At 43.7% G+C, this 138,630-nt stretch overlaps 19 protein-coding genes and 1 pseudogene across 20 annotated transcripts; 13 read left to right on the top strand and 7 right to left on the bottom strand.

The window, feature by feature from the left end:
- The first annotated feature begins 15,154 nt into the window (after window positions 1–15,154).
- LOC127768731 (uncharacterized) lies at window positions 15,155–18,741 on the top strand. Its single transcript, XM_052294359.1, has 8 exons — window positions 15,155–15,433; window positions 16,639–16,719; window positions 16,799–16,887; window positions 16,985–17,059; window positions 17,177–17,283; window positions 17,354–17,605; window positions 17,695–17,760; window positions 18,288–18,741. The coding sequence occupies exons 1-8, from the start codon at window positions 15,311–15,313 to the stop codon at window positions 18,383–18,385; spliced, it is 891 nt and encodes a 296-aa protein (XP_052150319.1). The 5' UTR covers window positions 15,155–15,310; the 3' UTR covers window positions 18,386–18,741.
- Window positions 18,742–20,945: 2,204 nt separating this feature from the next.
- Window positions 20,946–23,410, top strand: LOC127767125 (pentatricopeptide repeat-containing protein At3g28660-like; annotated as a pseudogene).
- A 181-nt stretch (window positions 23,411–23,591) lies between these two features.
- Window positions 23,592–28,460, bottom strand: LOC127767124 (WD repeat-containing protein PCN-like). The gene is made up of 11 exons (XM_052292353.1): window positions 28,135–28,460; window positions 27,900–28,031; window positions 27,163–27,478; window positions 27,017–27,080; window positions 26,800–26,913; window positions 26,559–26,721; window positions 26,211–26,361; window positions 25,541–26,124; window positions 24,985–25,157; window positions 24,482–24,736; window positions 23,592–24,234 (listed from the first exon to the last, which is right to left on the bottom strand). The coding sequence occupies exons 1-11, from the start codon at window positions 28,306–28,308 to the stop codon at window positions 23,937–23,939; spliced, it is 2,424 nt and encodes an 807-aa protein (XP_052148313.1). The 5' UTR covers window positions 28,309–28,460; the 3' UTR covers window positions 23,592–23,936.
- A 2,917-nt stretch (window positions 28,461–31,377) lies between these two features.
- LOC127767087 (glucose-1-phosphate adenylyltransferase large subunit 1, chloroplastic/amyloplastic) lies at window positions 31,378–36,006 on the top strand. The gene is made up of 15 exons (XM_052292310.1): window positions 31,378–31,776; window positions 31,866–31,979; window positions 32,088–32,261; window positions 32,370–32,462; window positions 32,758–32,841; window positions 32,925–32,980; window positions 33,138–33,231; window positions 33,380–33,492; window positions 33,706–33,778; window positions 33,979–34,059; window positions 34,342–34,428; window positions 34,669–34,773; window positions 34,868–34,974; window positions 35,378–35,438; window positions 35,681–36,006. The coding sequence occupies exons 1-15, from the start codon at window positions 31,585–31,587 to the stop codon at window positions 35,780–35,782; spliced, it is 1,536 nt and encodes a 511-aa protein (XP_052148270.1). The 5' UTR covers window positions 31,378–31,584; the 3' UTR covers window positions 35,783–36,006.
- Window positions 36,007–36,333: 327 nt separating this feature from the next.
- Window positions 36,334–41,216, top strand: LOC127767088 (GATA transcription factor 19). The gene is made up of 8 exons (XM_052292311.1): window positions 36,334–36,614; window positions 38,933–39,019; window positions 39,104–39,219; window positions 39,967–40,083; window positions 40,193–40,298; window positions 40,452–40,520; window positions 40,598–40,671; window positions 40,910–41,216. The coding sequence occupies exons 1-8, from the start codon at window positions 36,441–36,443 to the stop codon at window positions 40,980–40,982; spliced, it is 816 nt and encodes a 271-aa protein (XP_052148271.1). The 5' UTR covers window positions 36,334–36,440; the 3' UTR covers window positions 40,983–41,216.
- Window positions 41,217–45,342: 4,126 nt separating this feature from the next.
- LOC127765117 (folate transporter 1, chloroplastic) lies at window positions 45,343–50,064 on the top strand. 2 transcript variants are annotated; one of them, XM_052289954.1, is made up of 11 exons: window positions 45,343–45,589; window positions 45,680–45,759; window positions 46,464–46,540; window positions 46,779–46,872; window positions 47,134–47,227; window positions 47,542–47,615; window positions 48,242–48,352; window positions 48,798–48,869; window positions 48,964–48,980; window positions 49,063–49,130; window positions 49,518–50,064. In XM_052289954.1, the coding sequence occupies exons 1-10, from the start codon at window positions 45,457–45,459 to the stop codon at window positions 49,112–49,114; spliced, it is 804 nt and encodes a 267-aa protein (XP_052145914.1). In that variant the 5' UTR covers window positions 45,343–45,456; the 3' UTR covers window positions 49,115–49,130; window positions 49,518–50,064. The 2 variants fall into 2 exon arrangements, with proteins under 2 accessions (XP_052145914.1, XP_052145913.1); XM_052289953.1 differs by having other exon boundaries at window positions 45,345–45,589; window positions 48,964–48,984.
- A 2,353-nt stretch (window positions 50,065–52,417) lies between these two features.
- LOC127768390 (uncharacterized) lies at window positions 52,418–53,210 on the top strand. The gene has a single exon (XM_052293966.1). It carries the CDS (start codon window positions 52,710–52,712, stop codon window positions 53,022–53,024), a length of 315 nt encoding a protein of 104 aa, XP_052149926.1. The 5' UTR covers window positions 52,418–52,709; the 3' UTR covers window positions 53,025–53,210.
- A 903-nt stretch (window positions 53,211–54,113) lies between these two features.
- On the top strand, window positions 54,114–54,798 carry LOC127765424 (uncharacterized). The gene has a single exon (XM_052290329.1). It carries the CDS (start codon window positions 54,165–54,167, stop codon window positions 54,687–54,689), a length of 525 nt encoding a protein of 174 aa, XP_052146289.1. The 5' UTR covers window positions 54,114–54,164; the 3' UTR covers window positions 54,690–54,798.
- Window positions 54,799–56,667: 1,869 nt separating this feature from the next.
- LOC127765425 (proteinase inhibitor PSI-1.2) lies at window positions 56,668–57,376 on the bottom strand. The gene is made up of 2 exons (XM_052290330.1): window positions 57,151–57,376; window positions 56,668–57,044 (listed from the first exon to the last, which is right to left on the bottom strand). The coding sequence occupies exons 1-2, from the start codon at window positions 57,194–57,196 to the stop codon at window positions 56,842–56,844; spliced, it is 249 nt and encodes an 82-aa protein (XP_052146290.1). The 5' UTR covers window positions 57,197–57,376; the 3' UTR covers window positions 56,668–56,841.
- Window positions 57,377–58,514: 1,138 nt separating this feature from the next.
- Window positions 58,515–59,204, bottom strand: LOC127768355 (uncharacterized). The gene is made up of 2 exons (XM_052293910.1): window positions 59,014–59,204; window positions 58,515–58,920 (listed from the first exon to the last, which is right to left on the bottom strand). Exons 1-2 carry the CDS (start codon window positions 59,075–59,077, stop codon window positions 58,706–58,708), a joined length of 279 nt encoding a protein of 92 aa, XP_052149870.1. The 5' UTR covers window positions 59,078–59,204; the 3' UTR covers window positions 58,515–58,705.
- A 637-nt stretch (window positions 59,205–59,841) lies between these two features.
- LOC127768268 (uncharacterized) lies at window positions 59,842–60,628 on the bottom strand. The gene is made up of 2 exons (XM_052293818.1): window positions 60,506–60,628; window positions 59,842–60,232 (listed from the first exon to the last, which is right to left on the bottom strand). The coding sequence occupies exons 1-2, from the start codon at window positions 60,549–60,551 to the stop codon at window positions 60,030–60,032; spliced, it is 249 nt and encodes an 82-aa protein (XP_052149778.1). The 5' UTR covers window positions 60,552–60,628; the 3' UTR covers window positions 59,842–60,029.
- Window positions 60,629–63,263: 2,635 nt separating this feature from the next.
- On the bottom strand, window positions 63,264–64,018 carry LOC127768722 (uncharacterized). The gene is made up of 2 exons (XM_052294349.1): window positions 63,930–64,018; window positions 63,264–63,819 (listed from the first exon to the last, which is right to left on the bottom strand). Exons 1-2 carry the CDS (start codon window positions 63,973–63,975, stop codon window positions 63,632–63,634), a joined length of 234 nt encoding a protein of 77 aa, XP_052150309.1. The 5' UTR covers window positions 63,976–64,018; the 3' UTR covers window positions 63,264–63,631.
- A 5,334-nt stretch (window positions 64,019–69,352) lies between these two features.
- On the top strand, window positions 69,353–73,233 carry LOC127765358 (endoplasmic reticulum oxidoreductin-1-like). The gene is made up of 10 exons (XM_052290236.1): window positions 69,353–69,674; window positions 69,795–69,926; window positions 70,727–70,982; window positions 71,078–71,188; window positions 71,479–71,597; window positions 71,685–71,789; window positions 71,919–72,121; window positions 72,208–72,331; window positions 72,667–72,830; window positions 72,921–73,233. The coding sequence occupies exons 1-9, from the start codon at window positions 69,453–69,455 to the stop codon at window positions 72,817–72,819; spliced, it is 1,425 nt and encodes a 474-aa protein (XP_052146196.1). The 5' UTR covers window positions 69,353–69,452; the 3' UTR covers window positions 72,820–72,830; window positions 72,921–73,233.
- A 13,782-nt stretch (window positions 73,234–87,015) lies between these two features.
- Window positions 87,016–90,751, top strand: LOC127768874 (GRF-interacting factor 1). Its single transcript, XM_052294539.1, has 4 exons — window positions 87,016–87,353; window positions 88,870–88,946; window positions 89,690–89,774; window positions 89,876–90,751. Exons 1-4 carry the CDS (start codon window positions 87,264–87,266, stop codon window positions 90,311–90,313), a joined length of 690 nt encoding a protein of 229 aa, XP_052150499.1. The 5' UTR covers window positions 87,016–87,263; the 3' UTR covers window positions 90,314–90,751.
- Window positions 90,752–92,781: 2,030 nt separating this feature from the next.
- LOC127767242 (zinc finger BED domain-containing protein RICESLEEPER 2) lies at window positions 92,782–96,756 on the top strand. The gene is made up of 2 exons (XM_052292511.1): window positions 92,782–92,951; window positions 94,200–96,756. Exon 2 carries the CDS (start codon window positions 94,232–94,234, stop codon window positions 96,398–96,400), a length of 2,169 nt encoding a protein of 722 aa, XP_052148471.1. The 5' UTR covers window positions 92,782–92,951; window positions 94,200–94,231; the 3' UTR covers window positions 96,401–96,756.
- A 1,861-nt stretch (window positions 96,757–98,617) lies between these two features.
- On the top strand, window positions 98,618–99,996 carry LOC127765980 (STS14 protein-like). The gene has a single exon (XM_052290965.1). It carries the CDS (start codon window positions 98,925–98,927, stop codon window positions 99,513–99,515), a length of 591 nt encoding a protein of 196 aa, XP_052146925.1. The 5' UTR covers window positions 98,618–98,924; the 3' UTR covers window positions 99,516–99,996.
- A 187-nt stretch (window positions 99,997–100,183) lies between these two features.
- Window positions 100,184–101,979, bottom strand: LOC127768156 (uncharacterized). Its single transcript, XM_052293690.1, has 2 exons — window positions 101,204–101,979; window positions 100,184–100,972 (listed from the first exon to the last, which is right to left on the bottom strand). Coding segments are annotated over exons 1-2 (453 nt in total). The 5' UTR covers window positions 101,206–101,979; the 3' UTR covers window positions 100,184–100,521.
- Window positions 101,980–102,578: 599 nt separating this feature from the next.
- LOC127769024 (protein MIZU-KUSSEI 1-like) lies at window positions 102,579–103,288 on the top strand. Its single transcript, XM_052294716.1, has one exon. The coding sequence runs from the start codon at window positions 102,579–102,581 to the stop codon at window positions 103,272–103,274; it is 696 nt and encodes a 231-aa protein (XP_052150676.1). The 3' UTR covers window positions 103,275–103,288.
- A 7,641-nt stretch (window positions 103,289–110,929) lies between these two features.
- LOC127765776 (uncharacterized) lies at window positions 110,930–112,918 on the top strand. Its single transcript, XM_052290731.1, has 2 exons — window positions 110,930–111,203; window positions 112,341–112,918. Exons 1-2 carry the CDS (start codon window positions 111,049–111,051, stop codon window positions 112,414–112,416), a joined length of 231 nt encoding a protein of 76 aa, XP_052146691.1. The 5' UTR covers window positions 110,930–111,048; the 3' UTR covers window positions 112,417–112,918.
- Window positions 112,919–122,344: 9,426 nt separating this feature from the next.
- Window positions 122,345–133,782, bottom strand: LOC127766091 (BEL1-like homeodomain protein 4). The gene is made up of 5 exons (XM_052291121.1): window positions 132,945–133,782; window positions 131,298–132,764; window positions 129,578–129,963; window positions 127,718–127,778; window positions 122,345–123,459 (listed from the first exon to the last, which is right to left on the bottom strand). Exons 2-5 carry the CDS (start codon window positions 132,675–132,677, stop codon window positions 122,908–122,910), a joined length of 2,379 nt encoding a protein of 792 aa, XP_052147081.1. The 5' UTR covers window positions 132,678–132,764; window positions 132,945–133,782; the 3' UTR covers window positions 122,345–122,907.
- Between the last annotated feature and the right edge of the window lie 4,848 nt (window positions 133,783–138,630).

Genomic DNA, 138,630 nt, shown 5'->3' with positions numbered 1-138,630 from the left:
GTCCTCTATTTAATTTAAGGATTGCAATGATTCATATTTGTCACCGTGGGTACCAGCGCTATGTCCTGGGACTGGTACTGTGATCGTGGTTTCGTAGGAAGCGGTTCGCGCCGTTTTTCCTACGACACGCTCCTATCAGGTGCTGTTGTACGGCGGTGCCAGATTGGGGTGTGACAGATATCCGATCGTGGTCGAACCCACTATTCGGAATATCAAGGTCACGCGAGTTCTGATCGACGGCGGCAGCTCAATCAACCTTCTCTTCGCCAGCACCTTGGACGCGATGGGGATCCCACGAAGCGAGTTGACACTCACCGATCAACCCTTCCATGGAATCACTCCTCAGTCATCGTCCAAACCATTGGGCAAAATTACGTTGCCTATGACTTTCGGCCAAGCAAATAACTTCCGAACGGAGCAGATCACCTTTGATGTCGCTTTATTCGATACAGCATACAATGCCATCATTGGGAGAACTGCACTCGCGAAGTTCATGGCCGCATCTCACTACGCGTATCAAGTGCTCAAGATGCCGGGACTGAAGGGAACAATCACTATTCAAGGGAATGCTAAGCTGGCAGTGCAATGCGACAAGCGGAGCCTCGACATGGTCGAGCACACGCCCAGCCCACCTGCCACAACTGAGCCACCCAAGAAAGTGAGCAAAACAAACAAGACGCCGAAACCGGACGGCGCAATCAAGATCGTTCCACTCTCCAGTGCCAACCCCGACAAGACCGTCAAGATCGGAGCATCACTAGGCGAGAAATAGGAACTCGCGCTCATCACCTTCCTCCGCGACAATGCTGACGTGTTCGCTTCGCAGCCGTCCGACATGCCGGGGGTACCCAGGGAGGTGATTGAGCACAAACTCATGGTGCGACCCGACGCCAAGCCAGTAAAGCAAAAACTGCGGAGATTTGCACCAGATTGAAAATAAGCCATACGAGAAGAGCTCGACAAGCTTCTCAAAGCTGGTTTCATCAGAGAGGTACTCCATCTAGAGTGGCTAGCCAACCCAGTCATGGTGCGGAAGGCCAACGGGAAATGGAGAATGTGTGTCGATTTCATCGACCTCAACAAGGCGTGTCCCAAGGATCACTTCCCTCTTCCTCGAATAGACCAACTGGTGGACTCAACAGCCGGTTGTGAGTTGTTGAGCTTTCCCGACGCTTACTCCGGCTACCACCAAATCAGCATGGCGAAAGAGGACGAGGAGAAGACAGCATTCATCACGTCATTCGGGGTATTCTGCTACGTCAAGATGCCATTCGGACTAATAACCGCGGGAAACACTTTCCAGCGCACGGTCCAGGGCGCACTTAGCGACCAACTCGGAAACAATGTCGAGGCCTACGTTGATGACATTGTTGTCAAGACCAAGACAAGCGACTCATTGATTGACGATCTGCGGGAAACGTTCGACAACCTCCGACGATACCGCCTCATGCTCAATCCAGAGAAGTGCACGTTCGGAGTACCATCGGGCAAGCTGCTCGGTTTCCTCGTCTCTGGCAGAGGAATAGAAGCAAATCCCGAGAAGATCAAGGCAATCGAGAACATGAAGTCGCCTACAAGACTCAAGGAAGTACAGAAGCTAACCGGATGCATGGCGGCACTAAGCAGGTTCATCGCTAGGATGGGAGAGCGAGGACAACCTTTCTTCGCTCTGCTGAAGAAGCAAGACAAATTTGTATGGACACATGAAGCCAAAGAGACATTCATTGCACTCAAGCGCTACCTATCAAATCCCCCTGTACTTGTTGCCCCCCAACCTAATGAAGAATTATTTCTCTATATTGCCGCCACGCCATATTCCGTTAGCACTGTCATTGTTGTCGAGAGAGAGAAGGTGCAGCGACCAGTCTATTACATCAGCGAAGCTCTCCACAACACAAAGACAAGATATCCACAGATCCAAAAACTACTCTACACTGTAATCATGACATCAAGAAAGCTACGCCACTACTTTCAAGCCCACAGGGTCATAGTTGTATCCTCCTTCCCTCTCGGTGAAGTCGTGAGAAACAAAGACGTTGTCGGCCGCATTGCGAAATGGGTAGTCGAGCTAAGCCAATTTGATGTCCACTTTGTGCCACGAACAGCCATCAAGTCTCAGGTACTCGCCGACTTCGTAGCCGATTGGACTATGCCTGATAACAGGTCAAACAACCAAATCGACAACGAAACGTGGATAATGGCGTTCGACGGCGCACTCAACAGCCAAGGAGCAGGGGCATGATTCATCTTGACATCACCTTCGGGAGATCAATTCAAGCATGCAATTCACCTCAACTTCAGGGCGACCAATAACACAACCGAGTACGAAGGACTACTCGCCGAGATAAGAGCTACAGCTGCACTCGGAGTCAAGCGACTGGTTGTGAAAGGGGATTCCGAACTAGTCGCGAACCAGGTGCATAAAGATTACAAGTGCTCTAGCCCCGAGTTATCCAAGTATCTCGCAGAAGTCAGGAAGCTGGAAAAAAGGTTCGATGGGATCGAGGTCCGACATGTATACCGCAAGGACAACATCGAGCTGGATGATCTAGCATGGCATGCGTCCAGACGAGAGCCACTCGAACCTGGCACCTTTCTGGACGTCCTGACAAGGCCATCAGTGAAAGAGGCAAGCGGCGAAGATAGCCCGGTTGCCCTCAACAACAGCTCGGGGGCTATAGAGGCAGAGCGCGCTGTTGCCGATATCGAGACCACAGACGACTGGCGCACTCCACTCATTAAATTCATAGGCAGCGAAGAGTTGCCCGAGAACGACGCAGAAGCCGAGAAAATAACCCGTAAAGCAAAAATCTACTGTATGATCGGCAACGATCTATACAAGAAGGCGCCAAACGGGGTACTCTTAAAATGCGTCTCGTCTGACGACGGCAGACATCTCCTCCTCGACATACATGAAGGGATCTGTGGGTCACATGCCGCCGGTCGGACATTAGTCGGAAAAGCTTTTCGACAAGGGTTTTTCTAACCAACCGCCCTCACAGACGCTTGCGACATGGTTCAGCGGTGTGAGGCCTATCAATTCCACAATAAACACACAAAGCTACCAGCGCAAGCACTCCAGACTATCCCTCTTACTTGGCCGTTCTCGTGCTGGGGGCTAGACATACTCGGGCCATTCCCACGAGGATAGGGCGGCTACAGGTTCCTATTCGTGGTGATCGACAAATTCACTAAGTGGATTGAAGTGACACCCACGGGGGAAATCAAGGCCAACAACGCCATCAAATTCATCAAGGGGATATTTTGCAGATTCGGATTGCCTCACCGTATCATAACGGACAACGGCTCCCAGTTCATCAGTGCCGATTTCCAGGATTACTGCATCAGGCTGGGAGTCAAGATCTGCTTCACCTCGGTTTCTCACCCTCAGAGCAATGGACAGGTCGAGAGGGCAAACGGCATAGTACTACAAGGAATCAAGACCCTCGTCTATGACAGGCTCATGTCACATGACAAGAAGTGGGTCGAAGAACTCCCATCAGTACTATGGGCCGTGCGTACCACACCGACAACGTCTAAAAAGGAGAAACCCTTCTTCCTCGTGTACGGCTCAGAAACCATGCTCCCCATCGAGCTACGACATCAAAGTACACGAGTACAGAAGTATTCCGATGAGGATCAGGAGGAGCAGCGAAACGACGATGTGAATCTACTCGAGGAACATCGCGAACGAGTTGCCGTTCGAGCAGCCAGCTACCAACAGGCCCTTCGCCGTTACCACGAGAAGCGCATCTGAGCACGCACACTTTCGATCGGCGACTACGTCCTCCGACGGGTTCAAAGCCAAGCAGGGCGAAACAAGCTCTCACCCAAATGGGACGGACCATACACGATCACACAAGTCTTGCGGCCAGGTGCATTCAGGATTGCAGACGGCGATGGTCGCGAGTTGGCAAATTCCTGGAACATTGATCAATTACGTAAATTCTATGTATAAGTCAATAGTATCCATACTTGTAAGACATCTTACAGCTTCAATAAAGCCTATTTTCAAGTACAGAGTACAATCAAAGTGTTCCTTCCCGATGATACCTTACCCAGATGACACCTAGCGTTGAAACCTATCCTCATGTCCCTTTACGCCGTCTTGACGAGGCCTCCGAGGAACCTAAGGGAACTTCGGCTGGGGATGCCCAGAGCCGATAAGGCCTTGTCGGATCCTGTAGAGACGAAAGACCATGTAAGATCTGGTCGTGTAAGAGTTCTCGCCGTGCGTATTAACCAAGCCGCGTAATCGGAAATTAATTTTCCAACTTCACGGCTGGGGGCTAGGATCAGTGCTTGTTCAACCGAGGCAGGTTAAAGGTCCAAGAGCCTTATCTTCCGAGAAGAATTCTCCGATGACAAGGCTGGGGGCTAGGGAGAGTGTATAACTCAAACGACTGATCGAAGTCGCGAAGTGAGAAGACACTCTTACACACTACGTCCAGAGTAAGAAAGCTTAGTTAGATAGATTTCTTTTCCATTTCACAAGTACTTACAATTCCGTAAAAATCCAAAATTACATTACACTTTTCCCTAAGACATTTGTCACAGGATACGGAGACTACCAGGAAGGCCAACGCCAGTCCATGGACTGGAAGACCTTCTCCGCCAGTGGCGCCATCGACTTCGCCAAGTGATCTATCTCCGTAGGATTTCTCCGAGAACGAGAAAACCCTTCATGGAGAAACTCGAGGTGCAGCTGTGGACGATGATCTCGTATGCAAGCCAATACATGCCCCCCGGCATATCGGTTCGATCGACGGCACTCCTGCTTCAGGGCCTCGTCGATACGCTTGCTGATGTCTTCGAGCTGGGCGCAGGCCCCATTTAGCCACGAGATGTATCTGGCCGCCGATTCCTCGGGATCCCCACAGGGTACTCGGAGCTCTCTACAGACTCTTGTCATGGACGTGCAGCAACTCTTCAGGTACGAGCTGAACCACACCTCGCAACCTCAGAGTGTTTCCACGGCCTGGTCCTTCTTCACTTCCAGCATAGTCCTCTCGAGTTCCGCTACCTCAAATTTCGTGCTCCAATATTGGATGTGACGATCTTGGTCAGCAAGCGCACTCTCGAGGTCTGCTCAGCGTGGAAACGACTAAGTCAAACTGCTCTTCTCTCCCGAGAACACAGCAAAGCAAGTAGATCCAGACGGGAGAGTAAAGGAGATGAAAACAAAAATAACCAACCTAAGGAAGTCGTCGCCATGCCCGTTTCCACAGGCGAATTTTGATCTACATCGCCCTGCGGCACATGTGGCTCGAACGCAAGTGCCGGAACGATCACTGGCAACTCAGACTGCCCGCGTTGCTGGACATCCTCGACATCAACATCTCTACAAACGACAACAAAGTACTCGAGATCAAAATGCTAAAGAAAACTAAGGTGATAACTGCACACACAAAGGCGGTTGGAACCAATGTGAGTTTTACAAAGCATGACTAAAGAGTACAAGGGAGCCGAAATCCTACTCTTCAAAAAGCGGGAGGATGGACTTCCCCAGATCGCCGACTTCTTCCATCACATCCTTGCGCGCGTCACTAGCCGCCCCCTGATCCAAGATCTTCTGGAGATCGAGTTCAGGGTGCGCCAACCTCACACACGCAAGGACATGGCACGCACCGGTATAGATCCCGTTAGACGTCTCCTCTCCGATCCTAGCCGTGTGCTTGAAGGGGATCGCCTCCATCGCCGTAGCCAGTTCCGCAAGCGAATTCATCAGCGAGAACTCATCGGGATTCGCCGGGATGGTGGTCTTGACACCACACTCCCCAGCGAGCTGGTGCAGACCAGTGTAGGTGACCCGCAGGGAGCCACGGATTTCCGACAAGTTGTTCTTGAGTTCCGACATACGGTGCTCGAGCCCCTGCCGTTGTCGCTCGTTGCCGGCCACCAGTTCCCTCATCTTCTGGAGGTCCTCGCGAACCTCTGCTAGATCACGCGTTAGCCGGTCGGCGCGCTCATTCGCCGACGACGCCGCCGCCGCCCTCGCCTCCGCGATCTCGCGGCTAACGCCACGAGCACCAGCCTCGAGGAGGCGCCCCATCTCGACCTGGAGCTCCTCCCATGTGAGGATGGCAGCCGACGGACCCCGACCAGCTGCGATATCACTGGCTGGGCCACTCGGCGTCACCTCGCGGCTCCTGGGCATGACCACGACATCTGTTGAGGCCACGACAGGAGACGCACTGGAAGTCCCTCCAGATCCGTCTTGCGCCGCTTTCGCCCGCGCCACCCTGTGAAAGGCCACAATTGAGACACGCTGCAAGAGTTCGACGAAGTGACAAAACCTCAAATTCATCCACTTACTTCTCGCCAAGCGTCACAAGCCGTTGCCGTCGTGGAGGCGGGGGAGACGCATCCGAGGCCTGGAGTATAACGGGCATGACATGAGGTGGAAGTTTCCCGACTACACGATGAAGGACCAGGAGAGCTTACCGAGGGGGTGGGCCTATGCAACAGGGTATGTTGTATAGCGTTGGATTAATATTGTTTAATTATTACTTAACTGTTTTATTAAATTCTGAAATGTTTATTAAATGCTGTTTATGCAAATGAAACCGTATTATGCCATCCTTTGTTATCCTGTGCATTTGCATATTTGCTGCGTGGCTTGCTGAGTATGTCGTATACTCACCTTGCAATCATTCATCAGAGGAGGAGTTCTACAGTGATGCTGATGGTGTGGAGGATTAGGTGTAGCCCTGGTCAAGCTGCCTGTGGAGTGGAGTCGTCTGCGCCGTTTATCTTTTTTTTTTCCGCTGCTTAGATCTTTATTGATTGAGAGGAACTATCTACCTCTGTAATGACGTTTTATTCGCTTATTAATTAGAGTAATAATTGTACTCTATTATCAATTTGTTATTGTGTGCCTCGGCTGATTCCTGGACGAGGGTTCACACACATGTAAGCATTTGGAATTTTGGATAGAAATTCCGGGCGTGACAAGTTTTCCATCATATAATCACATATCAACTGGATTAGGGCTATTACCTATCAAGGGGCCTGAACCAGTATAATCTTTGTTTTTTGTCTGCTTGATGTCGTATTACGTAGATCCTCATACCAGCGTACCCCAATACCCTCTATATCCGGTCTACGGGTATCCCCCGTTGACACAACGATCCCCATACTATGTAAATACCGGAATCGCGACATCAAACGTCGACAATATGAAACAACAGTTTCTAAAAAAACGGACATTGTTTCACCCTATATATAAACAATGTTTCAGCAAATAGTGAAAGAATGTTTCAATTCACTGCAACATTTGATCCATACATAGTGAAACATTATGAGTACACTAGGTGAAACATTTTTGTTGGAACAAAAAATAAAAGATTCCCTTAATAAATGGTTTCCATAATATGTGGGTGAATATTTCAATTCACTTAATACATAGTGAAACATTATGAGTATGCTAGGTGAAACATTTTTTGTGAAAAAAAAATGAAACGGGTTTCCTTAATATGTTGGTGATTTGTTGCAACAACATATGTGGTGGGGACACGTGGCGGGAGCGGCACAGGACACGTGCGCGGGGGAGGGGGTGGTGGGAGGCGCCCGATTTTATCCTCCACCGTCGGGCACCCGATTTGAGGCGTTTTTAACTAACCGAGATCTAGAAAAGCTGCAACGTGATATTTGATTTCACGTTTTTTCAAGACTTTCTACAATATATTTACTCGATATTCATGCGTCACTTTTTTTCAAAAACAATTATTTTTTACACGATAAACTATATACATTTGCACGTTAATTATACTATAACTTTAAAACGAGGATAAAAGAAAATGATTACCTACTTAAAAGAGCAGTCGAAACATACTTAAAAAATGTTTTGAAATCAAGTAAATAAATGACACCATATTTTTAGAAAAAACGTATCCAAACTAATGTTAGATTATTTGGTTGGTACTGTCAGTTGGTTTTTAGCTATTAGTCAAGTCGAGGTATGTCTTGTTTATGCGTGCTCTAATAATTAGAGTCTAATTTGCTGTTAGAAAATTTGTTTGCTGATTTTCTGACACGAAACACCTTATTCTCTTGTTTAGATAACCGGTAAATCTAATTGGAGAGGCCTCTCTAATTAGTCTTAACCAGAGACATCCACGTGCTAATACTTTATGAGTTTTGGTTGTTATTAATCCATTAAGCAAGTAGGGGAAATATTCCTATCATCTATGCTTCAAATAAAATTTTCTCTTAAATTACTCATCCGATTTACAATCCGATTACATCATTGTGTTCGTAATAATTAAATCTTTACAACAAGATCTCACATGATTATATTTTGATGAAAAATCACAAATTACTTTTATGATATGTCTAACTTACTTTTAGATTTCACTAAGTTACTTCTTAGACATATAAAAGTAAATTTAGTAAAGCCTAAAAGTAATTTACATAAATTATAGAAGTAACTTATAACAGAAAGAAAGTAACTTTAATTAATGCCTTTTTTTCATTGAACAAATTATCATACATATATATATATAAGTTATTTTTAGATTTGATTAAAATACTTCCTATGCATTCATAATGCTCTGAGGTGATTACTTTTATTATTTTTTTAGTTAATTCCATAACTTGTGCTGATTAATTTAATTTCTAGATAGAGTCATGTTCTTATCTCTACAACGGATTTACTTCAAATGACATGCTAAAGTTACCTTCATTTTGTTATAAGTTACTTTTATAATATATGTAAATTAATTTTTAGGTTTTACTGAATTTACTTTTATATATCTAAGAAGTAACTTAGTGAAATCTAAAAGTAATTTAGACATATCATAAAAGTAATTTGTGATTTTTCATCAAAATATAATCATGTGAGATCTTGTTGTAAAGATTTAATTGTTACGAACACAACGGTGTAATCGGATCGTAGATCGGATGAGTAGTTTAAGAGAAAATTGTATTTAAAGTATAGGTGGATGGTGACTCTTATAGATGGAGTGGTAGCTGGTTTAGACAAATCAGCTACCACTAGCTGTGTAGGTACGTCCTTAGATAACTGATAATTACAGCAGTTGTTTATTGTTGAATGGGTAGCTGAGATGAAGCACCGGCAAAGTCAGCCTTTGAGGCCAAAGGCAGACGGCGTGGGGGATGGCTAATTCGCATGCGCGCATTTATTTCGTGATTTTTTTGTTTTTTATTTTTTTTAATCTTCAGCACACGTGTTTTCAAATCTAAGTTGAAAGTTTTTAAATTTTAAGTTTTCAAATCTTAACTTAAAAATTTTTAAATTCGGACTTCAAAGTTTTCAAATCTCGAGCAAAAGTTTTCAAAAATTGACTTTAAAGTTTAAATTTTAAGTTGAAAGTTTTTAAATCTATCTTGAAAGTTTTCAATATGTTAGTAAAAAAATCTTACCTTAATTATCATCATTATCTAAAACTGATTTAGCTAGTTAGACTGTGTTCTTTACCGTGGGTTCCCAACCCATCTCCATCGTTTTATGTGTGCACGCTTTTCAAACTGCTAAACGGTACACGTTTTGCAAAAAGTTTATATAGGAAAGTTGCTTTAAAAAATCATATTAATCCAATTTTTAAATTTTTTATACCTAATACTTAATTAATCACGTGCTAATTTACCGTTCTGTTTTCCGTGCGGAAGCCCAACCCCTCCAAAAGAACCCAGCCTAAAACTACTCTAGGAAAATGTCCGTTGCCGGCGCGCGCGAGATAACTTTTCCGGACGATGTAAGCGCAGTCGAGACGGACGAGTGGGAGATGCGCCGCCGACGCCGAGAAAGAGGAGGGGTTTGTTGCGGGCTTCGTGCGTGGCCTAATTATGAATGGGCCTGTATCAGCCAGGCCCATATACGATTACTTCCATTGATTTGTGATCCAGATATGGGTGGAAAAGGTCCACATGTCGTCCCTCAACAACAAAAACAGATGTAGAGTGTCCTCCAACTTATCAATACCAGTGTAAATTGGAGAGTGAATTTATCCTATGTGGCACCCACATGGAATGTTGACTACATGATGAAAACACTGTATATATACTAATCTCTACTATTATAAAAATTGAAGATGTTTTTGTCGATATTTTGGTACGTTATTCGTGTTTGAGTCGGTTTTTAAATTCGTTCGCTTTTGGAAATACAGATCCATGTTTGAGTTGGATTTTAAGCTCGTTTGCTTTTGAAAATACAAAAAAGAGTCGTATAAGAAATCTCTTTTAAAAAAACTTGCATGCTAACTTGAGATGAAAGTCGGACTCCTAATTGCAGCTCGTGATTTTCTTAAAAAAAATCCATATGAATTCCCACAATGAATTTTACCCTATCTAAACTGTATAATAATAATAAGATTAAAATAGCATTCATCTGTTGCAACGCACATGTTCTATTTCTAGTAAAAAATAATATATAAATAATACGGTGGACCGCATGCGTCGACACCGCAAACGCTTGATGTGGGTGAGCCTCCACCTGATGGTTTATAGGGCAAGGCCGACAGAAAGGAGATAAAGGTCTCGTTTCCTCTCCTCAACCACCCTCTAGGAAGGGTCGTAGCAGCATAAATGTGAGTACCCATGCCAGTTGTAGTCTTGTAGGACTTGAAGACTAACCGGTTGAGCTACACTCCTTTTATTATAAAGATTGACACGTCATTTATTATCAACCTAATAGTGGATACATACACGTGCTTAGCTATACATATATATACACTACACCATGGGTATTTGGCCCACTTCTTTCACACGTAGATTGTTAGAGCCCGTGTTGTAGCTAGGCATAAATTAGTAGCTTGTTTTACTTCTCTCTTCTCTCTATACGACAACTCATATAGCCTACGCTTATGTTATCTTATTATACTCACTCTTAGGGATGTGTTTGGTCATGTGTCTATCGTGAGCTTGCAGGTTTTCATGTTAAAGTTTAAACTAGAAATATTTGCGCGCTACGCTGCGCCTGGCTGATGATGCCACTGATTTTGAAGGAACACCCATTATAAGTAATGGGTCTGACAAATGTCTGAATTTCATTCACCCGAATCACATCACATAAGAACGTAAACATGTTTTGCTTCGGCATGCAATGGTTGAAGTAGGATAAAAGAACTTCTACAAAATATCTTTACACAAAGCGGTGTCTGAAATCAATGTCAACTTGCAATTACATTGGTATTAGAATTAGGCAGAATCAACTAATGTATGGTGAGCTCCCGTGTTTGACTATGGCCAGGACACCGTAAAAACAAAAGGTAAATCTTTGCTCTATTATCCTTCCAATTGTACCAATATCATTCAGAAAGGCATCACCTATCATACAATTCAACAGAATATATACTGGTGTTACCACACTAATAGATTGAGGATAGTATCAATGGAGAAAAGGGAAAAAGATGCAAGTGCAGTGAATGTGATTCCGTAAAGATGGGTAAGGTATATATAAACAAAGGAGATGTTGACCTAGTGAAGAAAGCACCAGTTATTACTGCAGTCAACAGAAGAGAGAAATAACTCAACGAAGTAATGAATTAGCCAGTGACTAAATATAGCAGTTTCTTTGTGTAAGTCAAAACTAAAAACATATGGATATGCTAATTAACTTATCTTACAAAGATTAAATAAGATGTAATCATGCAAGGACTTCACTTGTCAATGCTTAGCTAATTCACATAAGAGGATACATTCATTAAGTCATAATGTGGCATAAAGATCTAACCACCATCTGAGAGCATGAATACAACACAATAGAACTTGATTACACGTGCTATTTGGGAGCTTTGCTCAACAACTGATTACTACCAAATGGTTCAATTATTTATTTGGACTGTAGCTTGGAATATACTAATATTAATATGAATATATAATATGGACATGTAACTTTATAAAGGGTCAAATAAATTTGTTTTAGGGTATAACTGAATCCTGAAATGCAATAAAGGTAAATTGTCTTTCAGACAAGCAAATATTTAGAGTGAATTTATTTTATTTGAACACTACCATAAGGAATGTGTGTGGTAAGAAATATATACAGCTTTCAATTGGTTGTGACCAAAGCACTGTTGAAGATGAATTCAGACTTTATGAATTATTGCACGTAAAGGAATTAAGACCCCAATTTATATGGGCAACCAACGTATCTGAAGAATATGGTACATGCAAGTTGCAGGTCTAAGCAAGTATGTTCTCTGAAGTGATGTGCCAGTTGTAAGCCTTAGTTCTGCCAGATAACTGTTAACTGATCTGGTCAAGTAACAACTTTATAGCTAAGTTAATGACCATATAGCTAAGCCTTATTACCCACAAGCCATGTCTAACTGTACTAATGCCTATCTTTTTGCTACTTAGGTCATATGAAACACGCCAAATTTGGACATTTGTTATGATTCCACATCTGTCCTACCAGCAGGAAAGAATCTTGAAATGACTATTGCTGCTTCATATAGATGCTGTAAAAACAGAGTAAGAAACTATAACCAGAAAAGGCACCTAGAAATGTGATAAATTGGCATTGAAGAATGCTAGGTATAACCAGAAGAACATAAGAACCTAACACTGTTAGATTTGTGCTGCAGCAGAACTTGCTTCAGTGACTGATACTTGTTGAATACATCAATGAGGCTTGACAAAAAGCAATTGCAGTGAGCAACTGCAGAGAAAAGGCATTGCAGTCAACCTAAAACTTAGTGCCACTGATTGGGATCCAATGCATAATTTATGTCATAGAAAGTAGCAGTTAATCGCAATGAGAGAAATAGTACCGTGTATTACTTGAATAGATGGCAATCCTGATGTTGGAATCGTCTTGGACAAAAGACTGCAACATGCAAGTAGTCAGGTATGACATCTGAACTTTACAGTACAAAGAAGATTTGAAGATAAATCTGCACCCACACACGTTGAGTACCTCAGAATGACAGTTAAAAGAATAGCACAATGATATGTTATGATTACCTCAAGCATTATGGGGCAATTGTCTGTCCTCGCCGTTAGTGACAGAGCATGAAGCTTGTTTGCTAGAAATCAGCAGCATAATCAAAATATAAGAGGGGCATCAAATAAGTAGAAAATGATCATCATAATCATAAATAGATAAGGCACCGAAGTCCTTGTTGATTTGCATTGCTTGGCAAGGACAAAAAGAACCATAGAATTTATAAGTCTATTCAGACAGAGGCATGAACCATTTGGCTACTTAAACACTGACCAACTTAATTAACTCACCCATGCCAACAATATCATCTAAATTCTAGATATAGATATAGATATATATATATATATATATATAAGAACTAACCTCACCCATTATAAATCATATGGCAAGGAGCTACCTCATTCAAAGAAACGTATCCATGGCAGGGAAAGAGCAGGGCCACACAGGCAAACACCTCTAGCTGCAACTGGGAGGGCAGTTTGGCGGCGACGGCACCAGAGCAGAGGACAACAACGAAGGTGGAATAGAGGGCGGCGGCATCACCGGCGAAATAGAGAGAGGTGGCAACGGCATGACCGGCGGAATAGAGGATGGCAGCGGCGGTGTCGCTGGCGGAATAGAGGGAGGCGAGCGGCGACGGCGACGAAGAGGAAGGCACGCGATGACGGCGACGGCGACGGAGAGGAGGGCGTGCGGCGGCGGCGACGGAGAGGAGGGCGGGCGGCGACAGCGACGGAGAGGAGGGCACGAGAGGGCGGCGGCGGCATCGTGGACTGGAGGAAAGGGATGAAGCTAGGGTTTTCGTTAGGAGGCTTGGCTCAAGGAATCTGAGCCGTTCGTTTCTTTTTCTCTGATTCAACGGTGGTGGAAGGGTCGGCACACAGGGCCACGTGGATGGTTGGATCAAGCCTTGTATCAGATCGTACGGTCTACGTGTATTCGAACGTGTATGCTATTTCACCAGATGATGAGGGGTTTTCTGTAAAAATTGCTAACGTGGCGCTCCAACGATCCCACAGCTTTTAAGTAAACAAATTTTCGAACGCGCTTTAACCTTTGGGGGAATCTTCCTTGCCAATGGATGGTTGGACGAAGGATACCCATTAGAACTTAAATCCTAAAATTATTACTCGTGATTTACCGTGTTTTGAATTGCACACATTCATACGTTTTAGTGGCTATATAGCACATGCCACGAAAGGCGATTCATGGTCTTATAACATTTTCAAGCATGTCTAAAAGGTACAAACCAGAGTTATATGATTGGTAATAAACATTATGTATGTCAAGGAGGGTGTAGTCTATTAAAAAACTTAGGACAATGTTAACTTTTGTTTATCGTTGAGCAAAAGCCGGAACATTATTCCATTATAAAAAATATGTTAACTTTTTAATTGGACTTTTGCATGGCAGGAAATTTGTGACAAGGCTTCCTTGAAAAATGTTTTTTCAAAAATTGTACGGAGTATGAAGGCTATGAGCTTATTTAACTCAGGAATGAAAGAACCTTGTTATAGGGCTTGTTTACTTTGTTATTATTTTCGGTTCTACCATTTTTGTTAAGAGGACAAACAAAGTATAGTACTTTTCTCTATTAAAAAAATTAACTTCTAACTATATAGATTGACATGGTCATAAGTTGTTTTTGTTTTTTTTAACGAACGATGTACTTGCAACTTGCCAATGCTACATTATCAAACTTTGACAATTCTAAAAGTTTTCACTCTTAAAAATTCTGCCAAAATTTGACAACTCTTTAAAATAAACGCATCTAATACTACCAAAATTTAATTAAACTACTAAAATAGGGTTAAAAATAGCTAAAGTGAACAAGTCTATAGGGCATGTTTGGTACAGCTCCAACTCCTAAATATAACTTCAGGAGTTGAGTCTGGAGTGGAGTTGTGGAGCTGCCTAAACCCAACTCTACTACTCTAGTACATTTTGTGAGAGAGCTCCACCGGAACTGAAACTGTTTGGCTGAGCTCCAGCTCAGAAGGGGTGGAGCTGGAATTGGAGCTGTGCCAAACAGGCCTATTGTAGAGTCTATGGCCACCCCTCGAAAAAAACGGCCTTAAACAAGGAAAGAGCCATACATCCGACGGCCCAGGAGATTTCCCAAACGATCTTTTCTCTATCCTTTTTTTCGCCGTCCTTAACTAGATAGAAAATACTAATAAAAAGGCCTATTTCGTGTAAGCCGAGCCTCCCCACGAGGCGTGCCGTCCGTATCGTTGGCTCCGCCTCTCCTAGGGTTTTAGCTCCCCTCTCCCCTCCCCTCCCCTCCCCTCCCCTCCCGCCGCCTCCTCCTCCTCACGCTTCGCAATCCCTTCCACCACCTCGCCGCGGCGGCGACGAGCGGGCGGCGCCGGCGGCGCAGTCGCAGGCGCGGGGGCGGCGGAGATGGACCGGTACCAGAGGGTGGAGCGGCCGCGGCCGGAGTCGGCCATCGAGGAGAACGAGATCCGCATCACCGCGCAGGGGCTCATCCGCAACTACGTCTCCTACGCCACGTCCCTCCTCCAGGTGCGCGCCCCTTCGCCCCTCCTCTAATCCTCTCGTCCCCCCGCTCTATGGTGTTCGTCTTGCGTGTGCGTGGTGGAGGATTCGATTCGGCTTTGTCGGTGTTTGGGGTTTGGGAGGTCGTGGTGCACCCGCGCTAGTTTTGTGTGGAGAGATCAGTATATTCGAACGGCTAGTTTGATGTGGTCTGATTCTGATGGCGATGTTGCGTTTGGGCGATGTGGTTTAAGATGTGAGATGGTGTCGGGTTGAGTTTGGCCTACTGAAGCGACAGATAGGTTACCTATGTACTGCCTTTTTTTGGTGTTTTGATGCGTATTGAAGAAAAAAAACATGTTGAACATGTGTGGTTTAGCTGTTAATTCACTGGAAACCCAATTTGATGTATCCGATGTTGAGATTCTGCGATTCTGTGTCATCCAGCGGGTAAATCTGGAGGAGTGAAGGTTAAAGTGCGAACCTGTATTTTGTTTTGAAATGTTGATAATGTATATGCTGATAGTAGGGCTAGCTTGTATAATGGTAATATAATTTGGCATTCCTGATATTCATTGAGGTTGTATGGTCTGAGTTCCATGAGAAATTGGAAGATTAACGCACCAACCTGATCATCTTGGCGTAGCATCAGGGATATCAATGCAACTATACATGGATATTTAAAGAGTTATGTGTTTATAATTTCTAATTCCATGTCTCTGTTGTGATCTTGCCCTATGGGTCCATGTTGTTGATTTTTGTGTCTGACTTCACCACCATCGGACACAGCCCGTTTGTGTTATATACTCCGCTGTAGGACTTGAGATGTCTGTGGTCTAATTATCAGTGCTTAATGTGGTTCTAAAATGTAGTTCCTGATTCCTATGCTGATTGTTATGCTAACATCAGTTCTAACTTTCAACCATACAGATCTGTTGTGTTTTGGGGCAAATTTTTCCCTTTTTTATTTTGTAGTTTGACTCCAACTGCTGGCCATTTGATAAAATACATGTCGTTTAATTGTTAGGTTTTCTTTATACATTATTTACCTGTGTTATCGAATATCTTTACTTACATTGAAGGGCTGAACGTTTTTGTTTGTTGTGTCCCGATTGTATTAGTCAGCACTCGACTAATTTGTCAAAAAGTCTTAGTTTGTTTATGGTTTCATTGTGGTCATGTTTTTTTGGATCCATCTGGTGTTGCTTCATAAGATTATTGTTTTGAATTAGGATCGGAGGATTAAAGAGATTGTTCTGAAGGCCATGGGGCAGGCAATCAGCAAATCTGTTGCTGTTGCAGAAATTATCAAGGTGATAATTCATATGTATATATTTTTCTCATGGGTCATATCTTATATGCGACATTAACTGATGGCTTTCATGAAAACAGAAAAGAGTCCCTGGGCTTTATCAAGATACCAACATCAGTTCTGTCAGCATCACTGATGTCTGGGAACCTATTGAAGAAGGCCTTGTTCCGTAAGATTCTTCCTTCCACTGTACCCCATCCGCATGCTCTACATTATTCTGTTGTGTTGAGTATTCTTACCTAATTCGCGGTGTACCCACTTTGCAGACTAGAGATGACTCGTCATGTTTCGATGATTTCAATTACCTTATCTCCCAGAGATCTGGACAAGAACTCTCCTGGGTAAGTCAGATGCTTTAATGCTTATATCCATTAATTCATTAAATTTCTAGGTTATGAACTTGAATTGCAGTTCTATACAAAGGAAATTACTTTGGAATGCTAATATGTTCTTTACAGGTACCAAACCCCAGTTTATGTTGAACAACCCCGGCAACAGCCGCGCCTCCAGCAGGCGCCACCACCACCACAGCGCCAAGTTCGTCAACCACCACCTGATTATGAAGGTACTATAGAAATAATTAGCACAAAAGTTGGTACTTCTGTTCAAACTTCTGATAGTTTCTGCTTTGTTAGACTCCTATGTCCGGGGTCGTGGCAGAGGAAGGGGGCGTGGACGTGGAAGGGGTTGGGGTAGAGGAGGTTATGGTGGTTATGGTGGATATGGAAACAATCAAGGTGGGTACAACCAAGGTGGTGGGTACTATGATAACCAAGGTGGGTATGGTGGCTATGATAATCAGGGAGGATATGGTGGCTATGATAATCAAGGGGGATATGGCGGTGGTGGATATGGCTACAACCAAGGCAGATATGGAAACTACCAAGGTATTGGAGGGCATGTTCTGTAGTTGAATTTTTAATCCTCATTGTTTAAGAAACCTTGGATAGTTACTTATCTTGTTTTGTTGAAACAGAAAATGGTGGATATAACCGAGGACGGGGTGGCATGCGCGGGAGGGGCAATTGGAATTACCGTGGCGGTATGTCTTGTTATTGCATTCTTGTATTTTCTGAGTGCTTCAAATGTTATGCTTTATTACTTAATAACGATCATGATGTTTCCTGACCTGTGTATATGCACTGATGCTACCTTAACCTAATCTGGTTAAATTCACCGTAGATTTATATCATATAAACAAATCCTGTCTCCAAAAACTTACATCACGAACACTCAGGCAATGATTGGTTTCTATTTAATTGTACCCTAAAGCATATCAATGGTGGTAATTCTGATGGCATACGCCTGTCATGCTGTCACACGCGGGCTTATGAATTTTTATACAAACACTAGTTTTAGATAATCTTAGGGTAGCGTAATGAAAGAACTGCCTTTTCTGTGTTTCCGTCAGACACGTAATTTGTCGTTTTCTTTTTGCTGATGCTTTATCATTCCTGGCTTTCCATGCTGATCATCGGCTGTTTCATCAGACTATGCTTAGGTAATCATGAACAATAACGGTGACCATTTATTAGCGTAGTACCCACATTTGTTGTCTGCAAAACACAGGGTACGAACGAGGCAGAGGTGGCGGTTTTCCTGGTGGAAGGGGATATGGCGGCCGCGGGCGGGGAAGAATGGGTGGCCGTGGTGGACGAGGAAACTGAAGATCCAAGCAGTGAGCAGATGGGTGAGGAGAATCCATGGGCTACTGGTGATATTTAAGTGCATGCTTTATTTAAATATCAGGGAAAAAAGTTATCTATTTATGTGTTGGGAGCCCTCATGTTTGGTTTGTTGTTTTCCCTGAGCGCGAGGTTTGGTTGTGAGCATAATGCCTTTTTCCCAAAGGTATCCTGTAGTCTTTCGATGATGTTCGGGTATCATCCTGTAGTCAATCTTTCAGTGTTGGTTATCAGCTGCTGGCGAGTTTTGCTTGTTTCTCAATGGTCGATGAATGCTGAGCATGCCTCTATGTTCATGCCCGTCGTATTTACCTGATGTTATTAAATTCATGCCTCTATGCTGAGCAATCCCCTATGTTATTAAATTGTTCATTCAATTTGTGCAGTTTTCTTCAATAATGCTTCATTTTTACAAATGATCAAACTCCATCAAAGACAACTTTGCGTCTGTGTTCCAAATGTTCAACTGAAAATAATGCAAGACAACTTTGTGTTAGCCTGTTACGTAGGTCCATTTAAATTTAAATTATGAATGTTAAATTTCCAAAACCAAATTTTTGGAGCAGGTGATCTGATATACTCAAATGCGATGAATCTCTAATTTATCTCCTTAATCCTTACACGTGGAAACCGATACAAGTACAACTTGATTTCAGCTTATTTAGGTTTATCACATTCCAAAAAGTTTCCATAAAACTATGGTTTGTTTAAAAACTTTGTACATTATTTAGTTAACTTTTTTTATGAGCTTTATAATCCTTCCACATGGAAACCGATACGGTACAATTTTTTCAGCTTATGGAGCTATATTGATATGGATTTTTCTTATCACGTTTATGGTTTGTTTAAAAACTTCTGTACGTCAACATTATTCAGAATTTCAGGAAACTTTTTCTATACCCTTCATAATACTACCTACCTCCTTTTTTTAATACCTTTGAATTTTTATTATGCGTTTGATCATTTGTTTTATTTAAAAAATTTATATAATCAAAGTATTTTATGCATGATTTACATCGTATACATTTGAATAAAATTTTTGAATAAGACGAAGGATAAAACATGTATCCAAAAGTTAACGGCGTCATCTGTAAAAAAAAAAATGAAGGGAGTCACATGTATTTTTTCTCTGTTTATAATCACTATCCGATCATCTGTTAGAATGCTGTTGGTTATAAGGATGAACCTACGGCTCGGCAAGTTCGGGCAGCGCTCGATTTACGTGCAAAACTACTTTAAACTGATTTTTCTCCTAAATTACTTATCCAAATCATGATCCGATTGCATTATTAAATTTGTTGCAATTAAATCTTCAAAATAAGACCACACATGGATATATTCCAATGAAAAAAATTTAGCTTATTGTTGAATTATTTTTAAATATTGCACGATGTTCCAGCAGGTATATCGGAATTGTTTCACTAAGCAGATCGAAAATGATTCACTCGTTTAAATCGGGTGTTGTTTCACCTTATATTAAAACAATGTTTCAGCAAATAACGAAAAAATGTTTCAGTTCACAATGAAACATTGTTAGTACACTAGGTGAAACATTTTTCGGTGGAACAGAAAATAAACCAAATTCCCTTAATAGGGGGTTTCCAAAATATGTGGGTTTTTTTATTGCAATGGAATATTTCGTTCACTACAACATTAGATCTATACATAGTGAAACATTATGAGTACACTAGGTGAAACATTTTTTGTGGAAAAAAAATAAACCAAATTCCCTTAATAGAGGGTTTACAAAATATGTGTGTTTTCTGTTGCAATGGAATATTTCAGTTCACTGCAACATAGATCTATACATAGTGAAACATTGTAGGTACACTAGATGAAATATTTTTTTGGAATAAAAAAATAAACCAAATTCAGGGTTTCCAAAATATATAGGTGATTTGTTGCAACGTCGTGCATGGTGAGGACAAATGGCAGTGTGGCAGGGAAGATGTGGTGGGGCCCTATGGGCCTTCGCACGCCTCCTTTGTACTACTAGCTGAATGCACATGTGTTGCATCAGGATTTTAAGAAATAACCCATCAAACATTGTAAAACCAAAAAAAAAATATTTTCACTGTAATTATCAGATTATATTTAGCATAATTTTAGACATGTATGTCAAACTACATAATTGTTCGTAGGGATGAACAATATATTGGACATGAATTATCTATATTTCTAAACTATTGTATATGATATGCTAGTCCTTGGGAAGAAAAAGTATTTTTAATATTTGGTTGAGAATTTCCCTTTACTTATTTCAGTCCATAAGAAAGTTTTCTACGACACCCATATTTTCACATGGAGTGATGGAGGCCATCATCCATTTGTCTCCAGAAGCAGATCGACAGAATAAACACCAGAAAAACCAACCTACTATTGCACAAGGCATAGAAGCCCATGAACAGCCCAGCAGCCCATCGACATGCCTAACCCTGACTGCTAACTGCCTAACTCCAAGTCTCCAACCCCGGTCCACTCACTGTCCCACGCGGCCACGCCCGCACTCGTTCACATCGCACACACGCCACGCCGCTTTGGATCCGGCTCCGTGGCCAGCACCCGCATCGCCGCGGCGCGCGCCAACGGTGGCGCCGACCTGGCCGTCTTCGAGCAGTTCGAGCGGCTGGTGCGCCCGCCCTTCTCTATCCCCCCTCTCGTCGACGGATCCCGCCGCCTCTCCGCGACGGGTTCGAGCAGCGGGCGAAGCAAGAGCAGCGGCGGCGGTGGCTCGTCGACGAGGGCGGCAGTGAGCTCGCGCGACGTCAGCGGCATGCAACCGTGAAGGTCCGCCGGCGTCGGCGACGGGAAGGGCGGAACCGGCACCCCCTCCTCCTTCCCTGCAGGCTGCGCGTATTTCGCCACCTCTCCGCCCCACACGCACGCGGCCGGATCCTTTCCCCCTCTCACCGACAATGTGGGCCCACAAGTCAGCCTGGCAGTTGTGGGAACGGACACCACGGTTGCTGTCTTTTTAAGATGGTATAGACTACTGTGAAAATGCGCAGGAGGGCTCCAAGCTAAACAAACGGCCATTCCAACCGCGCGCGCCGGGCGAGCATGCGTCCGTACATCCCCAAGCAAACCTTCGCCTTCCTTCTGCCACTCCCTCCTCTCCTCGCGCCTCCTCCCGTCCGCCGCCGCCGCCTCCTCCCCCACGGCGCCGACCCTGCCCGTGCAGGCGCTCCTCACCACCGCCGGCCTCCTGCCCCCGCGCCACCCCGACCTCTCCCTCGTCGCGCTCAACTCGTTCCTCCGCGTCCTCTCCCGGCGCGCCTCCTCCCCGGCCCACCCGCTCCTCGCGTTCCGCCTCCTCCTGCTCATGCTCTCCCCCGCCTCGCCCCTCCCGCCGCCCGACCACCTCTCCTTCCCCTTCGCGCTCTCCGCCGCCGCCGCCGTCTCCCCGTCCCCCGGGACCCAGCTCCACGCGCTCCTCGTGAAGAACGGCCTCTTCCCCTCCGACCACTACGTCGCCACCGCGCTGCTGCAGCTGCACGCGGCCCGGCCGGACGACGCGCGAAGGGTGTTTGACGAATTGCCCAGGCGGGAGGCTATACATTACGACCTGGTGATCGGCGCGTACGCGCGCGCGGGGATGGCGGCGGAGGGGCTGGGGGTGTTCAGGGCGATGTTCATGGACGGGGTGGCGCCAGACGCCGTCGTGCTCACGACGGCCATCACGGCGTGCGCGCAGGCCGGCGCGCTGGAGTGCGGGGAGTGGGTGCACCGGTACGTGGAGAGGAGCGCGCCGGGGCTGCTCGGGGACGCGTTCGTCGGGTCGGCGCTGGTGAGCATGTACGCCAAGTGCGGCTGCCTGGAGCAGGCGGTGCGGGTGTTCGACGGAATGCCGGAGCGGAACGACTACGTCTGGGGAACCATGGTCGGCGCGTTCGCGGTGCATGGCAGGGCGGAGGAGGACGTGTCGTGCCTGGACAGGATGGCGAGGGAGGACGGCGTGCGGCCGGACGGCGTGGCGGTGCTCGGAGCGCTCTCCGCGTGCGCGCACGCTGGCAAGGTCGACGACGGGCTCAGGCTGCTCAGAGAGATGAGCCGCCGGTACGGCGTCGCGCCGGGGCACGAGCACTACGCCTGCACGGTGGACATGCTCTGCCGTGTCGACCGGCTGGAGGACGCCGTGGCGCTGATCGAGACAATGCCAATGGCCCCGCTCGCCTCCGTCTGGGGCTCCGTCCTGACCGGCTGCCGGACGTACGCCAACGTGGAGCTGGCGGAGGTGGCCACCGCCGAGCTCGGCAAGCTCGGCGCCGGCCCCGACGAGGGCGTGTACGTGCAGCTCTCCAACATCTACCTCGACGCCAACCGGAAGGACGACGCGCGGAGGGTCAGGAAGCTGATCGGTAGCCGCGGCATCAGGAAGGTCCCCGCGTACAGCGAGGTGGAGGTCGACAGCGTGGTGAGCTCGTTCGTCGCCGACGACCAGGCGCACCCGCAGCGCGTGGAGATTTGGGAGGTGCTCCGGCTGCTCGCTGACCAGATGGGAGGGGAGCTCGACGAGGGGGAGACCATGGCCGAGCTCTCGTGACAGAAGGAAGCCGAACTGATTTTTCCCTCGAGGTTCTATCAAACACAAACTGCACAAGCGCTGAGAGCCTGAGATTGAAGCTGGTATTCATTGGGGAAAGGAATCTATTAGGAGATGAGGTTTATCAACACATTGATCTCAAGCCATTAGAGAAGAATGAAGACAATAATTGGCCTCGATGATGTAATGTATGAATTGTTCCCTAACATCAGAATTTAGAGAGGGAACGAGAATTTTTTTGCAAGAACGAACTCTTTTTTGTTTGCATGCCTTAGCTTCAGTTTTGCACTAAATGCCATATGTTTAACATATGTAGGATTATATTCAGAGAGCATTTAGTGTTTTTTCCTTTCTATTGGTATATATAGGATGGTAGTAAGCTATAATAAGAACTTCAATGCACTATTTTTCATTACAGCTTGACTGTTCACCTGCAATTTTCAGGCTGCAATAATAAACGGTACAGGAACTAGTCTCTTTTCAAAGAACTCCCCTACTCTTGTTTGTTAAAAGCATATAAGGGTGAGCTGCCCAGCAACAGCAATCGGACCTTCACAGTGCACACAGCTAAGAATCATTTGGCCGGACTACCAGGTAAAAATCCAATCGCCTGCAAACCCTGATATACACGAGAACATTTTGCACAATGCAAACAACAAATAACACATAACATAACTGATACATAGTTTACAGATGCCAAAATTTGCGCAGCAACAAGTATGACAAAACTCGCGCAGCGATTAGTCCACTAAATTTCGTACGCTAAAAGAAAAAAGAATACAGCAAGGCTACCCAAGGAACAATAGCCATTTGACAGCATTAACCCATATTAGTTGCTATAACTCCATATCAGCAGACATTTTTATGCTGCTAGCTGTTTGGATCTCTTAACAAACTTCGATGTATGGCATTTCACATCTTGGGTGAAGACAAAAGAATGGGATGCCTGTCGCAAGTGCCAAAAGTTGAGATGTGCCAGGACGGCATGGATCATGTACCGTATATATGTCTATGAACTGGTGCGCCAAAACCTTCAACTACATCCATCCATCTCTTCTCTACCATTAGAACAGAGTTGTCTGATAGGTGGCCAACAAACAGCACTGGATCTTTAAAAGCAAAGAAATCAAAGTTATTCCTTATCTCTTGCCTCAACTCTTCTTCTCGAGCCTTCCGCTTAAGCTTTTTGTTTGAACCCTTTTGAGAGTCTATCTTTTCTGCAACCACACCATTTGGCAATTGACCATCCTGAACAACAGGTAGTCCAAAATCAATGAAGCACATCGCCCTGCAAGGAAAAGAGGAAAAATGTACTTTTAGCGTCATTTCAATCATATGGCAATAAAACAAATAAGTTAATAAAAAAATGCCTTCCTGCGCATGCCAAATTCTACCTATCAGAATAACACTCACAAAGAACAACTGAGTACTAGGAACAGGCTATCAGGTAAAAAGATATGCGGGCTAGTTAATCCAGAACATCAAAACAATGGAGGTATGAGAAGTCAACTGAAACACAGACAATTGAAGGTTACCTTGCACTGTAAACCACAACTGAAGATGAACTTAGGGGAGGAAATGACAGGCCAATGACCTCTCCAGGAAATTCCTGGAATCTTCTGGGCAAGTGATGTGTGTTGCGTTTGGACCAGTCACCCAACTGTTTTGCTTCTACATCAAATACATACACCTCATTCTTGGATGTTGTAATGACGAGGGCATTGTTCTTGGGACAAAAGCCACCAGATGTAACAGACCCATCATTCATTCTATGTATGAACCAGTGTTGCCTGCAATAACAGGAAACATTTAGTTCGGGCAAAAGTATGGCTTTGATGCCTAATCAAGCAGATTAACAGAAAGGACTGGAAATCAAACAAAAAGAGAATTGCAATATTAAAAACAATATGCAACACTGCATTACTATCTTATCAGACATAATGCAGATCAGGATTGTTCACAGATAATCAAATTGATACAAGACATACCTCAAGGTATATTTAAGACAGACAAGGAATCAAATTGTTGAGAAGCATACCTTTGCACCTCGAGGTTAAATATGTAAATATCCCCAGAACAGTTAACTGCAGCCAACCACTGTCCATCCGCACTGAGGAACATTTTTGTAACAGGTGGTTCTTTGGAAGCTCCATCCATTTTTCTCATAGGTTGAAAGACATTTGAAATTTCCCGTGTGGCAATGTCTACAACCTGCTTGGCGAAATGAAGAACATTAGCCTTCAAAAAGAGCAGAGAATACACAAAAGCCTTTAAAAAGAGCAGAGAATACACAAAAGCATTGTACACAGTATCTTATCCCTAAGGCTTATTTGATGATCTATATCATTTAAATCATAATAGATCATTGAAAATCCATTCAATCTTGTGTTGTACCATCATGTGCACTAGCAGAACGATGAGTAATGTTCAGAAAGATCAATTAGCGCATGCCACTTTAATTAGTTTACGAGATGTGCAACAGGTATATTTTAATTCATTATGCTAACTCGAAAGTTTGATCGTCTAAAGAGTGCACCATTTCCCACTGAATACTAGGAGTGTTTTACAGAATGAGAATATTTATCGGCACTTACATAAATCTTTCCATCACGGCCAGCTAGAATCAAACTGGATGAGTCAATAGAAAACAGCATACACTGAGAATTCGGCAATCCCTTTGGCAGCTCTAGTTTGTCTAGAGTAAACTTTTTTCCACCCTTATGTCTTAGTGCAAAAAGGCAGGGTTTCACACAATCTGAATAGGCCAACATAGTTCCATTAGTTGAGGTAGCACTGGAAATGATTTTCCGGGAACCCTTGCTTTTCAGACGAGCAAGGTGTCGTACTGTCGCATCTCCTCTGGAAGAGGTGCTTGGAGTCAACTTGTTCTGAACTACCACAAGTAATACATCCAGCCAGTTAGCAGACTGAACAAGCATAACAGAATCTCCATTAACTATACTCTCTCTTGCCAGATTAATCAAAGGACGTTGAGGTGCAGGGCAAAAATTATGAGGTGCAAACTGAGTAAACTCCCTTGCAGAATAAGCAAATAGCTTAGTGTCATCCCCACCAGAAATAAGCATCGGAACACCCAGATGTGCCCATTTGTGGTAACTGAACTCAAGTGGCTTTTCACGCCGGCGAATCTTCTTTGTCTTTTCCTCTGGCAACGCATCTAGGAACAAGAAAACACAAATTACTCTATATTAGGTCAAGTGGATGTAAGTTTAATAAATGGCAAATCGCTGAGTAAACACAAACCTTCTCTACAAATTGGTACTGCCATAGTCAATGCCCTTACATCATGAGTGTGAGATCTTACATATCCCACATAGACCCACTTGCGCACTTGCTCTTTGGCCACCTCTTTATCAGCAACGAGCTCATCTTTTGATATTTTGTACAAAATTACCTACAACCCATGAAGAATTAGTAGGCTTAAGATGCACCACATGGTAATACTTGTACAGTTAACTACAAATTCAACAAGTCCCTTCACTGCTGTTTTTTACAGCTTTCAAGCTTTCTAAAAAAATCAATATAATCATGGGAACACAGAGTCCATAAGAAGTTAATCCACCTAATGGTTGTTTCAGTAATACTACCAACCTGCCCATCAGACCCAGCAGAAAATACCCTGTTCTGACCAGGCACAGTTGCTAGTGCATTCACATCGCCTTTGTGGTAAGTATGGGCTTGCAAAAGAGTTCCATGGCGGCTATCCCAAAACTGGACGCTCCCGGAGCTATCACCACTAACAAGTGTTCCACACCTATACAATGGCAACAATAATCAAAAGCAGCATAAAAGGCAAGACAAAATGTTTGAGAAAAGGGCAATTTTATCTCACCTAAGAAACAATAACGACCATATGCAAAGCTCATTTCCACTACCAGCACCTCCTAATCCAGCAGTAATACGGTATTTTTCATAGAAAGAAGTGGAATCCCAGCATCTAATTAAACTGTAAGAAGCAATAAAAGAGTATAAAAAAAAATTGAAGCCATTAAGACCCCTAATAACACAACCACAGTTCAATAAAAATTCATTAGGAATGATCAAAGTACCCATCGCTGCTTCCAGAGAATATGAATTTGGCATCATTACTCCATGCCACACTCAACATCCGCCCTGCAAGGAAGGGCTAGAAGAATTACCACAGTTGAATTTCTTTGTTATCTCTTTGGGTTCTGAAAGAACAGGTAAGACATACCGCTTACTCTCGGGAGAGATCTATAGTAAGTCAACGCGCCAGATTCGGGCACATTATAGAAGCGCACAGAGCCATCATCACATGCCAGGGCCAGACGCTGAAGTTCATTTGCACGATATGGCAAACTAGTATTGGCAGAATCATCTTCATCGTCAGTGTTTTCACCATCATCGACAGAACTTGAGTCAGAGTCAGTGCGGCCATTTGCATGGCCATTAGCAGTAACTTTTGAGCCTTTATTTTCAGAATCCGTAAGATCAACTGAAGGTTCAATGGCCATTTGCCATACTGGTACCCCGACAGAATCTAGGACGGTCTACAAAAATAAAATGATATAAACCCATATGAGCATCATTATTATTTGCTGAATATGACCATCAGCTAGCAAAGGAACAAAAGTTGCAAGTAGACTCAACTTAAAAATATATATATAACAAAATCAGCTATTGGAATTTAAGCGAGATACAACGCTGCCCTATTAAATTCCCTATATCCAGTATGCTAAGGTCCAGAACTTCACTAAACAATCACATGTACAACCTGCTATCGACAAAAAAGAAAAACACAACTTCAGGCATCAGCTCATTGCTACACATTCTCCCACAATGGACACCAATATGCATTTATCTAGAATTTATCTAGAAATGATACTTGCATGGAAAGTTTATGGCCCCCAAATCCAATTTACATATGAATCAAAACGGAAATGTGGTAATATTCACACAAAGCGAGTCTACCTTCTGCCGTAGGTGGAAGAGATCCCACTCGGCCACGGACCCGTCGACGCTGGAAGAGAGCAGCCGCCCATTCGCACCGCTCCGCGCCCACACCAGCGAGGTGACCCTCGACTCGGCATCCCCCTGAATGGTCTGCACCCAACAAAACCTCCAAATCAGGTCACCGCATAATCCCAGGTTTGCTCGCAGAAACCGCGGAGCCGCGGGGGGTGTGAAGGGGGGGTGGGAGCCGTACGAGCTGGTGGTGCCACCCGACGGAGCCGGGGGAGACGAGCCAGAGCTCGAGGGAGCCGTCGGCGCGCGCGGCGGCGACCTGGGACTTGCAGGGGGAGGCGACGAGCGCGACGATGGGTGACGGGGACCAGGCGACCGCGCCCCCGCCGCAGCGGTGGACGCGGAGCTTCTCCATGGATAACCAACGGCGGCGGCGGCAGGGCCCGATGCGTCGGTGGGAGGCGATAGGGCGATCCGGGCGTTCTAGAAGGTTCTGGAAGGCTAGGGGGGTCGTCCTCCTCGGGGCGGCGCCGCGATGGCGCGCGCGGAGGTTGGGGGAAGGGGGGGGGGCGGCGAGGGGAGGGGAGGAGGAAGAGGGAGGCAAGCGCTCGAGAGAGGCGGCTCGCCGCTCGTTAGGGTTTTGAGGGGGAGGAGGTGAAGAAGGGTAGGGCTGGTAGGCGTGCGGGCCACGTGATGTGAGGCTCTGCTACTGCTCGGCCTGCTCGAGGCAGCGGTTTAGGGCCGAATGGGCTTGAAATTTGTGGGCTACGTCAGATTGGGCCTCTCGGGCTCCCGAGAAATGGAATGCTTTTTGAGAAGGCATAAGTTCACTTTAGGTCACTCAATCTGTTGTCGAGTCTGAAATTCGTCCCTGAAGCGCAATACCAGATATAACACATCTCCCATCTCCCAAAACCACATAATGTCCCAATGCGGATTAAATGGCGGTTTCGCCTGACATTGCGCCTACGTGGCTGGTTTGACTTGGTCCCCGTCCTACGTCGCAGTGACAGGGACTATAAGTAAAATTTATTTTTTCAAAAAAAATATAGGGCTCAGTCAGATAAAACATAAAAATGGTGGGGTCCACAAGTTAGTGGGTCCCATCCTCCTCTCTATCTCCACGGACAGCGGCGCCTCCTTCTTTCCTTTCCTTCTCATCAATCCATCCTCCCTCCTCAAGCTCCATCGTCGGCAGGTTACCGCTGCCGCCTGGAGCTCCTCGGCAGCGGCGCTCATGCGATCTGGAGTAGGTGGTTGGTGGCGCAATCACTGTTGCGTCCATAGGAGGCGGTGGCGGTGGTGGTGGGAAGTCCACTGCAATGGGGCTCAAGGAGCCATAGGTGACGACGCAGATGCAGGGAATGAGCTTAAGGAGGCGAAGGTGGCGGCTGCTCGGGATGTTGGTAGAGGCTTCTTCCTCTGTAGTAGGAAGAGAAGAGGTGGGTGGGGGAGGGGGAGATGAGATCTATGTGAAGAAGAAGCCGCCAGCGGTGACAATGTTGGACGAGACGTCGGTGGCGATGTTGATGTCGTTCATGACGGGCTCGGTGATAGGGAAGCGGTTGTACCACAAGCCCACCATGCGGCGTGCCGATGACAGGAACGGGTGGATGGTTATGCTCGACTACCGCACCCTCAAGCCACTAGCGAGTAGCGAAGCATCCGTACAAGCTGCAGTCGCAGACGCTCACCATGGCCATCCGCCTCGAGTGGGAGTACAAGGTCATGATCCCCATGCCTCCCTCCACTCTTGCTCCCCTGTGCGGTGACGCCCAATCCGAGCTCTGCCAATTTTGACGTGGTCTCCGTCTTATCTCTTTGGACCAACGACGACGGGAGGAGCCAGCTCATCAACTTCAGTGGCGATTCGATAACCAATCCCACCAAGAGGAAGGAAAAATAGGAGGTGGCCAAGGAAGCAATCGTTGAGAGGAACGCCAAAAAGCCCAAGGAGAAGGATTCATCGGGAGGTGGAAGGCCATGACAAGCGACGGGCGCAAATCTCGTTGAGATGTCAAATCGACCGCAATTGGTATGTGTGCGCTACATAAGTTAAAATCGTTGTTGAGGACACTTTGCAAACGCATAATCGCAATGGTGGAGCCACATACAAGCTGTGGGATTGGTTGACCCCACAGCCTTTTTTCACTGCCATCCTTGTAGTTACTATTTTTTCCATGTAAAACAATTGAATTTCGTGTAAATAACCTTACTAAAATATCAAGTAATGATAATTGATCTCGGTGGATAAAATTGTTGGTTCTGAAAGTATTGTTTGCACATGGCCGACAATGTCTCCAAGCGCCAAGTCGCTTCAGTGAGAGCATTGTTCGCACAATGATGCTTCCCCGACAGTAGCTCCGTATAACTATCTACTTTCCAAGCTACTTAATCAGAGCGCATGTGTCCTCGTAGGAAAGCTTGGATTTAGGGAGACCACTTGCCAAGTCACCACATTGTAAATGTCTAGTATAATGATTTGTTTTTGCCTTAATGGTAAGGTTACTCCCTTCCCTTTCTTGCGTGAGCATGTTTCCCAAGATGCTAAACAATGAGGTTTTTAGAATTTTCTTTCGAAAGTTACTTTTAAATGATAAAGCAAATTCATTTTTTTAAGTTTGCGATAATCAATACTTTTACTTAATTAATCAGGATGGGCCTCTTCCGTAGGATCGAACAACCCTGAAACGAGCAAAACGAGCATGGTTTTTTCGTCCATGTGTGCTTCTCCCTGAATCGTCGGTTCGACGATAGTGCAAAACCTCTCCCTCTCACGAGCCATTGCTTAGCCAGGTGGCCACCACACTCGCATACAAGTCAGCAACACAAACGAACGAAGCTAGAGAGGCTCCAATGCAGCAAAGATCTGGAATATGCCACTCCGAGAGAAGTTCAATAGTATAGCCAACTACTAGCTCCAATTCATTTACAGTCAATCTAATAGTTCATTCATACAATAGTTATATACTATAATATTAATACTTAGTCCCACCTATCATACACACACTATGTATTGAAACCCGTGCTACAGCTGACTGTAAATATGTAACCGTTACTCTTCTCTCTTCTTATTTATTTTCTTAAAATATATTTTCACTGGCTTATAGCCATGCTATTGTACCTCTTCTCACAGACGCTCAGGCAGAAAGAAGCCATTCCTTGGCTGCCTGCCACTCCCCCGACGAGTGGCCCCCACGGATATACCTCCAAAACCCCGGAAAGGAACAGCCAGAGAGCAAGCAAAAGCAAAGCAACGGCGGCGGGCGACGTGTGGACGTCCGGCCTCGCGCCGGATAGCGTGCGCGAGCAACCAGAAAAGGGAAATCGGAAATCCCTCGTCACTCTCCCCACCCACACCCACTGACGGCTCGACCCCACGTTGCGTGGGTCCCACGCGGCAGTGGAGTGGGCTGTCGTTATGCTGTGTCACGTGGAATACCGCGCCTTAAAGCGTCGGCTCGCCGCTCGCTCGCTCGCTCTTCCTCTCCACGCTGCGGCCGCCGCGGTTGTGTCCCTAGTGGAAAGTTGCACGAGCTCACGGGGGTCAGGCGACTAGGCGAGGAGAGAAGAGGAGAGGAGAGGAGAGGTTTGGATTGGGAAGGATCACAAGCTCACCACCCGTTTCTCTCTCCGGCATTGCGAGGGGAAGGCGGCGACGGGAGGCGCGCGCGGGTGTAGACGCGTAGTGATGGCGGCGATGGACCTGCGGGTGGCCGCCCCGGCCTCCGTGGCCGCGGCGGCGCGGTGCGGCACGAGCCTGGCGAGGCCGTGGCCTGCCCGGGCGGTGGGAGGAGGAGGAGGAGGAGGAGGACGGGGCCGGCGTCTCTCCGTGCGGACGTCCGTCGCGACCACCGAGGCCGCCGCCGCCGCCGTGGGCGCCGTCAGTGCACATGCTCTCTCTCTCTCTCTCTATATATATATATATGTCGCGCGCGCGCGGTGCTTGATTTGTTTTTCGTGGTGTTGCAGTCGGAGGACGCGGCGCTGGAGGCGCGGGACTCGAAGACGGTGGTGGCGGTCATCCTCGGCGGCGGCGCGGGGACGAGGCTGTTCCCGCTCACCAAGCGCAGGGCCAAGCCCGCGGTGAGTACAGCGTACAAACACCTTAGTCCCGTCGCGGTTTCTTCCGCCGCAAAAGATTCAGCAAATGCGAGTAAATTGTCTCATGGTTGTTAATTTTTGCCATTGCAGGTGCCCATTGGCGGAGCGTACAGGCTGATCGACGTGCCGATGAGCAACTGCATAAACAGCGGCATCAACAAGGTGTACATTCTCACCCAGTTCAACTCCGCGTCGCTCAACCGGCACCTTTCCCGGGCGTATAACTTCAGCAACGGCGTCGCGTTTGGAGATGGATTCGTCGAGGTGCTAAATCCAGACAGTATAATGTTCTTCTTTACGGGATTGTGCTACTGTTAATTTGGTGATCTGATGAAAAGGGATAACAAAAATGGAACTTGCTCTCTAACTCAGGTCCTAGCAGCAACTCAGACGCCTGGATCGGAGGGAAAGAGGTGGTTTCAGGGTACAGCTGATGCTGTTCGGCAATTTGACTGGCTTTTTGATGTACGTTTTTTTATCAGATATTTGAGATGTGCGATGCTTACTTTTATCATCGATATGGAGCACTATAGCCAATGCAGTGACTAGAAGTCATCTATGTTTAACTCTTTACTGCACCTTCTGACTTCTGTTGCATATTTGTGTGTTTAGAATCATTCGTATCTGTTTACAGTGGTTCAATTTGAGGAAAATCAAATGAACTTTTCAATTATCCCTTGTTATTTGATCGTACTATTCTACTGAAAAACCTCATCATGCTCCTTACATAATTTTAATGCATCGTGCTATCGTTTTGTAGGATGCCAAAGCTAAAGACATCGATGATGTGCTGATTCTTTCTGGTGATCATCTCTACCGCATGGACTACATGGACTTTGTTCAGGTTATTGTCTGTACATACATCATTTCTTGTAGTTGGCTGTTAAAGTAGTATATTTGAATTGATTTTGGGTATCCAATTTACAGAGTCATCGGCAAAGAGGTGCAGACATCAGCATCTGTTGCTTGCCTATTGATGATAGGTGATTCCTGTACCATTTCAGTAGCTTCATCCATGAACAATGAAGTGACCTCTCATACCAAGTTTTAGATAAATTGAATTGTTTTATTTGGTAAGAGAAATATTTGGATTTTGAAAATACACTACTCTCTTTCATTTGTTTATTTCGTCCTTGTCAGCCGGGCATCTGATTTTGGTCTAATGAAGATAGACGACACAGGAAGAGTTATCGCATTTAGTGAAAAACCAAAAGGAGATGATTTAAAGGCAATGGTAGGTCATATATGTTTATTCATACCACCCATCTGTCCTATGTACATATTGGAATCATATTCTAGATGGCCCAATGCACCAGTTAGTGCTGCACACAAAGAAAATAACTGATAATTTCATCAGACATTCTTTATTTTTCTTTGTGCAGCAAGTTGACACCACTGTTCTAGGCTTACCACAGGATGAAGCAAAAGAGAAGCCATACATAGCGTCAATGGGGGTTTATATATTTAAGAAAGAGATACTTCTAAATCTTTTGAGGTATGCCAATTCAACTCAATGGAGCTCACATAAAAATTCAGTAAAATGCTCCATTTAATCATCTGACTATAAAGTGTACTTTCATTCTAATGCCAAACCTCAATTTCAGTGATGTCAATAGTATAATAAACAAACCAGCTTTTTTGTTCTTCTGTTTATGTGGTATTGATTGCTATCAGGTCTTAATCTTTACCGCAATTGTTGTTAGGTCAGATGGCGTTTTCCCACAGCAAATGACTTTGGATCTGAAATCATTCCTGCTTCAGCAAAAGAAATCAATGTAAAGGTAAGGATTTAACATAATAAGTTCCATTTGGTAGTGTTCTCTAATATTGCACTATTGGCATCAGATTTACACAAATTTATTCAATAATAATACTGCATATGTATGATGTATTATTTATTTTCTTACAATCAACTTCAGTATCATGTCAGAAACTAGCCTTGAACATCTCAGGCACAGTTGTAACCTAGAACTCATTGCAGGCATATCTTTTCAATGATTACTGGGAAGACATAGGAACTATAAAATCATTCTTTGAAGCCAATCTTTCTCTTGCTGAACAGGTATGCTTTACTAATACAAAATTGCCATTTTATCCGTATTCCTGCAGTTTATATCCCTCTAATAAATATGTAACTGTACACACTGCAAATTGATACTTTATGTTCACCATCCTTCTAGCAACTCCTGACTTCCTTTTCCCCACCGTATTCATTTATGTTATTAACTTCTACGTATAGTATCATGATGATGATAGTACTACATAGGTACGAAATTTTCTTTTTAAAACAGATCAAATGAAAACTCTCTGTAGCTTTTGATCATTTTTGAATTCACTTATGCAGCCACCGAGATTCAGCTTTTATGATGCTAATAAACCAATGTACACATCACGGAGAAACTTACCGCCATCTATGATCAATAATAGTAAGGTATGTGATACCCTATCTGAACTAGCATGTATCCCTTTCTGTGATATTTTAGTTCCCAAATATTCCTTATGTCACTTTCGACGCATGTATCCAATTAGCAATTCATTTAATCCTGGTTATGTGCCTTTGCTCACTTAGGGAAGTTGCTTATTAATATTAAATTTAGAGGGTTCCTTTACCGTTCTTTTAAAATCAATTCGGTTGGCTTGCCATCTTCTAACACTGTTTAAACCATTGCAGATCACTGATTCAATCATTTCCCATGGATGTTTCTTGGATAGCTGCAGGATAGAGCACAGTGTTGTTGGAATCCGTTCTAGGATAGGTTCCAATGTGCACCTCAAGGTCAGATATTTTCATTTTCACTGCTAGAAGCATAAAACACCAACGGAATGGCCTTCCAAATTACATAAAATATTTCTGTTCCATTGTCCTGCAGGATACAGTAATGCTTGGTGCTGATTTCTATGAGACTGATCTGGAAAGAGGAGAACTGCTGGCTGAAGGAAAGGTTCCTATTGGAATCGGGGAGAATACAAAGATTCAGTATGCATGCAAATTTACTTCCTAGCTTGTTGGCCCAATAATATAATAATATAATACTCCCTCCATCCATAAAAGTTACACCTATTTTACTTTTGAGTTTTTCTAAATAAGTTGTTCCTATTTGTAGTATTTGTGCATTTAATACTTAAACGAATAGATAAATTAAATATTTTATTAGAACCCAAGGAGTCATCTAAATACTCATTGGTTACATGCTTGCATTTACTCCTTGATTTTGTAATATCCAAGGTGATTTAATTTCTCCTTGGTCTTGGTGTCAAAAGTAATATATGTAACTTTTGTGGATGGAGGGAGTACATCACTTTTACATGTTTGTCTTGGTTATCAATAGTTCAAAAAAATTTATTTTACTCATAGTGTGTCTCATTATTGTCCTCTGAAGGAACTGCATAATAGACAAGAATGCGAGGATAGGGAAGAATGTAACAATTTCCAACTCTGAGGTATGCATTATCTCTATTACCCCTTCTAACATGCTTCTATGTTTTTTTCCCTGAAACCCGTTTCTATTGTCGAAAATAGTTCTATAACTTGATCAACACTAATAAAAATCACAAAGTACCGAGAAACGCCCAGGGGTATTCCGGCTAGCTCCACAAGGTGGTGGGCTAGACGACCTAGGTTCGAAGCCTCACCCCTTCTAATTATTTGATATTGTGGTTGTCTGTTGGGTCTTAAATTTCAGGGTGTACAGGAAGCAGATAGGACCTCTGAAGGCTTCTACATCCGATCAGGCATCACCATCGTATTAAAGAACTCGATAATTGCAGATGGATTAGTCATCTGAGGTGGAATAAAGCCCTCCCTAATCCAACCAGAAAAAGCCAGCCATGACCATTTGCGGCAGGAATAGAATAAAATCATCAGAGCTCTTTGTTCTTAGTTGTGTACTTAGCATTCAAGAGCTTCTGCATGTCTGTACAAAATCATTGTCTCGTGAATCTACCGTGTGTGTTTTCACACTAAACACATGGTCATGAAGCTCGAAAAAAAAAACAAAATTTTATGATCTGGGGTATTGGTTGTTCCATGTAATCTGCAGGCGAAGAAAACCTTACCTATCTACAGATGTACTCTCTCCGTCAAAAAAAAAACTTAATCTAGATGGGAATTTGACACAACCTTGAACAACAAATTTGGATGTCTGATTTGTTCTCAGGTTTGATTTTTAGTTTTTTACGGAGGGAGACTTGAAGAAAAGGGTTGACATGAAATACGTTTTTCAGGTTTAGAGGCGTAAAAGCAAAATTCGTGACCGTCCACCCTCGTACACTGTCCGGACAGACGCGACGTACAACGGTGCGTATATATGCGTCACACGTGTGCGCCTCCCACCCATCCACCACACGTGCGCGCGAACGGAGCTCGTTTCTTCTCCCCCCCTACCTCTCTGCCCCCCGTTGGCTCGCGTCCGCGGCCCATCTCCACCGTCCGATCCCGAGCCGATGGCGGCGGAGCCCCCGGCGGACGGCCGCGATCCCCCGGCGGACGATGGCGCCGCCGGCGACGGCGCGGTGGAGTCCGCGGCGGCGGAGGCGCTCCTGAGCGCGGCGTCGGAGCAGCTGACGCTCGTGTACCAGGGGGAGGTCTACGTCTTCGACCCCGTCCCGCCCCAAAAGGTCGCGCCCTTTTGCACCCCTTCCAAAATTTTTTTCCATCGCGTCCGTTTGGTTCTTCCCTTTCGCCCTTTCGGTAGCTCCGGTGAGTGGGGTTGACTTTGCGCGCGGTGGCGCGGGAGATTGGCGAGGGTGGGCTGCGGGGGCCGAATTGGACTAGGGGATTCGCGTTTCGTTGGCGATGCTGCTTGGTTTTCGGAGAAGGCGGCGTCCTCGTGATGAATTTGGTGTGCCTTTTCTTCGATTTTGAATGTGTCGTTGCGGTAGAATGGAGCGATGGAAATTAGCATGCATGTTTCCTCCGATTGCACCAAGCGAGCAATCTTTTTGGGTGTAATTGGTTGGTTTGATGAATAGATTGGCCATTTTTGTTTGCTCTAGGTTGAGCAGAGGTCTGTTTGCGTCCTCGTTGAATTTCGCCAGAGAATGCGTACTCTGTGACTTTGTGCTACTGTGTTAACAGTAATTTGTCGATTGATCGTCTAGGAAATTGGGTATTGTTCTAATTAGGATTGACTTTTTTTAAATGTATACCAGTTGATTATATGCTGTTTCTTGCGGAATTTAGTTTCGTGTGCTTGTCTGCTTGATTTGCTATATCTCATCGATTTCTATTTGACTTTCTACAGAAAATGGAGGCTTTCTTAGATAGATTTGACCTTTTGCTGCCTTCTTTCATGTCTTTTTAGTGCCTATCTTTGGTGAATTTGAGAATAGGGTGCAAGTTTAAATGCTGCAACATCTGTTTTATTTAGTTGAATGCATTCCCAGCATGTTGAATGGAGATAAGAGTTTGACTGTCTAATGAAACAAATAGTACCATCACTAATCACTTGTTTTGTTTGTGTTTGTACCTTTTCCTTCTTATGCTAAATTGCTAAGGCATTGATTTATTTGCAAATGTGTAGTGCCACAGCCCACACCTAAGTAGTCAACATATTTTCTCAGCTTTGATAGGGGAAAAAGTGTACTTTAGGGCATGTTTTGGGATATAATTGTTACTATTTTGTTAAGAAAAAGTAGCCCCATTGGCATTGCTAGCAGTAGCAGGCATCTGTCTCAACACTAATGCTCGTACTCATATGTTGGTTTCATCCAGTTGTTCAAAGAAGGGGGTCCATCTTCTCTGTTTAACTTTATCTGCACTCATGTGTTTTCTATTTCTTCTATCACAAGTTTAGAGAAATGTACCTTTAATGAATCAAATGGCACTGGAAGAATATATTCTGTGCACATTGAAAATGTTTTTTTTTTCCCTTTAGTTAACAGTGTTTGGAACCAACGTAATGAATGCATATTCAACAGGCAACTGAAATAAATTGACACTAAAAGAGCTGAATAGTGTGCAAAGCATGTTAATTGTGGCCCTGGGTTAAGGTGGATTATCTTGTACAGTATATACTTCTTGTGATTAATTCAGGTGGTTCTGGAGATTTGAGGGAGAATGCTTGAGCTCTGACTTTTCTTCATTGGAAAGTTGGAGCCATCTAATTCTTAAGGAAATGCCATCTGGAGTAATCTGTGGTTCTGTCAACCTCATAGTTGTTATGTATTTTTTTTTTAGAAAATCATCTTTCATTTGATCCAATGCTTACAAGGTGGTTTTGCATACCTTATAATACAAATGGCTTCAGGAAAAGTGACACACGCTAGCATTTGCTTTGGTCTAGTTCATTTTCTCAAACATAGTTTTCCCTTTTTTTATTCAAGAGAGTATCTTTGACCTTGCAATCATGAGAAGCCTTCTGAAGTCATTTATAGTGAAAATCTTCATTGGCACATATGTATCCATGAAACAAAAAGGGAATATAACATATCTAGAAACACATCCCTGTTGGTATGAATTCCATCTATTATACTGAGATAATATACTGACTATGTTGGATGAAATATAAGCTGGTAAAATTGGCTTGAAAGAAACGTAAACCAAACGACACACACATATAAATTGCTGGCTGATTCTGGTAAATGATAATGAGAATAATGACATATTATGCTGTGCATATAGTTAACCTGAGATGGACACATTCCCCTGATGGCAAATAAGTGTGACTCGGTTAAAATGGAAAATTTTTCCAGCTGATGTATTCACCATGTGACCTTGGTCAAGGTGACACACCTTTTCTAATCTGTATTCCTTCTCTTTTTTCAGCTTTTCCTGTCCCATGAATCAATTGTGATGCAACCATAGTAAAGTTTCAAGGGTGATCATGTGCTTATGTTACTAGTGATGAGCTGCTGTTTATTGCTTTGGCTATTATATTGCTCATGGCCATTTGTAGTTGATATACATGACTGACTGTTATGTTAGTGTTATACAGGTTCAGGCTGTTCTATTGGTACTTGGAGGGTCTGACATGCCTCCTGGTTTAGTAAGCATGGCTGTACCTACCACATTCGATGAAAAGGTATCCATGTTCTGTAGAATCTCTACACAAAGGTTGTTTGACTATTTCTAGTTTCTCCTAAAGCTTTTACTGTGTCGTGTGTAGAGTACAACTGTGGCTGCCAGAAGAGTTGCTTCCTTAATGAGGTTTCGTGAGAAGAGGAAGGAAAGATGTTTTGATAAGAAAATAAGATACAGTGTTCGTAAGGAGGTTGCTCAAAAGTATGGACTTGACTCATGCCCATTCCCTTCTGCACTGTCTAAAATATACACGTTCTGAACATATTTCTACCATCATAATTGCAGGGTGAATGCATATGCACTTTTAAATGGCATTCCTGACTTGCTAATTTAGTGTGAAAATGCTTGTTATATCAAATTAACAATGTTGCGATCTTTCATTATTAATAAACCAGCATTTTACCTGATTCTTGTCACATCAACCTTTTCTTATAAGACAATAAACTAAGACAGATGGGGATATAGCTCTGTTGACTAGTATTTTTTTTAAATTTCCATGTAGCTTATCCGTTATGACGTCACTTGTTCTTGAATAGTTATAGAGGGAGTAATGATGGCTCAGAAATATTTTCAGTAGCAATGAATAACAGTATAAAACTATGGGTCATGGAACAATCATGTCTTACTGGTGCAATAAAAGTTTCTTACATTGTAATTTGCCTTTGCAATGTCACATTGCTAACTTTCATGGTTCTAATATGCAAAATGAATGTTTACAGCACTTTATTCCAATTGGTTATAAAAAACCTGCTCTTGATTTTTTGCCCCATTTAGTAAGATTGGGCTGCTCTGAATAAATAAATTGCTTTATCAGTACCATGTCATTCAGTCATTCTCTGTTTACCATTCTTGGTACAGGCAGTCAACATAAGATTGCTGTTGAGCTATTCTTCTGTAACCATTTATTTTGTTTCAGATGTTATAATATGCACGCATTATAATTGTCAGGATGAAACGACGTAAAGGCCAGTTTGCTGGAAGGGCAGACTTTGGTGATGGTTCATGTTCTTCTGCACCATGCGGCTCCACAGCCAATGGCGAGGATGATCATATCCGAGAATCGCAGTGAGTTAGTTGTCAACTGTGTGTATGTGCAAGTCGTGTTACATCAATTCCAGATACTTGAAGCGGCTGCCTGTATATATTGTGCACTGATGTTGGTTTGCCCTTCTAGTTGCCAAAATTGTGGCATCAGCTCAAGGCTTACTCCAGCAATGCGTCGTGGGCCAGCTGGTCCAAGGTCCCTCTGTAATGCCTGTGGCCTAATGTGGGCAAACAAGGTAATTTCCTCACTTTATGAACACTGCTGCCTGTTTTGTTCACTCCTTTTCTCTTGAATATGTTTCTTTGTTTACGAGTAGGCTAAATAACTATTGATGTTATGGTCCATACTAACACAATTGCTGTAACTAAATCACCCAAAAAAAACTCAGGGCACCCTAAGAAGTCCTTTGAATGCCCCCAAAATGACTGTGCAGCATCCTGCTGATCTGAGTAAAACGGTGCGTTATGCCTGTAATATAAACTTGGTTTACCTGAACATTACACTTTTGATTTATTTGTGCTTCTCATTGTACAGGGTGATACAGATGACAGCAAAGCAAATCTGTGTGCTGAGCATAATCAAACCACTATGAAAACTGACACTGAGATGTAAGCAGTCCATGTTTACTGCATCTTGATCAAATGCAATCATGCAAACTAACAAGTGCACTCTAAACACAAGCCTAAGCTTGGAACATACAGAATACTCATGGTCAGGTTTTAAGTGAAAATTTTCGGCAGGCTTTACAGCTTTACTGCTGAAAATGCTGCCTAAATAACTTCTTTGACTATAGATAAGTTTCTCAAAACACAACTACTTGACCATCTAATCTAGTTTCTTCGTCAGGGTGCCAGAGCAGGAGCAGAAGGCAGACGTGTTGCCACCAACCAAAGAAGAAGATAGCATGGCTACCTCGTGACAAAATGTTCAGACGCTTGTGTATAATTGATACGTAGGTTATTTTTCAGGAACTCCTGACTTTAGGATGGTACATAAGGCAACAGAACTAACAAAGATCAGCTCCGTTGCGAACGATGCAGACGCATCGGCGCGCCATATTTATCCCATCCATGTGTTGTTGTACACCCTACCCACTCATTCTGTACGATTTGAACACAGATCTGAGTAATACAATCCGTTTTGATCGGTTGTCAACTATAGTAATTTCTGACTTACAAACAAGTTTCATTCTGGCTACTTCGAAACTGTTGCCAAATTTCATTCTGCTCAATATTTATAGTGTGATCTAAGCAACGACAAATAACTGTTATCAAGGTATGATTTTTGTACTTGGTCAATTCTATTCCTAGCGGTCAAAAATATGAGAAATAAAAAGCGATGAAACCCCCCTAAAGATTTCAAGAATTAAAGTTCGAAAATTCTAAATGGACCAAGAAAACATGAATTCTACCGTGTGGCATTTCCAAGTTCCTTAGTGTGCGTGTGAGCCTTTAGCTCGAGTTTGTAATGCTCTTGTAACACCCTGAAAATTCACTGACAAAATCGAAACCCTAAAAATACGGACCTTCAAAAACTTTTTAAATAAATTGCATCATACCGGTTTTATTTGCCTATTTTATTTGGATTTGATTTCGGAGTTCATTGATCGTGAGTAAAGAATAATCAATTAGGAATAAACCCGAAAAATAAATTTGCAAAATAAATAATTGAAATATAATTTAAAATAAAGATTAGGCGAGGATAGGAATAAATAAAATACTATCGCGACCATATTGGTAATAATTAAATTTAAGTGCGATGGAATAAGAATTAGCCCTAATTAAAATTCAAATAAATTATATAAAAATAAAATATGGGTAATATTAATCTTGGATGAATCCATTGGTTGAAATAACACAAATATTGAGTAAACTTCATTTGTCCAAAAATTAGGATTTATAGAATAAAATTTATATAGGGAATAGGCTAAATTAGGGTTAAATAGGAGCTAGCACTGTTCATTGCGCAGTAGGTGCTCGACGAGGTCCCCTAGCCCTGCCCCCTCCTCTGCCGTACGCGCCTAGCCGCCCCGAGCTCCGCGCCACTGTAGCCATCGCGTCCCCTCGCGCATCGCGCGCCTGCCGCCTCGTGCCCCAAGCCGCCGCGCGCCGTCGCCATCGCCGCTGCCGTGCCGCGCTGCCGTCCCGTCGCTGCGTCGCGCGCATGCACCCCGCGCGCCACGTGCCGTCGCATCGCCGCCCGTCGCCCTCGCGCCTGCGCCCCGCCGCGCGGCCGTCCAGTCGCCGTCGCCCTGCGCCGCTGCCGTGCCACCCGTCCCATCGCGCCGAGCCCCGTGCCGCCGCGCGTGTTGCGTCGCCCCGCCTGTCACGCTGCGCGCCGCCCGCCCGTTGCGTCGCCGCCCCGAGCCCCGCACCGCCGCGCCGTCGCGTCGCCGTCACCCCGAGCCCCGTGTGCCACCGTCACGTCGCCATTAAGCCGGCCACCCCCTCTCCTTCTTTCCTCTCTCCCTTATAAATACCCCCACCCCTCCCCATTTCTTCCCACCCCATTCCCCTCTTCCTCTCCACCATGCCGCCGCCTTCGTGTCGCCGCGCCGTCGCTGCTGTGCCGCCGCGCCGTGGTGTGTGCCGCGCCGGAGCGCCGCCTCCTCGCGCCGTTGCCGCGTCGCCGTCGGTAAGCCGCCACCCCTCCCCTCGTTTCGGTCTCCGTCGTCGCCTGGGAAGGAAGAGAGCCGAGAGAGAAAAAAGAGAGAGAAAAAGAAAGAGGAAGAGAGCGGAGAGAACAAGAAAGAAAAGAAAAATAGAAAAGAAGAAAAGGAAAACTAAAAAGAAATTAGGGGAGAAGTTAAGGAGGTTTAGAAATTTAAAATAATTAGAATTTAATTGTAGATTATTTGTAGTCGTAGAATTGCAAAATTTTATAGAAAATTATAGAATATTTTGGTAATCTCTATAAGTAATCAATTTGTGGTAGAAATTTAGATTTATCTAAGAGCTAGATAATTGTGTTGAATTCTTAGGAATGTACTTATAAAACACAAAATATCTTAGGTTGAGTAGATTAAAATAGGGATAGTCCTATTTCGCGAGCAATGTAGTTGATATAGAATTCGCCTCTCGCGCTCGCTTTTCGATTTGGTCTTTATTGGATTTTATTTGAATTCTAATGGAATTCAAATCAATTCTTCGCACGTACTTTTAGACCCCGAGGGAATTGCGGATCCGAGCGAGGATCAGGACCCGCAAGACTATGAGCAAGGCAAGTCATCACTATTCTTTGAACATGTTGATCTCAATTGCGAAATTATTTTGTTTACAAATAAAATTGCATGCAATGATGAAAATCCTACTTGTGATTATGCCATGCCTTGATTATTGTTTACCCCTTATTCCTTCGTAACCATGTTTACGTATAAAGTCCCTAGTCAATTATGACAAATGCTTAGAAATGCTATTATAGAATCATGCATACTCATATTTATCAAATGCTTTATGCTTGGGCAATTACCTTTGGGAAGGTAATTGAGATGCGGGATGTGGAGACATGAGCGCCACATTGCCATGATATTGATGACATGATTTGTGAAAGGAAAATAAAATTTAACAACTGTTTTCGACTGGGGCGGACAGAGGATTTGGGTGGTATCTGGAAAAGGCTAGTACCGTCCCCGGTCAATTGAGGACCGAGCCATGAAGTTAAGCATGAAACGACCCCCGTACAACCGTACTTCTCGAATGGGTATAGACCTAGCGGATTAGATAGCCGAGCGGAGGCAGTATCCTTGCATAGATGGTTCACCCCTGAGTGAGGCAGGTGCGCTACCGTGGGGCAGCCGTTGAGGTAGGGCCGCGTGGCGTGCTCCTACATCGGTGTCGCCATTGGTAGGACTGCCATGAGTGTGTGTGAGAGAGAACTTAACTTGAACCATAATTTAATATGTGTGTGAGACTTCTCTTTCTCGGGAGCGCCAGAACCCCTCTCACTGCTAGAAACATGGACGCCTAGAGTGCATGAGGATTTAAGTTCGTGGAGCGGGTACTGCCAATGCGAGTTTATCGAAAAGCTTTGCCGTGACGCGTCTCATGTGTTGGGACGAGGCTCATGTGTTGGGCAGTCGCGGAGTACGGGTAAAGTGTACATCCACTGCAGTGTGAGTAAACCAAATCTATTCGAATAGCCATGCTCGCGGTTATTGAGCACCGGGACATGTATTACACTTGGCTAGACTCTAATTCTTAACTTGTGTGGAATGGAATATTGCATGATGATTTTTATGCTGATGGAGCCACTTCCTGAGAGGAGGGAAGGTGGACGTCCTTAGAAAACCATGACGACTCAATGGCGGGAAGCTATCCTTGGGATCACAATGGATGGTGGACAGAACCGTCGTTGTTTAATGTGAACACTGGTACTAAAATTTGATCAGTCTATGCTAGGTCTTAGGCTTGTGAAAAGAATTACAAAGCTTGCTTTGCGCAAAAGAACCATAGCCATCCCTTGAATACCCCTATCATGTGCATTGTTGCTGTGATGGCTTGCTGAGTTTGGTATTCACCCTTGCAATATACAAACTTAATCAGAGGTCGGAGATGAAGCTTCGGAGGATCCCTACGCTTACTACCAAGAGGGTGATGAAGATGATGGCGCTCAGTAGGTCTTAGTTACGGTCGTTGCCTGTGGCAATGGCGTGCCTCTGCCTTAACTCCGCTGCCTTATCTACTTCTGCTTTTGGAATGTATTCCAGACCATTCGGTCCTATGTTCTAAGACTATGCATGCAGGCCTATGATGTAATAATGTGCACTAGACTCTCGTGTATGTGCACTTGGTATTTCAGCTATGAACTCATGTGTACCAGACTACTTGATCCAGAGAAATGGTACTATTCACACGATTGATTCCTGTTATAAAAACGGGGGTCCACAGCTCTTGAAGTTTAGAGCCTGTTCAGATTGTAGCCAAAATAAACCTTACCAAAATTTGACATTGCCAAAATTTTTACAAGATGGCAATATTGCCAAAATTTTAGCAAGATTTCTTATGTATTTACTAAATTTGGCAACAAACTAAACGTAGATATTTTTTTGGTAACTTTGCCAAAAAATGGTATGGTTGAAAATGTTATCAAAGTGAACAGACCCTTAATATATCTCAGTCTTTCCTCGCAAAAAAACAAAAGGAAAATTCTAAATGGACCAAGAAAACATGAGTTCTAGAAGATTCGAGAAGAACTGAAGAAGCAACAAGAGAGATACTGCCAAGAGCTGGGCCGGCTAATATGGCGGCCCATGACGTAGAGGCATTCGGCCCATCCCTAATTCAGCGCAGCCACGCAGGCGGAGGTCGCGGAGGCGTCGAGTCGACCGAAGCTGTGGCCGCCGCTCCCGAGCAAGAGAAGCGGAAGAAGGAAGTCCACCGCGCGAAACGCCGGAGATGCCGCCGGGGGCCTCGCCGGCGGCGTCGGCGGAGGCCTGGACGTGGGAGAACGCCGCCGCAGGAGCGGCCGCCGGCTTCGCCACCGTCGCGACCCTCCACCCGCTCGACGTCGTCCGCACCCGTTTCCAAGGTAAACCCAACCCCCCCACGGGCGTTCGAACCCTAGGAGGAGACGCGGGAGGCCTGGTCGGTAACCCTGCGTCTGCGTGTGGATGTGCAGTGAGCGGCGGGAGGGGATGCTACGACTTGCCGCCGTACAGGAACACTGCGCACGCTGTGTACACCATCGCGCGATCTGAGGTGTGGATTCCTGTTGCATATCGTTCTGTTCGGTTGGTGGGATGCATTAGAGTCGCGGTCCATCTTTAGGTTTCTCGATGTTAACAATTTTTTTCCAGGTTTATTTGTTCGCTTAGTGAAAAGAAAATTGCTGGTTCCCACAAAACCGGAAACAACTTGCCCATATATGAGTCAGATTACTTAATGTTCTTTAGAAATATTCTAACCAGGTTGAAAAATGTAGTTTCACTTTAAAAATAAACTCTACGTTGTTGAGCTTGTGCTTGAATACGTTTGTAGAGAGCAGATATTACATATGTACATATATACAATAATGTGAATTGTGAAACTTTGAGTATGAGCAAATCAAATGGTGGTCTTCTTTGGTTGAGATGTATAGATGTTTGTGTTTAAAGAACTCTTGCTTGTTAATAACTAGCAGTTCTACATGGATATGTTCACTTTCAAAATGTTCTCTGATAGCGCCTGCGGGTATAGGTTCCTAGTATGAGGTTAAAATGCGGTGGAAGGTTGCTAGGTTGAGACATCGTCTACTTAAAAGGTTGAGATGTTACAGTCTCCTTAAAATACTAAATGATGGAAATCCCTATTGCTATCACTTGGTATCTGTGAACTGTTGTAAGAATTGAAAGAATGTGGTTCTTTCGCTTCTAAGTTTTTGGTATGCGAAGTTGAGCTTCACTGATTGAGTTGGCTATTTGTAGGGTCTGAGAGGACTTTATGCGGGATTTTATCCAGCAGTTCTTGGATCAACTGTTTCCTGGGGGCTATATTTCTTTTTGTAAGTTATATAAATTCGTTTTATTTGAATAATTATAGTGTAGTAAGATAATGATCTGTCTGTATCTTAAATGCTGAAGTAAATTGCATATTTCAGGATTTAAGTTCACTTGGTTCTCCTATCTAATTATTTCATCTTGCTGGGTGCTGACTCAATTTGGACGATCCTTGTTTACCCATTTGAATTCTCTTTACTATATTACCTGCATTTTGGCTGACTTGAAGATCTATTATGACAGTTATAACAGAGCTAAACAAAGATACTTACAAGGGAAAGATGATCAGCTCCGTCCAGTTCACCATCTTGTCTCAGCTGCAGAAGCAGGTGCTTTGGTTCGTACAGTAACTTTTGTCCTTTCAAGAAAAATGTTAATATCATTGGATTATATCTAAGATAAGTTTACTGAATGTTGAGCAAGATCTTAGCGTCACTATTATTAAGTTATTTAAAGTTTAAATTCAATTGGTGGTGCTCTTATGGCATGCATAACCTTAGCATTTTTTTCAAATTACTAACATTTGTTAATGTTATTACTTATCACTTAATACTTATGTCGTATTTTGTTATTTAAACATTATTTGTTCATTATACAGGTTTGTCTATTCACAAACCCTATATGGCTGGTTAAAACAAGACTGCAATTACAAACGCCTAGTCATCATACTTCACGATATTCTGGATTTTCTGGTAATGTTTGCTTTCTTCAATGCTTCTCTGGTAAAGAAGTACTCGTAGTTATGCTCAAGGTTTATAACAGTGTGGTTGGCAAGTGTAAATTCCAATAATATTACATCAAATAATGAATTATGCCCCGTGCTCATCCTCAGCTCTCGCAGAAGCTGCTGTTTTGAAGCAATTATTCAAACCCAATGAAATTCTTTCCACTAATGACTGATGCGTCTTGTTGTTGTTTTTGGTCTCAATTGTTGTTCATATTTCCTTTGCTAAATATTTTATCTTAATTTTGTATGACTTTGCTTATTTGATCGCTGTAAGGCCAGATGCTTTGAGAACTATTCTGAAAGAGGAGGGATGGCTTGCGCTTTACAGAGGGATTGGACCTGGGCTTTTGCTGGTATGTGTTTTTTTCCTGTTGTTTATTCATCTTTACGTTATAGTCCTACAAACATACTCATGATTATAACCACACAAGGCTTAGTGTAATTTTAAATATGGAAGGGCAGTTGAGTGTAGTGTTTCTTTGGTGTGTGGTACATAGCTATGAAATTATGTTTCTAAACAAAGTGCTGAATTTATTATTAACAGTCATTGTGGTATGAATTCGATAATTTTGGTGCAAAACTGCACCTAAATATCATCCTCAGTTTTTTTGTCTGATGATTGATTGATCTAATTTGTCTGTAAATACTCTAGGTAATATCATCTTGTGATGCTGTTAACTGGATGATATGTTTTTGTAACTGTAGTGTTGTACCATGTTTAGTTATGTGTTTTTCTCACTGCTACCATGATGTGAACATCGTGATGCTTGGTATGCCAGTCAATATCACAATTCCTCGGTTTTGCTGGAAATTCTCTTCGCTTGTATTCCTTAATGAATTCCCAGGGCTTTTACCATTACATATTTTTAAACTGCCAAACTAGGGTTGATGCCTATGGTCATTTTAATTAACCAGGATCTGACATGGTTGGCAAATCTAATACATTACTTGATGCTATCTATTGTTTCATGCATGAAAGGTTACTCATGGAGCGATACAGTTCACGGCCTATGAGGAACTTCGCAAAGCTTTGATATTTGCCAAAAGTAGACAGACAAGAACAGACAACAGAAGCTGCGATGATTCCTTGGTAAATACTGATCAAATGTTTGCTTGTTCTTTACACATCTACCCTCGTTGGTGCAATAACGGAGCACTACTGTCAACCTTAATTTAGTTCTGAACTTTAATTTCTTTTAATAAAAAACTGGGATTCAGATACTAATTCTGATTACCCATTCGTGGCACTGTATACATTTTGCATATCCTTACTCTTATACTGATTGTCACTTGCCTTTTAACAGTTGGGTCACCATATAGAAATGGAATTTAAAATTAATCAAAATGTTAGTGTTTTACAGTGTTATTTTTAGAAATTGCACTTTCAGACAGGTGCAATGCACTCGTTCACTCAGAAAGACAAATTTTTAGAACATTTTGTCCCACTTATCTCTATGTCAAAAATTGAAAATACATCCTCATCTGGTAGATAGATTCATACTGCACCTGATATGCACTGATTTCGTTCTTGACAGAATTCCATTGATTATGCGGCACTTGGGGCTGGTTCGAAAGTAACTGCCATTCTGCTTACTTATCCTTACCAGGCATATTCTTTCACTCTTCTTATTCTCATAAACTCACCCGTATATCCTGATTTTTTTACTGAACCTAACAGCTGAAAGTCATCGTATTTTGCAGGTCATCCGAGCACGCTTGCAGGTTGCATATTTGAATCTTCTTACTCCCATTCCATCTCTCTAGAGTCCTCATCAATAATAATTATGTGTAATTTTGCAGCAACGACCTGGTAGTGATGGCACTCCAAAGTACAAAGATAGCTGGCATGTAGTGAAAGAAACTGCAAGGTGATAATTTTACTATTAACGTTAACACAGATGGAACCTTTTCTTTTCTATTGTGCTGTATGCAACAGTTAGAATTGCAGAGTTGAAGTTGTATACAGTAGATGGGATTTCTGTGGGTTTTTTACCTCCCCCCCCCCCCCCCCCCCCCCAACACACACACACACAGACAGATATGCCTAATCTCTATGCTATTTCCAATCTGTGCACACCAAATATTAGAATTTGTAACTCAGATGTCTGCTACATAGTTTTAAATTAAAGTAGACTATATGCGATTTTTTTTCTGAATTCCTTTTCTGGTCTTCTCCTGCACATAACCAGTGCTTTGACTGTAACATGTTCCAAACCAAGTATCCCTGCTCTTTGGATTGACAAATTCGTTTTCAGGCATGAAGGTGTCCGTGGATTTTACAGGGGCATCACATCGAATCTGCTCAAAAACCTTCCGGCAGCTTCCCTTACATTTGTGGTGTATGAAAATGTGATCAAATTATTCAAAGCAGCAAAGGAGAAGACATAATATTTCCAATTGTTCCCAGGAGAAACAAGAAAAGAATGTGCGTCATGAAATACTGAGCCAATCCCACCTTCTGGTGTTCGAAGCAACATTCATCTTCATTGCTGCGTTATTGTCTCATCCACTTAGCATGCACAGGCTAGAGAAATGTTACATGAGAGAAGTTGCGATTGACATAATCGCCGTAGATTTTGTTTTGAGGAACATAGATCAGTTTTTGTTTCTTCCTGAAGTAGTTCTTCCTGTAGTCCAGTTGAATACAGTTTTTGGATCCTTATGTAATCGGGAGCCTTTACAGGTCTACCCATGTGCATGTGTACATCCACCATGTCTACGGCTGCTCAACTGAGTTACAACAGTTGTATAAAACTGAAGTAATGCCAGACAAAATTACACCATATGTTATTATGTTCCAAATGTTATGCTACATGTTCCCAGTCGGAAGGAAACTGTACTCGGAGTTTGACACGTCTGATGGCATAATGGTATGTACTCTCTGTTTTCTAAATCGATAATGTCATTGACTTAGGGCTGGTTTTGTTTGGAGCTAATTTTTGCCCTACTAAAATAATCTTGGTAGTGCTAAAACCTTGACAAGTTTTGCCACTACCAAATTGGGTAGTATTGAATGTGAACTATTGTGGGGTAGTAAATCAAACATGCATTTGCTACTATTGAAGTTACCACAAATTTGGTAGGGCAATAAATTGGTATCAAACTAAACAAATTTTTACATATGTTTGATCATTTGTCTTATTTAATTATGATCATTTATCTTATTCAAAAAATTGGTGCAAACATAAAGTTATAACAAAAAAAAGATAACAATTACATAAATTCAAAAAAAATCAAGTATATTATTTATTTTTTAAAAAAATTGACGTAGTATGAACCCGTTTGATAAAGCTTCAAATCCTATATTTAACTCCAGAAATTAAGTTCGGAAGTAAAATTGCTTTTTTTTTTGCCGGAATGACCGAAGGAGGTCATTCAATGTAATTAAGATAGGAAGAAAAAGTTACAAGAAAAGTTTTATGCACCAGAGCACACGCCTCGAACCATGTGCCAACCGCCCAAACACACGCTACAGAGAGGGAAGCCAAGCATCGAACCGACCATCGCTATGCGAGACCGATCGCCACCGGGCCAACAATACCACCACGACACGAAGACTCTAAAACAACGCCCTCATGAGGGTCGTGACGCCAAAAGACGCCGTCATCATCCGTCCAAAATCCTGGACAAGGTTTTCACCTAGAACTTCTTGCCGAGGGGGGAGGGGTACCTCAACAATGCCCTCAGGAGGGTTACCACGCTTGAAGGCGTAGCCATTGCTGGCCCAAAGAATTGGGCTAAGCTTTCGCTCGGAACCCTTTACCGCCGTGGTCCGTCTCTCCATCCGAATCCACCATCTAAACATCGGTGGCACATGGCTTCCACCACACCCGACCGACGCCCCTCTGCCGGTCAACTTCCAGTCCTGCCAACGACAAGACTACCACCACACCACACCGACGCCCCTCCGTTAGCCGACTTCGTCGAACCGCCATCCCTAAGAGCTGGCCCAGGACCCCTCCGTTCCACCACCCGCCGGCCGCCTCGCCAGATCTAGCTGAAGGAGAACCCGGGATTGGGTGGCACTGCTTCGGTACCTTAAGCTTCCCCCGCTAACGAGCAGCCACCTCAATCCAACCTAGAAACTCCCCGCAAAGAAGGGGAGGAGCTCTAGGAAGGGTGAGGGTGCCGACCGGCAACGAGGAAGACGACTCACCGCTGCCAGCTCCCTTTGCACTGCCATCTGACCACCAACGCCCCCGTAGCCCGGCCGCCGCGCCTCACCTTGCCACCGCGGCGGCATTAGCAAAATGGAGCAGGAGGCCGCACGCCGGCAGTAGCACCCATGGTGTGCACATGGTGGGCGTGCCCTGCTGCGGCCGGGAAGGACAAGCAGCAGAGGGCTAGGGCGCCACCCCTAGCCGCCGAAGACACGGCCGCCGCGCCCCAGGCTGCTCGCCGAGCCGCCGCTGCCGCCCCCAGCTGCCTTCCGCCGAGCCGCCGCCTCTGCTTCCGGATCAGCCAACCTTTTGTGAAGCAGTCTAAATCCAGCTCAACCTTTTGTGAAGCAGTCTAAATCCAGCTCAAAATTTTGTTCATTCTTATTTTAGATGCAGCTCTTGTATAGCTGAGCCGTGGCAAGCAGACCCAACACCTGAGTGCCCTCTTCCAATCCCGCCACTGAAACAGGCCCGCGGCAAGCGTTCTCATCTGCCGGCCGCGCAATCGTCGGCGAACGTCATACCGGCCGAGAAGTAGTAGTACTCCGTATTAGATATGCAGGGGACGAATTGCCCCTCGGAGGATTGAGCAAGCGGCGCCGGCGATCGCGTTCCAACAGATCGAGAAGGTCACTGACCAGTCCACTAATCCAGCCAGACGACCCGTCAATTAATCCAGAGAACACGGACTGCGTCAGTCAGACACACCGCCACAGACGCGGCTCACGCCACCCTTCCCTCTATGGCCCCGTCACGTTCTCCGCCTTTTCCTTTCACACCCTCCTCGATCGGTCGCCCGGCCACGGCCACCGAGCGGTGAAAAGGGGCAGCAAACGCACGCTTCCCACCCCGCCGTTTTTACGTGGTCGCCGCGCAACACCACCGACGACGACGTCAACCCGCACCCACCGGGGGCTCGTTCCACACGCGCGCGCAAGCGCAACCACCGCTACCAACTGCCTCCTTCCGCTGAGGCGCTGACCGAGAGAGAGACAAAAGGGGCACGTTTAAACTCAAGTCTCGCCTTCTTCTTCCCACCCACGCCAACGAAAAGCCCAGCAACCACCACGAAACCCACGCGAAACACACGCCCTCCCCGCCAAGTCAGCTCTCCTCTCCCAACCGTATATAACCCCCGCTTCCCCTTCCCCAGGAGAAATCCACCCATTCCGCCGCCTCCTCGCAGCTCGGAGAAATTTTTTTTTTCGAGAATTCGATCGAGAGCGAGCCACGCTTGCGTGCTTTGGAAGAAAATCATATATCAAGCAGCAGCAGCAGCTGTCGGAGATGTCGCGGTACGTGGAGTTGCTGGACATGGGGGTGCGAGTCGCGGCGAGGTTCCACTCCCACTGCCCGCAGACGGCGCGCATGTACTACAAGCCGCCGCAGACGACGACGACGGCCGACGGCCGCCGCCGCCGCGGGGACGGCGCTGCGGGCAAGCAGGCGGCGGCCGGCTTCGACGCGGTCTCGTCCGCCACGGCGGCGCGCCCGTTCGCGGCGGCGGGAGAGGAACTCGGCGGCTTCCGCGCCACCGCGCCGTCGGGGTTTGACTTCGAGTTCGACACCGCGCAGGCCGTCGTCTACGACGTCGTCGCGTGAGCTAGGAGGAATCGATCGATCGACCTTAGCTTCTGCTCGGAGAGGATTGTTTTTTTTCTCCGGGAACAATTTTTGACACAAGAGGGGAATTTGATTCCGTGAAGTGTATATATGTACACTCCATTCTTTTATTGATTGAGATTTGATAGCTGAAATTAATGAAAGAAACATTATTTGGTTCATGCTTCTCCAATTTTTTTACGTATACAACTACTGTTTCGTACCATCAAGCAGGGTTTACGATTTCAAGATGGCTTTCCGTTTCGAGTTCCGGCAGAATGATGTTTTCATGAAATCTTATGGAAAGCCGGTAGATTCCGAACAAATTTTATAAACCAAAATTTGAATACAAATTCTTTGAGTTCACCGATAAGCTCGCGAAAACCAGTCGGCTTTGGTGAAATTCCGAGTGAAATCATCGAAATTTCAATCAGTAACTAGAAAAGGAGGTGAACTGATTTTTTTTTCGTTTTTTTCAATTCGTTATTCTTTTCTTTCCTACTATAAATTTCAGTGAATGCACGAAATACATCAATTTTTTCGAAAATTTATATCCCAATAGGTTCTATAAATAGCGTACTATTTATAAGATTTTATTTGATTTTTCCTTTTTTGCCAATTCAAATTTGAATTTGGATGAGCCTCGTCGAAACCTTAAAATTTTGCGGAATTCAACTGGTTTTCGTCGGAATTGTTAACCCTGCCAGCAACAGCAAGCCCCCTCGATATTGTTTTTGACGTATATGACATTTTTCTCGGAAAACGGAAGTGGCGAAGAAGGTTCTAAAATTAACCTCGGATCAATTTCTAAAATTTAAATCCACTTCAGCTCCAAAGCCGAGCATTCAAATGAATAAAAAATTAACAATATTCATATGTATAATAGATCTTATTTGACTTGGGCCATATTGAAACGAAGCTTTCTTCACACGAATCTAGAAGAAAACAGCTCAGTCCCAACCGGAATGACAGAGTTTTCCTCATCATAATGGGGATAAATATCCAAAATCCGCCTTCTGGTGTTGTTTGCGGAAAAAACAAAAATACGCCTTCAACATTGAAACGTGCAAACTCCCTCCTCTTCTTCTCCAGTAGGCACACCACTGCATCACCCCTCTCTCTCCTCCCAAAACCCTAACAATGGCTTCCCGCCTCCTCCACCTCCGCCGCCTCCTCCCCTCCGCCCGCCCGTCCGCCGGCGGTGGCGGCGGCGGCGGTGCGGTCGCCGCCTTCTCAACCGTAACCCCGACCCCGCGCGTCTCCGCGCTCGTAGACGAGATCTGCGGCCTCACCCTCATCGAGGCCTCCTCCCTCACCGACGCCCTCCGCGGCCGCCTCGGCGTCGACCAGCTCCCTCCGCTGGCCATCCTCACCGGCGGCGCGGCCCCGCTCGCTGGCGGCGGGGCGGCCACCGGGGCGGCCGGCGAGGAGGCGAAGGCGAAGGAGGAGAAGATGGCGTTCGACGTGAAGCTGGAGGGCTTCGACGCCGCCGCGAAGCTCAAGATCATCAAAGAGCTTAGGGCGTTCACGAATCTGGGCCTCAAGGAGGCGAAGGAGCTCGTGGAGAAGGCGCCGGCCGTGCTGAAGGCGGGAGTCCCCAAGGAGGAGGCGGAGAGCATCGCCGAGAAGATGCGAGCTATCGGCGCCAAGATTGTTCTCGAATGAGAGCACGAGAGCTATGTATGGCTTCGTTTCTTGATTTGTTTCTGTTTCTTGTATGAAGTAAAAGAGAGAATTTTGAGACCTAGGAATCAATAATTAACGAAATTCACTATGGGGATTTTCTCATTTGTTAGTGGAAATTCCTTTTGAACCTTGGAGTTTTGAGCTATGTGTTCATAGGCTCAGTACAGTACCAGAGCTTTGAGCTCTGTCTCTTGACTGTCTGTTTGATTGTACGGGAAAGATATATTTTTAATGAAAGCAGAGCAAACTAGCGGATTAACAGTGGGTTTCTATCTTATCAAATGTAGCGATAATGCTTTTTTTGGGGGGATCATATACTGGTAAAAATGGTCTTTCACTTATCGGTATATGTATCAGTAATGGAAAGGATGTTTCTTGAAGAGAGGATATCGATGATGCAGTTTTAAATTGTTGCAGTTGTGGTGAAAAGACATGGAGTTTGGGTAGCTCTTTTGCAAATTAGGATATGTGAAGTTGCAATCAGGGGAAGTGTGGGTTTTAAGAACTTTTATCATTTAGCACAGTGTTATTATTTGAACTAGAATCAGGGGATGTCATGGACATTGGTCGAGCTACCAATGTCATGGAAATTAGTATATGTATCAGGGGATGTCATGGACATTGGCCGAGCCATGACAGGGGAAGAACTTATATCATTTCACACAGTGTTACTATTTGAGCTAGAACATAGGTTTTCATCTAGAGGGTAGTTGGTTGAAACAATTGTTTGAGTGCTTTAATGTACTCCATAGTTTATAATACTTATGAAATGTATCAGCTGGGAATATGGTGCAAGCAGTAGCCAGTAGGGGAATTATGTAGCCTTCATTCTTCAAATAGTTTATATTAGAATAGTCTGTCTACCTCTTGCATCTTTGCATTCAGGCAGTTGCATATTTTGTCAGGTCACAAGATGGCACCAAACCCATCTTTACTTAAGCCCCGAAAGAATCACTCAGTTCTGTGAAATCTCCGAGTTTGTATGTGGCGTGAATACACAAAATAGATAAGTGTCATGCAGTTTTTTTGTGGACAAAGAAATCGAAACTCTTTACTTGCAATTATTATTGATGCTCACTGCGTACAGCGTACATATGATAAGCTTCATTAGAGTGCCTACAAATGCAGTGTATATGGGCGGTCACAACATTTTTGTGTGTAAAGTTAGTGTACCACCAATTCTGAAGACACCACTTGTCATGCTTAAACTCTCACTCAACTGGACCTGATCATCTTTCATATAGGTTAGATAGCTGAATATTGATCAGATCTGTGTTAACTGTCATAATCTGACTAATGTTTTGATCTGATGGAAACATCCTTATTGTTTTACCATTTTTGACAAGATATGTTGATTTAATATACACACCTTTTTGCTTGTGAACATTTTTCAATGCATGGAAATGAACTGTAAAGTGAAATTCATCCTCTTGAGTTAAGCAACTGAAAGTTTAGCAATTCAAGGTGGGGAAAGAAACATCTTTTCAGTACTGTATCAGTTACATGATGTAGATATTTAAATTTAATCAAAGAATTGGATATTATTAAACAAACTAATTTCGGCGGTAATCACCATATGTGCCCATGTATGATACTCCTATATGTTTTGATTATGCTAGATGCATAATCAGTTAGAAACGCTTTACAATAATTTCGTTGAAGGAAAACTCTCTGGATTGTAGTTGTGTTTATACTAGTGCTGTGTGTTTTATCTGTTTCTTGTTTTGTAACAGTATGTTGTATTGCATAGCTTTGCCCTTTTGGGCGTCGGTAGAAAGATGATGATGATATTACACAATTGTGTTGAGACGTTAGTTCCTAGCATAATCAAATGTGGTGCAGTTCTGCCATTCATTATCTGCTTCCTATAAACTTAACTCTGCCACAACGCAGTGTGACTTTGCGTCTTATCTTCCGGTGAAAATGTGAATTCATAAACCAGAGGCAGCCACGAGAATTTTATTTTTTCCAATGGTATTATATATCACACCAGGGAGACATTTATTCTGCAGCAGTACAAATCTTCTCTGAACATGCAAGAACTGAAGAGACAGTTCCAGCCTTCCAGGGAGAACATTTATTCAGCAGCAAGTGACCATGCAAGAACTGAAGAAACAACAGCTCCTGACTTTCAAGTGCAGTTTATCACTTGCCCGTTGTTCAGGTAGAGGACGCAGCCTTTCTCGCCGGCGATGCAGCAGTTGCACGCCGGTTTCAGGTGCTGGCTTCCCGTCGACGGGCACGTCATGTACTCGAGGCCGTCGTAGCAGAACTGGGGGCAAAACTTCCCCCCTTGTGCCTCGGCGCTCTGTATGGATCCAATCACCATGAGTCCTGCAAGAATTTCAGAGAAATAACATCATCTGTGACGGGTTGAGCGCGGGAGCGATGAGGAAGATGAACCGGAGGAAGAAGAAGATGATGATGAAGAGGTAGCTACCACACAGCAGGAGAGCCATTGGGAGAGCAAGCTTGATGGAAGCCATGGTGATCTGTCTGTTCAGTATGCTCGCTGCAAGGAGTACTGAAGCTTATATGGGCAGCTTGGTCAGAAATACCGGTTTTTTGGGGGAGAAATTTTTGTTTGGTGGGAGGGATATGGATTCAGAAATTTCAGCTCTCTCTTGCTTGTATTTTGTTCTCTCACATTTCTTCATTCTGACTTCAGACGTACTGATCCATTTTACAAGTTTGGAATCTGGATCCAAGATGGTCATGGTCAAATAAATCGTCTTCTATTTCCAACAGTAGCGGATAAAATTATTCGCTATACTGCGCTCAGTCGTCTTCTTGACGAAGCAGCAGTGAGGGGCCACCATCCTCTGCAGCATCCATTGTTTGTCCAAGAAATGCGTAAGCTAGAAGCAGCTAACGTGCCACCATTGCTGTCTCGCAATGCCATCCGCGGTTGGCAATGGCAGCACATGGTGGCAGCATCCGAAAATTCCTGTGTTAGGTCAGGATCTCTATCATGGTTGCCGAGCACGGTTTTTCGACGTTTTCGGTTCAGTTCGACCCGCAAATTCTTGATCAGACGGTTGGCGTGAACCCAACTAAGGGTCGGAGAATAATTCTCCGACGCGGCCTACAATGGCGCAGTTAGCAACGCCGTTGAGCGCAGGAGACCAATAGTATTTTCCGATTATCAACTAATTTTTACACATATTATCAGTAGTTCGCAGTGGAGGTATCGATGGTAAAACCTGGGTGATCGTCCGACCTGCTCGGGAGCTGTCTCCGCCACTGGCCTCCTGAACCACCGAGCCACTCAAGCGGTGCTCGTCGTCATTGCGAGAAGTCTACCACATTTCTTTTGAAAAACTAGCACGCATATCCGATCAAATCAAATGACCATTATCTAAAAAAATTAAGGTCTGATTAGGTTTGTTGCCTAAATATGTCTTACCAATATTTGATAATCTCAGTAGTATTCTGTATCTTTTGGATTTGGTAATCTCAATTTTGTATCTTTCAGATTGAAGCTAAATTTTGGTGAGCCTATAGAAAAAATAGCCCAATTCTATAGTTAACTTAAGGTCTTATTTAGTTCTAAACTTTTTCTTTAAACTTCTAACTTTTTCATCACGTCAAAACTTTCCTACACACGTAAACTTTCAACTTTTCCATCACATCATTTTAATTTTAACCAAACTTCAAATTTTAGCGTGAACTAAACACACCCTAAGACTACTTTTGGCTTCAATCCAAATTCCACACATAGCCCTTGTCTTTGTCAAAATTGGACACATCAAAACTTATCGAAATTTGAATTAGAAAAGATCATGCCAAAATTTTGGCCACAAAACCAACCAGCTCTAAATTTTATTCTGAACCATGAACCGCAGTATTATTATCGGTGTGAAGTTGTATAACAACAGCTTGTGAGGTAAGCTGGCGCTACATTCGCTGAACAAGAAGCAAAGCTGCCGCGGCGGCGGCGGCGGCGGCGAAGGCGACGCCGGCGAGGCTGGGGCAGCAGCAATAGTAGTACTAGTTTAGTTGGGCGCGCGACACTTGTAGGAGGAGCCGTCGTGGAGGTGGAGGACGCAGCGCTCGCCGTCGGTGGGCGCGCACAGGCAGACGCACCCATCGAGCTTCTTCCCCGGGTAGTTCTTGCAGGTGATGTAGCCTCCCTGGATGCAGCGCACCGTCGAGCAGTCCGCCGCCGCCGCCGTCGCGGCCCCGGCCATCTCGCCGAGCACCACGAGCCCTGCATCGCGCGGCCGGCCAAGCAAATTAAACCGTCAGAGAAACACAGGCAGAGACGAATGCAAAAGCAGGTTGATGTACGGGTCGTGTTCACCGGCGAGGAGGAGGACGACGAAGGTGAGCGACAGCTTCTTGGATGATGAGGAGGAGGAAGCCATGTGTGCCCGTACGCGTCGTGTGTGAACTGCGATTTGAGTTTCACTTTCACAGGACAGTTCACCTGATGACTTATATGGAGGAGAAGTTGTGATCAGTGATCAGAAAGAGCGCTGAGACTGACCGGTTGAAAGTCGAAACTGATGAATATAAAGATTAAGTTTGGCGCATGTAAAACGAGTTAGCTAAGTTTTAACTATTACAAATTTAATAAATTGATATATCTAATATTTTAAAGTAATTTCTATATACAAGGATTTCACACGATAGTTTCAAAATTTTGCCAATAGAAATTGCGGTAAAATCCGAATTCTAATGGCAGCCGGCTTAGCCGCCATTCTCTCTGACTATCGGTACCTTCTGGTGGTCGCTAGGCCGGGCTGGACGAAGGATCACGCGACATGATCGACGGTCATGTCGCCACGTGCCGTTCTCTACAGTTCTCTGCTATACGTCGCCTCGTCTGCGTGTGGTGTTCTGAACGGCTAGCTGAACACGTAGTACGTACGTACGAAAGTCCAGCAGAATTCGCATTGATCTTCAATTCTTCATTAGCAGTGGAAAGTTGTTGCTCGAATGGTAATGTAGGTCTAATCCGGCATGCATCCACTAGAGTAAAGCTGATTATCCTTTAATTTGCATCCACGAGATATCGGCATCATGTAACAACGGGTTTGACGATCACTCAAAAGTCAGTCCAGCTTGGTGGGGTTCACACACAAAAGTCATGACACACTCACACACAGTCACACACTCATACACTGTATACGATAGCGACACACAATATATCCATTTATTCCATTATTCAACAACCAAATTTATCCCATCTCACGAACACGAACACAAGAATTACACAGTAACACACACATCAACAGTAGTAGAGAATTAATTCTGGAAATGGATCATCATCGATCTGATCACATCTCCCCGGTTACTTAAGTTAACTAGGCTTAGTTAGGACTGAGGCGGGCAGTTGGAGGGCGGGCCGTGCTCGAGGTGGAGGACGCAGTTCTGGCCGTCCTTGGGCGCGCACTCGCAGGCGCAGCCGTCCAGCTTCTGGTACGGGTAGTTGTCGCAGGTGATGTAGCCTCCCTGGATGCACACCACCGAGCACCTCGCCTCCTCCGCGCCGCCCATGGCGCTCATCACCACCACCGCTGCTCTCATACCAAAAGAGCAAAGAAAGAAAAGGTTGGATTCAGAAACGATCCGGGGGTGACTGGTTTAGTGGCAGATCTAAGAAGAGATAGCAAAAAAAAATCTACATCCCCTTTCTATCTACGTATAGCAATAAATTTTAGTGAGATTTTTTTTTTGAGGCTTTCATAAAACTCGCGTCAGTAGTGGGGACTCGAGACCCCGCCGTTCCTGGATCCTCCCAGTAGTGTAGGAGTAGTACTCTGTTCATGGCTAGCTAGCTAGTAGCTTACCAGAGAGGAGGAAGACGACGGCGAGGGAGAGCTTCATGGATGCCATTCTTCTTTCTCTAGCTTCTTGTCTCTCTTTGATCAATGTGCTATTTGTAGTTGTGTATTGATTTGATGCTGGTGATCCGCTGTACTCCATGTTATAGGGGGTTTGTATATATAGGGGGAAAGTAGGTAGAGGTTAGCAGCATGCACGCATGGAATTCCATGTTTCCAGCAGTGCTCTCTGTGACGGCGAAAGGTCGTGATGTGCTCATGTGCAGCTACAATGCGTTACGTACGTTGCGGATCGGTTCAACAATTAAGAAGCGAAATTTGTAACGTGCGCGTTCTACATGCCTATATATCTAGCTAATCATGTTGTAGATGCTAGTACGGAGGACGAAAATGTGAACATTTTATACTCTCTTCGTTTCATATTGTAAGACGTTTTCATCTTTTTTTTTAATCAACTTTTGTTAAGTTTAGCTAAGTTTATAGAAAAACATATAAGTGTTTTCAAAACAAAATAAGCATACTATCAAAATATATATATATTCAATGGTAGATTTGATGAACTAATTAATTTAGTGTTGTAGGTGTTAAATCTTTATATAAACACGATCAAATTTTCAAAGTGTTTTGCAATATAAAATGAAGGGAACATTATCTTTACTGACACGCAAAAAGTTTTACTTGTCAAATACTACAGAACATGGTTAGCATTATCTTCAAAAGATTGCAGCTGATGCAACGCTGTATATGTTCTTCGTTCCGGCCGTGTCGTCATCTGTTATCCGCCTCCATTATTAGCAACTAACACCACATATTTTTTTCTAGCTTGTCTTGGGCTTCAAGATCAGGTAAGGTCAGTAAGAAAGTCAAACACTTGTTTGTTTTAATCGTCAACATATTAAAATGTCTGGGTTGAAATTATTTTGTCTTGGTGTATTTAGTTCACATTAAAATTGGAAGTTTGATTAAAATTAGAACGATGTGACGGAAAAATTAAAAGTTTGTATGTGTAGAAAAGTTTTAATGTGATGAAAAAGTTGGAAGTTTGAAGAAAAAGTTAGTAACTAAATCAGTTGGTAAACTACCTTATCCTGACATTGCTTCATTGCAAATCGGTTAACGATTCAAAGTTTCTGACCTGATTCCAATCACAAGGTTCACACTAGATCTCGGGAAATATTTGACTACTGATTCTCTCCTGTACAAAAGTACAAATTGAGCTTTATCATATATAATTGTGCTATCAGATATGCTCATCGATTTCGTGATCTTTTGGGATTAATTTATTGACGGGCAAGCATTTGTATTCAAGATTACCTCAGTGAAACATAGATAAAAAAAATGCCTTGTTTTCATACAGCCAGCTAGCTAATCTGAACTCTGAACATACAGCAGTGTCCAATTCCCACTATTTATTTCTTCCAACTTCCAATTAAGAGCAAGTTTAATAGTATAGTCCACTGCTAGCTCCAATTTATCTATAGCCAATCTAATAACCAATTCATACAATAGTTGCTTACTATACTATTAATATATGGTCTTACATATCATACACACATTACGTCTTGGAGTCCGCGCTGCAGCTGTCTACAAATCTGTAGTCCGTTACTCTTCTCTCATCTTTTATCTCATTAAAATATGTTTATAGCTGGCTAATAGTCTGCTATTATACTTGCTCTAAGCATGATGGCATGCTTGACGCTCATTTTCTTTTTTTCTTTTGGAATTGAACATAATTATCAACCCAGCAATTATCTTAGGACTTGTTTAGATATGCGAGGATTAGATACAATCCCTTTCAATCAGCGGTGATCTTAGTTAATTCCAGTACATACTTTGGGATTGGGGCATAAACTTACCTACCCAAACAAGCATATTCCTTGGTACTAGTGTAGTCAAATTCAGATCACAATATTGACTTCTGTTTTTATAAAAAAACAGATCATTGACTATAGGCACGATTGGACTCGAGATCGATAGCGGATATCAAACTTAACAAACTCCAATAAACTCTAAATTAATTTTACACACGTCTGGAGAACACGACGAATCTCTTTGTGCCTCGATCACATTTTGGCTTGTCCTTCAAGGGATTCGCTGCAAGATGACCTTAAAAGGATGTAACCAGTAAAGGAACCGAAAATGCATGTACGATCATGTCACCGTTTTATTTTCCTTAGAACCTTATCCCCAAGTCTGGTCAAAATAGTCTGAATTCCTCAATGAAACGATAGATATTGAAAATTTCAAGGGTTTGGGTTACATATTTTCCCACCAGCTTTCGACTCAAGATCGAATAATATCTTGCAACATTTGAGCCAAAGCCCAAAGTAGTACTCCATCTGAAACATAAATATTTAACGACATTAAACATAAAATTTGGTCAAACTTTAAAAATTTTAATATGTTGATGACGGTTCGCGACAGCACATGGCCAGTATCTTGTGTGTTTATTCAATGGCTTTGTGCTGTTTTTCACATTACCGATCTGTAGCACGTATAGCTGAAGGAACCCCATCAGGGCACGCTTACGCTGGTTTGTTCTAAGCTCGGCGGGCTAGGTACATAGGAGGTCGTTCAGCACGCGTATGCATGTAGATTTATCTTGAAAAATACTAATATAATATGATAAACTTATTTGCATACGCCGTAGATTTATTTAAATACAAAATCCATCGTTATAGTTTTAAAATTTTGATTAAATAATATTATAGAAGTTAAATATTTATGACCGAACATAGTACATATACAGAAGCTTGTCAAGCTGTGACACAAAGGAAGCAAGAGGCAGCCATGCAGGATTCCTCTTGATCGTTTTATTACAGCATTTGGGAATTTGGAGTTCCGAACACACCTTAAGGAGTGACACAAAGGAGGCACACGTATGGCCACACGACTCACACAGGTTTCGTGCAGCCACTTACTTCCCCCGTCCTAGAATATAAGAGTTTTTAGCTAGATGTAACACATCCTAATACTACGAGTATATTCAGATTCGTAGTATTTAAATATATCGCATCCAATTAAAAGTCTTTATATTTTAGGACGGATGAAGTAATTCACATGCAGTGACACACACAAGAACGTGCAAGTGGAAGAGCGACGACGACACCATCCTTTCCCTGCGTTTTCCGATCAGCACTGCTGCGTGGAGCCGTCGGCGAGATGGACGACGCAGTCGACGCCATCCGGCGGCGCGCACCTGCAGGCGCACCCGTAGAGCTGCTCGTATGGATGGTTGCTGCAGGTGATGTACGTCCCTTTAGCGCAGAACAGTGTGCAGACCGCTTCAGTGTGCTCGATCCTCTCCAGCATCACTAGGCCTAAAAAATTTCAGAAAGGGGTGAAAGATAGTATAGCTTTGCACTGACTGAACCAAATCTTAATACAAAGATGTGCAAGTCTTTAACGAAATTTTGGAGAGTTTAATTACCTGAGATTAGGAGGACACATGCGAGGGAGAGTTTGATGGAGGCCATGTGTGTTGCTGTGCAGTGTGTAGACTGCGCAGTGGACACACTCAATGGCTCTATGTTTGAAATTCAAGCTACCCAGCCTGGGTTGATATAGAGGCTGAGAAGGTTTGACCTTCACTAGATGATACTACATTGTTATATTAGAAAACTTGCTTCGATAGATTTTTGGTGAAATGTTAACACCGACGGAGGGCGTAATTTCTTTTCACACCAAGATCGGCTTCAGATGAAGTAACCAAAGTGATCTTTTGGTGAAATTGGTAACTATCAATTTGTTGAATATTTGTCGAATATGAATGATAAAGACCAATCCTTACAATCTAAAGTCCCACTTTAAGTTTGATTGCTAAGGTGAGCTGTAAAAAAAAAAGAGCATCTAAAAAGCTGCCGTAAGTTTTTTAAGTAAAAAACTTCCAAATGTAACTATAGTCACTGTAACTACATTATAACTCCGATAGAACTAATATAATACTTGCATTCAAGTATGGTTTGGTTAGTTAGCATAAAAATCTTACACGTAACATGTGTGAAAATTTTCTTTCTAGCAATTTGTTCCCTTCATGCACAAATCTCGAGACTATCCGATGGTCACAAATCTAAATGTTTTAGAGGGGGGGGAACTTATGGAAGTTTTCTAGCAAATCCGAAAAAAATTGAGAAAAGCTTTACTAAGCAGTGGCACAAGGAAGCAAAGACTGCAAGAGCCAGAAGCAGCTTCCTCTTGATCGTTATTACGAAAACCACCATTGATCATCATCGATCCTAACAGTTCTCATGGAGACACAGATACATACAAGAACAACTGAAACACAAGTGAAAGAACACCACAATGCCAATGCCAATGCCATCAGCACTTGCTCGTGGAGCCGTCGGCGTAGTGGACGACGCAGTCCTTGCCGCCCGGCGGTGCGCACTTGCAGGCGCACCCGTAGAGCGCCTCGCCTGGACGGTTGCAGCAGGTGATGTATGTTCCTCGCGCGCACAGCATGTTGCACGCTGCTGCTGCTGCTTCACTGCTTTCGATCTTCCCCAGCATCACGAGACCTAGCTAGTTCAGAAATTAAGCATTGCAGACAAAAAAAAAAGGGTATCACAAGTTCAGTATGAGACTAGTACTACTGTGGCGCATTGCATGCAGTATATATGCTTTTAATTAATTACCCGAGATTAGGAGGACGAGTGTGAGGGAAAGCTTGATGGATCCGGCCATGTTTGGTTGATTGCTGCGGCAGTGTACAGTCCTAGCTATTAGCACACTCTCTGTGATTTGATCTAGCTCCAGCATCAAGATAGATAGTTTGGGTTGAGTTGATATAGAGAGAGATAGAGAAGGTTGAGCCTTCACTAGATGATACTACCACGTTGTTGGCAACAACTTGCTTCAATGTATAAGATTTTCGGTGAATTGTTAACGCACATCGAAGGAGGCGACGCGTTCTGCGTCTTCAGCGTCAGTGAAGTCAATGGTATAACGTTGTCTTGGTTGTCGATCTGCACCACCATCTTGCAGCGCGTAGCCAGATGATGGCCTTTGTGCAGCGTCGGAGATTAAAAAGAACTAGAAAATCAGCGCGCCTATTGGCGCGCTAGTTTGTATATAGCCCGTGTATATTATCTATAGCTTCATTAGAACATAGAAAAATTTGGATGATATTTAGATTTATTTTTGCCTTATTGTTGAATATTAAGATGAATCCAAATAGAAAAGTAATTTACACTTGTTAAAAAAATTTGTTGGTTAATTTGTGGACGCGCTGTTTAGCTTTGACAAATGATTTCATATGCTATTAGGGAAAGAAAAGAAAATGTATGTTTACTAAAAAAATGGATTTCACCAAACCTGAGAGTATTGCAAACAATTCATTAGAATTTTTATTGATGGTGGAAAATACATATCATAAAATACATTTATGGAGATTACAGTCCAATCAATTATGTTATTTTTTCATAAATTTACCGTTTATAAATTGTAGTACGCCGTATTTATTTATATATTTTTACAAAATTATTTTTTGATTTTTACTTTTCCTCTCCTTTTGTTTTACATGCTCTCTCTAATGGTGCAATGGTGCACCGCTAGCATATGAGCTGTGCAGGGCCACGTGGCAAGGCCCATGCACGGATTACTGGGCTCTACAGCCCAGCTAGGCACCACCGGTAGATAAAGTCTGGAACTGTTTTTTTCTCTGTTTTTTTTCGGCGTGATTGCATGACATATAGATCAATCGCAAATACGCTTGATTACCGCAGCCCACTCGCGCGTTTCGCTACATCGCTAAAAATTTACGGCGCCACGTGGACCAATGGAATGTCGGCAAAAGTGCCGGCTTTAGATTAGTAGATTGATCACTGAACTCACACAGGAAATCAGACAGTGGCAGAGCAAATGCCATTAGATGAAGATGGCTTTGTTCAGTATAGTTTTTTTTTAAAAAAAGGAAGTTCATTATAGTAACCAGCAGAACATTAATTTTGCTTTGCTCCAAGCCCATAGCACAACGTAAAAGAAAATCACACTCATGAGGCCTTCGATATGAAGCAGCTAATTGCTGTTTTGGTTGATCTGAACAAAGGATTCAAATTCGGAGAATGAGATAGTACTTGCGAGAGATGACGATGTGCCAAAAAGGATTTAAAACGGTTTACTTATTTGGGCCTTTGGATGTGCATGGGCCGGACAGAATCAGGAATTGGGCCTCACGAACCAAACTGTGTGTAGTTGGGCCTATAAACCTGAACAGATCTGTACTATCAACGCAATTAATTACGAGAATCAACGTCCTATCGAGGAGTATAATTATTCTAGATTTTCCAAGTTTTGTCCGCAAAGCAAAACGTACGTTTATATTTCGAAGCAATCCACCGTGAATCCCTAATAATTTATTTGCACCCATCACGAGAGGTAATTGGAAATACTGACACGCACACACAAGTACAGGTAGGAGTACTAGTTACTTCCATTCCACCGGGATATATATAAAGAAAATGATGAATTTCGCTTGAAAATGGGTTTGGTTTGCAGATATTTGTGATCCTTCCAGACGCCGTCGACATGTCAAAAACTATTCAACTCTCGCGCGAAGAAACGCCCCGCGTGCAACGTACTTAACGACGTTAACGTGTCGTGGGCTCGTGGCTTTTCATCGGTCAAAGCTACGGCGCCCACAGGTCCACTGCCACGTCAAACGGGACATTCCTGGCTGTCCGATTATTTTCAGGTTCGTAGCGGCCGTTAGATCCGCTTCCGTGTGTTCGTAATTGGCGGTTTATGGCCGCGTGGCGCGGGTTCCCACGATTATACCCCTGACGGAAATACGAAATCGCTCGGTGCACACGGGCGTGGGAGAAAAACTGTACACAGAAGAGCTCTGGAATGTAAAAGTAAACAGGTAAATTGGCTAAATTCTAAAGTTAAATTTATACTGATATTTTGAGATTTAGGCTGAGTTTATTTCTGTTAGCATGTTTCCCAAACTAATAAACGATACGTTTTGTGTGAAAAAATATGTATAGAAATATTTTTCAAATGTGAGAATTTTTGCCTGGAGAGTAGCTTCAAACAGTTTAGCGACTTTGGAAAATAAAAAGAAGAGAAATTTGGAAGAAAAAAAAACATATATCTGTTCTATTTGTGACAGAGAGAAGGAGGATGCAACTCATGCCCTGTGCAGATATATTCATGCTAGCCATCTCTGGGCATCCTTATACAAGACAGACAATATCCCTAAGGAAGTACTTATCTCACTTCCACGAAAAAAAGCAAACACTAGTACTCCTTTGCTCCGAGGAATCCTACCTTCTCCAAAGGTAGAATCCCTCTCACTTTAAAACACTAGAGTTTTGGGTACTAAAAAAACGAGTGGTTTCCGGGCTCGCCTCTTCGAGGGGCTTCCGCTCGTGGACAACCTCACTCCGGGTCTTACCCACCCTCGAGTCCAATCTCGGGTGGGCGCTTAGGCATACCCTATTCACTTGGATATTCAGAATATTCAGTTTGGCACTAACTGGCTTTTTGACTGTATTGAAGGTCTATATGCGTATGAGTGTGCCATGTTCTTGATGGTTCTTTGGAGGAACTGGTTTGTGAGGAATGAACTCATCCGTGATAAAGTAGCCCCGCCAATTGAGGTCTCAAAGAGATTCATTGTAAGCTATGTAGACACACTGTTTTAAATCCAGCAAAATCCTTCTATCGACCTGATAAAGGGCAAATATGGTTAATTCAGTCAAGAAATCGCCAAGATCCCATGCCTCGCCCAAGCCTCAGCTGCGATGGGAAAGACCACCAGTGGGGTGGATGAAACTAAACATAGATGGCTCCTTTGATAGTAGTGCAGAGAAAGGGGGTGTCGGGGCAATTCTTCGGGATAGCGCTGGGAAAACCATCTTTGCTTCCGGTAAGGCAATCGAGAGATGCAGTGAGGCACTGGAATCTGAACTCCGGGCGTTTATGGATGGTCTATCAAAGGCAGTTCAGTGGACTTTACTCCTAATAGTGATTGAGATAGATTGTCTCATAGTTCATCATCTTCTTGATAGCAAGTAGAAGGACCGTTTGGTGTTTGCTATCATCATTCAGGAAGCGAAGTCGCTTGTTGCTGGCGGTGATAGAGAGATTGTCATCAGGAAAGTGAGTCGAGGCCAAAATTCAGTTAGCCACTTCCTCACAAACAAAGGTAGGGTGGAGTCTTGTTCGTTTTTTGGTTGGAAGAAAATTGTAGTCCTCTTATAGTCTGTGGAATTATTGATTCTGAGTAATATATGTTTTTCTTCCCCGCACAAAAAATATTTTTCAAAAATCCAAATAAATCATTTTCTAGTTCACACTAATTAATATTTAATTAATAATATGATTAATAATTTGTCTAGTTTTTTTTAGCCTTGAGCCGCCAACAGCTACCGCCGACTTGCCATATAGCCCTACCGAACTCGATTAGCTTTAGACAAAAAAAAAATGCTCCCGTGACTAGCGAATTGTTCTCATCTCTATTGTTGGTTTTGCATTAAGGTTAACGGCATTCTCAATAGGCTAATTTCTCTTAGAAAATTTGCCAATCAATTACATTTTTTTTTGCGGGGATCAATTACATTTTATAATAAATAATCTAAAAGGAATATTTGATTTTGCTGGCCTCAATCATGTAACATTTTCGAGAGAAAGTTATTAGTAGACGCGTGTTGCCGTCCAGGACTCCATGGTTGTACACCTAGCAAAATTGCCTGTCAAAACAACAGGCGCGTCATTAGCGTTAAACACCTCTCGCAAACCCATGTGCCCCACGTCGCAGTGACACACAAATCCACTCTTGTAATCAAACCCCCCCCCCCCCCCCCCCCCCCCCACCCATTTGACGCCATAAATTCCAACGAACTCGCGCAACACGGGGAGACAATTTCTTCTTCGGCTCGTTTCCTTTCGTTTCGTTTCCAAGCCGCCCAGATCTCGCTTCTAGAACCTTCCACTCCAGGGCGGAGGCGGGATGCCTCCTCAGGAGCCCGCTCCCGCGGCGAACGGCGCCGCCCCTGCCCCCGCCCCCACCGCCGCGGCGGCTGCGGCGGGAGGCAAGCGCCGGAAGCGGGGTCGGTGGGCGGCGGCCGCGGGGGTGGGGGCGCTGCTCGTGGCGCTCCTCGCCGTCGCCGTCAGCTCGCGCAGCTTCCCGGCGGCCTCCTCGTCCTCGCGCGGCGGAGACTGCGGCTGCCCCGTGAGTTCTCTCGCCCGTTGCTGTTGTTGGAGGGTGTGATCTGTGGCCGTGGGAGAACTTGTTTCTCGTGTGTGGCGAGTCGGTTTTTGATTTTTGGTGTGTTGTGCGTTGTGCTGCTAGGGGACGAGGAAGTACACGGGGATGGTGGAGGATTGCTGCTGCGACTACGAGACGGTGGACGCCATCAACGAGGAGGTGCTGCACCCGATCCTGCAGGAGCTCGTCACTTTGCCCTTCTTCAGGTACTTCAAGGTGAGGATGGATCCATGGCCTTTTTGCAATCGTTAGTGTGCGATATTAGTGATTGCAGAAAATGTATGTTGTAGTTATGTTTTGGAGAGCTAGAATTGCTGAAATTTAAAGCGATCCATGCGTGACTGAAGAATGTGGCCATGTGGCTGTGGCGCATAAATGTAGAATCATTTCCCAAACGCATATTGTGTGTTCTATTTACCAGATTGATGCGTTTGGTACTGTAGTGGTGATGCGCGGTTGCATCCTGGGGTTTTTAAGGTTCAGATAGCAGGCAATGGTATCTGTTCTACCCCCCCCCCCCCCCCCCCTCTATTTGGCAATGAATTTTCACAACTAAACAGATTAGTTTGGTGGAGCATTAGGTGAGACGTGTTGCCCCGCAAAAAAAAAAAACGGTGAGACATGCTGGCTACCTTATGGTGATATATAGCTTCAATGTCAGATTAATCTTAGTCTTGTTGTTTCTACATTTCCTTGCAGTGGCAATCAATAACTAAACTTAAGATTTGTGGTCAAGGAGATAGTATTGATTAATTGATGCATGCCTGAAAATTCTGCTCTTAGTCCTGTTTCTAGCAAAGGTGGGATTGACTGGTGTAGTATTTTCTCAGTTAGAGCACTTAACCAACTACCATCTTGCACCTACAGATACTGACGTGTAAAATGCTGAGGAGTCAGCATGTCATACACGCTGCCTGACTATTTTATTTGTTAACTTTGTGTATGATTGCACCAAAATATGACATTGAAAATAAACACTCAAAAAAATTCACTTGTTTATTTGCTTTCTTGTTTAGGTTAAATTGTGGTGTGACTGCCCTTTCTGGGCTGATGATGGAATGTGTCGGCTTAGGGATTGTAGTGTCTGTGAGTGCCCAGAGAATGAGTTTCCTGAGCCATTCAAGAAGCCTTACAGTGGCCTTTCTCCAGATAGTATGATCTGTCAGGAAGGAAAACCACAGGCTACTGTTGATAGAACCCTTGATGCCAAGGTTTTCAAAGGATGGATTGAAACCGACAATCCATGGACATATGACGATGAGACTGATAATGGTAAAGTTGTTTTTGCATCCTTTTAGTATATTGTGTCCCTTTTGTGTGTTCTTTATTACTATATGTGACAGTTGCTGAAAAAAACATCATTTCAGCTGAGATGACTTATGTGAATCTTCAACTCAACCCTGAACGTTACACTGGCTATACTGGTGATTCTGCTCGCAGAATATGGGACTCTGTCTACAAAGAAAACTGTCCAAAATGTAAGCATATGTGCTCCCAGATACGTTTACCATGCCACTCTTGACTTCTCGTTTCATTTGCACTGTAATTTGGAAATGCAAGTAGAAATGTCTAATTCTTTATATATTTCATTCCAACTCTTTTTTTTTCCTGTGTTACTTGTATTTTATCTATTGTCTATCTCCTGCCTTACTTTATACGATTAATTTTGAGGGAGCTCAACATATATATGATGGTATCATTTGCTTTCGTTCCTGTATCAATAAAATTATCTGAACACAGGTTTTTAAATTGTATCGGTTTCTTTCAGATCCGTCTGAAGAAATGTGTCAGGAGAAGAAGGCACTGTACAAGCTAATTTCAGGGTTGCACTCCTCAATTTCAGTACACATTGCTTATGATTATCTTCTAGATGAATCTGCCAACTTGGTATGTGCCATTATTATGCCCCTGAGTTAGTATTTGTTAGATCATTTTTCATAATTGTTTGACAAATTGTGATGCAAATGACCACAGTGGGGACATAATCTTCCTTTGCTGTATGACCGTGTTCTGAAGTACCCCGAGCGTGTACAAAATTTGTACTTCACTTACCTGTTTGTTCTTCGGGCTGTGACAAAGGTTCCTCCTTCTCCCTTGCTTTAAAATCGAACTCTTTGTTTTGCATGGTACTCATGTACTACAAGGTTAAGCTGCCAATTTTCTGTTCTAAAGCTTGCTGCATATAATAGTTTTATTTGGCTTTTGCAGGCAGCAGATTACCTTGAGCAGGCTGAGTACAACACCGGCAATCCTGAAGAGGACTTGAAAACACAGTCTTTAGTGAAGCAATTGCTTTACAACCCCAAATTAAGATCAGCGTGCCCGTTACCATTTGATGAAGCAAAACTCTGGCAAGGTGAAAATGGCCCTGAGCTAAAGCAGGAGATTCAGAAGCAATTTAGAAATATCAGGTGTGTGTTCATGTTATTCATGTTTTCAGTTCATAATATGCACTTGTCTGATTCAAAATCATATCCTTGGAATGTTATTTTCACAGTGCAATTATGGATTGTGTTGGATGTGAGAAGTGTCGATTATGGGGAAAGCTCCAAGTTCTTGGTCTCGGTACTGCATTGAAGATTCTTTTCTCTGTTGATGGAGAGAACCATTTGAATCAATCAGTACGTATCTCATTTAATTTTTACTCTTGGCTTTATCATTATGCAACATAAAGTAATATGTTTAAGACTCCTTTGTGTTCAATTGGTTGGACCATGCTCCAGTTTGAGTGCTTTATTTGGCAGATTGCGCTCATATTACCTAATTCCTTAACACTTGCTGTTGATGATCACAAAAAATCTTAAGTTGTGGATTGTCTTAACAATTTACTAGTAGCAGTAGTTACTTTTTGGCATGAGAGCAACAGGAAATACTGTTCAAATTTACTGTTGAATACATTTAAGATGTTTGCAATGGTGATGAGTCTGACAATTTGTCTTCTGGGTAAATTATTCAGCTCCAGCTGCAGCGAAATGAGGTCATTGCACTAGTAAACCTTCTGAATAGGCTGTCAGAATCTGTCAACTTTGTACATGAAAAAGGAGCATCAATTGAGGATGTCATTAAACAACAGAGCTCTTCTACTGTGAAACCGGTGTTTCCTATCTGAATCGTGAAATAGTAAGTGTTAATTTTTTTCCTCAGGCAGATTTTTTTTAAAAAAAAAGACATACTCATACCCTTTCGTTCTTCAACATATGGTTTCTGCAGGCGTTAAACTGAGATGTATTTACAACTTTGATCCATACTAGAACAATGATGTAGGTGCTGGGGTGAAGCTTACTAGAGAATTTTGCAGATCCTAGACAGAAGATATACAGAACTTTGAGAGCCAAACAATTGCAATTTTCGATGTAAATCGTGGTATTTGGCAATGGGACCTCTTTTGTAAGGGATCACTGCCCATTTTGCAATGTTGCATGATCAAAGAGATGATGTCCTAACATGCCCATAGACTTCTTCATGTGTAAACTGTGAATCTGTGATCATATTGCTAACAAGCAAAAGCTTTTTGCCAATCTAATTGGATGTTGTCCGCCTTCGATTCAACTATTATTGCATTGTGGGGCAAGAGCATAGGAGCACCTTGTAACAAGTGGATAGAACTTATGAAAGACAACTAAAATTTTCATTACATGAAATAGGTGTTTGGGTATCACAAAAAGATGAGGCAAAAGTCAAATGGCTGAATAGCTGAATGACTTTGGTGTTGTTAGTTTCTAGTGAAGATGAAGATAAAGTTAGGGTATGAAAAACAATAAATTTATTAGTACATTATTAATTGAGTTTTAATTATTACAAATTTTAAAAATAGATTTGTCTCATATTTTAAAATAATTTTTATATAGAAAGTTTTTGAACAATTTTTATACAGAAAGTTCTTGTGTGAAATACACCATTTAGCAGTTTGAAAAACGTGCTAACGAAAACCAAGTTAAATGTGTATCTGAGTGCTGAATAGGAGTAGAATGGTTTCATTTCTTAGAAAAGAACACTCGGCAATGATAAATGGTCGATTGGTACCTTCATCTCCAAAGATTGGTACCTTCGATAAATGCCACTGTTGAACATTTCTACTTACCTGATGTCCTTATTTCCTTCTCCCCTATCTTCTTGCACAAATTATTCAAGGTCGTTCAGGACGGCGCACAAATTGCAGAACCTACTGGATAAGAGACCGACTGTATATTCGGACGCGAGAGCATGGCACTAGCCTTGGCACATGTCCAGTGTGTCGCAGAGAGGAGGAGCGAGCAGCTAGTGGGATGCACAGTGAAGATTCAGTGATCAGTTATGGAGCAGATGGCATCCTTGTATGAGGCTACTTTTGCACAGCTGCTCCTCCTACTTGTCACGTCTACCTCCAACAAGTCAGTAGCCAAAGGCTGCCTGCTGCTGCACTGAACAAATAAAATCTCTTTAAAAAGGGAAGGAAAGAGAAGCTCTTGATCACATCCATGCTGATCGTCGTCGACTCATCGTGTAGTACTTCTCATGGTATGGCAGCACAGTTGCAGCTACAGAAGCTGCAGAGACCAGGTCTCCTCAAAGGTTTTGTTTTACTTCCAGCGCTGCACCGGCCGGGCAGCCTGATGATGATCTGCGAGAGAAGTTGCAGAAATCAGCATATATATGCAGATTGCAAAATGCCTGTTGTTTAGCTGCACCAAATTAGTTTTTCTACTCCCACAATGGATAGTACCATTTGTATTCTTGCATGCATGATTACACAAAGGTACTAGTAATCCATGTATCCACGCATTACTGATGTTTCTTTCTGTTTCTCTTAGGGCACCCGCAATCTCTATAAGAGATCCATGTCAACATATTTTCTTATTTGGAAGAGATTAAATGAAGAGAGAGAGCAAAGTTATCTACTAACCTGGAGATAGTCTATAGAGAAAAACGAGACAATGTATTAGAGAGCTATAGATACCCATGTAGACATATTATTGAGATGGTTTACTATTAATCTAGTCTATTGTTGAGATGTATATGTTTTATAGATAGCACCTTTACTTTACCATTGCGGGTGCTCTTAGGGCACCCACAATGGTTATCTATAGACTCTCTACAAGAGATCCATGTTAACATATTTTCCTACTTGGAAGAGATTAAATGAAGAGAGAGAGCAAAGCTATCTACTAACCTGAAGATAGTCTATAGAGAAAAACGAGGCAATGGATTAGAGAGCTATAGATACCCATGTGTACATATACTATTGAGGTGGTATACTATTAATTTAGTCTATTGCTAAGATGTACATGTTTTATAGATAGCACCTTACTTTACCATTGTGGGTGCTCTTAGAGCAAGTATAATAGTGAGCTATAAGTTTACTATAAGCTTATGTGGAGGAAAGAGGTAAACAAAAGAGAAGGGTGTTGCTCTCATGGAAGAGCTAGCTTAACACAAGCTCCAAGACAAATACATTAAATATATAAGTGAGAGATAGAGATAGGAGAAGAAAATTATAGCTAATATATTATATATGTTGACTTTAGGATGGGCTAATAGTAGAAAGTGGGCTATATTATTATCCTTGCTCTTAGAGATAGTACAATTAATCTCCTTACGTTTTCAAAAAACTACGCATTGACTATTATTGTTACACTTTGACCGCTAAATATACTCTTTGACTACAATGTGAAGAATTAAGTGTCATGTTTATGTGTAGGAAGCAATACATTTTCATTCTGGCATTTAAGTATTTGTAACTCTTTATTTGTTAAAATAAAAAGAGATACTCCTAGTAATTAAAGTTTTAAGATAGATAACTCGCAAAAAAATAAGGATGAATAGTTTTGATATCAGTTATTTAAAAATAGATGGACTATAAGGATCAAGGTTCGATTTTCGTGAAACAGGTTATTATCAGTTTAGAAAAATCAATCGGTTTTAACTGATTTCCGTATGACATTGACTAAAAGTCATTGATTTTTGGCCGGTTTTCAATAAATCGGTGGGGGTGGGAAAACCTGATAAGGATACAGTGGACCCAGGGGTTCAGTGTTATGGGTTATATGAACTGACGGACTACTCACTGAACCATGTTTTGTTTGGCTTGTGACAATGACAAGCCATGACAGTGATGGTTCATGTGTTAAAAAAACACATTGTTTTGAATAACAAAATGGCAGCCAGGGAAACAAAGCATGCGTTTGGTAGGCCAAGGCGATCCATGTCCTGATCCTCTTGGAGCTGGAGTTCAAGCTGCATATACGTAGGGCCAAACTGACTGACTCATCAGCCTGCTGGTGTTTTTCCCCATGCAATGCTGCATATGCACAGTGCCGTGATATTTATTCGTGGCATTTCTAGGTCACAAGTTTTTCTTGAGTCCTGAACAGTAATCTGACCTGTGTAATGGCAAGTTTGCATCTCCAACTCCATGCCCTTGATCACTGAATCAATATACAGAATAAAGAAACATGGTACTATTATTTATCTTAAATCTTTTACTACCTCCGTTTTTTAATAGATGACGCGGTTGACTTTTTCTCACATGTTTGACCATTCGTCTTATTTAAAAAATTTACGTAATTATAATTTATTTTGCTATGAGTTATTTTATCACTCATAGTACTTTAAGTGTGATTTATATCTTATACATTTGTATAAAATTTTTGAATAAGACGAATGGTCAAACATGTGAGAAAAAGTCAACGGCGTCATCTATTAAAAAAGGGAAGGAGTACTATTCTGTATATATATTGTTTGTCTTAAATCCATTGGTCTGTATTTCATGTGATGTCACACCATGAAACTTGGGAAGAATCTCTTGGGACTAATTAATTATACTATGCATGAGCACACATGAACAGTTTGGTTGGATACACTGATTCAGCAAGTGCACGTGGTTATCGTTGCCTATCAAGTACCATCAACATTCCATCTGAACTTGGTACACACAGACCAACAATTCAGCAACAGCAAAATCAGTTAATTAATTAATTAATTAATTGGCTGGGTGTAGCATAAACAATGCTACTGTACACATACAGTTGATCTGTTGATATAAAATACTACTCCTACTAGTACTGTGTTTTTTGCACATACACACACTATTGCCATACCATGTATCTGCAGTATGTACACAGTTTATTGCATCTTTTAGTGATGAGCACCGAAAGAATCAAATTAAATCAAACCAATAGTTACGAGACAAAGTAATAATCATTGCTTAATTGCTCTGAGCTGTGTCTGGGCTAGCTTTCTCATGGCCGGCAGCGCCGTCCAATGGTGGTGTTGGGGTCGTAGGTGCAGCCAGAGTGCCCAGCCTTTGCCTTGCTCACCATCACAGCTCTCATCATCACAGCCTCGCCTGCGGCTGCTCCTGACCGTTCGATCGCATCTCCTTTCAGATGCCTCGACGCATCCGAGCCGTCCGATGACGAGACCAGAAGGACCAGCACGAGCAGCAGCTTCAGAACTCCGGCCATTCCTTAGCAAGCTTCACGCAGAGCACAGCAGGTGACTTCAGTTTTTTTTCTTTTCTTTTCCTCCTGAAAAAAAATCTTAAATCTCCCGAGCTAGGTGTATGTATGGCTAATACTACTACTAGTACTAACACTGTTTCTGAAATGGAGCTAGGCTTGCAGGAGAGGTACAGGGCCTTGGGCGTTTAAATACAGGACTTGCTACAGACGAGGCATGCAGGTTTTTGCATGCTAATTGCTGTGAAATTGTGCAAGAATGTTGCTTAAAGTCAACTAGTGAAGGGTTTTGATTAGAACTCAGTCAAACCGAGAAGCGGTCTGTGCGTGCGTTTCACTGAACCGAATGGTGTGATGCCGTTGCCTCCGTTTCACGGCTACCCGGCACAACTATTAGTCTATTACTACTACGTCATCAATATTTATGGGCTCGAGAGAGATATACGTGACTGACGTGTGCCTGAATTTATTGTATTTCATGTATCGATCGGTTCAACCAAAAAAGTGTAAATCAATAAAAAAGACGAACAATTCAGTTTACGTTCCAACACTTTTCTTGCACACCAGACCCAAACTCAAGATCGCTAACTCTGATACCACATATTTAGTTGCATGCATTGAACAGTTTAATTCAAAAACCTAAACAGATAAATAAACGGACAATTCACTTAATATTTGAAAAGAACTGACAACGGTTTCCTTTCGTTATTATTGTTGTTGTCTGAACTTCCAAGGACGCAACACATAAATACTATTTGCGCGGAAGCTAGTAGCGTTTATGTCTGTCAAGTTAGTCGACCTTGCTGCTTGCTGCCATTCAGCGCGTCCAACGTACGTAGTTTCGTCAAAATTTCGACGAGTTCGCGGCGAAAGTCCAGGCAAAAATCTCTCGGAAACACCAACAGGGGAGGCAAGCCACTGGCCGTGGCCGGCCGGTGGCGTTGGCCAACACGCATGTGCGCCTTGCGACCGCACGCCCCGCGCCAGCGTACGTGCGTCCGGCCGTGCATCCCGTCGTCCAAATCATGCGATCCAGTTCCGTTGGTTGGACACATGCAACCCACTAGTCGTACTTTCATTTGATCATGTAAAGAAAAAACTTGTTACTAACGTCCTTTCGATTCGATACTACTCCAATACTAAGTTTGTCAGGAATGGAGGAGCGGTGAGCCGGTGACACGTTTTTTGCTTGGACTGCTGCCAAGACTGACTCGATCCAACATGCAACACGAGCTACTACGAGTAGCATGATTTGCACCAACTGGATACTCCCTCCGTTCCAAACTTCCGATATACTACAAATCTTTTTATAACTACAAATCTGAACAGCTACGTGACATCCGTGATATATATGTTACATTTATATTATTCCCTCCGTCTCATAATATAAGGAATACTTGTAATGTTTGACCACTCGTTTTACTAAAAAAATTTGTGCAAATATAAAATATGAAAAGTTGTGCTTAAAATACTTTGGATAATAAAGTAAGGCCGTGTATAGTTGTTTTGGCAAAAAAAAAATTAATGTATATGAACACACATTTGAAGTATTAAACGTAAACTAATAACAAAACACATATTCCGGCTATAAACTGCGAGACGAAATTATTAAGCCTAATTAATCCATCATTAGCAAATGTTTACTGTAGCACCACATTATCAAATCATGGCGTAATTAGGCTCAAAAGATTCGTCTCGCAATTTACATGCAAACTGTGCAATTGGTTTCTTTTCGTCCACATTTAATGCTCAATGCATGTATCCAAACATTTGATGTGACGTAAAAGTTGGAAGTTTGAAAGGAACTAAACACAGCCTAAGTCATAAAAATAAAATAATAATTCTAAAAATTTTTAAATAAGACAAATTATCAAACAGTACAAGAAAAACACTAAAATCCCTTATATTAAGAGACGAAGGGAATAGAACGAAGAGAGTACTACTACTACAATATTAGTAGCATTTTAAGTCGTGATATGGGCTACAACTACGTAATACTCCTTCTGTCTCTAAAAATATAAGAGATTTTGGATGTATATGAGATTATAAATCTGGACATGAACTTGTTATATTCACCTATAGTTTATTATATTTAAGAACGAGGAAGTACTACACCTAAATAAATGGCCTAATCCCGGACGACCCAGCAGCTTATTATTGTTCATGTGCGAGAAGCTAGTGGGGTTACACACTTGACAATTGACAGGGCAGTAATAGTGCCCACTGGGCTGCATGGGGGTGACCATGAGCAGTAGGCAACCAAAGAAAAAGCCCTCCAATGGCTATCGGGTTGGGTTTTACTCTATCATCCAATCTTGAAATCGTGGCAGGCAGAGCACTTGCCTTTATTAATCGCCACTACTACTACTACTAGGAACAGAGAACAACCCTATACTGTGCTAGTCGCCGGACCAGGGTCCAGCAGCAGCAACTGCGTTGCAAGAGGAGACAGGGGGATCTGATTTGACACATGAGCGAGACAGGCCTGACAGGCGTCGCCCAGCAGCCGTTACGCACACCACGCCCATTTCCGTTATGCCTGCAGGTCTACCCTACCGCTAGCCCTACTCTTTTCGTTCTAAGGCCAGTATTTAGTTATTTGGTTGTGAAATTTTTAAATTATACGGACACACATTTTAAGTATTAAATATAGACTAATATCAAAATAAATTATAGATTCTGCATGTAAACTGCGAGACAAATTTATTAAAACTAATTAATCTGTCATTAGAAAATGTTTATTGTAGTACCACATTGTTAAATCATGACGTAATTAGTCTCAAAAGATTTGTCTCGTAATTTACACGAAAACTGTGTAATTGGTTTTTTTTCACATTTAGTGCTCTATGTATGTGTCTAAACATTTAATGTGATATTTTTGGCTAAATTTTTTTAGATCTAACAAGGCCTAAAATAAATATCTATGTCCAAATTTATTGATCCTATAATTCTAGGTTAATTTATTTTTATTTTCTTTATTCTAAAAATAACTTAATCTAAAATAGAATGTGAACTTGTTATTTTAAGATAGGTCACATTCTATTCAAAGTTAATTTATTTTGGGACAGTGTAAGACTGATAATCAAGTTATGAAAAAATAATTTATACTACTAGATAAACGTTTAAAAATAAATCAAGTACACAAACAAAAATAACCAGATGACAGAGCAGGCCGGCACATACCTCTACTAGTGCTACATCCTCATTTCATTTCGCTAGGGTGATGGAGGCTGTCACTCACGACGTGGACGCGGTCAAAGATTCGGTCTCGTTTTTCTTATCGGGCTCCGGTGGAGGAGGGGGGGCGATGGGCCGGCGCGGCGCCAGGCCAGGGCCCATTCGCACCTGCGCTGCCGCTGCAACCCCTGCAGAGGCTGCAGCTGCAGCTGCTGCATCTGCATCTGCATGGCCCCATCAGCTCATGTCCTCCTCCTCTCCTATCATCTCATCTCATCTCTGTCAATCGCCTCTCGTGCAAATGCAACTTTCTTCTCACCTCCCTCCTCTATGATGCCCCCTTTGGCTCCATCCTCGACTTGTGCAGCAGCAGTTGTGTTGTGCCCCTGCCACACCCCCAACTTAAATGCTCCGTGTTCCTTGTGTTTGACTTGCCTATGACCTATACTACTCCTACCTAGGAGTAATTAACACCCTAGACTATCAGATGCAGCATGCGAAATTCGTCCATACTACTCCCTCCGTCCCAAAATATAAAAACTTACTACCTCCGTCCCAAAATATCCAGATTCATAGATAAAAATGCTTACATTTTGGGACGGATGTAGTAGACTGTTTTTAGTTCCACACTAAAATTAGTAGTTTGAAGAAATTGAAACGATGTAACGGAAAAGTTGGAAGTTGGTGTGTGTAGGAAAGTTCGATGTGACGGAAAAGTTAAAAGTTTGAAAAAAAAAGTTGGAATCTAAACATGGCCTTAGAACCGGATCGGACATTTTCTAGTACTACGAATCTGGACGTAGGCAACATGTCCATATTCGTAGTATCTAGACGTAGGCAGCATGTCCAGATTTGTAGTACTAAAAATATCCCATCTAATCTTAGTTTCTTATATTTTAGGATGCAGAGAGTAATATGTTGTAAACACATGCTCAAACTGCCTCTACAAATCCAAGCTTTAATAACCGCTGAAGTTTTATAAATATACTATATTCGTCTTAAAATATAAGAGATTTTAGAAGGATGAGACACTTCTTTTATATTTTACGATAGAGAGAGTACTCGCATCATCCATAAATATAAGGATGTTGTTATACATATTGACAACCGAACAGTGATCAACGAAACCGCTCTGGAAACTAAGTGCTTGTTTAGTTTACAACTTTTTCTTTAAACTTTTAACTTCTCCATCACATTAAAACTTTTCTACACACATAAACTTTTAACTTTTTTCTTCAAACTTTCAATTTTAGTCAAACTTCTAATTTTGACGTAGAATTAAACACAACCTAAGGTTTGTGAAATGAGTCGGTGGCCTCATTGGCGGAACCGGAATCTTCTTAAGCTTAGGACAAAGCTAAAATAATTTACATAATTTTACTCTTTACTTTCCAAGTCTGGTAATTCTAGATCGTTAAGAATACGTATATAAAAGTTTTATTTATAAATTATTTTTTATTTACAAGTATATCGTTTGGCTTATTTTTATAAAGCGATTGAAGCAGCTAACAACTGAATCCTGGTGCGGATGGGACGGTCAAACGGACCACGGTGCCCCTCGGTCCGGCAGGGGGTCCATCTGAGCTTCAAATCCATGTCAGCTTTCAAACCCTACTAGCTGGCTATGGCTTGGCCTTCAGCCCTTGATGATCATCACCTCATCTGACACCACACGTCGTACTGGAGTACCATGCTTATCGATCATCTAGCTCCATCCAAGGTTCATGTGGGGTTGATGCATATGTACTCCTAGTCCTTGACACCAGTTGTTTATGTGCTGATATGATCAATGCAATTCGAGGGTTTATTCGGAACATAGGACTTGTTTGTATCTTTCGAGCTATTAAATAGTTCTCTAGAATCTTGCTATTTAGGAGTATTAAACGTAGATTATCGATAAAACTGATTTCATAACCCCTAGGCTATTTTGCGAGACGAATCTAACGATGTATATTAATCCATGATTAGTAGCTGCTTACTGTAGCATCACTGTAGCAAATCATGGATTAATATATCTCGTTAGATTCGTCTCGCAAAATAGTCTAGGGGTTATGAAATGGGTTTTGTCATAAATCTACGTTTAGTACTCCTAAATAGCAAGATTTCGGAGGGCTATTAAATAGCCCTCCGGATCCAAACAGGACCATAGTAGTATGCACTAGCATTTCCTCTATGCTAAAAAAAAATAACTTATCCTTATACAGCAAATTTTGTCTAGATTTTAAATTTATTATACTAGAAGGAGATTACATCCGTCTTAGCTAGATTGAGTTTTTTTTTAACGTAGGAATTAGTATAGATTATAAAAACAATAGGAAAGTCATAAAATAGGATAAAAACGTATGTGTAAAACAAACGATTAAAGAAACACAGGGACTCTTAAGGTAGAGTTGTAAAAACACGTGTTCAGACAGAATAAAATAAGAACATAGGAAATGAATAAAGAGATTGGAGTGGATGTCAACTTTCCTTTGTTTATCTGTAGAAACCACATGAAAGGAACTTTTTTTTCTTTTAGTTCTTCATGGGATCAAATCCCGTGAAACAAATGGTTCTACCGTCGTTGAATCCTTCATTTTTCTCAAATCCGAACGGGCCCTTTGATACTTCATACTAAAAGTGTGGTATTAGTATGAGTAGAGAGAGAGAGACAGGGGAAGGCTGCTGCTAATATTGTCCGAAATGTTCACCTCGTGAGTGAAACGCAGGGCAGTGCTTACTGCTGGAGTGGGACTCGTGCCGTCCCTTTTGGAGTTGCCCGCCTTATCACCCAACTGATCGTGCTTTCCTGTTCAGTTTGAGGAGTAACATGTGGAGGAACTCACAGTAAATGGCACTCTTTTTATATACTCTCTCAGTTCCAAAATATAAATATTTTTAAACTTCGACGCAGTTTTTAAGATGCTACTTAATCAACGATATCTATAATGTAAAATATTTTAAATTAAAAGAGTTGCATATTATGATAGTTTGTTTAATGATAAATCTAGTAATATTAATTTTACGTAATTAACTTTTTTATTTTTTTTACTAGTGATAGTTAAAGGTAAAAATATTTGACTTAACACTATGCTAAAAATGCTTGTATTTTAAGATAGAGGGAGTAGTGTTTATTGGTTTATTTGCCCACAAGATGAACAGTTGAACGCGCACTCATCATTTCTTCGTGGAATATTTTGTCACTATGACTTACTATTTGATAAATGTCATTTGGTTTTAAACTGCTCCTTAATTAATTTCACAAACACTGGTACCATTGTGATATCATGTCGTGATAGCAAAATCAGGTGTTTCACGGGGAGCCAAAAGTGAGATGAGTGTGACATGTTGTAGGGTTCTCCTTGACTTCCTTTCTTTCCACCTGCTGGCGTAGTATGGTACTCTTTGAATTATACATAAGCTAAAATTTAAATTTTAAGTTTAATTTTAAAGTTAATTTTAAGCTATTTTCAATGTAATTTTTTATGTTAACTTTTAAATTACTACGAACAAACATATAAAAGTCTTACCTAAAAACTAAATTTTATTTTCTAATAAATTGTTTTAACTGATTACTACGTATTTCCCGTATACTTTATTCTTAAAAAAAACTCAACCTAATACTTGTATACTAGGACATAATCTACTACGTACAGCGAATCTAGAGAGGCTGCCTCCCTCTATCCCATCCAAATACAAGAAGAATCTTAAAACTTTTTTTACCAAACGTAACACCCAGAGCACGCAGTAAAGTGCGGGTAACTACCGCCTGGGGGAGGAGAAGGTCAGGTCAGACAGGGCGATTTTTCTTTTTTCTTTTTAACCTCTGGGGTGAGGTCGCTGAGTCAGATGACGCAACACCAGCCATTGGGCTCTGCGTGCAGGTCGTCAGTCAGCTACACTGGCTATGCATTGCATTGCATGAGAGGGCGTGTGAGATGGCAACAGCAACAGCATGTGTCTGCAGTGACTGCGTGCAGCGTGCGGGGGCACAGGCTGTATGTAGCCTGGCTGTAAAAATAAAAAAAAAAAGTTGTTGTTTTGGTGTGTAGCGGAGCGGCGGTGTGGCTAGCGGTGAAAAAACCGAGCGCGTACGACAAAAAGAGGTGAAAATCTCTCTCTCCCCAAGCGTGTTGGCGCTGAGTTGGAGTTGGCGGTTGGTTTGGGGGTTGGGGTTGGGCCGTGTTGGGTTGGTTTTGCGGCGCGGGACGGGTATGCCGTAGTATGCGTTATGCCGTGCCGTCCCTCTTGACAGGCCTTGTGATTAGCCCCGGACCCTGCCAAATTCACGGTGCAAACCCAATTACCGGTGTAATATGGTTTCTCCCATTTGGAAACTAGTTTACCCTCCACGTGTTGTGGAATTTTATACATTGAATTAGACCGCTAGGACATACACTCACCGTTCAAAAAAACCAAAAAAAAAACAACATAAGATTCATTGGACTTTATATATTTATTGTTCTAAGATATGTCACATTTTATCACAGGTTATTTTTTTTAACGGATGGGGTAGCATTTTCTACTCTAGTCCTCATGTTTTTTTTTCTAAGTTTGTATAAAAAAGTAGACATTTTTTACTAAATGCCCAAAAAATTCAGAAATATATATAAAATTCCCCCCTTCTCCCTTCTATGGTACAAAGATCCCCAGTTGTGTAGGCCTTTCCCTTTCTATGTGGCATCGACTCTGCACGACAAGGTCTGTAGTATATGGATCAGGAATGAGCTCCATGGCGGCATGGGGAATATGTAGCCGACGATGGTGGACCCCACAACAACGTCTATGATAACATGCCCTTCTTCTCCCCTCTAATGTGATCATTATCACTTTCCCAATCGTGTTGGTCACGTTGCCGCTTTCTTTTCAATTTGGTTGATGCCACTTAGACTCATGGGATGGGGTAGGAGGAGGACAAGGAATTAAATATGTTTTGGGGACGCAATTTTAACAATGTGTGTATGTGTCATTCGGTCGAGCACAGATTTCACGTCACGTACGTGTGAGCCTTAGCCTAGCAAGGAACGTAGAGAAAATAAGGGACACCCATTCTTGGGCGAAACGAGGTTGTGCAGCATGGGAGAGAGGAGTCCGACCTCAATGTGAAGGTCCTATCCTCGACATTAGTTGCCTTCCATTCATGCCAACTTATTTTGTGGACTCTACTTATGGTTAGATCGCACAATAAGACTTGTGTCCTTCTATGGCCTTGGGTCTAACTGACAAGTGAGGCCCAACAAATATCGAGCCTTCATTGGTACTACCCTCTCCCTCTTATTCCGCGTGCACGTTTTTCAAATTGCTAAACGGTGTATTTTTTTTTTAAAAAAGTTTCTATACGAAAGTTACTTAAAAAAATCATATTATTGATCTATTTTTGAAAAAAAGCAAATATTTAATAATTCACGCACTAATGGACCACTCCGTTTTCCGTGTGTACTGTGTTGGTTGGTATCACGTACTTCCGAACACAGCCTAACACAGCTTGCCATCCATGTCCTGGCTACTGAGCAAGAGTTGCCTCAGCCCTGTTGAAACTTGAAAGGCAACCATGCTCTCTTCAAAGCAATGAAAAAGTCTCACGGGGACATGGATGTAGCCGAGCTACAGGCAAAGCTTCGACATGGCGAGTCCGAGCTAAGCTACTCATCACTTCAAAGTAATGTGAATGCTTTAACAGTTTTGCTCCGTTTGAAAATGCAGTTGTATCTATGAAATTAAGTCTAATGGTTAAATATAACTTTTAGGGGTGTTTTGCTTCTGCACCTTACCTTTTTTTTTTCAGTGCCAAAATATTAGCCAATTTTGGCCCTACTACTTTTGCGGTAGGGTATAAGTTATATTGACCATGATTAGCTTATTAATGTAAAGTTAAAGTAATTGTTAATCCTTATCCTGGTCAAGTAACTGCAACAAGATAAAAATGAAATCGATGTGGCCCAATTTATACGATCTTAAAGAATGTAATTCCAGTTTATCTCTGGAGATTTTCTCTCAAAAAAAAAGTTTATCTCTGGAGAGAGCCAGCGAGGAAAAAAATTGATGAATTGCAGGCAAGACTCTATAAGGAGGATCCATTTCGCCATAACTTTGGGTGTTTACCACCATCAACAACTCTGATTAGAATGGAATTAACGTTCTTCTTTTCTTTTTCCCAGTTGTATTTTGTATTTCCATGTGTCGTATGGAGGCTACATATATAGCACATCTGTACAAACAAGCCACGCCGTCTCCTGTTGGAATTCTTCTCTGTACTCGTGACCGACGAGTTCTTCGACACAGAATCTGCTGTTGTTTTAGTACTCCAAAAATCTATCCTGCCCACAAGCTCATCAGAGCATGCAGTCCCTGGACTTGAAAATTGCCGTGTTGACAACCATTGTTAAACCCTGAACATGACATATCAACCCAGACATAAATACTCTTCGAGCGTGCAGCCATAATTTTGTTTTTTTTTTTTTTTGACAACCTGCCTATACGAATCAGGCTTTATTAATTTTATCTTTTTTCCCCTATGTGTGGTGGTGGTCCCAATTCTTTAATGTGCAGGTGTCCAAGTGTAGAAAGTTACTGAGCTTTTATGGTAGGTGTGGTAAAAAGTTGCATGGTAAAAACGATCCACTAAATTAAACTTTGTCACCAAAACTGAAGAAAAAAAAAACTGAAGAGAAAATCTCTGCAACTGGTTCACCCTCTTTTTAAAGAACTCCACTCCAAAACCAACGAGCAAAGCGAAAGGAGGAGACGGCCAACCAAAACCCTCCTCCTCTCATCATCGCCCAAAACCCCCCAAGAAACCAGAAAGAAACCTCTCCTGCTCCTCTCTCTCTTTTCACCGGCAGAGGGAGAGGAAGTGGAGAGACAGAGAGGAAGAAGCAGAGGGAAGAAAAGAAAAGGAAGGAGTTTGCTGCAGCTGTGAGGAGTAGAGGAGGGGGGAAGGGTATAAAGGTTTTTGATTGGAATGCAGCAGCAACACCTGATGCAGATGAACCAGGGCATGATGGGGGGATATGCTTCCCCTACCACTGTCACCACTGATCTCATTCAGCAGGTCATGATACCCTCTCCCCAAAATCTCTCCCTTTTTATCATCTGTTTGTCTCTCTCTTGTTTTTCATTTCTTGCTTTTTGTTTTTGGTTCCGTGATCTCTCTTCTTTCCTTTCTTTTTTTTCTCTTGAATAATTTGTATCAAACTCTTTTTTTTTTCGTTCTTGATTCGTTGGTTGGTCTGTGAGTATCTGAAAAAGAAGTTTTATCTTTTCTTGTGTTCCCCTTTTCTATTTCATTATGCGTTTATGCTCATGCTATCTTTCTTGTTTGCTCGTGGTTGTTGATCCTCTTTTGTATCCATTGAAACATCTGGCAAAAAAAAAATCTGAAATGAACTAAAGTTTCCCTTCTTTTTTTTTCTCTGTTCTTACATCTTGTTCATCTGATCTATTTCGCTTTCTCCGTTCATTCCCAACATGATTTGTCGAACAACACGTTTTTTCCATCATATTTAAAAAATAGTTCTAGGGCAGCCTTTTTTTTCTTTATTTTGTTTGGTCAAATAGAAAGGGCATGATCCTCTTATATTCATGATGTTGATTTATCTTCTCGTCCTCTAGTCTTCTCCCTGTATTCTCATGTCTTCAAACATGGTCCCTCACATCTGATTTCCTCTGCAGTTCAAACTGTTGCTGTCCATTTGGTCCCTTTTTTTTCTTTTCTTTTGCTCTTGCTGCTCACATAGTCACATGATGCGGTGATTTTTTACATATCCTTTATCCCCCTCTCCATCTAAATCCTATTTTTAGCTTGTTTTGGTTGGTGACTTGTGCCAATGGTCGTGTCTCCCCCACCACTCGTATTTGGCAACTAGTAAACATGCCAGACCTGTTCCCTGCATCTGCCATTGCAGACCACCAATAAATCTTGGCCCCCTTTCCATGTAAATGTATCATGTGCAATCGTCCAACAAAAGGGAGCAAGAAATGCTGTGAGATTTACATAAATATCTCCTTTCCATATCCGAAATCCAATGTGCAATCTTTGATTCAAAAAATATTTCTTTTTTCTTCAGAAGGACATACTATACAAGATCTGGTCCTTGTTCATGTTGGTGAGAAACTGGGAATGTAGGTTGGCTTGTGCTGTACTAGAATGCCACAGGTTGCAGTTTTGACTGTTAGACCCCTAAAAGATGTGAGCTTTATGGCTAAAGGCCGATATAACAACCAGGGGCCCGGTCTGCTTGGCCTATTCTTTGATAACCTGCTTGCATGCTATCGTGCCAGTTCATGATTGGTCCTCAGTTTGAGATGATAGGCTGGCAATCAGATCTTGTGTGGTTCTGCTCTAGAATCAGGACGCCAATCTCCAGTCTAGTACTTCATTGGTGCTAGGAGTATATTCATGCATATGTCATTGGTGATAAACTGATAGTACCAACCAAATCTTGTGCAATGAACTGCAATATATTCAAGGCATGCATGCAGTACTATCTTTTGTTAGTATTGATGATAAAGACTTTGAAATGTAATGACGTATTAACATGCAAAGATTCAACCTTGAAACTGTGCAGTATCTGGATGAGAACAAGCAGCTGATCCTGGCCATCCTTGACAACCAGAACAATGGGAAGGTGGAAGAGTGCGCTCGGTGAGTTTGATCTTGATCTCCCTGTGATCATGGAGTGCTGTGAAAACTCTGAAGTTGCTGTTCTTTCTGTAGCTTTTGCTCTATCAGAGATGTCTTGTTTGGTAATATAGTCTTTAGGCTTTGTTAACTGCAAAAGGAATGTCTAGCTTTTGTTCAGTCAGGGTTCAAGAAACTAGAATCTACTAGGAGTATTCTGGATAAATCAACTAATCAAGTAGTACAATGTTCTTTGGTGAAATATTCCATTAGGTGTTACAGGTGATTCCACAATGATGGTTGAATTAGTGTTAACTCATGGGCAGGTTAATACTATACCTAGCACCCTCATGTTAAATAAATTATTAGTGAGTGGCTTGTACTAGAAAAGTACTGTTCCTTGTTCAGTGCACTATTTCTGTTGTGTGTATTGTCAATGTCACAGAACAGTTTGCTGCCATCCTCCACAGTATCTTTTCCAGCCACCGCACAGAAGCAAACTCGATCCAAAGCCTCCTCATTTTTCAATCATCATCATGTCACGTAGTAGTAGTAATACGAGTAGCATGCATGTTCATGTGCATACGCTCTCCTGTTGTTCACTGCTGCTGCTATCTTTCTTGGATTGTGCCGGGAAGGGAACACATCAGTTTGGAGCTTTGCATCGACTGAGCAATCCACCCACGTTTTCGCTTGCGGCGCGGCGTTTTTCATTTGCCCTACAGGCAGCTCACAAGCTGACCATCCTCGCGTGTCTGTCGCTGCAGGAACCAAGCTAAGCTCCAGCACAATCTCATGTACCTCGCCGCCATCGCCGACAGCCAGCCGCCGCAGACGGCCGCCATGTCCCAGGTAATTGTGCTGCTGACGATGATCAGTGAGTCGCGTTTGTTGATGTTTGATTTGAGGATGAGTGAAGTCATCAATGGCGGCTGCATTGTGCATGGATGCAGTATCCGTCGAACCTGATGATGCAGTCCGGGGCGAGGTACATGCCGCAGCAGTCGGCGCAGATGATGGCGCCGCAGTCGCTGATGGCGGCGAGGTCGTCGATGATGTACGCGCAGCCGGCGCTGTCGCCGCTTCAGCAGCAGCAGCAGCAGGCGGCGGCGGCGCACGGGCAGCTGGGCATGGGCTCGGGGGGCACCACCAGCGGGTTCAGCATCCTCCACGGCGAGGCCAGCATGGGCGGCGGCGGCGGCGGCGGTGGCGCCGGTAACAGCATGATGAACGCCGGCGTGTTCTCCGACTTCGGACGCGGCGGCGGCGGTGGCAGTAGCGGCGGCAAGGAGGGGTCCACCTCGCTGTCCGTCGACGTCCGGGGCGCCAACTCCGGCGCCCAGAGCGGCGACGGGGAGTACCTCAAGGGCACCGAGGAGGAAGGCAGCTAGGTGGTTTAACTTAGCTATAGCTAAGCTAGGCAGCTAGGTAGCCCATGAGGAGGGTAGCACCGTGGTAGTAGCAGTAGTAGCTAGGAGACGGCGGCAATGGCGGTGACGGTGACGGCGATGTCGGTGGCGGTGGTGGCTAAGGTTTAGGTTTGGTAGGTCGATCCATGGAACCTGTGTGGTGGTGGTGGCCTGATGCATGTTGCATTTGGTATCATGCAGAAGTCTCACTTGTTTTGGAAAACGGATTGGCAGGTTCGTCTAATTAAGATGTGTTATTAGTAAGGGAATATATGTGTGTGTTGCTGCACTGCAATGGATGGGTTGGTTGGTTTGCGAAATCTCCCCGTGCTGCTGAATGCGATCTCTTTGGGGACATCCGATGTTGTGCTGAATCAACTGATCTATACAGCAGTGCTTTTGCTGCGTTGCCTTGCATCAACTGAGCTCTTGCATTGCATTAACTGATCTATACACATTAGTACTCGGTACTAGGTGAGTTGCAACATTTAGCTGTGTGCCGTGAGCGAGATGGAGCGAGCGAGGCAATGGCTCCGAAGTGAGTGAGTCAAGAGAGAACGACGTACGTGTAGTGTTTGATGGCAAGGGCAAAAGAAGACTAGACGAGGGGAGTGGTTCATCTGGGCCATCTGGCGACAGGACACAGGTTAAGATGGCTGGGCGGAGGACTCGTCGGAGTGGAGGAAGAGGAGAGGGGTTGAAACAGAGATAGTGGTGCCGCGTGGGTCGGGTTGGGTTCAAGCGAAGCAAGAACATGCATGACCACCTGCCCGTGCCCAATACTTCCAGAGCCCCACTACGGTGCTCTCTACTCTCGACAATAGCCTCTGCTGCATGGATCACTGGCGGTGACGACGGGAGGAGAACGACGTCAACGGCGGCGGCGACGGGAGGATGACGCCAACGACGGCGGCGATGGCTGGAGGATGAGGACGATGGTGGTGGCGACGGGAGGTCGAGGACAACGACGGCGACAGCGACGAGAGGATTTTAATTAGGGTCAGGGTTTCAGTGTAGTTTTCAATTTTCTGAAATTTTATTTTTTTGCGTGATTTTTTTCTTTTTCGCATGTGGTCGGCTTAAGCGCCCGGATTTTCATATGCGGTGGCCGCATGAAAAAAAAATCCTATTTTTACTGACCTTTGGATGCATGCGGGTCATCCTTCTGCATGCAAAAATCGATTTCGGCCGAATGAAAAATTCTAATATGTAGTAGGGCATTGCATGTGTGATGGATATGTGGGCCCGGGCCTCACATTCATTGTTACAAACGATAGTATTTTCTAACTCATGCATGTATCCTCTAAATTTGAAAAGAAAATAGTAGGAAAATAACATCACTACTATCCACTGTATAAATAATTTCAGAAGTATGTGATAAAAATGAGAGGAGAATATTTTACTAAAAAAAAAGAAGAGATCAATTGTTAGAATAATACAAAATGCCCCATATATTTTGGAAGGCATAATTGCTTTATTTATGGTGGCCGCAATCTTTCATATGCAATACCTTGCTCTAGCATCAATGGTGGAGTCACCGCCCAGCTAGCCCGGACGGCCACCGGGGATCACTGGCGAGAACACCATTAAATTTTAATATTGATAAGTAAAATGACGATGAAATTTCTATAGTAAATACTAGCTATACTGAAGTTTGCTCGGGCTAAAAAATTTTTCTGACTCTATCATTGTCCGGCATCATGGATTCGAAAATACATTTTGAGGGTTTAGTGACATAGATGATATACCTGCACAAATTTAGATATCGCTCGTGCACTCCGCTGCGGAAGAAGGCCATCAAATGGTGGATGGGGCATCCAATGGTTCATGGCAGTTGACCGAATAAAAATCAGTCCATTGATGCAGCATAGTCGTTCATCAGGAAGATGAAATCTCTGGTAGTATCAAGAAAAAACGATGTTTCATCAAAAAGGGGAAAAAAAAAAGGTTTGCACCGTCGGTTTGACAGTCCAGCAAAATCATGTTGCATTGCAGGCCTCACATATGCAAATGCAATCGATAATCGCTGCGACATTTGGTTACGCGGCTGCGCTCGTGCTGCCCAAACAAAAAGCCCAATCCGCCAAATGGGTTTTTGGGCGTGATAACGGGAGGAGAGGCAGTCGTTCGTCACGAACGCGGCAGATCCAACGAGCCGAAGACGAAAACAAACGGGGCGCCGCGCCGGCATGTCGTGTGTGGGCCGCACGCCCGTGCCGGCCGCACCGGTAGTCGTCGAGTCCACAAGCGCCGAAGAAAACGAAAAGGGAAAAAAAGGAGCCCTCCTCGGGTAATTGTCAGCAGCAGCAGCAAACCAAAACAAAAGCAAAAACTAAAACAAATCGTCCTCCTCCGCTGGCCCACCCACACCCCCCTATCGATTCGCCCACACGCCGCGGATTCGGCAGCCCACCCGATCCACCGGAAAACCCGCACCCAAACGAGGCAAATTTTCTTCCCCCCATCTCGTCCTCCTCTCCCCTGCACCTACTACCAGATCTGCTTCGCCGCTCGCCCCGGCCTTGGAGCTTCTTGGGCCGAGCCCTAGCGAGCGAGCCCCGCCCGCGCGCGGATCTGCCACCACCATCCCTCTCCTCCTCCTCCTCCTCCTCCTCCTCGTGTAAGCTCCTCTCTCCATCTCTTCTCTTCTTCCTGCCTCGCGAGGTCTCGTGGTCGGGGGGTGGGGGGTTTGAATTCCGTTTCCAGATCTGCGCGTGCTTGGAGCTTTTCGTGCGGTTCTTCTTTTTTTTTGATCGGGATTTGGGAGGGAGGCCCGTTATCCAGGCCCAATTTGTCACCGATTTCTCCTCGCGAATCCACTGCTGCTTGCTGCTGTGCTGGCTACATTGTTGTTGTTGTTGGGTTAGGGATTCTTTGTCGGGGGGAAGCGCGGCCTGCCTGGAAATCGTCGGAGCTCGCTGAGATGTCGAGTTTTTGCGCATGAATTTCACCGTGGGGGGGATGGGAGATCCGGAGAGAGGGCGACTTTTGATTCGTTCGTTTTGGGGGAGATATGTGATGTTGGACTTGGTGCGCTTAGATAATTGAATCTGAATATGTGCTCTGTGTAGTCGTGCGGAGAAATTTATCTTTCTTTGTCCAAAGAAAGCTCTACCACTAGCTACCTCTTCAGATAGGTTCTTGCAACTTTGTAGTACTAGCTTAGCATCTTAAACTAGCCTCTTGCCGCTGTTTATCTAACTAGGTGAGCTTGATTTTCAAGTCCTGTGTAACTGTGTCCCGCCAACTCAAGCAATACATAGGTTGTTAATTACTTCCTTCTCACCGATTATTTTGAGTTCGTGCCTACGAAGAACAAGAATGGGTTGGCTTGCATTGCATGAGGATAATAAGGAAGATATGACTCTTAAACTTATCTGGAGTTGCTGAAATCACTCCTAGTAGGGAGTAAAGTTACCAACTAAGTTTGCACGAGTCATTCTGGTCCAATTAAATTTGCATGTGATACCCCTTCTTTTCTTGAAATTTGTCAGGAAAACAACGTAGCACATGGTTCTGCTCATGAAGTTTGCACTTTCGGTGGCAAATAAAATTTAATTTAAATTGTGTACTTTAAGCATTTTTACTGAGGAGTGAGAAGATATGTTCCCCATTCTAAGTTTCCATAATATTCCTGGATGACATTTATAGTTTTGTTATTTCATCTGTGCCCCAGTTACTATAACCTGGTTTGCTAATTTGTTATCAAGAAATCATGTTGTCTTTCTTTTATCTTCCTGTTTTGTTAAATAGGCCACTGTAGTGATACTGGTTTGTTATTGTCCGTGTATAAGTCACTTTCGAGTTTTTTTTTTGGCCAAATGATTGTTATACTGACTTCTGCTGTTACCATGTTACTATTTGACAGATTTTGTGAGTTCTAGCTACTAGCCAAGAAGCATGACTGAGGAAACTGGCAACGACTTCCAGATGGTTCAAGGTTATGAGATTGTCCCAAGCAATGAGGAAGCTCATGCTGAGGAAGTTCAGGGTGATGAATTGGTCCTTGCGGAGGACTTAGCTCAAGGTGACGAGGTCCAAGTAAATGGATTGGTCAGTGCTGAGATGAGTACCCCTCCAACATCAAGGCGCCGTAGGAAGAAGTCTCTAGTGTGGGAGCACTTCACTATTGAAGCTGTCTCTGGAGGGGCTACACGGGCATGCTGCAAACTGTGTAAGCAAACTTTTGCTTACAGCTCTGGTTCAAAAATTGCGGGTACTAGCCATCTCAAGAGGCACATTACCTTGGGTTCATGTCCTATAATTAAGAACCAAGAGCACAAGCTAGCATTGACTCCAGCTGTAGGGACTGACAATGATGGCGAGGGCACTGTGGAGCGCCCGTCTAAGAGGCGTTACAGATATACTGGTTATGCAAATGCTGCTTTTGATCAAGACCGCAGTTGTTCATATCTGGCGAAGATGATCATTTTGCATGACTATCCACTTCACATTGTTCAACAGCCAGCCTTCACTACCTTTATTGACAGTCTGCAGCCACGTTTCAGGGTTGTAGATGTTGAGACAATGGAGGGGGAGGTGTATGCTGTTTACCAGAAAGAAAAGGAAAACCTCATGCAAGCATTCAGCACTATGCCTGGAAGGATTAGCCTCACTATTGGATTGTGGACAACTAGCCAAACTCTTGGCTATGTTTCACTTGCTGGGCAGTTTATTGACTCTGAGTGGAAGATACATCGAAGAATGCTAAACTTCATGATGGTGTCTTCTCCTCATTCAGAGAATGCACTTAGTGAAGCTATTAGTACAAGCCTTTCAGACTGGAATATGAAGGACAAACTATTCACCATCACATTGGACAATGATTGCTCATCACATGATATATATAGTGCGAATCTGAGGGATTATCTCTCCAACAAGAACAACCTCATGCTCAAGGGCCAACTGTTTGTTGTAAGGTGTTATGCCCATATCCTGAATGCAGTTGCTCAGGATGTTATTGCTTCAATTCATGGTGTCATCTATAATATCCGTGAAAGCATTAAGTTCATAAAAGCTTCTCCTAGCCGTGAGGAGAAGTTTGCAGAGATTGCTCTGCAGCTAGAGATCCCAAGTACCAAGACCCTTTGTCTGGATGTTACGACACAGTGGAACACTACCTATCTCATGCTGCTGGCTGCCTTGGATTATAAGCAGGCCTTTTCTACTCTTGAGACAAGTGATGATAACTACAATGAGGCACCGTCCGCTGAGGACTGGAAAAAAGTTGAGGCTGCCTGCAATTACTTGAAGCTATTGTATGACTCAGCACATAGCATCATGGCTGCAGCAAATCCAACTTCAAATCTCTTTTTCCATGAGGCATGGAAACTTCAGCTCGAGCTGTCAAATGCCACAGGGCATGAAGACCCTGTTTTCAGCAGCATTGCCAAGGATATGCACGAGAGATTTGACAAGTACTGGAAAGATTGCAACCTTGTGTTAGCTATTGCTGTTGTGATGGATCCGCGCTTCAAGATGAAGCTTGTTGAGTTCAGCTACTCGAAAATTTATGGTGTTGAAGCTGCAAAGTATGTTAAGGTGGTGGATGATGCTGTTCATGAGCTTTACAAGGAGTATGTTGCACAACCCCTCCCCTTGACGCCGGCTTATGTTGAGCAAGGGGACGGTAATAATGCACCTGCTAGCGAGAATGGTACTCAAGCAACTGCTCCTTCGACCGGCGATGGACTTGTGGACTTTGATATGTACCTTTCTGAGATAGCTACAAGCCAGCCAACAAAATCTGAACTGGAACAGTACCTGGATGAGTCCCTCACTCCGCGCATCCAGGAATTTGACATTCTGAACTGGTGGAAGCTCAACACTCTCAAGTTCCCTACTCTCTCAAGGATGGCCCGGGATATCTTGGCCATTCCGATGTCGATGGTGAGCAGCGGCAACTCTATTTTCTCTGCTGGAACAGGAACTCGCATGCTTGATGACTACAGAAGCTCATTGCGTCCAGAAATTGTGGAGGCGCTCGTCTGCGCCAAAGACTGGCTTCAGTATTTACCAGCTACCCCGGAGGCGCCGAGTACCACGCTTGTCAAGGTGGATGCACCATAGGCTCGCCGTGATCCCTCCCCCCCCTCCCCCCCTTCCTCTTGTGAAGCAACAGCATCCTATCCGTATTTTAGGCAGGGACTATGAACTGATTGAGATCCGAGCTTATCCTCCTAGGGTGTAATGTGCTGTATCGTACTCTGTTAACTCCTTCATGTTATTATGTACGCTTTGTCTTGTAGTATGCCATCGGAGTTACCTGACATTACGTGTAGTGTGTGCGCTGGCTGCATAATGTGTATCAGTTGATGCCTTAATGTCTGGACTTCCCTTCATTATCATCCATTGTAGCATGTGATTGTTCTGTGCCGTTGAGATATGTTCATTTGATTGTCAATCAATGCAACATGTCAATTTTACTCGTGTGTTTGTCGTTGAGTAATGTGTTTGGGCTATGTAAGGATGCCACAGAGCTTCTTGTTTGCGATTCTGTCCATTTTTTTTTAATCTGAGCAGGATAAGAAACATTTTTTTTGTCTAAGCATCCTAGAAATTAAATTATAAGTATTAATAGGGTACGCCTAATGCGCTGGTGATCGCCCGCCCCTCCCCTATATGGTTGCTCCCTCCTCTCCCCCCTTCCTCCTTTTCTTTTTCTCTTCCTACTACATCATAAATATTTAAATTTAAATTCAGAATTGAAACGGTTATGTAAATTTTTGACTTATAAACTTTGGGTCTATAAACTAATATTTGAATTCAAATTCAAATTTGAATCGGGTATGTAAACTTTTGAGTTATAAACTTTGGGTCTATAAACTTTAGGTGTATAAACTTTAGATGTATAGAAATACTATATATAAAAATATTTGAATTCAAATTCAAATTTGAATTGGGTATGTAAACTTTTGACTTATAAACTTTGGGTTTATAAACTTTAGGTGTATAAACTTTAGATGAAACTAAATACTATATATAAAAAATATTTGAATTCAAATTCAAATTTGAATCGATTATATTTCAAATTCAAATTTGAATCGGGTATATAAACTTTTGATTTATAAACTTTGGGTCTATAAACTTTAGGTGTATAAACTTTAGATGTATAGAAATACTATATATTTGAATTCAAATTTAAATCGGATATATAAACTTTTGATTTATAAACTTTGGGTCTATAAACTTTAGGTGTATAAACTTTAGGTGCATAAATTTATTAAAATAGGAAAGTAATGCGGTGCCAAAAAAAAGAAAACGTGGAGGGAGGGAGGGGGGCGATTGCTACCCGATCGTGGTAGCGATCAATCGCGCATTAGAGTTTCCGGTATTAATAAGCAGGTTGTTGTGGTCATGTAGCGTCCTGTTGTTTTCATGTGGACGCTGCCCTTTGCCGGTGCCTAGCCTGGACGCCGAAACACAATAGCAGTCTTGCCCGAGCAACTGCACACACGCTGACACTCTAGAAGAAAGATAAAGAAACGGATCTGCGCGCTGAGTTCTCGTACCCTATTGCTGTCTTTCTTTATTATCCTACAGTTAATATTCCTAATTTTCTTACTGGAGAACTAATGCCCTAATCTTACATTAGATGATCAGAATTCAAGCGTGGATCGCAGATTATTTGCTCTAAGGTATTTCTTTTGGCTGTTTGGAATTAATCGACATCAGTACCAATCAAGTAGCAGCTTAGATTTGTCTATTTATCCTGGAAAGGTTGCAGCGCTAGATCGAGAGTATGATTAAAAACTTTAGTGCATCAAATAATTATCATCATCACCGATGCACATGTACTCCTTTGCAATATGCTCTACAGCAGTAGTCCTTTGCATTGAGTATACATCACTTATGGTTGGCGTATGGTGGAGTTATATGTTGAGATCACGCCAATATACAGCGGATTCAGTCAAAACCACATTTCATGTATATATACTGAACAAATGTTTTATTCAGTCACCCTTATATATACTGCCGTTGCATGCTGTTTCTTGCATTTTGTTTGATTCGGCCTTAAGGGTTGGTTATTTCATATGACTGATTACGTGCAGTGTCTGTTGGTATGATGGTATCTTTGTTCTTTATCTAGCAAGAGTAGTTGTTGCAGCAGTAAACTGTACAAACAAAACCCATTGTCATTGGGATCATTGCTGATCAATCAAGTATAATCAACCATAGATAATTAAACCCCATCAGTCCGTACACTTGATCCTGTGCTCCTCTGCTCTCTGTCCAGACTCCAAAGCTGCGCTCCAGTGCATCTCACTTGGAAGTAACCAGCAACCTCACATGGATGCCATGCCATACAAGTTGATCTGGATCCTGAGATGAGACACAAAAACCAAGCAAATCGCATCTCGCCAAACAAACAAATCCCCCGAAACTCGCCAGATCCAACGGCCATTCCACGCTCCACTTGCGAGATCGCGAGGGATCCGACGGCTCACAGCGTCACAGGCGGCGGCAGCGCAAGTCGATCGCCATCGCTGCCGGCTCGCTCGCAGCTGAGGCTTCTTAACTCGCTAGAGACAATCGCGTTCACTTCTCACTTCTTCAGTGGCCATTACTCAGCTCACCTACTCCAGATCTCGCCATGGCGGCGGCGTCGTCTCGGTGGCAGCGGATGGCCGCGGCGTGCTTCGTCCTCGCCGCGCTTGCGATGTGGGCGGCGCCCGCGGCGTGCGGCGCGCGCGCGGTTCCTCGTGGGGCGGGGGCGGGGGTGGCGGCGCAGCAGGCGAACGCGTCGTCGTCGTCGTCGGCGGCGGCGGACGAGTTCCTGGCGCCGCACAACCAGGCGCGGGCGGCGGTCGGGGTGGCGCCGCTGCGGTGGAGCGGCGACCTGGCGGCGGCGGCGGCGAGGACGACGTCGCAGCAGCAGGGCGGGCAGGGGCGGCGGTGCGGGTTCGCGGACATGAGCGGGAGCCCCTACGGCGCGAACCAGGGGTGGGCGAGCTACCCGGCGCGCCCCGCGGAGGTGGTGGCGTCGTGGGTGGCGCAGGGGAGGTACTACGCCCACGCCAACAACAGCTGCGCGCCGGGGCAGCAGTGCGGCACCTACACCCAGGTGGTTTGGCGCCGCACGGCGGAGGTCGGCTGCGCCCAGGCCACCTGCACCACCGGCGCCACGCTCACCATCTGCCTCTACAACCCGCACGGCAACGTGCAGGGCCAGAGCCCCTACTGACCGGTCTCTTCGCCGCCGCCGTCGCCGGAGCGTTGTTGTCGGTTTGCTTTTGTGCTTATTAAGCTTAGTAATGTGACTGTGGTGTGTGATCTTGTCTGTGTACTCTTGTGTTATTACGCCTACGTGGTGTTTAGAGCTGCGTGCGTGCTTAAGATTTGGACTGAAAATGATGGATGTTGTGACGCGCGTGTCAGCACGTGCTGCTTGGAGTGTAGCTTGTGATATGGCTCTTGAATTCGAATGCTAGGTTTGTGTAGATCCACCCATGAGCCATGAGCCACAATCACGGGTGTATAAAGCTGTGCTGTGCTAAGCTACTCCCTCCGTCCCATAATGTCCCAACCTACGATAGAATAAGACCCATCCTAAGACTATGAATCTGCTCATCCCATCGTAGATGGTTACAACATTATGGAACGGAGGGAGTATGCAAGAAGCATTAATGTTACGAGAGCAAAGTCTAAGGCTATCTTTTTATGAATCCTAATCCGTATCTGCGGTATATCTGAAAACAGAAAACCTAAACAACGGTCCGTTGAAACGGGATACCTTTATATAAGACGGTACCTGATATCTGTTGTGGTACCAGTTGCATGGTATCCGATACCTGTGATACCTGTTATCCGGTACCTGTGATACTTAGGATCTGATACCTATGATACTCGTGCAAGAGAATAGGTAATATGTCTATCCCGTTATAACGGGATCCGTTTTGTAGCCGCCCTCATCTGAAAATTTGTCTATAGAGGAGAAATAAAGGAAAAAGTACACCCAAGGTCCCTCAACTTGTCATCGAGATACAAAATCGTCCTCAAACCGCAAAACCAGAAACCGGACGTCCCTCAACTAACAAAACCATTCACTTTAGGTCCCTCGGTAGTTTTGACCCCGATTTTAGCTTACGTGGCGGCTGAGTCAGCGTGAAACCCCATGTAGACCCCACATGTTAGCGTGCCACGTCAACTCTCTCTTTTATTGCAGCAGCAACAGCAAGCAGCACCTAATCTTACCGGAAGAAAAACCAAAGCCGGAGGCGACGCGGGAGCCGTCGTGCTTCGGCGACAGCTCGGTCGGCATCGCCGTCGCCGCCGCTGGTGACTCTGGGCACGGCGGCACACTGGATCGCAAGCTGCAGGCGGCGACCACGGCGGTGTACAGTGCCTCGCTGCACTCCGGGAAGGAGCTCCTCATCCGGGTCACGTGGACGCGGAACGCTGCCGGAGCCACCGGCCTCGCCGTCGTCGAGGTGTGCCCACCATGTGCTGCACAAGAAGCGCGGGAGCAGATCCCTCACCACCGCCGCCGGCACGGCCGTGGGCATCCACTGGGACACCGCCGAGGCCACGTACGCGTCGGATTCGTCGTCCCCTGAGCCCACCGGCGAGGCGGCAACTACTACCTCGCCGTCATCGCTGACGCCGAGGTCGCGCTGCTCCTCGGCGAGGGGTGGCTTCTTCCTGCATGTGCAATGTGTTACTAACGAAACAGTTCAGCTTCTCTAATTCGAGTTGGTGATTTTATTACAGTGTAAATCATGGTGTACATGAAAGATACAAGTATGTCTCCAGCCTAACATTGTATGAACATGGGTACATGCATGCTGATGTGAGTGTTTTCTGGTTATCTGAATCACAATCAAATGGCATAGATAGATACTGAACATGGTTACATGGAAAAATGATGCTTACATTGCCTCCAGATAGCTTCATTCAGATCAAGCAGAAACGCTTTGCATTCTCTGCAACGATGCTGTCAAGTAATGACTTGCATGCGTCTTCCAGCAGATCCAGCACCAGAAAAACATTGTGCAACGATAGCTGTCCCCTCCCTCCCCGCCGCCTGTCTTCTCTTTCCACACCGCCGCCGTCCTCTCGCGCGCCGGCCACCGCATGCCTTCTCTTTCCCCGTCGCCGCCTGCACTACGACGCCCAGCCGATGGACTGGTTGGTGGGGATGGCGGCGAGGGACGGCGCGGCGCTGAAGCCGGTGCTGAGCGGGTTGTCGATGAAGCCGGTGCCGAGCGGCGAGCGACTCCGAGAGGCGCGCGCCACCGCCGAGCGCGCCCTCGCCGCCGCCGAGGCGGAGGACGAAGACCCGGCGGCGGTCGACGTCAACCTCATCCTCGCCTTCCTCGCCGCCTGAGACGGGGACTTAAACGACGCGAGACGGCCTCGCCTCCGCCTCCGCGCCCAACGCCACGGCGCCCGCCCGCGCGGGGCCGCTTCGCCGACGGCGGCGACGCAGCGTCGCCGACGCCATTCGCGACTGGCCGCCGCCGCCGCCTCGCCCGGTGGCCTGCTCCTCAGCCGCCGGCTGGCTTGCCCAGAGAAGAGAAGTGAAGAGAAGAGAAGAGAGAGAGAGAGAGAGAGGGGAGAAGGGAAAGGAGGGGAAAGAGGGGGAGGCTTACGTGGGCACACTGATATGTGGAGGAGCCCACCTGGGTTCCACGTTGACTCAACCGCCATATAGGTCAAAACCAGGGTCAAAACCACCGAAGGTTTTGCGGTTGAGTTTCGGGATTTGTTTAAAATAGCTGGGACGTTTTTGTAACTCGGTGACAAGTTGAGGGATCTTTGGTGTACTTTTACTAGAAATAAACGTAAGGAGGGAGGTAGTAGGGGCAAGCCGCAAGCTTCTATCACCAACGGCCCAGCTATTCTCCACCGGACCAGCCCCGCTTAAGGCCGAAGGCCCACAAGAGCGGCTTTCCTCGCGGCCCATCCGAGTGAAACGCGCAAGCCTCGGCGCGCCGATGCCGGCGTCGAGCTAAGTCCGCGGCGGCGTCTGCGTCGGCATGCAGCGTGATGACATCAACGGCAAGGCTACGGCTCACGGTAAATTTGGCCAGATAAGCACTGCTGCCTACACACACCTTCAGGAGTTCGTTACACCACTGCACCTGCATGCATGCACATCAACGCATCGTAATATAACAAACTCTTCAACGATTCGTCTCAGAGATGACGACGACGGCGACGACTCAAACCCTAATTAAACCCCTCCTAGCTTAATCACACACTCGTGATACAGCATTCTCTCCACTTACTCCATCCCGTACGTGATATGCCGCCGGCGGCGCCGGTCGAAGACGGCGGCGGCGGCGGCGGGGAGGAGAGGGCGACGGGGCGGAGCAGCTGCCACGTGGCGTGGCTGGCGTGGTGGCGCGAGCAGGTGCGGTGCCTCGTCGCCTCCACGCTCCTGCCGTGCGACGCCGACGTCCTCGGCCTCTCCTCCTCCCGCCGCCCGCCGCCGCCCACCGTAGTCCGCGGCACGCTCTTCCTCCCCTCCACCGGCGGCGACCGCCGCGTCCGCCTCTTCCTGCACGAGCACGACCCCTCGCCCTCGCCGGACGAGAACCACCAGGCGATCCTCGTCCTCGACCTGCCACCCGGCCTCTCCGGCGCCGACATCGCCGCCGCGGGGAGGGTAGTGCTCGAGTGCCAGAGGCAATGGAACAACGGCGGCGGCGCGCTCCTCGAGTCGGCCAAGTGGCTGGTGTACTGCAACGGGCGGCGCGTGGGGTTCGCGGCGAGGCGGAGGGAGGCGTCGGACGCGGAGGGGTGGGTGCTGGAGAAGCTGTGGGCCGTCACCGCCGGCGCCGGCCGGCTGCCCGGCGGCGCCGGGGTGGAGTACATGCGCGGGAGGTTCGAGAGGACCGTGGCGTCGTCGGATGCGGAGTCGTTCCACCTCGTTGACCCCATCGGATGGCTGGGATTCAACGGCAACGACGGCCTCAGCATCTTCTTCCACAGGATCTGATCGATCATGCACTTGTGTCGTTTGCATGATATCCATGCATCTGATGTACCGAGAGGTTGTCGATTAGCTCAATTAGTTGCTTTATTATTATTATTATTATTATTATTATTATTATTATTATTATTATTATTATTATTTGTTTGTGAGGGAAAAAAACCAACCTAATATTGTTTAGATATACTTCAAGGGACGATTTATATATCATTTAAGCCACGTAGAAATTTTGTAAATTCTGAAACACCCGTTTGTTTTAAGACTCTTGTAGGGCAACCATATCCTTGAAACCTCCTCGTACCTTTCTCTCAACTCCTCTCATGCCACCGCCGTTTACTAGCGCGAACGCAATCCGCGTGCACCGCCGCCACCACCCGGCCTGGTCGGCTAACCGGAAGGTGCCAACGATGCAGGCAAGGCCCCCTCCCCCTCTCCTCCCTCCTCGAACCATCGGCAGCGAGATGCCCTTGCCTTGTCATCTTTCTCATCTCCGGCGGCACCTCACCGCTGGATTTGCCACCACCAGCCACACTCAAGCTTGTTGTGCCCCCCCTCCCCTTCGTTCACATCTAGTTGTCCAAAATCTGCAAGATTTGGGGATGGATTTTCATATAAGGTTTAGCAATTCCGTTACTTCAATTCGCACTCACAAAGCATGTTAATTGAGTACTATTTCTATCTCAAAATATAAACATTAGAAATACTATGTTTTAAAATGGAGTATATTTTTCCAGGAGATTACACATTTACCCTCGAAAAAAATATCACCGACGAGTAGGTACGTGTGTCCAATCACATGGGCTGTGTTTAGTTACTTGGCTAAATTTTTTTTAAATATACGGATACACATTTGAAGTATTAAACGTAGTCTAATAACAAAACAAATTACAGATTTGTTAACAGTGAAATTTGGTAAGCCCAAAGTTACCATCGGCTTAGAGTCAGTATCGGCTTCAAAGTTCTAGAATCGGCCGATGGGAGTCAAGTCGCCACGATGTCGTGTTCTTGGTGGAGTCGGATCAATTAAAGGAAGCTTATCTAAAAGAGTCCGAGTTCAAGAAGGATGCGACATGACAGTTTATCTATTAATTAGGCATAGTTTGTTAGTTTCCTTTTATCTTTAGGAAAGTGTGTTTAGTGTCCGATAAGGACTTTATCTTTTCCTTTTTAGTTTCTTTCTTGTCCGATAAGGACTAGTATCTCCCTATGGGTATAAATATGTACACCCGGGGTCATTGTAATCTATCTTCACGATCAATACAATTCGGCGCATCACCACATTTTACCTTTTCTATTTTATTTTATTGTCCGGCGGGACTTGGCACCTGACGCGGGGCTGCATCGGTGTTCGATCTCCGGCGAAGGGGTAAGTCCAATGTTCCGCCTGTCCAGGCAATTGTATCGTCTACGTCGGCGTCGTTCAAGGCTGCATCAGTACATTCGACCTCTTGAATTACTCTGGTTTGGATAATATATTTGCCTACCTATTTATCATATGTCTCTGTTAATCTAGTCTTAGCATATCAATTTAGCTCTATCGGCTGCTTCTCGCTTTAGGGTTTCTGCCGGTATCGGCTAAATCGCCTTGCTAGATTAGATTATCCTAGGCATCTACCACCCTGAAAATCAGTCATCGGCTTGATTGCCTAGATATTATGTTTCTTTTTATACTTAGTGCTACATCAATTAAGTTTGATCTACTAAGTCGTGCTTAGAACCATAATCTCTAGCCTGCTTCTTGATTGCCAATAAGGGTTTCATCGGGGTTTAAGCCGGTGAGTTATCTGGACGTTGCATCGGCTCATAAGGATTGCATATATATATATATATATATATATATATATATATATATATATATATATATATATATATATATATATATATATATATATATATATATATAGACACACACACACACACATATATATATATATATATATATATATATATACATACATATATATATACATACATCTATATAAAAGTTGGATTTAGCCGATGACAACAAAGGTTTCACTGTTTAATCTAATCTTGTGGATTTCATGACATCAGACCTCCAGCCGATGTGTGCTTTAACCTTCGGATCAATGCTTATTTATCATATCATTATTTGCCGATTGGTTTATACTGGATTATATTGTTATTTCATTACATCGTCATCAGCCGATTGCCTTTATATCATTATCTACATTGGATATATAGCCGATTGCTTAAACCCTATCGCTATCAGCTGGTATCGGCATCGGCTATCGGCTGGAACTACTCCATCGGCTTGTCAGCCGATTGGCTGTTTTGATATACTATTTGCATATCTTGTCAGTTGCAGGATCAAACTGACTGGCACGCTCGCATCTCATCAAGATTTGGACCTGCACAGGAGCTAAGCAGATCTACCAGGCCAGTGTGTTTGATTTTTTCCGTCAACAAGATTCCGCCTATAAACTGCGAGACGAATTTATTAAGCCTAATTAATTCGTTATTAGCAAATGTTTACTGTAGCGAAACATTGTCAAATCATGGCGTAATTAGGCTCAAAAGATTCGTCTCGCAATTTACATACAAACTGTGCAATTATTTTTTTTCATTCACATTTAATGCTCCATGTATGTGTCCAAATATTCGATGTGATGTTTTTAGCAAAAAAAAAAAAAATTAAATCTAAACACGGCCTACAGCATTATTCTGTTAACGCCGTGCATGGATCGGTTGAAGATTATACAGTGGGCAAGATTACACATATTAATGCGAGATGTGACCTGAGTCTTGAAATCGAATCGAATTGCGGTGTCAAATACAGCAACAAGATCTACCGTTCTATGCATATCACTATCAAACACAGGATGAGAAAGAGCTTAACTAAAAACCACTGGCAACAAAAGTTTTGCATTCTTTTTCCATTAAAAGAAACTTAAAGCCTCAAGATTCGATTACTCAAATATCCATGCGTTGATGCGTCAAACTGTATATATACAAATGATCATGCAGGTTCATCTACAGTGCACAGACAGTGAAGACGCCATTGTTGTCAGAAGCACTGTTTTATCCTTTTGTAGCAAATTAGTACGTATCATCGCGATTCCCGGACAACTTCTCTTTCAGCCACACTGATCGAAAAGCTAACGAGACAGCATTTGGGACTTCATCATGATCGCCTTCATGAAACTATCAAAGCTCATTGGGTGAATTGCTGTTGATGAAGTACTCATCAGTTTTTTCAGACCCATAGTCTGTCATCTTCTGCACTATATTTGTCGATCGAGTGAGACTTTAGCTTGTACAACATCAAGGGCTTGTTTCAAACAAGGCACTAAAGACAGGGCAGCACGGCTCGCTCTGTAGCTGTTAAGTGACTACGAGATGATCATGGATGATGTAGCAAAAGCAGTTGATTTTAATATTATTCAAAACACTGCTTTATGACTAAGGCCCAGTTTGATTTAAGATTACTAGCGAATTATCGACTTATGATAAAAATAAAGGAGGAGGCAAAAACTTGGGGAATTTTTCTTCATAGACGACATGTAACTCTGTACAGTTTTTCCTTACTCCTAGGGGTTGTATTTTTCTTCATCTATATTCAATTAAATAGCACGCTCTAGTGCTGGCTTCCGTTCAAAAAACAAATAAGCTTTACAAATACTCCAAACTTAAAACAAGTGCTCTAAACAGTACAATAGAAGACAGTCTTTTGAGGAAAAAAACATATTTTTTAAGAATACAGTAAATAATCTTTTTCAATAATCCAGTGAATATAACATGGCCTAAATCCAAGTCGTTGGATATTTTTTTAATCAGAGAATCAATACGGCTCCCTTATGCATTTGAGCATATCGATCACTGTTCATCTTCATCCTCTGCATCAAGACCCTTAATGGGCCATTTCTTGGACCGTGTGGATTGGCCTTTCTAAATGGGCCTTGAGAGGACATGGTGCCTGGAGATAGCACAACCTGAAGAGTCAGGTCAATGGCATTATAGTATCTGAAAAAAGAAGAGGCTTCAGATTGCTTCTCGATCAGACATTTAGACAGCTCGTTGCAGGTTTTAGGTCATATCATCTAGGTTAGGTACAGATGCTGGGCCATTTGATCTAAGGCATCAAACCTTAAGTTGGACAACCTTCAGATTGCTTCTTCTTTTCCAGATCATCACATCAAGTTGGACATCTCAATCTACACCAAAGCATGCATGAAAGATAACTACTCAACTGAAAAACAGTGTGAAAAAGAAGAAGAGGAAGAACAGAAGCAGGGCTTGTTTGGTTGCGTACACGTCAGGATTAGTGTGCTGCTGATGAGGGATTTTTCTTTGATAGGAGTAAGATTTATGTTACTACTACATTGATATTCATAAATATTCACATGGTTTTAAACCTTTTAGTGCCATTTGACCAGCTAGTACCAGCAGCAAAACTTAAATCTGTAAAGCTTGAACCGTCAGACAAAATAGTTTCTGAAAGCTTTGCATGAAACAACATAAAGAAACTTAAATCTAATAGGCAGGCATGTGAAATAACACGCATAAAGGAGCACAAATACACAACATGACAATTCTCATACCTTGTGGAAGAATCCAATATCCTCACACTACTACATGTAATTAAGCCAGGCAAGCTTGTGATATTGGCACGGCTCAATCAGACCAAACAAAACCATACTGCATATCCCTGCATCTTGCTTAGCTAGTGCATAAGTTTGCCCGGTTTGATTGAACCATGCCAACATCGCACTCTCCCAGCCCAAGAAAAACGCTTGGATGCAACCAGATCATATCCTCTCATATAAATGGTTTGCCCAACAGCTCCGCAAGTGTAAACTGATCAAGAGATGGCTGAAAATGTTCATGGAAATATGCAGACATCGAGCTGAATTAATAGCCGGCAGCAACGACATGGCGAACGCAAACCCAAGAAGAAAATGATAGGTAGAAATGGTTGAGACGTCCATATCTCGCCTTGCTCTCTCTCACACGGAGAAAAGGCAAGGCAAGCATGCATCACACGGACAAAAAAATTATAAATACAATTTGCAAGACAATACGTAAGGGAAGAAGAAGTAGGAGAAGGTAGGCATGGGCCAATGGCTTGCCGATGCTTCTTTCCTCTGGTAGTTGTTGATGACCATTCTGCTTGCCCTGATGGCTGATGAACAGCTCGATCGATCGATCGATCATACATGCGTCTACACGTTTGTCATCTGTCATCTGACCAGCATGCAGCAGGAGCCAGGTTTTCAGTTGAATCGGCTGCTGATTCCAGGGTAGTTTTCAGTCTGAAACTCTGAAGAACTCTCACCTTTTGGCCGGCACGGCCGGTTGACATTGTCCTTGATGTGTTTGATTTGGTCTAGGCCGGCCTGCAGCTATGGAAAAATGGGTTGTGTTTTAGGTGACTGATTACTCGCTGCTTTGCGTGTGAATTGTGGTTTGTCAGGTAAGCCCAGCTGTTAAGCGACAGCAGGACGAGAACACACATATACAAGATGCTGAATTGCTGGTGACCTGTACCTTCGAAAAGTATCAATATTCAGACCTGGAGATAGCTTAAATTATGCTGAATTTCTAACTGTCCAATGGCTCTGGTTTGGTTTGATCTTCTCAAATACTGTAATGGTATTATAACAAGCTGTGCAAATGTCTACACAGATGTATCCATGTTAAGTCGCTGTCCTATTGGCACCAAAGATCTTGTGATCTCAAACCCCATACCACTATACTAGCCTAGCATTGAACACACTGTATCTGAAAATTCTGAAACCATATCCACGCAAAGGTACAATTGCCTGTTTCAGATTCTTCTACAGTGTCAGTTGGTACTTAACATGTCTTGTTCCTATAGCCTACGGCCATCCCGGATGAATCCCTACTCCTATTTAGGATGGTCACACTAGAAGAATTTAAGGTGCCACAGGATCTTGAGTGCAATAGAAAGTTAATCAGAGCTAGTAATTAATGTGAAATAGTAGCAGCAATGTGGACATAAAAGTTTGGCAAGCTGCAGTGTAATTAAGAGTATGCAGGTACACTAAGCCACACACATCAAAATCACCCGAAATTTGAAACTTAAAATGTCGATATGCAGATAGCAACCGGTAGCTTCTGAACGGTAATCACTCTGTTGATACTTGATACCACTGGGGCTTGTTTAGCAAGAGACAAAAAGGACAGCAGCACGATGATAATGCTCTCTGTTTAAGAATCATCAAACCATCAATGATGAGCAGATGGGCTAATCAGAATCCCAACAAATAAAAAGGACACTGGTCGATCGATAAGATGCTAGGTGGATATTGTTGAGCCAAGTTGGCTGCACATTGCAATTTTTTTTCTCTACTATACTAAAATTTAGCCGTACCAGTAGGATTAAATTACAGGACACCAATTGTGCTTATTTTGCAGGTATAATCCAGGGAGGCAGGCGTGTAGTTGTACTAACATGGCCCTGTTTAGTTCCAAAGTTTTTTTTTTTTCCAAACTTTCAACTTTCCATCACAACAAAACTTTCATACACACATAACTTTTCTATTACATCATACCAATTTCAACCAAACTTCCAAACTTCAGTGTGAACTAAACACAACCTGTACAGGTGTTTGTACCTTACACGCCATTTGATCATCAAGCTGTCTGTCTACGTGTAGCCTTAGCCCTCTATAGACTATAGTCTATAGAATCAACCGGTTATGCGTGCCACGAGCCGAATAGCTCATGACCGGACTTGTCGAGTGCAATACGTGCATTCGTTATGTACCTATGTCATTGATGCATGATTGACAGATTATTAGCACATCGGTTTGTCAGTCTAGCATGATTTCCCTTAATTACTATGGTCCCATTCTTTTCTTAACAAGAGTTAGATGAAAATTAAAATTTTTGTGATATACTTTTCAAATTGCTAAACGGTACGACTCGTGCGAAAACTTTCTATATGAAAGTTGCTATAAAATATCATATTAATCTATTTTTCAAATTTATAATAATTAAAACTCAATTAATCATACGTTAATATCACCTTGTTTTACGTAAAAAAACTTAATCTTCATTTTTAAGAGAAAAGAACACCACCTATTTGGGAAATGGTTAGCGCTCCGTGGCAAGTCCAATTATCTTAGTAAATCGAGAAAAAACAAACAAGCTACATAAACACCTTTTTTTTTAAAAAAATTAAACTTGACCAGGTTATCGAGCCCTTCTATCGCGGCACCCCGGTGGTGAGGAAACCACGGAGTACGAGATGAAGGTGGATCCATGTGTCAACGAGACAAACCAGTATCATAGATAATAAATCTATAAAAATCTTAGGAAAGCAAATTTGCATTATTACATAAAAAAATAAACTAATGATTATCAGAAAACCTAGACAACAGTATCCCGTTGGAACGGGATACCTTTCTATGAGACTGTATCTGATACCTGATACCTATTGAGATATCAGCTGCATGGTACTTGATACCTGTGATACATGTTACCTGGTACCTGTGATACTTAGAACCTGATACCTGTGATACTCATGTAAAAGAATAGTTAATATGTATATCCCATCGCAACGGGACCCCGTTTTGTAGCAGCCCTCGTGATTATTCATGATTCCAGGGAATACATAATATACTGGATATAACCTTAGCCAGCGGCCCGTTTAGGCCCGCGATATACAGGCCCATTGGCCCGGCCCAGATACATTGCGTGGGGGACAATTCCGGCATCGACGGGATAGATTCGCCGGTCCAGCCGCCGCCGCCGGCACAACCCGCAGCCGCCGCCAGCGAGCGAGAGAGAGAGAGAGATGGCGCTGACCAACTTCGTGCTGACGGTGGCGGCGGTGGGCGCGGCGGCGCTCCTCTTCACCACCGACATCCGCAAGTCCGGCGCGATGTTCCGCCGCAACGCCCGCCAGATTCGTGCCTGGCTCGAGGAGGAATCCGCCTCCGCCGCGTCCAGGTAAATCCACGGCTCTTGCTCTCAGCTTTCGATAGGCGCCGCTGATGCGGGGGAGTAGACGATCTCGATGGATAATATTAATACTGGTTTTATCATTCCTGAGGCAATCGTTGATTCATGGGAGAAATTGTTCGGTTGGTGGATTTGAAGTGTGATGGGAATTGGGATAGGGGCCCAAGTCGAATTAAGGTTCGATTTCACTTGATCCCTTCGAAGTATCGGTGTTTGCTTGGAGCCTTGGATACAAAGTCATGGGTTTAGTAGTTAGGGTTAGGATTCTGAACCCCCGACTTTTGCAGATGAACAGAGAGGGCAAGAAGTTTGCCCTGAGCCTGAGGTGTCTATTGCTTTCCATTTGGATGAGTTAGTGGTTGATACTTGCTAGCAAAGTATGTTGAAGATTCCCCACCTAATTAGGCAAAGTAATTAGCCAACTGTTTGAACAGAATGGTTGAATCGAAGCTGCCAAAGATGGCAATGAGTCTGTAAGAGATGAACTGTCATACCAAGGTGGCAATGAATCTAGATTGTGATCCATCACTTCGAGTTTGTCAATCCTTGTCCTTATTCGAAAAAACAAAAGAATTTGTCAGTCTAAGTATAATTTGCAGTTCTTAACAAGGAGGAGTGAATCATGCAGCTGTTCTGCGTTAGAAATGCATGCACAACTTTTTTTAAATGATGTATGTGTAAATTTACATTGTACAATTCACTATGATTATATTTATGCGCTCTCTAGTTGCATATTTAATTTATGGAAGGCTAGACAGCTATAATTCATTTAAATCAGTCTGAAAAGAAAACATAATTTTAATTTGTTTATTGCAAAGTTTGTAAAAGCGTATCTGAGTGAGCATTATATATTTATACTTTCATGTAGCTCGTGATGCAGGAGTTCTATTTCTCAAAACAAACAGTGTGATTCCTAGAAAGATGCAGCAAAAATTGCCTTGGGTTTTTAATTATCACATTCTTGGTCCTGAATGAAAACATCATTTTTATCTGACAGTCAAGGCGATCTGCTTTTACTGAATTATGGTTGAAATCTTGAAATGCATAGCACATGATGCTTCTCAGTTGTTTCAACATTATGTTTCTGCATGGTGCAAATCCTCACGAAAATTGATCTTGTTGCAGGTCAGCAAAAGACGCACCTCCCAAGAAACTGAATGGGGATATTCCAAAGGAGAAGCCAAAGGAAGATGGTCACTGAAGTGTTTTGGCTCTGTCTAGATGTAGAAAATGAATGGAGCATCTAATTGGCCTTTCCTTTCTTCTTAAGATCTAAAGCTCGTAGCAGAAATAAGATGCACTATAGTAGCTTCGAAGCCTTCGATGTGTGCATAGCTGTATATTTTGTCCAATGCAGCAGACATGATTGTTCCCTTATATGGACGGGAGAAATTTGGCAGAGTTGCATTACTGTGCCTTCTGTCTTGGTACCGGTAATTCAGTACTCCAGAATTGAAATGAAGTTGTAGTGCGGAACAAGAAGCTGAAATTTCTCTTTGCGGCAGGCTGCATCATGAGTGTATTGTCTATATGCCATGGTTAGTGTATATTCAGTACTCTGTGTCATATTGTGCATACACCATTAGTTGCAAAATAAACCAATCTAGTACTTATACTATGTTAGGATCTATTCAGATTTATAGTACTAGTATGTGTCAAATTCTGTACAACTTGGTTTATTTGGAGATAGAGGGAGTATGTCATATACAGTGTATACTCAGTACTGTGTGAGTCATTTATGATTGGGACAGCGAATCTGAGATAAACAGGGTAGCCAACAGACTGTAGAGAGTGCCAATCTAGCTCCAAAAGACAATCAGAGACATGGCAATTACCTTTAATGAATGGATCAAAGGGAAGGGGAACATATTAGTGCTGGTATTGAAATATTTCCAGCTGTGTTTAGTTCACTGTATGCTGTGTGAAGGGCCATCTCTGCATTGCATCACAAGAATCAAGTAACCACTAGAAAAAGCGTGTGGCTTTGCCACCCGTTGTACTGTGAGCCTGGCCCATTGGGTCTAATGGGTAGTAACAATTTAAAATAGAGGGACGATGAGAGGAAAAGTTTCTTCTTTTATGCGGAGGAAAACACATAAAGAAAACATGTAGGAATATGAACATAGGACTGCGGATACGTACGTAACAGAAGAATACAAAGTATAAAACACATGAACTGTAAAAGGATAGATGTTTGGACGAACATATGCAATTTTAGTTGGTGATTTGATTGCATCCTGTTTATTCTCTTTTAATCCCTAACAAAGTATGCATTGTTAGCTCTTTACTCCTCTGGTAAGAGGCCAGCAATAGCTGCCTGAGCTTTGCCAGACGTACAGTGGCAATGCAATAATTCAAGCGAGTCTGGACTTCTGTGTTTCATAGGAAAAAGAGAGAGATTTCATTGGATGTTTGATTTCCTGTGATTTTGCTCCAAATCATAGGAATGGGAACCTTTTATTGCATTTTTCTTTTTCTCAATTCCTCCCTTTCAAACACTGCTACAGTGAATTATTTTTTTTAAAGGTTTTGGAATCCTTTGATTTTTTTCCTCTATATTTTCTTCGATCCAAACAAGGCCAAACGGCTTCTTCGGATTAGAGAATTTTCACACGATTTTCAAGAAATATTGTGGACGGGAATATGTGGAAACCAATTGCAGAAAAATCAAAGGAAAGTTTTCTTTGATGCTGATTTCACAGGAAAAATCCCTCGAGCTCATTCTTTTTTCTTCTTGCATACACACAAGTCCTATGCTATCAAATTCTTGTAATCTGAATGCCCTCGACTGATGAATTCTTTTGTTTTTTATTTCTCTGTTGTACACTTATAATCCATTTCTATTTATATACTTTTTCTATCTTTTTTTTATCAATAATCCAAACGAGCCCTAAGAATGGTGGGGGTGAAGTGATTTTGGGGCAGTTCGTACCAATGTCGATAGGGTTTTCAGCTATGGCAGTCTTGTCCGCTCTTCCTCTCACTCCACCGTCTTAGCACATTCTCTCCCATAACCTTTTATTGCCTTCTGTACACCGGATCTACGGTTGGAGCACCTCTAGAGAATATCGCTACATATATATACTTCTAATTAATTATATATATCGTTTTATGTTCATCATTAATGGATGATCGATCATTATTTCTTTATTTCTCCTGTGCTGTACGTATTCTAGCCTCCATATATGTTGGGCTTATGCGGATAATACACCGTACGGCATATCAGTAAAAATTATAATAATTTTAGGGTATATTTTTATATATTCTTAGCGATTTAAAAACCAATGTTAAAAATAAATTTTGATGAAAAAAAACTTAAAAATCAACATCAAAATTAGCTTCTAAAATTTAAATTTTGACAGTAGCTAATTTCATATAAGACTAACGACGGGAGCCTATATGGTTGTGCGTAAAAGTAGTGAGTAAACATATTACTGAATATGCTTGTTCATGCATCCATGAGCTTGTACCAGATGTTTGCATGATTACAATATCTAGTTTTATCCCTGTATAGTTGAATCTCTATAGAAAAGAACAACCCAGCATTTTCTTGTGCCACGGCGTAGTTCACACGGCCTGCTGAGCCATGGCCCATGGGCCTAATTGATTGATGGATACATTTGCAGAGAAACTTCTGGAGTCTGGACGCGGGTGCACGCACGCGCAAGATCGTTTGTACGAGCCTCTCTTCCGCGAAACCGGGGTTGCCACGTGGCATGATTCTCCTTCCGATTTTTGGCATTGAATTCGTATTATAAGATGGCCGCATCAATTCAGCAATCGCTGTGCCAGAGGAAGAAGACGCCTCATGGGCCGGAAGGGGATTGCGAGGTCCGTGCGGGCCGTGATACATGGGCCGAAACCGGATTGAATTGTCTATGTGGGCCATACTACATGGGCCGGGAACGGGATTGCGCTGTCTGTGCGGCCCATTCCACAAATTCGCACGGCCCGGCTGCATCGAGGGCAACTATTCCTCCGGAATTCGGTTAAGAAGAAAGCCTCTGCCTCCCACGCCGTCGCACGGACGACGTTGCGGTGGCGCCGGCGTCCTCGCCGCCGACGTCGACGCGCAAGGCGGCGGCCGTCTTTCACCGCAGGACGTGGCACTGGATTGATTGATCGATCGAGGAAGACGTCGATCTCTGTCGCCTCCGCTGAATCCAAGTAGGCCACTCATAACCCTAGATCAGATGTCTAACTTTCTTGCTTGCTGCTGTTCTTTTCTTGGGTGTAATTTAAAGTGGTTCCTACGATTTAGCAATCTTTGCATCAAGTTCAACTTGTTCTCCCTTTTGGGTTTATGGCTTTTCGGGACATTAATTCAGAATCGAGAGTGAAAAATTCGGGTGCCAAAGATAGTGCAATTAACCTATACGGCATCAAGTTACCAACAGAATCTTAAGACTTAATTAAGTCCTGCTTGAAACTTCAGAGAAATTTTCTATGTAAATTGAACCGACCTGTGAAAATCCTACGTACACATTCTTACATTTCAATGGAAGCTTAATTATGATTTCGTAAAGGTTTAAGCCGTGTCCCGCTAGCTACTGTGTAGGCTCACACATATATATAGAGGTTGATCATCATGTCTGTATGCCACTGTTACACTTTGTTCTTAAAAGCTTTTAAGGAGTGACACTGTGATACTGCACTACAATCGGAGTTTTCCGGGCGTTTGGTGCAGTGATCAGTGCACGCGTAGTACTCTCTTTTGTCCAAAAAGACAAATATAAAACTGAATATATGTGACATATCCCAGTACAATAAATCTAGATAAAAGTATGTGGATAGACTCCTATCCAGATTTATTGTATTGTGATATATCACATCTAGTTTTGGGTTTGTTTTTATGGGACGGAGGGACTCTCTCAGTCCTATAATATAAGAGATTTTGGAGGGATGTGACATATTTTAGACTACGAATCTGGACAAGCACCATGCTCGAGATTCGCAGTTTCAACTTTTTACTAAGATATAACATCTCTCTAAAATCTCTTATATTATAAGATGGAGGGAGTAGTACTACTGGGTACTGGCCAAAGCCACAAATTGGTGGGTCGACGTCTCATCTGTCATCTGTGCAATCGATCGATGATAGATAAAGGCGAATGGAGATGGTCCATCGATTGGTGGAGAAGTGAGCTGCAACTGTACCCGAAGGTTCCGTTGCAGGTTGAAAAAAAAAACACACTGTCCCATGAGATGTCCATCGAATCGGTTGCGGATGCAGTACAGTCCGTTATTACTTGAGCTTAACCCTGAAATTTGAAAACGAACCCCAATTCCATACTCGCTATTTTCTCTGTTCTAAAATATAAACAATTATAGAGTTTCCATGATGAGTAAGGAGAGAGAAACTAAATTAGCGATGGTTATAACTGGTTAGGTGTATATAAGGAGCTATTTTGTCATAGCTATAATTTAGTGCAAAAGGAGTAGCTAGTTTAGTATAGCACCATCAAATTGATTCGTGGTAAATTCTTGGAATAAACCAGCATGAGATCGAATGTCCAATTAGTATATGATTTTTCGCGCGAACTAATTTCGAAGAAAATACTGTAAAATTAATTCTTGCGTTCTAAAAGATACTCTTATTTTTATGGTACATTTGGGTACCCTAATACTCCTTCCATCGCAGAATAAACCAACCTTACAAGTAACAAGATTGGTTTATTTTGAAAAACATTTTAGTACAAGGTTGGTTTATTTTAGAACACGACACATTTTAGTACGAAGTTCGTATATATTAGGACGGAGGGAGTTCTATACAATGTATGGGTCTGTTTTCTGTTGGTTGGTGGTTTACTAGTAGTTAGGATTGCAATCATCGTGCCATGTCGGTGAGCCGGAAAGGCATGCATATGATAGCTAGGACGACGGGTAGCTGATGTGATCTGGGAAGGACGACGACGACGAGACCCATGAGATGACCTCGCTGTTGAGCACAGCATAGTGTTTGTGCGGTTGGAACAGCAAATCTGAGGAAAATGTGCCCGGTCTTTTCACCCATTCGGAGCTGGCCAGGACGGGAGACTTGACCGGCTGGCTGGTGACTGTTCCAGTGGCGCCCAGGAATCTGAAATGGAAGGCCTCGAAACAATAAGCATTTTACTTTCTGTTTCTACTACGGCCTTTCTGCATGCCACTGTGCCTAGACCTGATAGGACGTACGGTTAAATTAGTTAGTATCTTTAATTAGTTGATCTCTTTAGATAATGTTGCTAATTTAATTAGTTGTTCTGATCATCGTACGCTCGTCCTTGAGTTTATCTCTCAAAAGGACTAATTAATTGCTCTAAACTTTCTCTGCGCAACTGTCATGTACGGTCTCCACAAGAACAAGCTGAACTATTAGTTGATTTAATTAGTTCTCAACAAGCACTACTTCACCATGATCTGGGCCGTTGATCCCCGCGATCCGACGGTCCAGATCGGATTAACCCCCCGTACGTACGTCCCGTGTCCATCATTGATTCACATCTAATTAACTACATATAGGCATGCATGCATCAACCGATCACCTGAGATATCGATCAGATAGATCTACCTAGCACTTTCCCCATGATGAGATCTCAAATGCCCAAATTGCATATGCATTGTCATCATTGAGTTAGCTGCTGCTAGAGTAGTGTGGTTAGCTGCTGTCCGTCGTCCGTACGTATGTCCGTTTGGGCCGGAGGCAGGCAAGCTAGGTACGTGGTGGTCCAGCAATAGCGAGTTCCTCTGGACAGAGAGGGAAATGGGGATCGTTGCGTGGTTGGCACTTGCCTGCTGCTGCGTCGCGTGCATTGATTTGCTATTGATCCACTCAGAGCCTGATTAGTTCGCGAACTAAAATTTTTAATGTGTCACATCAAATATACGGACACATATTTAAAATATTAAACACACATTGATAACAAAATAAATTACAGATTCCACCTGAAAACTGCGAGACGAATTTATTAATGCTAATTAATCCGTCAGTAGCAAATATTTATTGTAGCACCATATTATCAAATTATGGCGCAATTAGACTTAAAAGATTCGTCTCGCAATTTACACGTAATCTGTGTAATTCGTTTTTTTATCCATATTTAATACTTTATATATATGTCTAAATATTTGATGTGACATGTTAAAAACTTTTTGTTTGGAAACAACTAAACAGAGCCCTCAGTCAGTCTGGCCACCAGAATCTACATGCGCCGGCCGATCGATCGTTCGGTCAATCCACCAACCACATTTCCTCGCACCGCATTGATACCCCGGCCGCGGCGGCGTGCGGGCGCGCGCGGCGCACGAGCTATTTCGCTTTCTTCCCGTCGTTCTCCGCACGAGAGCGCTAGCGATATACTAGCCCCAGCGACATGCGAGTCTCCCATGCGTTCGCGTCGGCTTTGCCTTTGCGATGCGTTGTCTCTGCCTCGATTAATTTAGCGTTTACTCCAATATGTACATGCATACAAGCACGTGCGAGTAAAAGAGTTGGCTATATATATATATATATATATATATATATATATATATATATATATATATATATATATATATATATATATATATATATATATATATATATATAGTACTCCTTCCATTTTAAAATATGAGGCACAACCACCCTTAACCTAAAGATTAAGAAATAATTATTATCATATTGTAGTTTGGACCATCCTAATAAATATAATGCATGCATCCAATATGATTAGATAATACGAGAGTGGAGGATTTAAAAAAGAAATAATTTAATGGAGAAGATGTTATAGTTAATTGCATGCTTGCATGTATGCCTTGTACTATGAAACATCTAAAAAAAAAGTAGTTGTGCCTTATATTATGGAATGGAGAGCGTATATCCTTGTGTCTGTCTTGGAGGAATTAATTAAGCTTAAGAAGCCTTTGTCTTGGAGGAATTAATTAAAATGTGTGATCATTCATAAGGGGTGTATGCTACGGATGACCCGGCCTAGTGCTCAAACTTAAACAAGTCCATTTCTTAGAGACAAAAAAAAGGACAAGCTAGTACTCCAATGCGCACCATTTGGTATACCTAATATATAGTTAATGTTATTTATTTGTTTTTATTGAACAGAACTAGGGATCGAGCGTTCGATAGGGTGAAAAAATCAGATGGTCAAATGTTGCACTTATCTGTTAGCTGAAACATCAAGATCAAGTTGTATATGGTGAAACAATAAATTAGTCATTCAAACATTTTAAAGTCATGTGACACAATAATAAAATATCCGTTGAAACATTCACTCCTGCGTACTATGAAACACCGAATTTTAAGTATATTGCTTTCATGAGAATATAATTATATGAGAGATTTGTTGTAAATGTTTAATTGTATCAACAAGGATAAATAATTAGAAGAAAAAACATTTGAAGCTTGCTAAATGGATCTTTCTTGCATGCATGCATTAGCAGGTGTCTGATTTTTTTTTTGTCTTGATCGGACACCTGAAGCAAAGTATTGTGTTATCTATTTCTCTCTTCAGTCCCTGCGCTTTCTCCCTCATATAGCCAGCTATCCAACATAAAAAAAATGGATGCTTTTTTTTTTGGTAAATGAAAGAACAATGATTTTCGAGGTTAATATTCCGTATGCTTTACATAATATGATTTTATTTATGCTACATTAGGAAATGTTAAAACAAAATGATCTTGTACACGAAGGCCCAGCTCTAAACTGCTGATGGATAGTGGAAGTAATTTAGTTAAAGACAATTATTGGAGAGCACAAATACATGAATTAAATATTTGAAGGTTGAAAATTAAAGTTGATTTTAAAAAGTTTTCTTAGGAATATCGATAAAGAAATTGATATAAAAATCGTACCGTTTAAGAGCTTGGAAGAGCTCAGAAGTATGTCCATGATAATACATCATCCGTTTGTTCAAAAGAACAGCCCCAAAATACCACGAACGTGAAGGGGAAAATGGCATGCCACATCAGCACACGGAGTGTTTTGGAGCCCGTTTGGATCTATATAACACCTAGGACTAGCTCGGAATCCAAAAGTACATTTTAAGAGTTCAGGGATCTAGCTAGATAATACACCCGCATAAGTTTAGGGACCACCCGTATATTTTACTCATAAATAAACAAATAAATAAAGCCATTATCTGGTGGACTTGTCATTTGAATGACAAGAAGACTTCAAGCTAGTACAAAATAACAAAACCGAAGGAGAAGCATCCAGGGTATGGTACTAGAGTCGTGGGTGAGAATGACTTCGGTCAATAGGATATAATTACGTACATAAGGATGTGCCTAGTTCCTAAATATAAGCGTTTCTAGGTTGGTTAGTAAAGATTAAGAATAATTATAGGAGAAAGATCCCCTTTTAATCACCACATTGTTCAATTGTTGAATCTTGGACTGACTGGATCCCCTCATAAGTTACTGATGGGCTAAAAATGCATGGATTCACATGTATGTATCGGTGCCTAAAAATGTTTTTGTTGTGTATAAAATTTGAATCATAGATATACTAGAGTTATTTAGAAATAGAGGGAGTAATTAACTCTCACTGGTGGAGAAGTAGTTTTTACTCCCGGTACGTAACCCCTATATAGTCCCGGTTTTTCAACCGGGACTACGAATCCGGGACTAAAGATCGCTATCTTTAGTCCCGGGTGAAATAACCGGGAGTAAAAATCGATTTTTAGTCCCGGTTGGTAACACCAACCGGGACTAAAGATACTTACCAACCGGGACTAAAGAGGCAGATCCGGTTGCTTCTTTATTCTTTTCTTCTCTTCATTATTTTTCATTATTTTTAATATATTGATTTCACCCTAGTCCTATCCCGTCCCTAAATTCCCAAAACAATCATCCTCAAATTGTCTTCAAATCCACAAATCGATCATCTCAAATACATCACAAAAATCTAAAAAAAAATTACATCACAACTTCTACAAAATTCAATCACATATTCACATCTCACACAAATCAAATACATCATACAACAATCTCAGCTCAGATTCTAAAAAAAAAAAGAAAGACAAAAATTGCCAGGCGCTGCCTCGCCTCGCCGACCGGCCGGCCGGCCCGCGCCTCGCCGCCGCAGGCCGCCGCCTTGCCGCGCGCCACGCCGCCCTCGCGCCGGCCGCCAGGCCACAGCCGCAGGCCGCCGGTGGCCACCGCCTCGCCGCGCGCCGCGCCGGCGGCCGCCGCATCGCGGCGCGCCGCACCGCGCCGCCCTCGCGCCGGTGGCCGTCGCATCGCCGCGCGCCGCGCCGCCTCCGCGCTGCGCCACACTCGCACCGGCCGCGAGGCCGCCGGCGGCCGCCGCCGCCTCGCCGCGCACCACGCCGCCCTCCGCGCCCCGCCGCGAGGCCGCCGCCTCACAAGCCGCAGGCGGCCGCCGCCGTGCCGGCCGGCCTGGCCTCCGCACCCCGCCGCTTCGCGCCGGCCTAGCACCCTCGCCGCACCACTGCAGTGTAGAAAGGAGAAGGAGAGGAATAGATAAGGTTGAGGAGAGAGTTAAAAGGAGAGGAGGAGATAAGGTTGAGGAGAGGAGGAGGGAGGAGTTAAAAGGAGAGGAGGAGATACCTCGATCCAATCGAGCAGGCCTCTCCAATCTCCACGTCGATCTTTTTTCCCGGTTGGTGTTACTAACTGGGACTATAAATGGATCTTTACTACACCAACCGGGAGTAAAGTGTATAGCGATCTTTTTTCCCGGTTGGTGTTACCAACCGGGACTACAAATAGATCTTTAGTCCCGGTTGGTAACACCAACCGGTACTAAAGATTGAAAAGTACCACTAGAGCTTTAAAATCGGGACTAAAGATATTTTTAGTCTCGGTTTTTAATATAACCGGGACTATTGTGAAATCTGGTCGACCGATCAAAGATGGTTTCTCCACCAGTGTCTCTATTCATGGAGATATATATATCTTTTAATTAAATGGGTGCTGTATATTTTTTAGAAGAGCACAAAATGGGTGCTGTATATGGATTCGAAAAGAAAATCGTACCCCGACATGGCATCAATTGGCTTCTCAAAAAGATGGGGCAAAGGAAAAGATGCACGCTCAACTTGCAGGTACATGCCAGCCAATCGTGGCCACACTCTTGTACTGAAGTTTTGTCTATCTTTAATTTTACCAAGTATGTGAACACACACACACATATATATCCCAATGTTTACCAATATATATGTATTTACGTATGTATGTATGTGTTTCTTATGTTTAGTTACAGAGATGGAAAGAACATTAATAAGTATACACCAAGACCAAAAACTGACAAAAACAAAAGATGTAGAGGGGGCAAGCAACAGAGAGAACAACAAAATGTGTGACTAAACAATCTATAACATACACTTCCTCCTATCTTTCTTTCCTGTATACAAATTATCCTTAACCCCCCAACAATAATGCCTAAACTAAAGGAATTAATCTAGCTAAATTAAGAATCATCTTGGAAAAAAGAAGGAGAGTTCTCTCATATTAATATTTCTCCCCATCCCATGCATGCATATGCATCCATCACCTCCAAGGCTAGGCACCATTTTGCAAATTAATCTCTCTCTCTAGAGATCTCTCTGATGCTTGATCTCTTTTAATTTCTCTCTCCTTGCTGTAACTTTTTTTTGTTTCTCTCTCTAGATCTTCTTCTCACTCTAGTGCTCCAAGTGCAATGCATGGATGAGCCAAATCATGGATGGATAGGTAGGTGTGTAGTATGCAGAAATGATCAGCAACCACTGTAGTCTCGCAAGGAGAAGCGGCCGATGCCGTCGGGCCCGGCGTTGCCGGCGCCGGCGTGCTGCAGGCCCAGCGTCAGCGACACGTCGCCGGCCGCCGCCGCGGCGGCGCCGGCGGCGGCGCCCGCCGGCCCGTACCGCACCCTGACGGCGCCGGCCGGGTCGAACCGCCCGTACAGGTCGTCGGCCGCCGCGCCGTCGCCGCCGAGGAGCTCCACCGGGTCGATGCCGACGAAGGCGGCGTCCGCCACCGCCGCCGCCGACGACGAGGAGGGCCCCGCGACGACGCCGGGCTCGTGCTTGTGCGACGACATGGCGGCGCCGCCGCCGCTGGACGCGCCGCCGTGCTCTACCATTAGCTGGCCGTGCCTGTGCTGATGATGCGCCGCGGCGGTGGTCGTCGGCGAGTGCGTGTCGTCGGCGCCGGAGGGGTCGTCGCCGGCGCCGGAGGAGCCCTCGAGCTCCTTGCATTCTTGCTGGTACATCTCCTCGATCATGGGCTTCCATAGCCGGACACGGGCGTTGATGAACCAATTCGAGACCTGCACACACATTTTGATTGAAATCCAACCAAAGGAATTATTGCAGTGAGAGACACAGTAGCACACGTACGTAAATGGGGGCCATATGCATGATGCATGGTCCATGTGCATGGGCAATGGCGCCATTCGTGCATGCATGCATGCATGTGTGCAGGGACGTGTAGGGCTAACACTAGCTAGCTAGGCAACTCCTCACTCTCTCCTAACTGTCATGTTTTAGTTTTATCCTCCTTTTGTCTTGTTTCATTTGGTGCCCCTTTGTTACTTTGGTGATCCACTTTCTTTTTGTAACATGTGCAGTTGTTCTGGTTTTTTGGATGGGTATATAATATACATATATGCTTTGTAAAATGGTAAGGATGGAGAAATGGCATGATAATGCATTCCCCTAGCTAGCATGCAAATTATGCTATTTGTACTTGCTTACTTATTTGTTGAAACATTGTGGAATAATGAACTAATTAGTCAAGTGAACATTAAGCTGATAGGTTATTTTTAGGGCAAACATCTCTTTGCCAACTGAAAAACAATGGTTAAAAACTTGATAACTATACTTTGATGCCCCTAGCTTAATTAAATTACAAAAGGTGATTTTTTTTAATTATTCGAACTTATAAATTAGTAGAAGTACCTTGATTTAAAACAATTATGTGAGTAAGCAACTAGCTAGAGAACACACACAAACTTCATCACATATAATATATGCATGACGGGCATTAGTTTTGTTCTGGCGAACTTTTTTTTTTTAAAAAAAGAAAAGAACTACGACTATATATGTATGGCAAGAAACGATCCTGTATGGGCTCTTAAGGATATGGTGGGGCACATGAAATCCTTTGCTGAAGTCCTTATTGGTTGAAATTGCACAAGTCCCCCCAAAATAATGAACTTATTTCTAATGATTACAAATTAAACCAAACATCAGGAGACAGTGCAAATTAATAAGCTATAACATTGCATGAAATATTTGTTTTTGGTGTCACCTGAGAAATATTTTTTTTTAAAAAAAAGAGGTTTGCTTAACAATATCTTCTATAAAGTGGTAGAAATTAATGTTAGTCATTTTGATGAAAAATTTAACACTTTCATTTGCGACACTATGTGCCATCCTTTTTTAGCTATAAAAAGTAAAGTTACTGGAGAAAGGATAGAATATTCATATAAATATCCTTCCCGACCAGTAGCGGGTCTAGAAATATGTTAGGACCGAGCAAACTTCACTATAGTTAGTATTTACTACCAAACTTCTATTTCAAACTTTCTAATTACATGAAATTTTAATGGATTATCCGCCAATGGGCCCGGGTGGCTGCCCGGGGTCGTCGGGCGGTAGATCCGCACTATACAGATTAAAGAATTGAATGCACAATAGCAATAGAGATAAATAATAACCTAATACTTTAGTTAACTTACGAAGCAAAAAACACAAACAACTGGTCCCCAACAATCTTCTAGTTATTGCCGTAGCTTGACTCTACCATGGACTATATAGCTAGAATCCAGCATTGGCAACTGGCTGCAAACTAATATGGGAATTTGTCGATGTTAGGCCCGTAAAACCTTTTTAGTTACTTTTACATTCTTTGCAGAAATTGAGTCAAGTAAAAACACTTCCCTGTTCTTGCAAGCAAATGATTCCTAGCTACGTACTTTAATTATTTGCACATATAGGTACTCTGAAAACGAAAGTAGATGGCACTAAAGACAAATAAACTAAAACATATGGACAAACTAGACATTTTGCTTGAAGATGAAGTCATGTATGTATGGTTGGTTACATAAAAGTGTACCAGCAGTTGCTTATTATTAAGTGCTTTGCAGGTATACAACAATGTTGACAAATTAGATGTAATCAAAGCCTTCCAGAAAACAACAATATTTGCGCTGAGAAAGTTAGATCAAATGTTGAATTTAAAAGGAGAGATATCCTTCCATATGGATCAAAGTAGATTCAGCACTACTAGCTACTCCTATATACATAAACAATATAATTGGATACCACAAGAACTTGGAATCATCGGTGTACCTACTGGCTAGACACAATAATTGTGGCTCATACGGTGCAACCGAAGAAATATCCTAATTAATTAACCTATACTAAAGATTTTCCTGGTTAGTATTGTTTGGTACACCAAGAGAAGTTGTTTTCCTCGTATAGCTAGGCAGGAGTTCAGGTGTTTTGGCTTGATTGATCGAGTTATAACTGTTATAAAAGCACAAGGGCAAAAAAAAAAAAAAACCCAGAAACAAATGAAGATCAATTTAGCTATATGTATGCCCACATGCACATGCATATGCATAAAGCTTAGCTAGCTCAAGAGGACTGGAAGGGGTCACTGGACAAGAGCTGAAGATCTGGGACCGTCCTTGCGTTGTCACATTGGGCAAGAGCAGAGGATTTTTTTTCTTGTATCAAGAAATTATTAAGTCATGGTATATATAGGGTCCAAGTTGCCATGTCGATTCCTTGGGGGAAAAATGATTCTGTATCAATGTAAATAGTACACTGCATGTGTAGAAGTGGCTGGGACAGGAATGGCACTTGTGAAGGGACCACGAGAAAGGAAGAAAACAAAATAGAGACGAACTGAGATAAGGGGATTCGAAGAGAACTGGAGTACCCTTCACACATCTCTACATGCCAAATATATATATATATATATATATATATATATATATATATATATATATATATATATATATATATATATATATATATATATATATATATGCATCTGTGGGCATACATGAAGGTTTAAGCATTTAAGCCTATACCCAGTTTAAGGGACTCTAGAGGGGACAATCTATCCGGCCCATCACACACAATTGTTCTCTCAAATGCAAGGCAAAAAGGTTATGAAAAATTCCGAATGACATAAAAATGTTATTCAGATAGCACAACCAAAAACTCTAGTTTAAAATTGATTGGCACATTGAGGGGAAAAACGAAAAAAAATGGAATGTGATTAGTAACGATACTGTGGATTAAATCTCGATGTGTGAGTTGATTTTAAACTTCAAATTTTCTGGAGGACGTAATATATGTATATGCCATATGGATGTTGTCAATTATTTTAATAATTATTTTATAACTATCCATAGCTATTTGACAAATGAGGATCAATAGAGTCTGTCATGGTTATATATTTGGTTGCCTTCTTTACTCTTTGTTTCGGAATTTACATTTTAACCCAGATAGGATTTATATATTCTCATGAAATGGGAATTATACTATATTACATCCATCGCAAAATAACTCCCATTTATTTTTCTACATGAATATGGATATAGCCTATGTCTAGCTTCATGTAAAAAAATAAACTTATTTTGGGACGGCAGGAGTTAATAGATTTCTCAAAAGTACTTCTAGTGTTATGTTGATGCATAATTGTAAAAAAAATGGTTAAAGGGATGTATGAAACAATGTTGGTTTCCATAGTGATAGGTAAAACAAACTATGGTGGTAGCTTATGTTCTTAGATTGATTGTGGTAAGGCGTATATATAACTTGTTTTTCACTTGATTTGTTTTTTTTAAAAAAAATCATTCATGATTTAGTATGGATGCCAAATTTGAGACTTCCTCGATTTTATCTAGAATTTGGGTAATGAAATTTTGCTTTAGTTTAACAATGGGATTGGCTTGGAACAAGCTATGGACTATTGGTAACGAATACAGTAACCTGAGTTCTAGCAAGGCGTCTAGGTATATATGTTTGCTTTGTGCTAGCTATGCTATGGCGTGGTACACTTAGATTAATTGTGATATATGCTAGCCAATTATGAACTATTATTTGTGATATGGCTCCTATATATTTGCACTACGATTTTTGTTCTTGAATTGAGTAGCTTAGACATATGAGCATTATTATAATTATATTGTGTGAATTTTTCCTGACAAGATTTTTCCTACTCAATATTCTCAAGGGCCCGGTTTTACCCTTCACGGGATAAGAAACTGCATGCATGTAAGCATGCGCAGTAACAGCACTTATCTTTTTACTCAGCATGTTTTAGAGCTGACGCAGACCAGAAAAGAAACCAAAAGCAAAAAAGGAACAAACACAAAATGCTAACAAACGCCAACAGTGCGGTATCTATAGACTAGTAGCTAGCTAGTAGATATGATATTTAGATCACATATATATGCATCTGCAGCCAAGAAAGAAAGAAAGAAAAAGAATCTGATAAATTCCACGCAATAGTACACAGCTAGTGCAACAGTTGCATGCATGCAGCAGCAAAGCAAGTGTACAAACCTGGTTCCTGGACAGCCCGGTCTGCCTCGCCAACAGGTGCTTATCTGCATCGCTCGGGTACCTGCATAACATTCAGACACACACAGCACGGGAAATCACGCGTGAGCACACAGAGAAAACCACTCGCCAAAAGGCTGCATTTCTTGCAGCTAATCTGCATGCACTATCTACTGATACTGCAGCAGCAGCATTCAGGAACAGCAGCTAGCTAGCTGCTGCATTCTGCGCAGGAGCACTACTATTCACCAATCATAGACGCATTATAATTGCGCACAAAACACACTGATATGTATGCATGTGTTACTACCACTCTGCTAGCTATTCATGCATGCGTGGTGGCTGGCTTGCCCCCTGCATGCAAAGAATATGATGCAACAGCAACAACGAGAAGCAAAACGGATTCCTAGATATATTCCCCTCGGCTGCCATCTTGATCCTCTCGCAGATCACAGCAATGCGCAAAGTGAGCATCAGATCTGGGTTTTACAGGCAGGCAGGATGAATGAGGGGAGCTGAAAGCCTGAAAAAATATGCTGTAAAAAAGCTCAGAAACTAACCTAGATCATGCTGCTGCATGCGTGGCACGGCAAGGCATTGCAGAAAGGCTCTCCTAGGCACGCAGAATATTTTGCAGATATGCAGGCTGTGCAGTGCAGAGAGAGCCATGTAGTACGGTGTAGGGGCATGTAGCTGAGCTAAGCTTTTGTTTGCATGGGCACTCTCTAAAGCTTGGCACAAAGGAGATGGAGGAAGAATTCCTGGTGTACTGTGCTCGCTGCAGCTGCTATTGCTGCTGCTACGTGCATACGTACACTAACCGCAGTAAAACTAAAAAAGGTAAATTTCTGCAATGATGGGAAAGTAAAATCTGGGAGAGGACGGAAGCAAAAGGGAGGGGATGAGAGGAATATACACACAGGCGCACATGTACAGTCCCCGGCATGCTGCCCCTGATTTATAGCGTAGATCTCGAAAAAATTACTGCTTTTGCTAAAGCGTAGCAGCAGCAGCAGTCAGCAGCTAACCAGAAAGAGAGGCGAGAGAGAGAGAGAAGCAGCAAAAGCAAAGCAGAAGCTGCCCGTGATGAGTGCAGTGTGGTACTACTACTCCCCCCTCCCCTACTCGCTCCTACCATGCCGCCAACGTACGGCATGCACCACCATGCACAGCGCAATGCAGCTCAACATCGCCACCAAATGATCATATCCTAACATGCAACTGCCGGCAACAACAGCTGCCTTAGCTCCATGCATGCATGGCCATATGGGATTCTAGCTAGCTAGCTGCGTGTCTAACGGCCCTGGCCCGAAGATGTAAATCCTTTCAATTATTAAAAAGAAAATAGAGATAAAATTCTGATCACGTATAGTATGCTTGGAAGAATTTGGCTACAAACCTAACAGCAGAGGATGAAAGAAAAATATACTAAAATTCCGTCTATCTATATGTAAGGAGAGGGGGAAGGGACATACGGGTTGAGACCGGAGATATATGTAAGGAGACGGAGGAGGGACATACGGTTGGAGGAAGTGTTCAATGCATGCATGGCTATATGGGATTATTCTAGCTGTACGTGCAACACTAGAAGCCAGAGATGTAAACCATTCCTGTTATTAAAAACGAAATACTTCCTCCGTCCCATAAAAAAATCAACCTAGTACTGGATGTGACATATCCTAGTACTACGAATCTGGATATACCTCTATCCAGATTCATTGTACTAGAGTATGTCACATCCAGTTCTAGAATCGTTTTTTTTGAAACGGAGGAAGTAGGAGATACCATAATTCCGCCTGCCTGACGACAGAGACCGAAGATGTATGTATGTAAAGGAGGAAGGGGAAGAAGAATGGGACATACGGGTGGAGGAAGTGTTCGAAGAGCCAGGAGCGGAGGATGTTGACGGAGCGCTCGGGGAGGCCGCGCTGGGGGCGCCACGCCTCCTGCTCCATGATCCCCATGTGGTGGAAGGCGCGCTGCTGCCGGAGGCTCTGGTCGATGGCCCGCAGCCGCGGCGTCTCCCCCTTGGTCAGCCCCGACCCCGTGCCGGCGTCCTTCTCCCCCAGCGCCTCGCACGTCCCCCTCAGCTGCGCCGCGATCGCGTCCTTGAGGCACCGGAAGTGCCTCGACATGGCCTTCTGCGCCAGCGCCGTGTACGGCGTCGCCGCCCCGAATCCCATCACCGAGTCGAAGAAGTTCACCACCATCTGCATCTGGTCGCAGTAGTGGTTGTACCTCCTGTCCACCTGCATCGATCCACATCCATCCATCATCACCACACCATCCCAACCATAACAATCATGCATTTTTTTTTGGTTCATCCATATGGAGTAATCATCAATCAATCAATCGTGTACCTATACACCTCGACCTAGCTAACTGTAAAAACCGAATCGAAGTTGAAAAAAAAAAATCAAAGACAACCACCGAATCAAATAAAATCAAAGAAATAATTACTCGAGGTATATAGTATAGTAGCTTGGAGGATCGATCGACACAAGGAGACACAAACAAACAAAAATTGGGGCGCAGAAGTTAAGACAGCATATGTCGCTGGCACAATAATTATGAAGGAAAATGGGTGCAAGCTAGCTAAGCTAAACTACGAACAAACGAACGCCCCAACGACGGATGAGGCCCACCGCCGTTTTGGAGAATAGCTATAGCCATGCATTTTTGCACACCCACGCGGCTAACACTCGCATGTGCCGCTTTGTTCCTGTGCTCTTGCTTGCTACTACCAGCTAGCTCAACCAAGCTAGTAGTTGCGATCGATTGATCGATCGCCATTGACATGTGACACTGCTAGCTGCTTGCTCACTCTCACTCTGATCTTCTCTTTTCGATAATGGAAAATCAATCCAGTACGTACTCCCAGTAGTTGTTCCTCACTGTGCATGAACTCCAATTGCATGTTTGAAATAGACTGATATGGATTAATTGAATGCCTCCTTTGCACCAACCCAATTGACGACACATACCAGAAAATCATAATCACGCATGCAAGTAGCTTAGTATCTTACTCCCATATAAAAGACTTTTTCACCTGGTAGTGACGCAACACGTATCACACCTACATATGCAGATCATGGGGTCTCTCAATATGATATTAGCAGCAGCAGCAGCTAAGGGGCGAAAGGGGAGCCGTACTTCTTTCCCCTTGTGGAGGCCCTAGCCGATATGGAAAGAGAAATGCGGCTTAAACTAATCGCCATTGGCAAACCATGGTGAAAACTTAATTTATGGTGTCAATCAAGACGCACGCGGTGCCAACAACCGCCACAAAAAAGAAACCGAAAATTCGGTCGCGGGCTACGAGCTTGGGGATCGATGATGTTGCTATGATTGGGGGATTAGTAGAGAGATGGACTTGAGAAGAACTAGTCGTATCTCTTGGGACTCGCGCCGTGACGACAACCCAAAAAGGTTGCCAGTGACATCGCCGCCGCCGCCGCCATTGGAGTGGTAGCTCTACGTCGTCGTCGTCGACGTCGGCGGATGCATGGCGGCGATGTGTCGGTGGAGGAGAATATATGGAGAAAGCCATGCATGCAGGAGGGGAAGAGAGATGGATACGTGCCTCGTCGAGCATGGAGATGAGCTTGGCCTTCTTGCGCTGGTGCTCGAAGCGGTCGGCGGGGGAGAGTTGAGGGGGTTCTTTGGACGCCGACGAGGGGGACTGGGCGGCGCCGGAGCTGGAGGCGGCGCCGGCGGCGGCCTTGCTGGAGTTAGGGTTATTGGGGGCGGAGCCGCGGCCGCCGCCGCCCTTGATCTGGCCGCGGCCGACGCTGCAGAACTCCTCGAGGAGCTCCTGCGCCGCGCGGGTGTACTTGGAGTTGCGGAGGACGCCGGCGACGCCCGCCGGGCCGCCGTACCCGCCGCCGTGCAGCTGCTGCCCCAGCACGCCGACCTGCCCGTGCAATGCCATCGGGAGCTGCTGCTGCACCGACGCCGCCGCCGCCGCCGCCTGCTGCTGCTGCTGTTGCCGGTTGAAGTAGAGCACTCCGTCGCGGACGCGCAGCTCCTCCGCCTGCTTCGCCATCTCCAGCTGCTGCAGCGACGGCGACAGCGAGAGGGAGAGCCCCTGGCCTTCCACCACGCCGGCCGCCGCGCCGCCGCCGAACGCTGCTGCACCGGCGCCGCCGAACGCCTGGAACGCTTCGTGGTGCTGGTGGATTGCCGACTGCGCGTCCGACGGCGGCGGCGACGTCGACGACCGTGACGGCTGCTGCTGCTGCTGCGGGTTCATCAGGAACAGGTGCATCGCCGCGGCCGGGTCAGCGGCGAGGCCCGCCATGCCGCCCGCTTGCTGCTTCGGCGACGACGTCTCACCTAACGAACCCAAGCTGGCCCCACCGAGCACCAACCCGGTCCGGCCGGCCGCGCCGCCGCCGCCGAACCAACCGCCTTCGCCGCCGGCCAAACCCGCCGCCTGCCGGAACCCGAACCGGTAGTTGGCGTTCATCTGGCTGGCGAGCAGCTCGGTGGCGGAGGGCCCCGTCGGCGGCTGCGACGGGAAGTTGAACATCTCGGAGAGCATGTTCGACGCCCCGGCCGCCGCCGCCTCCGCGTGGTCGTACATGGCGCCGGGCTCCGCGCCATGCTCGTCGCCCTCGATGGGGAGCAACCCGTGCCCCGCCGCCGCCGCCGCCGGGTCGAAGCCTTGCACCCTCAGCTTGTCGCGGCGGCTCTGCTGCGCCACGTGCTGCTGCTGCTGCTGCTCGTGCTGCTGGTGGTCTTGGCCGGAGCCGGGGCGGCCGTCGAAGCCATCGGAGGAGAAGCCGAAGACGGCGCCGCTGCTGGGCTGGTGGAAACCCTGGGAGTGGGACATAGAAGAAGAACTCGCCGTGGCCGGCGGCCGGACGACGATCGCCGCCGGGGAGCTCTTGCTGCTGGTGGGTTGGCTTATGACGAACGTGGTGGTCTGCCCTGGCTGACACGGTGGCGCCGCTATTCCCATGCCGGCGGCGCCACTGTCACCATCGTCGGCGGTGCTCCTCCGGCCAACAACAACCAACCCCTCTTCTTCTTCCTCCTCCGCAGCTACCTGAGCTCATCATCACCAACCAAAAAAACAAACAAGCAACTCCCCTTTTTTAAAAAAAAACTCGATCGAATTGCACTAAAAAAGATCCAAACTCATCAGCAAAATTAACACAACTCGAGATCGAATTAAACCGAGAGCCGAATCGCTATAGCTTTTGGCTGGGTCGACGCGTAGGCTTACCTAAGATGAGGAGTACATCGTTATCTCGGAGACGGGGTGAAAGGCTTGCTGCCTCCGAGACCTCCTCCTCTCCATGTCTGTCTCTCTCTCTCAAAAATCTCTTTCTCTCTCTCTGTCTCTCCCTGCCTGAGCTGTGACTAACTCTATATTTTTTTTTCTCCTCCTCCTCCTCCTCCACCTAGTAGCTGCTGGTGATGGTGCTTAGCTTCCCTTGTCTGGTCGGGCACAGAAGCAGCCTTGTACAATCGCCTTCTGAAAGTGAAGAGCCACGCAAAGGCCAGGGCAAGGACGCTAATATACTACACCACCAGTACTACTACTACTACCACCACCACTGCTGCAGCTGCAGCTGAAGCTGATTGCATAAAAAAAAAATCCCAGTTTTTTTTCTCCTGCTCTCTGCTGATCCCTCCTGCTGCTGATATTGGAATTGGACAGAGCTAGCTAAGGGGAGCCCAAACCCAACAAAGCTTTGCAGCAAAAGGTCGCTGTTGCTCTCTCTCTCTATCTTTCTCTCCTTCTTTGGTATCACCTATAGCTTCTTCTCCTCTCTCTTTTTATTCTTTCGCGAGTACGTTTAATAATCGGCGTCGTTGTTGTGTTATGGTTAAGTTATTATTGCTGGTGCTGGTGATGTCGTACCCTTGTTTTTATTTGTCTCCCCTTCTCTCTCCTCTCCTCTTGCTTTCTTCCCTCTCCCTTCCCTTTCCTCCATTTTTTTTTTTTGTCTTCCATACCCTCATTTCTAGCTAACATGATCAGTACTACTGTAGTCCTTGCTACTACTACTACTACTATACTAGTGATTGATAGATCAGCCATTCATATGTTTCACTTCACTAGCTATAGAGACCTTAGCAGCATCTAGCTTGTGTGTGTGTGTGCGCGCATGTGCACATGCGACGTGGTAGTAGTACATGACTAGGTAGGTGTACATGGATATATACCTGAGTTAGCTATAGCTTGTGTGTACGTTGTTATCCAGCAGAAAGCAGCAGAGAAACTTGATGAAATTCAGGTTTTGGAATTGGAAAGAGAAAAAAGGGGTAGGTTAATATATATAGCGAGGTGGTACCGATCGACGACGATCGATGGTGAAAACCGAAAAGAAAGCGAGGAGGACAGGAAGAAGAGGAGAGGTGTCCCTCTCTGTGTCTTTCTAGCTTTTCCTTTTCGTTTCAAATTGACCAGCACTTGAAAGAAGGGGGGATCGAATTGACCCCAGCAAATGTAAACTTTTTCATGTGTGTTTGATAGCTCTAACGGGCGCCTTATGTTGCATCTCTGCTTTATGATGAAAAAAAAAAGAAGAACTTAACACACATCGATCGAGCAAGAAATATCTAATCTAGCTAAGGCTTAATCAGTGGCCTGAAACTCTCTCCTTTTTTCCCCCTATTTAATGAACCAGAAAACGAAATCACCTCCTGCTCGATCGCATGATTTGCTGATCGATCCCAACCACGAAGGGTAAACGTAACGTAATGCAATGTAAACCTAGGCTAAATTAAACTTGCTATAGCTAAGCTAGCTATTCAGGCCAAATTAATCCATCCATCAATCTACCTCTCTCCAACAACAGCAAGAGCTAGTACCAACACTGATTAATTCACCCCCCCCCCCCCCCCCAAAAAAAAAAAAAGAACACTTCCCATTGCTTACCTCCTCATCGTGTTGACTTGAACCTAAGCTGGTAGTTACACTAGTATTGTTTAATCGATTAATAAGTAATTAAATTAAGAGGCAGTTGAGACATAGTAGAGAGCTCTTGCAGCTTAATCACACATAAGAAACTAAGCTAAGCTAAGCCAAGGAGTACTAGACTGTACTGCCCTCGATCAAGTACGTGTACCTAGCTGCACACGCGCGCACAGCGCAAAAAGCACAGAGAAGCCAAGGTAATTTAATTAATTAATCCCAGGTCGCATCTTTGACTTTTCCAGAATGGCGATGGCCGATCCAGGGGCAAACCGGTCATTTCACCCCCAGCTTAAAAGGAAAAAACAGATAAGGAGAAAACGGCGGGGGCTCTCCTGCACCGTCGGATCCGCATCGTGCGGCGGGGGCGGGTGGTCCAGCCACGCGATAGCGGGGCTTGTCGGCCGCTGGGCTGGGTTCCATCCGTCCGTCCATCCCATCCATCCATCCGTCCGTCCGGCCGTCCACCCGCTCCATCGCAGCCGTCCGTTGGATCGGGGCAGTGCCGTCCCGATCAATAATTGGGCCGCTGTGATTTGGACCCGGCACCAAACTCGATCCTAGTCTCCCCCTGTCACGGTGGGGCCCACAGGGTGGTGACGCTGTCATGTGGGGCATGGGGCAGGTGGGGCCCACATGTCGGTAGCGGTTGCTAGGCCGGGTCGGGGTTAATATGATGGGGGCAGGGAGGAGGGGAGGATTTGTGGACGAGGCGCCTCCAAATTGTCACATTAAAGAGTAACCCCTCCAAATGCGCTTTTTGCTTATTCCTCTTTTTTTTTTCTCCATAGCCTCCTCTGATCTCTCGCTTCGCATGCACACGGGGACCTCCTGTTCCTTTCTTTCTTTCTTTCTTTCATTCTCTCTTATCTTTCTTTCGTTTTATTTTCCCCCTCTGCTTTCGTTTGCTTCTTCCTTTTCTCTCCTGGGATTAGACTTTTTTTTTTCCTTTCTCCATTTCTTCTTTCTCTTTTTTTTTTTGGGACAATTTTGGTTTTTCCCCCACTTTGATCTCAAATATTGATTTTGCCCCTACTTTTTAAAGTTTTTATTTTTGCCCTCACTTTTTTTAACCAAAAGAGACGTTTACCCCTGGTTTGGATGGAAGTTAGTGGGACCGGGTTTATGGCAGGATATAAAGATTTTTTTGAATTAGTGATTTACTTTTTTACCCCTGTGAAAGAGTTAACCCTTCCAGGCTATCTCTCCTCTCTTGCTGCGCAGTCAAACATTCCAGATTATGTTGTCATGCTTTTGTGATACTTGTGAGGTACAATATGACTTCATATGGTTGTGTAAAATGTTGTTGAAATTTTATCAAAATTTTTGTTCAATTTATGTCAAAATTCCATTAAATTCAAATTTTGTCCAAATTGTAATGTCAAAATCTGTCATTTAATTTTAAACATATTCACAAAAATAAATTTCCAAAGCCATTGCATAATAGGGGCAAAAACACAATCAATGATTAGTTATAGGAGAGGGTATAAATGTCCTATTTAACATCGCTCCATCTAAAACAGGGCAAAAGTATCTTTCGGTTCAAGAAAGTGGGGACAAAAACGAAAACCCTAAAAAGTAGGGGCAAAATCAATATTAGAGATCAAGATGGGGGTAAAAACTAAATTGTCCCCTTTTTTTTTTGTTACATTGGATTATACTCCCTCTGTCACAGATATAACAAACTAAAATTAGTTGGGACATATTACTGTCAATTTAGATGGTATTATGTCCAGATTCGTAGTATGTTGCTATTATATTTTAGGACGGAGGTAGCAATTTTTTTTATCTTTTTTTTTTCAATTATATGAAACACGCGCGCGCACGCGCACAACACCACGTAAACTCACACGCCTTTCTCCACACGCGAGTATGTGCGCCATAATAATAAATATCATGTGAATATCAAGATTTAAATTCTACTAAGTTAAAGTGTGTACTCACATTCACCACCGCACCATCAATACTTTTTTTTTCTTTCTTTGATGACGTTAAGATGGCTGATTAGTGTGATTGGTTAATTAATTAATGTCTGTTAGCGTTTTTAACCTGTTCTTTTTAGCCAAGTCAGAGGCTAGAGTACGTTGGTTAATTAACGATTCCTGAAGAAGATTATTGGAGGGGATTTTCTTTTTTCTTTTTTTTTTGCGGGGTTCTTTTTTCTTTTTTGATGGAGAGGAGGGAGTATTAATTGGGCTGAAAATGACAAGGCCACAATTGGCACGCGAGGAAGCAGTACACGTTTTAATACCAACATAAATTGGTGCACCTGTCAGAGATGGCGACTAATATACCACGATGATGCATCCATCGATCGATCGATCGATCAGCAGTGGTGTCTGCAAGAGCAAGGACAGCACCAAGTTTCAGGGGGATCGATCGATAGGTCACACATATCTAATCGAAACCTGAATATGTGTGATCGATGCTACGCTGTACAGATTGTACCTTGGCTCGTGCATGCAGTGTGCACATTGACATACTGTATTAGCATAACGACTTTTGTTCAAGGGCTGACCATTTATTTGCGTCGATCTATAATTGGCAGGAACAAACGCCGTATTATGTCAAGTAGATAGTAGTGTGTCCTGTCAGTTTTTGACATAATATATATGACATTTTAAGGATTCAGAAAAAGAGACAGGGGAAATTGACCCAACTAGAACAGTAGACTTGGTATGGCGTCCGGCCCCATAGAAGAACCTACAAAAACCATCAATATTGTATTGTTATTGTTATTATTTTCCCTATGAAGTTATGGCTGTCATTATATGGAAATGGTGAGAAGTATTTCGATTCATACCATTTTGATACAGGGTCCTTTTTTTTTAAAAAAAACATCTTATCTTGAGCTACTATAGCTTTCAAACCAAAATGACATCTCCATACATAAGTATTTCTTAAAAATTGTACTACTAAATAAGAGTGTTGTTACATACATCTAAAACTGATGTGGATGTAGTATTGTCCACTTATATGAAAAATATCATTGGGGTGTGGTTGACAGTGAACTCTCATGTGTTTGGCTAACCATAAGCCTAGCAGTTATTGGGCATTAAAAATACCGTACTAATCATGAACCGAAGGTAACTCAACTGGAATTATAAGTTCTTTTTACAAACATGTCCAGCCGGTTCAAGTGTTATACCTAACGCATATGCTTGTATTTACGGCTAATTATTTTTTCAGTGGTAGATGACGTATCTTTTAACAACAGTATATTTACGGTGACTTCGTAAATCTCAAGATACACCAATCTAGTTTCTTGGATGTGCTCGTAGAGTGTTTGCATCTACATGTTTATATGCACGTCTATGCTTCTATCGTGTTAAAAAAAGATTCCGAAGTAGCTCTTCTTATGATGGAAACTTGTTCTTTAGAACACAGACAAACACAACCCCCAAAATTCATTAAAATTTCTTTTTTAAGATAGGTATAAAACTAGTACTAAACAATATTATAGAAGTATCTTTCATTCAGATCTAAACATACAATTTTCATGTATCATCATGATTCTCAAATTTTCAAAATACTAATTTAATTACTGCCTAAAATAACATGCTTTCTGTTGGAATATAAAGTGAATTGCCCACATTTCCTCATCAGCTTATGTCTTTGGGTTGAATTGGTTGGTACATGCAACTAAATATGGTATCAGAGCCAGAGTTCTTGAGTTCGAATCCTGGCTGGCGTGTAATTAAATAAAAATTGCAGCACACTTCTATTCCAGGCTAAAGGCTTGAGGGGACCTCGTGTAAGGGAGAGTGTTGGAATATAAAGCTTAAGTTTTTGGGTTGAACTAGTCGGTGCACGCAACTAATGAAACTTAGCTATACCAAACTAATAGCATAGTATCTGGATGGTGTTCGGCGCTGAAACATTATGATGCTGATCATACTATACTCTAGCAAATTCCTCAAGAGAGAGATCAATAGTTTGGTACAAAGTTGAGTGTGGTGTCCTCCCTTCAGCCACAAAAACTATTTGC

Source organism: Oryza glaberrima, chromosome 3 (assembly GCF_000147395.1).
Source record: "Oryza glaberrima chromosome 3, OglaRS2, whole genome shotgun sequence".
Classification (NCBI taxonomy): Eukaryota; Viridiplantae; Streptophyta; class Magnoliopsida; order Poales; family Poaceae; genus Oryza; species Oryza glaberrima.
Note: the sequence above shows the minus strand (reverse complement) of the source record. Positions and strands in the feature narration are given on the sequence as shown.

Excerpts from the sequence above, each read along its gene's own strand:
- LOC127768731 (XM_052294359.1), top strand. The coding sequence starts at position 15,311 with ATGGACCGGTACCAGAGGGTGGAGCGGCCGCGGCCGGAGTCGGCCATC. Across the intron at positions 16,888-16,984 it reads ATTGAAGAAGGCCTTGTTCC|ACTAGAGATGACTCGTCATG; the intron begins GTAAGATTCTTC and ends CCCACTTTGCAG. Across the intron at positions 17,284-17,353 it reads ACCACCACCTGATTATGAAG|ACTCCTATGTCCGGGGTCGT; the intron begins GTACTATAGAAA and ends CTGCTTTGTTAG.
- LOC127767124 (XM_052292353.1), bottom strand. The coding sequence starts at position 28,308 with ATGGAGAAGCTCCGCGTCCACCGCTGCGGCGGGGGCGCGGTCGCCTGG. Across the intron at positions 26,362-26,558 it reads CTGCTGGGTCTGATGGGCAG|GTAATTTTGTACAAAATATC; the intron begins GTTGGTAGTATT and ends CATGGGTTGTAG. Across the intron at positions 26,125-26,210 it reads AGTACCAATTTGTAGAGAAG|ATGCGTTGCCAGAGGAAAAG; the intron begins GTTTGTGTTTAC and ends TCTTGTTCCTAG.
- LOC127767087 (XM_052292310.1), top strand. The coding sequence starts at position 31,585 with ATGGCGGCGATGGACCTGCGGGTGGCCGCCCCGGCCTCCGTGGCCGCG. Across the intron at positions 31,777-31,865 it reads CCGCCGCCGCCGTGGGCGCC|TCGGAGGACGCGGCGCTGGA; the intron begins GTCAGTGCACAT and ends GTGGTGTTGCAG. Across the intron at positions 33,232-33,379 it reads GAGATGATTTAAAGGCAATG|CAAGTTGACACCACTGTTCT; the intron begins GTAGGTCATATA and ends TTCTTTGTGCAG.
- LOC127767088 (XM_052292311.1), top strand. The coding sequence starts at position 36,441 with ATGGCGGCGGAGCCCCCGGCGGACGGCCGCGATCCCCCGGCGGACGAT. Across the intron at positions 39,020-39,103 it reads CTACCACATTCGATGAAAAG|AGTACAACTGTGGCTGCCAG; the intron begins GTATCCATGTTC and ends TGTCGTGTGTAG. Across the intron at positions 40,672-40,909 it reads ATGAAAACTGACACTGAGAT|GGTGCCAGAGCAGGAGCAGA; the intron begins GTAAGCAGTCCA and ends TTTCTTCGTCAG.
- LOC127765117 (XM_052289953.1), top strand. The coding sequence starts at position 45,457 with ATGCCGCCGGGGGCCTCGCCGGCGGCGTCGGCGGAGGCCTGGACGTGG. Across the intron at positions 45,760-46,463 it reads ACACCATCGCGCGATCTGAG|GGTCTGAGAGGACTTTATGC; the intron begins GTGTGGATTCCT and ends GGCTATTTGTAG. Across the intron at positions 49,131-49,517 it reads GTAGTGAAAGAAACTGCAAG|GCATGAAGGTGTCCGTGGAT; the intron begins GTGATAATTTTA and ends ATTCGTTTTCAG.
- LOC127768390 (XM_052293966.1), top strand. The coding sequence starts at position 52,710 with ATGTCGCGGTACGTGGAGTTGCTGGACATGGGGGTGCGAGTCGCGGCG.
- LOC127765424 (XM_052290329.1), top strand. The coding sequence starts at position 54,165 with ATGGCTTCCCGCCTCCTCCACCTCCGCCGCCTCCTCCCCTCCGCCCGC.
- LOC127765425 (XM_052290330.1), bottom strand. The coding sequence starts at position 57,196 with ATGGCTTCCATCAAGCTTGCTCTCCCAATGGCTCTCCTGCTGTGTG. Across the intron at positions 57,045-57,150 it reads AATGGCTCTCCTGCTGTGTG|GACTCATGGTGATTGGATCC; the intron begins GTAGCTACCTCT and ends AAATTCTTGCAG.
- LOC127768355 (XM_052293910.1), bottom strand. The coding sequence starts at position 59,077 with ATGGCTTCCTCCTCCTCATCATCCAAGAAGCTGTCGCTCACCTTCGTC. Across the intron at positions 58,921-59,013 it reads CGTCGTCCTCCTCCTCGCCG|GGCTCGTGGTGCTCGGCGAG; the intron begins GTGAACACGACC and ends CGCGCGATGCAG.
- LOC127768268 (XM_052293818.1), bottom strand. The coding sequence starts at position 60,551 with ATGGCATCCATGAAGCTCTCCCTCGCCGTCGTCTTCCTCCTCTCTG. Across the intron at positions 60,233-60,505 it reads CGTCGTCTTCCTCCTCTCTG|CGGTGGTGGTGATGAGCGCC; the intron begins GTAAGCTACTAG and ends GTATGAGAGCAG.
- LOC127768722 (XM_052294349.1), bottom strand. The coding sequence starts at position 63,975 with ATGGCCTCCATCAAACTCTCCCTCGCATGTGTCCTCCTAATCTCAG. Across the intron at positions 63,820-63,929 it reads ATGTGTCCTCCTAATCTCAG|GCCTAGTGATGCTGGAGAGG; the intron begins GTAATTAAACTC and ends GAAATTTTTTAG.
- LOC127765358 (XM_052290236.1), top strand. The coding sequence starts at position 69,453 with ATGCCTCCTCAGGAGCCCGCTCCCGCGGCGAACGGCGCCGCCCCTGCC. Across the intron at positions 69,675-69,794 it reads GCGGAGACTGCGGCTGCCCC|GGGACGAGGAAGTACACGGG; the intron begins GTGAGTTCTCTC and ends TTGTGCTGCTAG. Across the intron at positions 69,927-70,726 it reads CCTTCTTCAGGTACTTCAAG|GTTAAATTGTGGTGTGACTG; the intron begins GTGAGGATGGAT and ends TTTCTTGTTTAG.
- LOC127768874 (XM_052294539.1), top strand. The coding sequence starts at position 87,264 with ATGCAGCAGCAACACCTGATGCAGATGAACCAGGGCATGATGGGGGGA. Across the intron at positions 88,947-89,689 it reads AAGGTGGAAGAGTGCGCTCG|GAACCAAGCTAAGCTCCAGC; the intron begins GTGAGTTTGATC and ends CTGTCGCTGCAG. Across the intron at positions 89,775-89,875 it reads AGACGGCCGCCATGTCCCAG|TATCCGTCGAACCTGATGAT; the intron begins GTAATTGTGCTG and ends GCATGGATGCAG.
- LOC127767242 (XM_052292511.1), top strand. The coding sequence starts at position 94,232 with ATGACTGAGGAAACTGGCAACGACTTCCAGATGGTTCAAGGTTATGAG.
- LOC127765980 (XM_052290965.1), top strand. The coding sequence starts at position 98,925 with ATGGCGGCGGCGTCGTCTCGGTGGCAGCGGATGGCCGCGGCGTGCTTC.
- LOC127769024 (XM_052294716.1), top strand. The coding sequence starts at position 102,579 with ATGCCGCCGGCGGCGCCGGTCGAAGACGGCGGCGGCGGCGGCGGGGAG.
- LOC127765776 (XM_052290731.1), top strand. The coding sequence starts at position 111,049 with ATGGCGCTGACCAACTTCGTGCTGACGGTGGCGGCGGTGGGCGCGGCG. Across the intron at positions 111,204-112,340 it reads TCCGCCTCCGCCGCGTCCAG|GTCAGCAAAAGACGCACCTC; the intron begins GTAAATCCACGG and ends ATCTTGTTGCAG.
- LOC127766091 (XM_052291121.1), bottom strand. The coding sequence starts at position 132,677 with ATGGGAATAGCGGCGCCACCGTGTCAGCCAGGGCAGACCACCACGTTC. Across the intron at positions 129,964-131,297 it reads TCATCTCCATGCTCGACGAG|GTGGACAGGAGGTACAACCA; the intron begins GCACGTATCCAT and ends GGATCGATGCAG. Across the intron at positions 123,460-127,717 it reads CCGGGCTGTCCAGGAACCAG|GTCTCGAATTGGTTCATCAA; the intron begins GTTTGTACACTT and ends ATGTGTGTGCAG.